Source organism: Furipterus horrens, unplaced genomic scaffold, assembly GCF_987537825.1.
Source record: "Furipterus horrens unplaced genomic scaffold, mFurHor1.1.pri manual_scaffold_10, whole genome shotgun sequence".
Lineage (NCBI taxonomy): Eukaryota > Metazoa > Chordata > Mammalia > Chiroptera > Furipteridae > Furipterus > Furipterus horrens.
In genome coordinates this window covers 83345400-83487937 of record NW_028327180.1, presented here as the reverse complement: position 1 = coordinate 83487937, position 142538 = coordinate 83345400, and the positions used below count along the sequence as shown (strand labels likewise).

The 142538-nt window shown below is 45.0% G+C and overlaps 5 protein-coding genes and 1 long non-coding RNA gene across 6 annotated transcripts; 4 read left to right on the top strand and 2 right to left on the bottom strand.

Moving 5' to 3' along the window:
* Positions 1-7995: 7995 nt before the first annotated feature.
* LOC150000885 (uncharacterized) lies at positions 7996-13635 on the top strand. The gene is made up of 3 exons (XR_016513741.1): positions 7996-8159; positions 11866-11987; positions 13465-13635. It is a non-coding gene; the product is annotated as an uncharacterized LOC150000885 (long non-coding RNA).
* A 9734-nt stretch (positions 13636-23369) lies between these two features.
* On the top strand, positions 23370-44063 carry SLC36A2 (solute carrier family 36 member 2). The gene is made up of 10 exons (XM_090289601.1): positions 23370-23533; positions 26361-26451; positions 26995-27083; positions 27623-27718; positions 31941-32025; positions 34969-35187; positions 36564-36662; positions 38532-38698; positions 40863-41032; positions 43653-44063. Exons 1-10 carry the CDS (start codon positions 23370-23372, stop codon positions 43922-43924), a joined length of 1452 nt encoding a protein of 483 aa, XP_090145727.1. The 3' UTR covers positions 43925-44063.
* A 5725-nt stretch (positions 44064-49788) lies between these two features.
* Positions 49789-71153, top strand: SLC36A3 (solute carrier family 36 member 3). Its single transcript, XM_090288443.1, has 10 exons — positions 49789-49916; positions 53281-53371; positions 56188-56276; positions 58950-59045; positions 62585-62669; positions 63590-63808; positions 64397-64495; positions 64902-65068; positions 67893-68062; positions 70799-71153. Exons 1-10 carry the CDS (start codon positions 49789-49791, stop codon positions 71086-71088), a joined length of 1434 nt encoding a protein of 477 aa, XP_090144569.1. The 3' UTR covers positions 71089-71153.
* Positions 71154-73862: 2709 nt separating this feature from the next.
* On the bottom strand, positions 73863-82181 carry GM2A (ganglioside GM2 activator). The gene is made up of 4 exons (XM_090288442.1): positions 81802-82181; positions 76528-76689; positions 74775-74957; positions 73863-74431 (listed from the first exon to the last, which is right to left on the bottom strand). The coding sequence occupies exons 1-4, from the start codon at positions 81889-81891 to the stop codon at positions 74264-74266; spliced, it is 603 nt and encodes a 200-aa protein (XP_090144568.1). The 5' UTR covers positions 81892-82181; the 3' UTR covers positions 73863-74263.
* Positions 82182-99394: 17213 nt separating this feature from the next.
* CCDC69 (coiled-coil domain containing 69) lies at positions 99395-127968 on the top strand. The gene is made up of 9 exons (XM_090288441.1): positions 99395-99581; positions 114953-115022; positions 117315-117418; positions 117934-118021; positions 123198-123271; positions 124335-124436; positions 124923-125042; positions 125937-126034; positions 126762-127968. The coding sequence occupies exons 1-9, from the start codon at positions 99534-99536 to the stop codon at positions 126937-126939; spliced, it is 882 nt and encodes a 293-aa protein (XP_090144567.1). The 5' UTR covers positions 99395-99533; the 3' UTR covers positions 126940-127968.
* A 1408-nt stretch (positions 127969-129376) lies between these two features.
* Positions 129377-139935, bottom strand: LOC150000880 (platelet-derived growth factor receptor-like protein). The gene is made up of 6 exons (XM_090288439.1): positions 139825-139935; positions 135879-136221; positions 134919-135070; positions 133186-133479; positions 132640-132779; positions 129377-129573 (listed from the first exon to the last, which is right to left on the bottom strand). The coding sequence occupies exons 1-6, from the start codon at positions 139880-139882 to the stop codon at positions 129388-129390; spliced, it is 1173 nt and encodes a 390-aa protein (XP_090144565.1). The 5' UTR covers positions 139883-139935; the 3' UTR covers positions 129377-129387.
* Positions 139936-142538: the final 2603 nt, after the last annotated feature.

The window sequence follows — 142538 nt, the reverse complement described above, 5'->3', positions numbered from 1 at the left end:
CACAAACAAACGAGCAAGATTGAAACAGAGGTATGTAAACAAGGAATAAACTAACAGTAACAAGGGGGGAGGGGGGAGGGAGAGAAGGGGGTTAAAAGGGGAAGGGTCTAGTCAAAGAACATGTATAAATGACCCACGGACATGGAAAACTGGGTGGGGACTGAATGTGGTAGAAGGGGCGTGCAGGGTGCAGGGAAGCAAGAGGGGGAAAAATGTTTGGACAGCTGTAATGAAAAACAAAAAAAATTTTTAGTGGGGGAAAAATGAAAATATGAAGAATAAAAATGCAAGTTCAGTGAATATTAGAAGGACAAGGATTTTCTTCACACTGTATATTTCTACTAACTCAGTCAGGAGCTTTCCCTCAAACCCCTCCAATTTCTGTATTTTCTTTCAAATATCAGGGGCTGACTGGGAAGTAAAAGCAATATTCAGGGCCCGCCTATTCTCAGGTGCCTCAGGATCAATGGGAGTATAAAGGGGTGATATGCCTCTTGAAGGTGCTCAAGAAAGGCAGCTGACAACTCATCAGGACCCTGGCTTACCTCAGTGACTTTTGAAAGATTGGTAGGCTTTCAGGCTGCTACACAAAGTGCACGAAGGAGAATCTGGCGGTACTGACCTAGGGCCTCCTTACCTTGGTCGCCGTTTGGATCCCAGGTCTGCCGGGCTAGAGGGAAGACGAGCTCTAGTCTCACTGAGTCTGCAGATGGTTGGCCATCCGGCCCGAGGACGAGCTTGCGTCCCTCTCCCCTCACCCTCTCTCTCTCTTCGGAAGTAAAGAGAGTCTACAACAACTGCTGGCAATCATCCCAGGTAGGCTGGTGGGTAAAGAAAACAGACTGTAAAAGAGAAAGGAGGCCAGTGGGGTTCTGGGAAAAGGAAGGATTCTGATTCTTCCAATTATATAAATATCTGGTGGAGAAAGGGATATATACCATGAAGGGGTGCCCAGTTTCCTTGGTGGGGGCCGAAGCCTCCCACAAGGGCAAGAGAGGCGCAGGCCCATCCCCTGAATCAGGAGGGGGATGGTAGTCCTGACCCAAGCGGGTATGGGGGGGCTGAAAGGCGGATCGTTGCCAGTCCCAGACAAATCTGGGGAGGTACGAGGATATGGTGGGGGTCTCACAGGAAGGGGACTTTTCTGTGAGTCCCGGAGAACCGGAGGGGGGCCCAAAGTGGGGCCATCCTTCGATTTGGAGGCCACTAAAACAGCAGCCCTCTTCTGACAGCTTTTTAACCTCTTAGGTTTGTCTTCTAAAATGTCAATCCAAACTTGAATGTATGAAATTGGGTCAGGATGCCCGGGCCTCCCGGCACAAACCCAGCAGACCCCGTAGGCCGTCCGAAGATCAAAAGACCCATCAGAGGGCCAAAAGACCCCTGGAAAGGTCGGCCATTCCAATTCACGAAAAGTCCGCAATTGTCCGGGGGTGACAGGCATCCCATAGAAGGAGGCCTATCTCTGGAAATCCTGGAAATTTTTAAGAGAACATTGAAGGGGCGAACATGACGAACACGACAATGACTGCCCCATGTCACTCAGGAAATGACGTATAACAAGACAGACACTAAACAAGACACAGAACCACAGAACACAAAACATATGGGCCGAACCCACCGTCGTGTAGTTCTCCCGAGCCCTGGAAGTAATGCTGCGTCCAGCCTTCCCGTGGGCTCCCTGGTGCACCTGCCCTGGGCCCATCCACATACACCTTTCCCTCCGTGTACATGGCCCTACCTGGGTCCTTACCGGTAAGAATCAAAATGGCTCTATGTAGTCCATCAGGATAGGGAGGGCACCCGCCCTCCAGTGTCCCACTCGGGTCTGAGGAACGTCTCTCAGAGATCTCCCCCTGAGAAGGGTCTGGCGGCGGGCCCGTCTCACGACCTGTGCCCAGCCAAGGCTGGGTATCTCGCTGGGGCCTCCAAATGTTGTGGAGCAAGTGCAAGAACCAAACGGTTGGAGACAACCAAATTAGCATTTAAAGAGCCTTTATTAGCTGGCCAGCGACTGCCCACCCGTCCACAAACCGAACTTAGGTGAACAGCCCCGACCTTAGGGATTGGGGAGTTTATAAAGCATTTCAGGTGCGTTCTTGTTCCTGCAGGTGCAGGAACTTGGACAGAAATACAGATTGTACAGACAAAAATTTTCCACTATTCCCCAGGTCATTGCTCAAAGGAATACCAGTTAGGTTAAGTTCCTTGTTCTGCATGGTTGAAGCATGCAACCATGGGGGTTCCTGAGTCCGGGACCCAAGTTCAGCTGATTACCCTGCTGGCTGGACATCTGAAAAATACCTTCTAACACATATTGGGTATTATGGAGTTTATATGTCATGAGAGTTTCAGTATAGCAAGACTTTCAATACTAACTCAGACTCATTTATTGTCAAAGACTCAAAATGCTCAGATTTATAGGTTTATGATGTCACACAGAATTGTGGTGTACTAAGCAATCCAAATAACACTAACGTAATGGAAGATGTTTGTAGAAGAAAGGAATGAATAAATCCAGAGAAGTAATAGAAAATGTCAGTGTGCCCTTATGGGTCGCGGGCCAAGCTCTTCTGAGTGCCTGAAGCTTCAAAGCTGTGCTGGGTTAAGGGCGCGGGAGGAGAGCGCCTCCAGCGGTGCAGCGTTCGCAGGGAACTGCAAAGCAGGCTCTGATGTCCCTGCCTCCTCGGTCTCTATTTCCTTTTATGACGGACTGCTCCAGTTTCTCCTGTGCTGCCCTCAAATGAATACATCCACTGAGGGGAAGGTGTAAGGCACCTGAGTTTGACAGGAAGGAAGCAGGTTCTCATGCCTTTGGAAATCAAAAGCAAAGAAAACATCTCTTATCGCACATTTCCTGGGCACGACGCGTGGAGGTCGTTTTATTGGTGACTTTCCCTGAAAGTAAAACTGAGGGGCATATAAACAGCACTTCAAAGAAGATCAGCTTAAGCTCAGGCTGCGAGGTCACATAGGACATGGTTTTCTGTGGCTAGCGGTCACTTAAACCACACACTCAGGAATGTGCTGCAAAGAATATTGTTACAGAAACAGGGGAGTCCAAAAACAAACCCCAGAGTTTGGGGCCAGGAGATAGGGAAAAGGAAGCAGGTTTCAGTATGCCCTTGCATGTCTGGAGCTAGTGGCTGGAAACATTGTTGCAAAGATCCGCTTTGCTTCCAAGGCTCAGGAAAATGGAAGGGATCTTGGACTGTGGGCTGGTACAGAAGGAGGCCACAGAGCCTAGGTACGTAAGGTTCTGTGAATGGTCAGAACTGCTGGCAACACCCACGGCGTGAGGGGACGCAGTCAGGAAGAGAGAAGCAGCTGTGGACATTTTTAGCTGGCTCTCTGGGGCTCGCTCTCTCTCGCTCCGGCTCTCTCTGTCCTGGCTCTCGTGGGCTCCCTCCATGTGGCTTGGAGGAGCAGGGGTCTCCAGACTGCTTTAAGAGGCTGGCTCTGGCTCTTGTGGGCTCCCCCCATGTGGCTTGGAGAAGGGGTCTCCAGGCTGCTTAAAGAAGAAGCTCTCGCCATGCGGTTTTGAGAAGGAGAGGAGATCCCTGCGGTTTACAGGAAGAAGGCAGTTTACAAGGAGGCTGAGAATCCAGGCGGTTGTGCATTGGGAGCTGGAGGGCACCACAGCACAGAAAGGACCTCCCCAATCAGAACTGAGTGATTGGCAGCTACTGGTAAAGCTGAACTGTGCCCAGGAAGTAGGGAAACGGTGTTTCTGACTTTCCTAAGACTGGCCAGGTCTGGGAGGGGGAGGCAGAACTATGTGTAAATAAACAATCCTTTTTCTTTTCACCAAACTCTGGTATTGAGAATTATAATTCTGGCGGCGGGCAATCGGGCCCCTAACTAAACAGCCCGTGGGTTCTGTTTCAATCGGAGCAGCCCAGGGGTTCTTTTACAATATTAGATGACATCATTCCAGGAGAAAAATAATTCCTTTTTTTTTTTTAACCAGGGTGAGCAGTCCTAGTGAGTTTGTAAATGGGAGGATCTTTCCCACCATCAAAATCGGGCCTGTGGGATGAATGAAGCAGAGAGAAGCAGAACAACGGGATTAGCTAAGGGCACTTCGCTGTTTTAGTTCTCCTCCTGAAATACAATGGCAAGCAGCAGAAGTGCACAACGGTGATTTCTGTTGGAATTCTGAGCCCTTCAGCAGAACGTCCTCTTTAGGCTGCATTCGTACAATAATGATAATACAGGTATCTGTCTTCCCTATTTTAGTGGGCTACTGTAAAGAGAAAACTAGAATATGCGTGCTAAAGCTCCCTACAATGACAAGATAATATCATATAATAATAATAACAATATTAAAATAACTATAGCAAACACATAGCACTTAGAACAGGCACTGTTCTAAGCATTTGCACTTATTATTTCACGTACTTCTTATACTCACCTGATGAGGTAGAATCTGTCATCTGATTTACACATGGGTAAACAGAGTCAAAGTAATTTTCTCAAGTCCAGCCGGTAAGAATTGGTGCTAGGATTTTAACACACATAGTTTAGCTACAGAAGTTTAATCGCTATGGTAAAAAAAAAAAAATAATAAACCTAACTAAAAAGGCATAGACTTTTAACAAAATGATAAAATAAGCATTTGAATCCTGGCTTTATGGCTGTGTGACTGCTCAGGCCTCTTAAGTAGTCAGAACGTCAATTTGCTCATCTTAAAACAGATGGATAATAATACCTGCTTTTAGATGTTTGGTGAGGACTAAACAAGGAAACGTGCCAAGTTCAGTGTTTAACCAGTAGGAGGTATGCAATGTGTTGCTGTTATTCGTTACTGGGGAAGCAGTGGTGTATTTGTCTGCTTGGGCTGCCGTAAAAGCATATCACAGACTGGGTGACTTAAACAACAGAAATTAATTTTCTCGCAGTTCTGGTGGCTCAAAATCTGAGGTCAAGGTGCCAGCAGGGTTGTTTTCTGATGAGACCTCTCCTGGCTGGTGGGCAGCTGCCTTCTGCCCGTGTCCTCACACTGGGAGAGAGGAGGAAGATCTCTGGTGTCTCTTTCCCTTCTTAGAAGTACACCAGTCCTGCTGGATTATAGCCCCATCCTTATGATCTCATTTAACCTTAACTCTCTCCTTAAATGTTCAGTCACCAAATACAGTCACAGTGGAGGTTAGGGCTTCAACACACGAATTTGGGAGACACAATTCAGTCCATAGGAAGTGGGTAACTAGGGAGAGAGACATAGAAGAGCAGAAGGGGAGCGTGGAGTACTTTGATATTTAAGGTAGATTTCTTAGGCATCAGCTCTGGAGGGAAAAGAAGTTGTCAGCTATGTGTAATAAATTAGTAGATATACAATATTTTTGGCACTGCATGTCATTTGCCTTCTAATGGTGCTATAGAAAACATCTCTATACTATTTTATCTTGTAGGTGAGCCTGAATTTAAATACTTTGGGAATATGCATGGTAATGAGGCTGTTGGACGGGAACTGCTCATTCTCCTGGCCCAGCACCTGTGCAACGAATACCAAAAAGGGAACGAGACAATAGTCAAGCTGATCCTTAACACTCGGATTCACATCATGCCTTCGCTGAACCCCAATGGCTTTGAGAAGGCAGAATCTCAGGCGAGTGCGCGCTGGCTCAGAGTGGGACATGCTTTCATTTAATATATTTGCGCATGGGCTTATCTACAAGTGGTGCGCTCACATAAGGCTTACAGACGGTGCAGCAGGGGAGTGTAAGACGTATGTCTTGCTGGTAAGAAAAATATTCGGAGGGTAAAGGCTGATGGGTGAGAGTTTCTTCAGCAAAGATTGCAAATGAGAACTATTGTTAACAAATCAGTATTTAATCAATATTTTTTGCATATTGTTAAATAAATCATATTTACTTATCCATGGTTGTGACTAGGTCAATATCCTAAAAATCTACAAATATGAAAAATATCTACTGCTCTGTATTGGAGAATAATGCAGTTGCTGAATCTCAGCGGTTTTTGACCTTTTTCATCTCATGGCGCACATGAACTAATTACTGAAATTCTGTTCTATTATTTTTTTGGCCGATCTGACAAAAAAAATGGGTATCATTTTGATTCATTCACACCAGCTGTCTATTGTGTTGGCTGTTGTCTGCCATTTTTTAAATTTGACGACCTAAGGGAAAGGAGGTCATTGCCTCTGACTAAATAGGTACTGCACGTTTTAAAACTTCTTGAGGCTCAGTTGAAAATTGCCGCATTATCTGAGTGAATTGATGTCATAGCGCCCTCTACTGAAACCAAGGAATAAAGTTTTTTTTTGGCCAGATCAATGGTTCACTGATGTTTAATCCTCGTCTAGGTATGATGAGAAAGTAGAAAAACAAAACAAAACAAAACGCCCCTCCTACCTCTAAAATAATATTAACTTAATACATTTTAACTGTAAGAGAAGCTGGAAATTAATGAAACTTTAAGAGAAGATATAGTATGTGTTCCCTTTTTGTTTGGACAGGGACATTACATTTGCTGTTTTCTACAGTTTCAAATAATTTTCTTATATATGAGAACATAATAAAATATATAGTTGCTATGTTTATATAAAGTTAAGAAGTCAATTGATACCTTAAAAATAATAGATCCAGTGAGCTGATAGTTTGACATTGTTAGAAACCGCAGACAGGCATTGATATATAATTTCTAAAGTTACAAGAGAAGAATTCTAGTACCATAGAGAATTAAATCATTTAATATTTTAAGGTGATATTCAGAACTGAAGACAGAATGGACAAAATATTATCATTGCTGTTTTCTATCTTGTATAATTTTATTTCTCACAGTCTAAGGTATCTGAGCTGATATGGAAATCATATAATAGATTTGATATAATTTAGTCGGCAGCCGTCCGTCTCGAGAGACGATGGTGTAGCTTCTTAAGAGTCTATCTGCACCGCCGAGAATGGCTGTGCAGTCCGACTCGGGAGTGACATGGTATCTGTCTCCTCCTGTGTTGAATCGACATCATGCGATGACGCTGAAGCTACAGAGCCTGGGCAGGGTAATATGGAGGGTCTGCTGTTGCCCATGCAGCAGCAGCAGACCCCCCCTCTCTTCGCAGCTGAAGGGTCCAAGGGAAAGACGGAGTCGATACAGCTTGGGTTCAGGTGCGCCGCAGGAGTTGCCGGTGTTGACTACAACGTCAAACCGCCTTAGGGACTCCGGCTCCGGATTTTCTGTCGGGGTTTACTCCCTTAGCCTTTCCCCTGAAGAGGTATGCCGCAAGGCAGCGGAGGTTTTTTGGAGTCAGAGTTTTCCTTCTCTAATTTAGTAGTAAAACAAAAACCTACATTATAGAATATAAATTAATATCTTAGAAATTCATTAAATTTTCACGTTATACTTAGTGCAATGAAGGGTTTAAAGTTGAACAGAAATTTCTCAACTTCCCAACTCTAGAACTTTTGTTCTAGAGCTTATATTCTTTTTTCATGAAGGCCATAGAACAAGAGTTCTAGAGTTCATGTTTTTTTCATGGAAACTGTAAGAGGGAAGTATATTGTTATTATATAAATAATTAATGTTAAACTCATTTTAAGCTTTTGACCTTATTTAGTAATTTATTCTTTTGTATATTTAAAAATAGATTGCTATGATTTACAGAGGCAATGAATATTTACTTAGACCTTAGTCTAGAGTGGCATGATTTGAAACACGTCATCTATTACCAGTTAATATATATGGACCTTTTTTGCAACTTGATGATAAATATCTTTTAAATGCTATTACTGTTAACTTTTAAAATATTATGTTTTGAGAATATTTTCAAAATAGCCATAACAATTATTTTAAACCTGATTCTTTCATGTTTATATCAGTAAAATAGTGAAAATGTCATTTAGGGATGATGTTGAAATAAATAACCAATCTTAATACATTAAAAAAAGTATTAATGGAGACCTTAAGTATGTAATAACAATAATAGTAAATAACTGATGATTTTTCTCTGATTTTTTTTTTTTTTTTTTTAGCCTGGTGATCTCAAGGACTGGTTTGTGGGTCAAAGCAATGCCCAGGGAATAGATCTGAACGGGAACTTTCTTGACCTGGATAGGATAGTTTATGTTAATGAGAAAGAAGGTGGTCCCAATAACCATCTGTGGAAAAATCTGAAGAAATTTGTGGATCAAAACACAAAGGTAGGGATCATGTATAGTTTCTTGGGTTCTGTCCTGTAGCCTAAAAAATTTGTTCTAATGTCTTCATCACAATGAAGGACTCAGCCCTGTATGGGAAGGTTAACTATGGCTGGGAAGGTCAAGGTTGGAAAGGCTGGAGCCTTGATGCTAGTTCTGCCCCTGGAATCTGGCAAGGTAGTTGGGGACAGGGATAGGAGAGTGGAACCCGGTCGTGGGTGTCTCAGAAAGTCACCATGGCCCTTTCAGAGGCACATATCAGAACATCTAATTAGCTCCTCCTACAGCATTTTGTATTATTGATCTTTCTTCTTTTCCAGAATTTTCTCCTCTCTTGCTTTGCACAACTCCACTGTGTCTTACCTCTTCTACTGCCTTTCACATCACTGTTTGGTTTCTTTCCCTCCCTCTTCCATCGCGGCTTAAGTGCTGGTTTTCAGGCTCCTATCTGCTACCCCTCCGTCTTTCCCTAGGTGTCCATCCTTCCCTGCACCTCCAGTGTCTCCCAGATCCATGTCTGTAATTGCAGCTCTCACATGGAGCCCTGGGTCTCTGTTTTACTTGCTATGGAGTCTTTTCATCTGGTGGCACCCAGAGCTTCAAGCTCGGCCTGACCCAAACCAAATATTTTCCCAAAGAAAACACTATTCTCTCACAGAACCATCATCCTCAAAGACTTTGATTTTTTTCATGGTTGTCAGCGTGAGATCTTAGTTTCCAGATCTCAGTGATTTCACGCCCCTGACACCTGTCCAGTCTTGCCTGCTCCGCAAACCCTCTCCATAGCTCTAGGGCAGGTCCCCGTCACCTGCCCTGACAAGTCCAGTGGCCCCTTATTCTTGTTTTGGGTTCAGCCTCTTTCAACTCCATTCAGGTTCCTTGATTTCTTCGAGAGTGATCGTCTTCACACACAGATTATCGCCCTATGGCTTACAAACCCTTGCCAGCTCCCCACTGCCCAGAAAGAAAGTAAAGACTCAATGAGGCAGAATAGGATGATGGTCTTGCACAGAGACTGCAGGAAGCCACCTTGGTTCAATACCCCATACTTCTGTGTGAGTTTCGGACAGTTATTTAAGCACTATGTGCTTCCACTCTTTCTCTGGAATATGGAGATGATAGTATCTACCCCACAGGGTGGTTATAAAGATTGAAGTATTATTACCGCTTTGGCATAATTTCTCAGTACTCTCTGTTACGTACCTCAGGCTTAGATGGACACTCTGACATCCACTAAACATCTGATGCTCCTACAAACCGAAGTGTTTGGACATTGTTTTCAGTTACTTGAAGGAAAGGGAGAGCCCATCATGGAGGAAAGAAGCAAAGAAGGGCTGTGGGCAGTTCTCAGTTTCCCTCCGATTACTCCAGGCAATTCTGCTGTAGCTTAGCAACTATTCTCAGTACCTTTCCTAAGTGATAACTCAGAAAGTACAATTTATCATCATTCCAGGGCTGTTCAAGTTTCCCTTGGCCTCTGGCAGCTGCTGACAGACCCACTTGTTAGTCATACACCCCGTATCCTTCAGTCCACCAACTCTCTAAGCACACAGTTCTCTAACAATTTTATGTCTCTGTGTGTGTTCCCGTTGTCTAGAATTCTCTTCTTCTCTTTCCGTGTCATGTCCTCTGTGAAGCCAGCCTCTGCTATTCCAGACAGAGCCATCCTTTCTGTTCTCTGTATATACATGCTTCCAGTATGGTGCTAATTGTCACATAGAGATTTATTATATAGGTTATGCTATAATTAATTATTTGTTTATAGAGCCATTTTCCCCTTCGATTCTAGATTTCAATCCCTTGATTGCAGGAATTAGAGTTCCTATTTGAGTCTGACACGTAGTAGGCTGAGGGCCTGTTGCGAATGTATGTGCTCCAGTCTGGCAAGCAAATCACATCAGAAAAATGTAGCCATTGAAAATCAACAGCCGGTGTTCCAGACAAGCATCCACTGTGTGGCTGTGATAGTGAGTAGAGGATCCAGGAAACGGGCAGTTCCAGACTGTTGGTCTAAAGTTCTTAAAACTCTCTTGCTTGTATGTAGGATTTATTCCAGAAACCTGGGCTGAGCTTACAAGTCAGGGTACTGGTCTGAGAAAAGGGCGGGGGGGTGCTGAGGATTCTGGCAGCACCTGTTAAGTGAGTGACCAACACACTCCTGCTTCTGAGTCACAGATGTACATATTTGCAGCAGTATACATATGAGTGTAAGAACTAACAATAGGCCAAACCTAATAGCGGTACATGATTGTGTATTCAGGATTGCATCTTTAAGTTTGTTTCAAAACACAGTTTCTATAGTGTTTTTTTATTACAAAATTAATATTTTATTACAAACAAAAAGCTAAAGCAAATATAAATAAGAAAAATAACCTATTAGCCTACAGTCTTAAATGACCGCCATTTACCTTTTGGTATGTGGCCTTCAAAATTATTTTTTATGTGTGTATCAACCTATAAATATATGAAAATATGCCAATAAAGCTTTTATTTTATTATTTTTAAATCAAAGAAGTTCTTGGGGATTTGAGAGTCTGCCTAGTTGCTGTTAAAACTCATCACATAAAAATATCAAGCTTTTGGCTCCAGATTAATTTTTTGCTATAAATCTCTTTCCTTTCTATTTTGTTTCCAAGATATGAAAGATTGTGACTCATTGAAAAGACAACATGAATTCTTAAAACTTTTGCCTTTGTTATAAAATTTAAGAGGATTATTTCAAAGTAAACTGATATTTTACAGTGAGCTCTGAAAGAGACCCAGTCTAATATATTTTTATAGGGACAGTGTTTAGAGTAATTGAAAGGAATTTAAAAAATAATGAGCAAAAATAGGGAATAAAATCTGTTATGTTTCTGGAATTGAACCACCATAGAAAAAAAGAACCCTGTTTGTGGTGTTAAAAAACAAAATTCAGCTGAGTAAATTTGAAGATGTAAGTGGCTCTATTATTAAGCAATTCGTGAATCAAGTCTAGCAAGTGGCAGGGTGCTGGGCGGGGCTGTACAAAATGGAAGGTTGGGGCAAGGATGGGGCTAGGGAGCTGTTAAGAAAAGAAAAGAAAGGATTCCTTTTAGATCAGGGCATCTTCTAGGGGAAAGCAAACAGCAAGGCTTTTTATCATGCAAACTGCCTCTTCTTTCTTTTTATGATGGAGATTACCTTACGGATGCTTGGCCAGAAAATTCCACACTGGTTGGTTGGTGAAAATTGTATTTCTGGGAGAGATTGACATAGCAATAGGTCAGGTATTAAGTCTAGGTTTGGTATCATGGACTTCAGCACAAGTGATGCCGTTTGGGGCCTGTGGTTTTCTGTTTAACAGGGTTCAACTATTTTCTTTTCTCTTTGTCTTATCCTTAGCTATTATTAACGCTGAAACATCAGATGGATAGATTCCAAAATTTGTAAGTGATATACATGCTTGTTTTCAAAGAGAAAATTAAAAAGCTGGCAGGTCACAAAAGTAGAACTTGTAAGGAAATTCAAACACTATTAAAATATTTTTTATTGTAAATCTGGGAAGCATTCTGGGGAATGCTGTTCATATAGGAATTTTTTTTTCTTTTTCTTTTTTTAAAGAAAACCACAACGTCATTGACCAGCTTATATATGTTTTTTTTTAAACCTTTCTTGTGTCTTTTCTGTCAAGTGATCTCTCCAATGATTACCCATTTATAATCCTTTTAATTGCTAATGTTTAATACAGCTTGCTCCTGAGACCAAGGCTGTCATTCACTGGATTATGGATATTCCTTTTGTGCTCTCTGCCACCCTCCATGGAGGAGACCTTGTGGCCAATTACCCATATGAGGAGACGCGGAGTGGTAGGTGTTCTTTCCCTTTCTCTAATTGGTTTAAAGTTTATAATGACTTTACAAGGCTTTGTACGATGACTTCTATGAATTTCCTAAGGAACTGATCATTATGTGATTTCGCCTGTAGAAATACATATGTTTAACAGGAACATCCCCTAACTATTTCACATGGCATTGGCCATATGTATTGGGCAGAAATGGACTGTAACTTTTTTAAAGGTTTTATGTTGGAGAGGGAAACGTAATCTTGACAGAATACGTGGACAAAAAGAAAGGGAGAAAACAGAAGTCGTGAACGCGGGTCACTCTTGCACACCGGTAACATGGGGGGATTATGGATGTTATATAGCCTCGTGTACAAGATGGCTTGAAGATGGAGGCTGCCTCTTGGTGTTAGGCTAGGGCCCGTGTGGAAGTCTGTGTGTGTCTTACTGAGCTTGCACACTTCTGCATTTGGGACCGTTTGTGGTGGTGTCAGAGAGGGAAAAGTGGTGCTTTGATTTTCTCTGACATGTTTTTGTGACGTTTCAGGCACAGCACGCCTTAGCCAGATAGATAATTTCAGCTTAATTTTTGTTGCTCCAGGAAATTTCCTGCTCTGGGTTGATTCTCAGGAGCCTTTGAAGAGTTAGCGCTTTGCGAACACAGGATAATAATTTTGGGTATTGGAAACTTTGAGTTTTGAAGCAAATCTTTGGTAAAATATTGTTAAAATTTAGAGATTTTTGTGTTATGTCAATTGCTAGGAAATGTAAAAGCCTGGCATATTTTATAATACCTGAATCAGAGTGTAGTGCCTTAAAAATACTATTTGTTTTCATAATACACATAGGAGATTTTTTAAAACTCTAAATTCAGGCACCAAAAAGTATGTGTGAGAGTGGTTTATAGTGACTATGAGGTTAGTACAAGTACTTTTTTAAAAAATTAAAAATTATTTTTTTAATTACAGTTGACATACAACATTATATTAGTTTCAGGTGTACAGCACAGTGATTAGATATTTATATAACTTAAAAAGTCATCACCCCATAGGTCTAGTACCCACCTGGCACCATACATAGTTATTACAATGTTGTTGATTATATTCCCCTTGCTGTACTTCACATCCTTGTGACTATTTTATAACTGCCAACTTTACAAGTACATGTTTTAGATTAAAAATGTCAACAATGGGAATCTCTACTGCCCTTGCCGGTCCAGTGTACTATAAGCGTATCACCTTTTCTTGTGAAGCTCTGAATTCATAAGTAGGATGTACATCCCATGAGGTTTTTACTTTATGGTATTAGCAGTGGAAGTTATATAACCTAAAAATTAAGTATAATTGCTGAGTATTTAAACCTTCATTTTCTTCTCCTAGTGGTGTAGCAAAAAAAAAAAAAAAAATACATCAGCAAGAGGTCAACACTGACTCACCCTTCAGAAAGCATGCCGTCTTCTTGGCTCATGTCCATTTCTTTAATCTTGTGCATTCATTTTCTAGGTAGTACCCATGAATACAGCTCCTGCCCAGATGATGCCATTTTCCCAAGCTTGGCCAGGCCATACTCCTCTTTTAACCCACCCATGTCAGATCCCAATCGGCAACCATGTCGCAAGAACAATGATGATAGCAGCTTTGTAGATGGGACAACCAATGGTGCTGCTTGGTACAGCGTTCTGGGTGGTGAGTTTCCATTTCACTCTTTGATTCTGTGATAGTGGCTTATTTATAATTACCATTGGGATTTAGAGAATCTTCCATCCTCCTTAATCACTAAAAATAGACTGAATCTATGGTTGATCCATTAACATTAGTTTTTTGCATGAATGATTGCTATGTATAGTTTTGTTTTTAAAGACAAGATACTAATTGAAGAGGTGTAGGAAATGAATTGAAGATGTCCATTGGGAAAATATACATTGAATATTAACTACCCTGCTTTTGAAATTCTGGCTTTAAGGAGTAAGGCAGCATCCTGATTATATGTTAGTCACGCTTTGACTATAGGTCAATGTATATTTTAGAGAGCAGGCTTTGACCTTTGCCATATGGTGGTCCACATACTTTTTTGTTCTATTTTAATGATGGGATAATGGAGACTATTTGATGTGGAATATTTAGTTTTATATTCACTGCTGTTGTGAGCACTGTTGGGTCAGGAAGCTCTTCACCTTTTATGGAGTCTGAAGAAGGAAAAGCCCACGTACAGCATCTTCTAGAAGATATCAATGCAGCTCTTGCAGCTCCCTTTGCGCCAACATGGACCTTGCAGAGATCCCATTTTTCTGGCTACTCAGACCAGTCAAAGTTGTGTGAAGGGTAAATAGTGAAATGCAAAGATATTGATATGTTTTCTTCCTCTTTGCCTAAGAACAATGTTCTACAGCCTACCAGTAGCAGTACTACCTGATTGTTGGATCTTGGTTTTTTTTAATATGCTTCTTTTGTTGAATTATGCCCTGAGAAAATGTCCTTCCTGATTTCTTTCTTTTAGATATATGTTTATCCTGTTGTAATTAATATTTGGCAGCAGGTCACATCAGATTTAGCACATTCCCCTCCACCCCCCTCGGCTTGGGAAATAATGTCTGTGTCAGATTTTAGGATTTAGAGTATGTCAGATCAAATGGGAAGTAATTTTATACTTCAGTTTTTATAAAAACTTCAGTAATTCCTTTGGAATTACCTTTTTTTTGGACAAATAGTGCATTGTCTACAGGATATCGAGTAATCTAGAGCAGTAAAATAATGATAATATTAATAATAAGAATTTTTATCACTCTCAATGGTTATGTCCCACAATAATCAAGTAGTCAAAGAAAGCTGTGACTTTCTTTAGCAATATAGTTAGTGAGTAAAATCAGTGTCTTAGGTCAGGTTTTCTAGAAGCAGAACCTGAGACAGGGATTTGGGTCCTCATAATTTGTTGAGGGACTGTGCTTTAGGCGAAACCCTATGTGGAAATAAGGGAAGCAGAGCCAGGGAGGAGGTAGAGCTGAGCAAGAATGTGGTCAAATGTCCAGTCTAACTTTGGCCTGAGCCATTGGGAAGAGAGCCTCAAGCATAAATTACAGGCAGGGTTGTCCTGCCTTGAGGTCAGGGGATCAGGCTTTGTTGGCTCCATATCAATTAGTCATTGATTGTGAGTTTTTTTTCCCCTTAATGTAGGCATTTATCATAGTAAACTTATTCCTTAGGACTGCTTTTGCTGCATCCCATAACCTTTGGCATGTTTGGCATGTTGTGTTTCTATTTTTGTTTGTTCAAGATACTAGGTTTCTCTTTTGATTTCCTCTTTGACCCATTGGTTGTTCAGGAGTATGATGTTTACTTTTCTACATATTTGTGAGTTTTCCAGTTTCCCTCCTGTCATGATTTCTATGACAGTTTCATACCATTGTGATTATAAAAGATATTTGCTATGTTTCCAATCTCCTTAAGTTTGCTAAGACTTGTTTTGTGTGACTTATCGTATATATGAATGTTCCACGTGTGTTTGAGACAGAAGATTTCTCACCATTAGCCATACTCAGTGCACCCAAAATATGACATGATGAACTTAAAAACAAAACAAAACAAAACTTTTTTTCCAAGTCTTTGAGGCCACATGGGCACACATTTAGAACTCTAGAGGCAAATTATTGCTAACATGAATCTGTTATTTTTTAAAAAGCCCTTCTGCAATGTAAATATAATTTTAAAGCAAAGAAAAGTATTCCTTTTTTTTCTCAAGTCACATCAAAATTAAGTTAAAAAAATAATCAATTCTGATTCTTTCTCAGCACCCACCCCTTTTCCAGGCGCTTCTCCTAGTTCCATATGAGCCTGGCACCTCTCTAGCTGATGCTCTGGCCATTGTTACCAGAGTGGGTATGTCTGTAGATGTTCTAGGTCCATGGGGGCCCTTTAAACAAATGCACTCTGCTGACAGACTGGCACTTTCTGCCTCTGCCCCAACCCCCACTGGTTTGCAAAGTTAGAAGTAATGAGGCTTTATTGTCCCCGGGAATGGAACTGTGAGCTGCGTGGTCTGGTCTGGTGCTGGGAGTGCTCCCCAGGTGTCCCTCTCAACTTTTTTAAATGTTTGACTGCGCTTTCTGCTGGCTTGCCCCTGCCACCGCTGCTGCCACCACCACACCGCGTCCTCTCTTCCCCGGCTCCACCCCTCCCACCTGTCTGGATGAGTATTTCTTCTTTATATCTTTGTTTGTTAGACTTCCATGCTGCTCAGTTTTCTGGAACTTCTGGTTGTCTCTGGTTTTGAGGTAGTTTTATTCCTTCTTAGTTGTGGAGGAAGATGCAGGGTGTCTATCTAGGCCTCCATCCTGGCCAGAATTCCCTATCATATTTTTAATGTGCAGCATTTCATAATAACATATTAAGATCCTGTGGTAACTGCTGTATGTTTTGCAAGGCAAACAGGTAAGAGCACAATAGTAAATACTTACTCTTTTTACTTACTAATACAGTGTCAGTATACTAGGAAGTACTGTTTTGTTCTTAATCTAGCAACCAGGACAGTAAATACTCACTTAATGTCCTCCATAGATTCTGTGACTTAAAGTGAAATGATGTATAACAAAACCAGTTTCACTGTAGGTTAATTAATCTAAACAAGAGTTAAGTTCCTGCAGCATCTCATCAATGTTAAAACAACGTTGAACCAAACGATGTTATTTGAAGACTTGCTGTACACAGTAAACAATTATTGAATTTCTATTAAAGCTTGAGGCTATGGACCAGAACAGGACCTTTACCAGAAAGTAACCATACTGTCTCCTTGATCTTGAACTTCCCAGCTTTCCCAGCTGTTAAATTCCTAATGTTATAAGCTACCCAGTCTGTGGGATGTTGTTATAGCATGCCAAATGAACTGAGACAAGTGGTGGGAATGTAAAATGGTACATCTGTGGAAAATAGTATGAAGGTTCCTCAAAAAATTAAAAATTACAAATAGAACTACCAGTGACCTACCACTTCTGCTCCTAAATATATATCCAAAAGACTGAAATCGGGATCTTAAAGAGATATCTGCACTCCCACGTATATTGCAGCTTTATTCACAATAGTCAAAATTGAGAAACAAGCCAAATGTCCATCAGCAGAAAAATGGATTAAGAAAATGTGATATGCACACAACACTGGAATCTTATTCAACCTTAAAAATGAAGGAAACCCTTTTATTTGTGATAACACGTTACTGGAAGACATTAGGCTAAGTGAAGTAAGTCACTCACAGAAGGACAAATGCTGCATGATTCCAACTTACATGAGCTATCTAATGTAAGTAGAGGTGGCCAGGGGATTGGAGGAGGCAGACGAAGGAAGTTGTGGCCAATGGGTATAAACTTATAGGTGAAAAAGTTCTAGACACCTGCCATAGAACCTAGTGCTATGGTTAATGATACGGTGTTGTGCACTTAACTCATTAAGAAGAATATAAACCTAGAAGTGGGCTGCTGGATCATAGGACAGCGCTATTCCTGGTCTTTGGAGGCGCCCCCACGCTGCTTTCCACAGTGGCGGTGCTAATTCACACTCCCACCAGCAGTGCACAGGGGCTCCTTTTCCTTCACAGCCTCGCCAGTGCTTGTCATCTCTCGTCGTTTTGAAAACAGCCGTGCTAACAGATGTGATGCACTATCTCATTATGGTCATTTTTTGTGTTCCCCAAAATAATGGGATATTTCATTTTAGTGGCAAACATTTTTAGCAACTTGGACAATGACTTTAATCATCATACTTACCGGATTTTTTAATCCTCTCTTTAAATTGGTATGGAACAGTACTGGACTCAAAGGTTCTTTGCTTAGCTTTCTTTATCATGAAAAAGAAAAAGAAAAAAGGCAGGTTAGATGAGGGTAACAAATGTAGGTATAGCACACAACCCTATAGTCCTGGGTGGGGGAGGCACCCAACCAGGAACCCCAGAGGGCCCCTCTGGTATTAGCAGAGTGTCTAATGGGGAGGGGGTGGTGACAGTGTCAGGTGGTGACTTAGATTGTTCACGTTTTAAAGCCTTCCGTAATCCTACTAACATTGCACTAGACTGACAATCAGTCTTTTCTCTTGGGGTGCCTGCAGCAACCAGGTCATGCCACATGCTAAGGGGTTTATCCTCCCCGCCCCTCCCCCCACCTTCACTATATTTATTTCTCCCATTTACTTCCTTCTATCCGAGTTCCAGTTCCTTCCCATGGCTTAGATATGCTCTTGTAATTTGTCTACATCTCCTACATCTGCAGTAGATTGCCTGACATCATAGATGTCCTGTCCCACCATGGGGCTTAGGGTGGAAATAGGCATCCCATACCATGTACTATGGGCTGTCTGCAACACCTGTTTTATTTCTGCCACAAATGTGGCCCAGTCAGGTCCCTAGAACACCAGGGCATAGATTGCTTGGTGCATACCCAGCCCCCTAAGAATTGGTTGTACATCCTCCATAGACTCCCTCGTCCCACATGCCCAGAAAGATCTCCCTTCTTTGGCCAAGCATCCCCACATGAAAGAATGATCCAGTCCATGAGAGGATGCATGCCATGAATTCCTCGGGCACCGTGCAGCTGCTGTTGGAGAGCAGGGTGTATAGTAATGCTACTCATGTTCTCTGAGTCCTGACTGGTTAGGGAAATAGCATCACCCTCTGTCTCCCATGGCCACATGAGCTAAGTGGGAATACTTTACCTAGCCTTTTGTCAAAACTTGGCCTCTCTGTCGATTAGTTCGCAGATGCGTATTCCCTCACCATTAGTCTCTTGCTCAGGAGGTCATCTTCCCTGGAGGCGATTGCTACTGCTGTGTTTTTTCTTTCCTCTGAATCAAAGGTCAGATGGTATGGGGTGTGTCGTCCATCTTACCATCTCTTGCTGCATTGTCTAATTTCTCACTGTCTTCACTTTCCTATTGTTCCCATTGCTTTGTATCCTAATCTGGCTGAGTCACCTATGCTCTGACCTTAGGTGATGGCAGCTTGCACCCTCCCAGCTAGGCCAAGTGACAAGCTTTCCAGTTTATTATCTTGTTCCCCAACTCTTATTAGCTAGTCCCAACTCTTATTAGCTAGCAAAGTTGTAGGCAGTCTTATATCTTTTCTTAGTTTTAATTCATCCTCCAATTTCCTAACCCCAGCTTCTGCCTTTTGCTGGGTGTCTGTGGCCAGACAAACCACCTATAAGACAGTCCAGCCCACAGACACAGCCGTGTGATTTCCTTCCTGCTGCAGTGTGCAGTGCATAATTCCTTAAACAAGTGCACGAGACCAGCCAGTGTTTTCAGGGTGTCCCCATACTCTGCCAGTGACCTACATGCCTCTAAACATGCAGGCCACTGCTCCCCACACAGAAGTGGATGGCCAGCTAAGGATTTCCTTGCTGATATCTCTTTCCCAAGACCCATTTCATAGATCTCCTGGCTGGCTCACCAGTTGTTACAACACACAAACACAGGGAAAGACCCCTAGACTGAAAATCCACCTTCCTAAGTGAAAGGCAGGAAAAAAAAAAACTGAAGAAAGAGCCTGGCCACTCCAATCTGGTAATTAGTAGTTTACTGAGGGAAACTTACAAATGAGGTGTGTCTTGAACAACTGCCAGACAAAACAGATCCCTGAACTGCTTAGCTGGTGACAGAGAATTTTACAGGGCAAGGAGGAGGGGATATCATGTTTATCAGTATGTGGCTACTACCAGGTATGGGAAATTGCTTTTCATGCTTGAACAGGTCAGGATAACCAGAATGTCTGCCACGTCCAGCCCATATCTGGAGGCAGAGGAGAAGTATCGTTTGTGTCAGAACACAAGGTGACTAAAATCAAAATAGTTCCCCAGGGAAGTCTATGGAAAACAGCCTCCCTTCAGGTCAGTGTCCAGCTCACAACGTCAGCCGACAGGCAAGTTGCGGAGCTGTGTCTCCTCTACACACATCTATAAAATGGGTGTGATAATAGTGTCTTGCTTATTGCAATATTGTGATTTATAACAAATATAATCTTCTGATCTATAGTCAGATATATTATTCATTACGCCCCAAGGCCCACTATAAGAAATAAATTATTTGGTCATTCAGATGACTAAAATATATGCCTCATATATATATTTGGTATTTTTCAACAATTCCTCATGCCCAACTTCCAAAACCCTTGTAATTTCCTAAGTGTTAAGAGTGTCTTTTGCTGTGTCGATAGGTGACTTTTGAGAAGCACATAAGGATGGGAGCTGGTTGTTGGTTGCCAGTGGAACCAACCATGTGACAAAGAGGGATGGAACTTTCATTCCCGTCCCTGGCCTCTAGGGAGGAGAGAGGGGCTGGAGGTCACATCAATCACTAGTGGCCTATGATTTAATAGATTGTGACTAATGAAGCCTCTGTGAAAACACAAGAGGACAAGATGTGGAGAGCTTCTGGGATGGTGAACACATGGAGATTCAAGGAGATATCTCGCCCTGTGCTTCTCCTTCATCCAACTGTTCCTGAGTTATATCTTTTTACAATGAACCAGTGATCTAGTAAGTAACAGGTTTCTCTGAGTTCTGTGAACTGTTTTAGCAAATTAATCAAACTCAAGGAGGGGGTTATATGAGCCTCTGATTTATAGCCAGTTGGTCAGAGGTACAGGTAACAACCTGGACTTGTGATTGGCTTTTTGAGTCAGAGGGTGTTGTTCTTCAATCTATAGCCAGTTGGTCAGAAGCACAAGTAAGAGTCTGGGCTTTTTTGTTGGTGGCTGAAGTGGGAGGGGAGGCCTTGTAAGACTGAATTCTTACCCTGCAGAATCTGATGCTATCTCTGAAATGCCGGAATGAGTCTAGAGCAAGGCACATCAAATAGACTCAATACATGAGAGTTATTGTTATCTAAACAGAGGGAAGTCATAGCAATAAGCCCCAAGCAATGAAGAGCTACCCAGGGGTACAAGAATGAGTGATGAATTCTCATTTTAGAGGCGGTTGTGTCGTTTCTGGAGTCTCCATCTTCCAGCCCAAAAAAGTACTTCTGTTCATTTCCACCAGATTACACAACCTCAGGCAAAGCATTTCCCAGCTCTCTGCCTTGATTCTCTAATCTATTAAAGAGGGGGCGATTCTTCCTACCACATAGAGCAGTGGAGCTCCAACTTTGGCCAGTATCAGAACCCCCTGGAGAACTTGGTAAAGATACAAAGGCTCAGATTCTCCCTCCTTCAGTGAGTCAGGGGTCTCTGTGCTCTGTCCCCCCACCCCAGTTGATTCTGATACACACCAACTTTCCAAATTGCCATAAAAGAATGGAAGAAATAAGGTCCTCTGTTTAAAGGATCATAAATAATAGTCATAATTACTTAAATCCCATCTGTTCCACCTTCTGTAAGTATGTCATGCGGGTAGGCTGTCCTCACAGAAATGTCATGTGCCTCAACCCCTGGGGGACAAAAAGCACCGTTCCTGGGTCCTTGGTCTTTCAGAAGTCCTCTAGGATCTAGTGCCCATTTCCCAAAGGGGAGAAGAGAACCAGTACCTTCCACAGGGCCGCGACCGCATGGTAGAGCCACAGTGGAACCCAGAGCTGCAGGTGCCTGGGCCAGTGTTTAGAAGGACTTATGTTGGAGGTCCCCATCCTGGAAGAACCCCTCGTGCCTGCTCACAGATGGTGCAGCGAGTTGGAGGTGTGCAGACCGTGCCCTGTACGTTTCTTTTTAGCTGCCACTGGAAAGGAACCCAGTCAATTTCTGATACACCAGCAGCCTCTTTCCCAAAGGTTTGAAGGTTAGCTTGGAGTTCTTCTCACAACCTGGAAAGGAAAGCAAGAACTAGCCTCATATATAAACATCTCAAGCTCCTTGACAATCTAATTGACTGCTCTTGTCACCTGAGCAGGAACAAGGTCTGTCGAAGGGATAAGCCCTGATCTTAGAATGGAATTATGGAATTTCGGGGCCGGGAATGAGCAAGCCACAGGATGCCGCCCACCACCCCACACACCAGGAATACTGCCATGTACTGGTGCCAGGCAAGTGAACAGAGGATGTTTCTCAAACCCCAGTGAGGGTTTCAGTGGATTCAGGGCAATAAACTTGAAGGGCGGCGCCAGGATTCCACAGCAGTGGTCAGGGCTGCGGGCTCCAGAGATAGAAAGGTCTGCCAAGGGAGTTTAGAGCCTGCCTAGGATTAGCTGTGACCTTGAACAAGCCATTCTTTGCCCCTCCGGGCCTCATTTTCCACATCTGTAAAAGCAAAGTTAACAATGCCGCCCAGAGAAGTAGCCAGGCTTTGTGGAGCCTGAAGCATATGCTCTTGGGAAGGGGGTTGGGGTAGTCGTAAGGGATGGAGAGGGCCTCTTTAAGGAAGAGAACACAAAATTACAAATTTGAAATTGCATACAAGACCTTGGAAAGGGTCCCATGTAAGGGAGGGGACCAGACACATCTGTCTCAGATGCCACCAGTTAGCTGTGCGATATTTAAGCAAAGCTCTTGGCGCATGAGCTGGTGGCACAGGGGGTGGTGTGGCTTGAGGAAAACGCTGTAATTTGGAGGGAGGAGCACTGTTGGCCTGTTCATCGGCCTGTTACTGAAGCGGAGATGATGACAGGGCGGAACACCCGAGAAACCCCCAGGGTCATCTTTACTGGCAGTGTCCTATGCAGAATGACAAGTGTCAACCTTAGGCAGATGACGCCGTCTCCTGGCCCAATGTCCTGCCCAGTGCAATTGGACTTGAGGGTTGAACACTCTCTGCTTCACAACATCCCCATTTTTCCAAGAGAATTTCCGCCACTCTCTCCCTGGAGCCTCACAAAAGCTAAGACACAGGTAGAGGTGAGTGATTGCTTCTTTTTTTTCCAATGATCCTCCAAGGAAGGAGAGCTCCCAGAAGGACACCTTCTAGCAGCCCTGTAGCCCGCCCACCCTGGGACGACTGTGGCGGTGGGGGCGGTGGGCATTTTCTTGGAATGCCAGAGACAGGGAACGGGTGAAAAAGCATGAGGATCTGGGCTCTGGTCCCTACTCTTTCACTGTCTAGGTGTGTGAAGTTAGGCCTGATTTCCTTATTATTTAACTTATTGGGTTAAATGAGAAAATGGAAGTAAAGCACTTAGAAGAGTTAATGTATCAATATTAGTTATTAAAATGATCAGTATCATAGTCACCATTGCTATTACTATTGCTAGGTGAGGGGTGGATATGAAGTCCCTTCTCAAATCCCTCCCCTCCTCTGCCTCCTCCCAATCAGCTCCTCTTCCACAGCGCCTTAGGCCAGGAGGAGCACCCTCTGGGGGAGGTGGGTGGGGCCTCACTCCATTTTGGCCAGAGCTTGCTAATAAGGGACAAGCCACTGAGTTGGGTTTTGCACCTGACTAGACCGCTTCCTGCTTGCCCCCTTCTAGCAGAGACCTCTTCATTACCCAGACGTCTCACTTGCTGAAGCGGTCATGCCTGGAAAAAAGAGTGCCAGGGGTCCCCAGGGAACTGATGAGCTCCAACTGGACCTCAGGTCACCTCTCCAAAGTGCCGAGAAGCTGCAGAACAAGGACTCCAGTTTCTTGGATGGAAGTGCTTCTGAGTTGCAGGTCTTGGAGAAGACCAAGGGTATAACGTGAGTGCTCTTTCCTGCCGCCCCCATGCCTGCCCTCCAGCCTGGAAGCCTGCATTGGCAAAAACCCTGGGACCAGGGCGGGTGAGTGGGTAAGGTGTCTGAGCCTCAATCCTCCGCCCAGATGGGAATACCAAGGTTGCAAAAGGAGCAGTCATAGGCTCAGTTGGGCTGAGAGCTTAAGGGAGTAGGAGTGGAGAGTGTCAGAAAACCCTTAAAAGATAGTGAACTAACCTCCAACATGTGCAGGTTGGGAAACTGAGGTCCAGTCATCCCAAACCATTCACTGGGGTCATCGGCAAAATGGGGGCTGGAATCCAGTGCTGGCCCTAAAGTCAGTTTTGCTCCTGGCCCATTTTGATAATGTTGGAGAGGGGGACAGAATCCCCAACTTCTCGGAGGAGAACACAAGACCAGCCTCCTTCCTGCAGTGACGCTGGCCTCTCCTTCACTTGAGAATTGCAGTGACAACATAAAAAGCACAGTGTGTGGAAGAGTCCAGTTTCTTCTGCCTCCCTGGGGTGCGTTTGGGGAGTGGGGGGCAGGGAGGAGAAGCTCACTCATGAGGCTTTCAAACCGTGACAAGGAGGGCTCTGCTGAGACGTTAGGCAGGGGAGCCCAGCTACAAGGCTCCATCCTACTCCCTTGGCCTCCAAACAGCGACTCTGGTCCACTTAGGAAAATTGCGTGGGGCGGCCGAGAGCTCCGCTGCTTTAAGAAGAACATTTTGGCACCACTGGTATAGGAGAAAGAACACCTGCATTCCAGTTGTGACCCTGCTCCCTCCCTTCTTTGAGCCTCAGTTTTCCCTGATGCAAAAACATAGATAAAACAGTGGCAGTGTGACTTTAAGGAGGCTGCCTTGGAAGTTAAATCTGAAGGGTTGGGGGCTAGGGGTTGCAAAAGGAGGGAGGAGTAACTATAAGGGGCAGGCAAAGCCCCTTTCCAGTGCTACCCTGCGGGGCAGTTTAGGAGGGGACCCAGTGACCTTCACATCTGTCTTAAAGAAAGGGTCTGTGGGTTCTGTTGTCCCACGGCCAGTTCTGAAGATTGCTAAGAATGCATGACAGCTGAGGGTGAGTGCTCTAGGCCTCTGGCTGAGAGGGAAGTAGTAAAACAGGTCTGGTAAGCATGGTACCTATGGGGTCAGCAGACTTGAGTCCCAGTTCCCACTTACCTGCTTACCAGCTGGAGCAAGTGACAGAACTCCTCTGGGCCTCTTCTCCTCTGTGAGATGACAATGTGCTCCTCCAGGGACGGCTGCACATGTAAATTGCCCATAAAGTCACCAAGTGCCGTGTTCCAGAAGTGTTAGCTCCTGTGAATTTGGATGCAAGTCCAAGGTCACCAAAGGAGTTAGGGCCAAACCCCAGGTTTTCTGCCTCCCAGCTCAGGGCTTTGCACAACTCACCACTCTGTGTTTCTAAGCCAACTGAGTGGCCCAGAGTTAAATTCTGATTTCTTAAGTCCTTTAGTTAGAAATTTCCAAACTGACCCACTGACTTTTTCTTAGTTGCAAAACAAGCACATCATTGGAGGGCCACCGTGCACTGTGCTCCGTCAGCAGTGTTAGCACCCACAGGGAGAGAGGCACGCAGTGACTCAGCCTCTTTCTCCCCCAACTGTTCTCTTTAACCCTTAACAAATTAATGGACAGATCCTGAGGAAGCTAGAGAAGTTAGGGTTTCACAAAGTGTGGGTGTTTGGAGCAGTTATTTCTAAATACCGTTCCTCCAAACATTTACAGAGATTCGGCAGTGTGGATACGTTGCCCAAGATGCCACGGCTAGTCAAGCCTTGGGTTTTAATCCCTGATCTGTCCTTGCTCAGAGACCAGGCTCCCTCCAGAATACTTCTGCTGCTCTTTATAAGAAGTCTCCTCTTCAGAAATCTCTCCTAGGGCGGTTCCAAGGTTTCTAAAGTTGGGGATGTAAATTCAATACTCACCTTGGTTTAACCTGTGCAGGTGCAGAGAGATATAAAATAGGTTGTTTTGTAATTCATCATCAGAGAGGGTACCTCCTTGGAATTTTATCTCTGGAGGTGTAGACCTTGTCCTCTGGTCAACCTTCACATCCGTCTTAGAGAAAGGGTCAGAGTGGTTTTGTGTGTGTTGGGGTGGGAGGAGTCCTGCCCACCCGCAGCTTGATGTCCTGGCCTGAGGGGTGGGGGTCATTCTGGAGCTCAGCCCCCAAATGACCCTGTCCTAATAGACTGCGTCTGGGGACCCAAGTCATCTGGCCTATTTATTCAGAAGCCACAATGATTTCTTTGCTGCCTGCCCTTTCCTCTCTTCTCTGCATTCAGTTCTGTCGGGCTGTTCACTTCCCACTGTCTGAGTCTCAGTTTCCTTAGTTATGAAATGGGGTGTCATTTTACTCGTCTGTCTGGGCCTGTTTCCAGGAAGCAGTCTAGTAGAAATGGGATGAAGAACAGGGACTCCGAAGCAGTCCTGAGTTCAAATCCTGGCACCCCAGTATATCTTTGGACAAGTCATTTAAAAAAACAGCTATCCTCACTTTCTTTATCTACTTCCTTGCCTTGACCAGAGGATTAAATGAGATAATACATGTAAAGAACTTAGCATAAAATCTGTTACGTGGTAAGTGTTACAATGGCATATATTGAGTCTCAGGTGCTAAAATCAGGACAGTTCTGGACAAACCCTGCAGGACACCCGGAGGTGGCAGGAAAGACGATGGGGACTGAGAGATGGCCAGGAACCCACCGATCCACATTAATTCTGGTGTTGGCAGGCTGGGAGGGAATGTCTGTTGGATCTCCTCACCTCTGCATACCCAGATCCTCATGTCCTTTTGCTCTCCTTTAGAGCATTCCAGGCCTTGATTCACCTGGTAAAAGGCAACATGGGCACAGGGATCTTGGGACTACCCCTGGCTGTGAAGAATGCAGGCCTCCTGGTAAGGAGGGCTACTGTGGGCGGGGCCAGTATGACTGCGTTGTGGCAGGGGGGCAGCGGAGAGGCTCTAAGGGCTTATAATGGTTTACAATGAGCAGTCTTTTTGGTCCAGACTTGGAGTCTAGACACCTAGTCTGGGCTTGAGTTCCAGCTCTGCCACAGACTTTGAGTGGCCTTTGCAAGTCATTTGTCCACTCTTTGGTCCTCAGTTTCCTCCCTTGTAGAATACAGGGGTTGGCTATGACTTTGCAATTGTGTTCTATAGAGCACTCCTTGGGGACGCCTCAGAGGCCACTTAAGGTCAGAATTCTGGGTCCCCCACTCCCACCACAACACCCCATTGTCATTGCTTTATGTACTTTTTTGGAGTACTACTTGAGATTGTATTTGGAAAGAATAGCTGTTGCTGCTTAAAAAAAGGGGGGGAGGCTTGCAAACCAGTTTGCTAGAAAGTTCTTTGTGTCCTGAATATCTGCACTACCCCACCGTGTTCACAGGTTCATCCTCTTCTCTCTCCCCCTCTTTTGGTGCTCCCTTTCTCCAGATAGGCCCGCTGAGTTTGCTGGCAATGGGCTTCATCGCCTGCCACTGTATGCACATCCTGGTCAGGTGTGCCCAGCACTTCTGCCACAGGTAAGGAAAGCAGAATCCTCCTGTCAAATCCCTTGGTACTTGGTTCTCACAGATATCCCAGAAACATCCTATGTATAACAAGAGTTGATTTCTTAATCTCCTCCAACAAGATCAAGAAAAAGAGAAAAACATTCGGGCAGGGACGTAAGGTGAGGCTCGGCCACACGACTCATTAGGTGCTCTCAGTCAGGCCCTTGGGCATAACTTCTTGGCTCATCTGTCAGTTGGGCATAAACAACCCATGCCTAACCCTGCCTCTGAGGATGGTCATGAGGATCTGGTGGGATCATGGATATGAAAACCACAGTGCCCGTGCAAAGTGGCTATTATATAGTAACTAACCCACCTGACAGGTAAGGAAAATAATCCACCAAGGACGTACCACCAGGTGTCAAAGTCTGAACTAGAACTTTGTTCACCGCCCCCGTGTTCTTTCCACTCCTGCTGGGTCCTGCCTTGCTGTGTGTCTCCTGACTTTTCAGTATATGATCTTAGGTTAAATTGCTCGTTAGTAACTGTGCGTGCACTTGCTCCTGCAGGCTTAACAAGCCCTTTATGGACTATGGGGATACAGTGATGCACGGAATGGAGGCCAGCCCGAGCGCCTGGCTCCGGAACCACGCCCACTGGGGAAGGTAACTGGTTCTTGCTTTGCCAGAAGTGGGATGAGATACAGGAGGAGGAAATGTGGCCATCAGGCATGCCTTCTTCTCTGGAAAGCTGGCTCATTTAGCGCAGAATGTTGGACTTTCCACATGGAAGGGGTATATTGGCAACCTTCCTGATCCAGCCCCTCCTTGTATACCTCCCAAACAGGGTGTTCATTTCTTTGTTTTGCAGCTTTAATATTATTCACTTTTTTATTAAACCACATTTATCCATCCCTGACTGCTGTGGCTCAGTGGATTGGGCATTGTCCTGCAAACCATAAGGACACCAGTTCGATTCCTGGTCAGGGCACATGCCTGGGTCACAGGCTGGGTCCCTGGTTAGCTGCGTACGAGGGGCAACCAATATTTCTCTTACACATCGATGTTTCTCTCCCTCTCTTTCTCCCCCTCTTCCCCTCTCTCTAAAAATAAATAAATAAAACATTTTAAAAAAATAATTTATCCAGCTGTTACTATGTACCAGGCCCTGGAAATACTGTGAGGATCAAGGCAAACAAGGCTTTGCCCTCCCAGAATGCATAGTCCAGTGGGAGAGACAGACAGTTTAGGACACAGTTACTTAGTCACCACTGGGATAAGTACAACAAAGGAAGGAAGTAGTTGCTACCTAGCAGGTAAGGAAATGTGTGTGGGCTTGGGTGGGCTTCCTAGGCTAGAACAGTGGACATGAGTTCTGAAGGAAGGAGTTTCTTAAGGGTGAGGAATGACCTATGGGAGAGGGGGCAGGAGCCTGGAGGGCTTTCCAGGGAGAAGGAAGAGCAAAGTTTGAAGTTCCTAAAGCAGAAAGGAGTACGTGGCAGTTTCAGGTATAGAAAGACCAGATAGCTTGATGTTAGAGAGTCAGGGAAATGAAGCTGAAGAGGGATCCCGGGACCAATCTAGCTGTATATTTTAAACCCTCTTAAAGGTTTTGTTCTTTTCTTAAAAACATCCAGGAAGCCATTGGTTTTAAGAAAGGAAAGTAATGAAAGGTTTTAATCAGGGAAGTAATCGTATTTGCATTGTTTAAAGATCTGCCTGACTTCTGTAAGGAAAATAGATGGCAAAGGAGCAAGAATAGATTAGTCTGATCCATGAGGATGCTATTGACAATGTCCAGGCAGCTGGCAGTGATGGCTGGGACCAAGTTGACGACAGTGGGGATAAAGAGAAGTGAATTTGGTGATGATTTGGGTCCTGGGGTTGCAGGAAAAGGAAAAAGCCAAGGTTGACTAAGATTTCTGATGACTTCTGTTTTAGACAAGTTGTGTGTGAGGTGGCTGGGAGATATGCAGGTGGCAGTATCAAGTGCGTCATTGTATGTAAAAGTCTGAATGTATCTTCATGTATGAGATACAGAAGTGAAGTCATCAGCCATGAAACCAGGGGGCAGAAGAGGTCTCAGGGAGTGAGTTTAGAGTGAGAAGGAAAGAGAGAGAAGGACTAATATATTAATGACCCTCTGGTGAGCTGAAGTCTTCCTCCAGCAGCATCCACCTTTTAGCTTTCAGGGATGACACAGAACAAGTCAACCCCCTCTGTCCTCAGGTACTCAGGACTAAATCTACTCTTTTGTGTTTGATTTCAGACCAGTCCCCACCCCATATGCCTCCTCTTTTCTGAGCACCATCTAGATTGTCAAAGTGTCTCTTGAATGGTGATACCCCGAACTGCAGTACCTGAGGTGTGCTCTGCCCATGTAAGGTAGCCTACAGAGCATCACGGGTCTGGCACCTCTCTTGGCCCAAAGCCCACTCACATACTGAATGAACAAATTCAGCCAATAAGCAGACTAGGAAGGCAATGGGACGAAAACCAGAATTTCCGCAGCTGTGTCACCCAAGAGGAGGTTTTTGCCTGTTGCAACCCCTCAGATCCTTCTACTCATTGTTGGGCATATAAAGTAGCTTTTTCTGCTCTCCTTTTGGAAACCTTGCTCCACTAATTATCTCCTATAACTTGAACTTGTTTTGAACTACAGGCTCTTCCTCTCAGCATTTAAATGTGTTCATGTATTTCCATCTTTAAAATAATAAAATAAATTAATAAAGCTTCCTGGACCTTACACCATTCTCTAGCCACCATCCTATCTCACACTCAACACCTGGTTATTCAGCAGATACCTGCTGAATATTGCCCTGGCTGGTTTAGCTCAGTGGATTGAGCGTCGGCCTGCGAGCTAAGTGTCGCTGGTTCGATCTTCCAGTCAGGGTACATCAGAGAAGGAAAACTCTGACTCCAAAAAACCTCCGCTGCCTTGCGGCATACCTCTTCAGGGGAAAGGCTAAGGGAGTAAACCCTGACAGAAAATCCGGAGCCGGAGTCCCTAAGGCGGTTTGACGTTGTAGTCAACACCGGCAACTCCTGCGGCGCACCTGAAGCCAAGCTGTATTGACTCCGTCTTTCCCTTGGACCCTTCAGCTGCGAAGAGAGGGGGGGTCTGCTGCATGGGCAACAGCAGACCCTCCATATCACCCTGCCCAGGCTCTGTAGCTTCAGCGTCATCGCAAGATGTCGATTCAACACGGGAGGAGACAGATACGATGTCACTCCCGAGTCGGACTGCACAGCCATTCTCGGCGGTGCAGATGGACTCTTAAGAAGCTACACCATCGTCTCTCGAGACGGACAGCTGCCGACGACGACCTGCTGAATATCTACAATGCGCCAGGCAGTGCTTCAGACAGTGGTTCTGAAATGACGAATAAAATGGGCATTATCAAGACTGGAGCTCACAATCTAGCTTCCAGAAAGGACAGCCCACCCTGTGACTTTACTTCTGAACATGCCATTCATACCTCTTTCATGGGTCACCTGGCTTTTCTGTCCTTATGCATCTACAGAATTTCTTTCCACTAAAGTCCTAAAAGACCTCATTGTTGCAGCTTCTTTGCCCTAGAGGACCTCTAAGCAGCATTGGGTCCAATTGACTATTCTTCAAACCTTCTCTTTTCTCTTGATGTCTGTTAAACTCCTTTTCCTCCTAGTTTCCTGCTCATCTCTCTGGTCTTTCCTTGGCATTTGTTGCAGGTTCTTTGTTTCTCTCCTTCCTTTAAATGTTGGTGATCTCTAGGGGTTGGGATGCTGCTTTCTCTTCTTCTCACTCTGCACATCCTTCATTGCTGATTTGCTTTCTCAAGGCTTTATCCCTTACTGACAAATCACCAGTTCCAGACCTTAATATGTAGTTTTTGCCTGAATGTCTCCTGCAGGAACCTCAGGCTCAACAATTCAGAAACTGAATGTGTAATTTCTTCCCTTTCCGCCGGAAACCTGTTCTTCCTTCTGAGCATCCCAGTTTGTTTTGTTGTCCAAGCTAAAACCCTGTCAATCACCTTAGATTATTCCCTTTCCCTTTCCCCCACTTATAGGTAGTCAACCGGGTTCTGTAAGCCCTAGCCTCCTAGTATCTCTTAAAAGGCTTTAATTCTCTCATCCTGGTGGTCACGGTCCTTGTGCAGGCTGCTGCCATCTTTCACCTCCATTATTGTAAGAATCTCCTAGTCAGTCTTTCCATCCTTAGTCTCGCATCCTCAGTGTCTTCCCCACATGGCAGCTGGAGAAAGCTGCCTGATCCCTCTGCTGAAATGCTCTTTCTTCACTTCTTTCTCTCCATTTCCCCCTCCTCTTTCTTCTTTTACCTCTCTCTTTCTCCCCATTCCCAAGAGCCTGTCATTCAGGTATTGGTTTTTCTCAGAAAGCTATCTGCTCTATAATTTGGGTAAAAATACCCTTTTTACCATGGCCTTTACTGCCATATCATTTTTGGTCCATCTTGCCCTCTAGTGTATAAACCACTAGAGGAAGGGACCATGAGTTATTTGTCTGTGTATTTTCAATGCCTATGTAGAAAAAAAATTTAATGTTAACAATAGCTAGTAAAAACATTGTGCCTACTGTCCTACATCAATTAGTTTCAGTAACAAGAAATGCATCAAAGCCAGGTTTGGGGAAAGGTTCCTGACCATGAAGAATTTTACCACTTGCTGAGCTGAGGATGTGAGGGTGGTTGAGAAACATATTTATAAAGAAACTATTGTTATCTCGCTTATTATTATTGGCCCATTGTTGATTGTGGTGGCATGACTGAGGGTGCTGGTACAGGGTCACCAACCTCTGGGGACAGAAGTGGAAATGACAAGCCAACCTTTTTATTTTTTTATAACAAGTGTTCTTTCTCTCTCTCTCTCTCTCTCCTCTCCTCTAGGCATATGGTGACCTTGTTCCTTATAGTCACCCAGATGGGCTTCTGCTGTGTGTACATTGTGTTTCTGGCCGATAATTTAAAACAGGTAGAGTCTTCTAGAGAAGGTGGGAGGAAAAGGACTTGGAAAAGGAGTGTCCTTTACTAGCTGTTCAACAAATGGCTTCTTCTTTTGGGGGTCCTGGTGTCTTCATCAATAAAAAGAAGAAAGTCAAACTAGATGCTATAAAAAAACACCCAGACTTTCCCCAGATCACTTATGTGCCGATTTCTGTAAGTGGTCACTTTTTCCACAATACGCTTTGCCCAGTGTCTTGGACTTGCCCTCAAGGTAGGTCTCTAAATTAGACTGGAAGGAATCTTGGATTTTGCAATCTTGCTTTGGAGCTTACTCATCCTAAACTCTTCTGAAACTGATATGGGTCTTTTGGGGTAATACCTAATCTTCTTGGGGCCATCTTTATCTACCTTTACTTGTTGCATCTTTATAGTTTTATAGTTGTTGTTCCCAGAAAGTTCTTTTAAACTAACCCAGAAGTTACCTTGTAGAAATTTGAACAAACTGATGTGAGAAATAACAGAAGCCATCCTTAATCAATCAATAAACTTAAAAAAGAAAACTATTCTTTGGGGGTCTTCTTCTGTTCATGATAATACCAGAAATTGAGAAGTGTAAAAAAATTAGAAAGCGGGAAGAACATAGTAAGCATTCAGAGTTAGTTTCTATTATGTATCAGGTACAGCGCTTATATGCTTTTCCCCATTTAATTCTCCCCATGACCTTATCAGAACAGGTACTGACAAGAAAATTGGTGCTATAAACTCTATAATGTATAAAAGGTCACGGAGTGACAGTTAAAAATGCAGGCCTTTTGATATCAGAGCTCAAGTTCTTTAACACTATGCTATATTGCTTCTCAAAACAAAGCAAAATTAGTCTTAATGCAACCACTCATGGTTAGTGTTTTAACATAGTATTAACTGGTTAGTTTTTAATGTAATTTTTAATAGTTTACTAACATTTTGTTACACAAATTGACCATGACTTAGCCTTCTGTTGTTGGATATTTTCTTTGTTTCCTTTTATTTTTCTACTATAATCTGTATAAGTCTTAGTACCCTCCTTTATTTCCTTAGTATATATTTCTTAAAGTAAAATTACTGGGGCAAAGAGCTGGATTGTTTTGAAAGCTTTTAAAACACGTTGCCAGACTGCTGCTTAGAAATCAATCTGGTATCAGCAGGACTTTATTTATCATCTGTCTCGAGACAAAGCAAGCCATTGTCTTCAGGAGTTTGCAGACTCAGTGGACTGTGTTCTAAAAGATATAAAAAGTTAAATATCAATATGATAATTTGGTGCCAAGTCAGGACACCATGAACGACACCCTGAGGTGCTTCATTGTAAATGAAGGGGTAGAAATCTGTGGGTGCAGGAAAGACCACTGGAGCAAGGAAAGGCTCTTTTGGGATGCGCACCTGAGCAGGGTGTGGAAGAGCAATGGTGGCGGCCATGGTGGGAGAAAGGAGGAGTGAGCACCTGGAGCAGGAATGAAGGGGACTTGCTCAGGAGAGATACAGTTGGTTGTAAAAGAGCCTTTAAGGTTGTATGGAGCCCATTTATATTTTCTACTGTAGTGGGGAATCAGAAAAAAAAAAAAACTTAATGATTTATTTAAGTGTTCATGATATGTTGTTAAATGAAAAGCACATTTCAAAATAAGAGTTCATGCTATGATTGTAGTCTTGTAAAATAAATGGGATTCATATCATACACATCATTGTGATGTTGTATAGAAAATGTATAGATGCATATATATTCCAAGGCATTACCATGGCTACCTGTGGGTACTGAGATGATCATCGCTTTCCATTTTCTTCTTGCCTAATTTAATTGTTCTGCAGTGAATTGTAATGCTTGTGCAATAAGATGTTGCAATTAAGTTACGCTGGTTCTAACTGAGGGTGGTACCATCCCTCCCCTACCCCTGACTTTGGCAGCGGGTGTTTAATATTTTGCATAGGATGGTGTTCCTTGTCTGTCTCAATGATGGGAGGATGCTAATAGATTTTATTGGGTGGGGTCCAGGGATGCTAAATCTCCTGCAGTGAATGGTCCGGTCCTCTCAAGAATGAGTTCTGTCACTCAAAATGCCAGTATGGGTTTATTTAAGACAGTTAAGTGACACAGTTTTGGGTTGTGTTTTTTTGTTTGTTTGTTTCTGTTTGTTTTAAGCAAAAGAAACAGATTCTGGAGAAATTAAGTAGAAAATGAGTTTAGTGGAAGAATATTAACTAACTTCCAAAATGACAGAGAAAAGCTAAAAGACTGGCTCTCAGAAAAGAACAGGAACCAGGGCAGTCAGGGAGATATGGATAGAACCGACAGTGTCCTCAGGGATCCCTTGTAAAAATTAAGTTATATCCTCCCTATTCTGTCCCTGTGTCGTTCTGCTAGTTGTTTAGATTCAGATTGCAGGAAGAGATTGTTAATGCCCTGGCTTGAGCTGAAGGCCAGTCCTTCAGTTCTGCCACATGATTGTGACCTCCAAGGTTGTATTTGGGTGAGAGAGAATTCACCAAAAATAAATCAAAACCAGGAGGAATAGATGTTGGGTTGTCAAAAGCCATCAAATAGCCACTCTGAATCCAGTTATTTATTTTTTATTAAAATCATTTGTGCTAGCCCTGGCCGGTGTGGCTCATTTGGTTAGGCATTGTTCTGCACACATAAAGGTCACCATTTGGAGTGTGTGCAAGAGGCAACCGATCAATGTTTCTCTCTCACATCAGCGTTTCTCTCCCTCTTTTTCTCCCTCCCTTCCCCTCTCTCTAGAATCAATAAAAGGAAAAAAAAAGTTTAAATAAAATTATTTGTGTTGCCTCTTTTGAGGAAGCATGGTACAGAAATTTACAAGAAGAAGTCCTAAATTCATCCCAGCCCTTTGGGAGGGAGTCTGATTGTGGGCCAGGCACACATGGCCGGAAGATTTACCGACTCTTCCACTTGCTTTTCCCACCCTTTCCTCAGGTGGTGGAAGCCATTAATGGCACCACCAACAACTGCCACGACAATGAGACGGTGATTCCAACACCCACCATGGACTCTCGACTCTACATGCTCTCTTTCCTGCCCATCCTGATGCTGCTGGTCCTCATTCGGAACCTCAGGGTCATGTCTGTCCTCTCCATGTTGGCCAACATCAGCATGCTGCTCAGCCTGATCATCATCACCCAGTACATTGCCCAGGTTAGTGCACACCTCACACCTGACTCCTGCAGGGGCAGAGCCTTTTATCAACAACAGACTGATACCTGGCGCCAGCACTGAGCCTAGGGAAGTGTTTACATCATTCTTCAGCCTCGTACCCATCTCATTGTGACCTTTCTTCCACAAAAATGTCTCTGAAATCTCATTCTTCTGGATATCTCCTCTTTCATGTTGTTTTTCCAATAATTGTTTTATGTCAAATTCTGGCTTTAAAAAAATGCTTTGCAAGGAAAACATCTTAATTGGTAAACTACAGATCATTCCTGTAATAGTTGGATGGCTGCAAAAGGCAGATAAGAAGCGGCATCTTCTTATCAAATTTCATCTGTATAGTCTTACATACTCTAGGCTACAACTCCAGGCACTCAAAATTACCTGCAGGGCACTCAGAAGAAAAAAATAAAGCCCTCACATTCTATCACAGTGATATAAGTAGTCTTAAAAGACCAAAAACCAATCTATCACAACATAAATTATGATGTCTTTGAAGTTGAGTTATGGATATTAATTTTCCCTCAATTTCCTACTTTTTTATCCTTTCCAATTTTTATTTTATATGATGGACAAGACTATACAGAAACTTACACCCCAGAAGCCCCTTGTCATATGTTACCTTTCAGATATTTTTCTCTTTCAGAAGTCACAAGGGAAAAAAAGTTATTGTCATGGAATTCAGTAATAATAACCAGTTGGTCAAATATTTTAGGATAACTATAGGTAAGTCTTATATTCCTAAGGCAATATTGATAAGTTCCACAAAATTAAATTTTATCATGAGGTAACTTTCCTGATTCATATTTGGACAACTCCAGAGGTTGCCCAATTAGGGGAATGGTTCTGTAATGATTTCACATTCTAGGCCACAGGGTACATAGCCTATTTATTTCGTACACTTTCTTTCTCTTCAATTTGTAGCTCATTGAAGAAGAAGAGGAGACTTTCATATTTAACTAATTCCTTTGGGCTTCCTGGAATATCACTGTAACTATAGTTAGTAATTTCCAACTCCCATAACCACTGGACATTCAAAGTGTTCTTGGGTACTGTAGGTTGGCACTAACCCATGGTACGCAAAATTTTCTTTTGTTGGATTCTGATAAACCAGACTCTCTCTGTGAGATACTGATTCATTAACACTTTGACAAAACCTTGATTTTTTTTATCCCCCTCTGGCTGTTTGTTCTGGAGCAGTGTTAAAATCAAATTGTTATTGCCTACTTCCTTTTGAAGTTTCTTAAGTTTCTTAACATTTAATAAAAATAATAATAATTCAGGTCTATTTTCAGAATACTCTGTTAAAGGAGCCCAAACAGGCTTTGAGGGTTAATGTCTTACCCCATTTCTCTTTTCTATAGGATATTCCAGACCCCAGCCAGTTGCCACTGATAACAAGTTGGAAGACCTACTCTCTCTTCTTTGGAACAGCTGTTTTTTCATTTGAAAGCATCGGCTTGGTAAAGTTTGAGTCAGGGTAAAATGTCCCTGGTGCTGTGGGTGGCCTTCTGAGCAGGCACTGGGAGCTCTGGGTTTCTGTGCACACGAAAAAAAGTAAACTCTGGCCTCACTAGGGTCAGCTGTCATCAGCAGGAGAAAAGTAGGTCACAGCAGAGAGACAGTCAGGAGACAGAGTTCTAATCCTGTCCCAGTACATCTATTAAACATTTATCTTCACATCAACATATGTTTCCTAATCTTTTAATATCAAGACAAAAGGAAGTATATAATTTAAATGACAGGATTTGATGGAACATAAAGCAGTTTTAAACTAGAAAGTACCGTATACTTACAATGGATTATTATATAGTCTCTATACAATAAGGAAGGATAGTGCTGTATATGTAATTTTTAAGTTTACTTTTAAATTTATATTTCATTTTTGGGGGGGGGGTACATTTCTGTGAGTTTTAAGAAATGCAGAATCATAGATGTACCACAATCAGGACATAGGACAATTCCCTCACCACAAAAACCCCCTCATGCTACCCACTTTGGAGTCAACTCCCCCCACCACCATTAACCTTGGCAACCACCTTCTGTTCATTGTCTCTAGTGTCTTATCTTTTCCAGAATACGCAGGGAGTCATACAGTATGTAACCTTTTGAGACAGGCTTCTTCCACTTCGCTGCATTTAAGATCTTCTGTGTTGTTGCGTCAGTAGCTCATTGCTTTCTATCTCTTGAGCATTCACTATAGAAGCAATGCTACAATTTGTTTATCACTTCACCTGCAGAAGGATATTAAGGTTGTTTCTAGGTTTTGACGATTATGAATAATGCTGCCATAAGCATTTGTGTACAGGCTTTTGTGTGAATGTAAGTTTTTATTTCTCTAGGAGTCAGTTTGCTAGGTCATAGAAAGAATACAACTGAGTCTTGCTTTGTAAGCCAATCCGACCATTCTTGTTTTTTAATTGATGTGGTTAGACTATTTCCAGTTCACGTAATCATTATGGTTAGTAGGTTTGTGTTTTGTTTTCTGTTTTACCCTTCTTCTTGCTTCTCCTCTGTTTTCCCTTTTCTGTCTTCTTTTGGATTACTTGAAAACTTCTTGGTATTCCACTTTAACTTGCCTATTCAATTTTTGACCAGTATATCTCTTTCTCTAATATTTACAATGGTTGCTCTGGGGATTCTAATATACACGTATAACTTTGCATAGTTTACTCAGCGTTAATATTTTATCATTTCCAGTAAACTATAAAAATCTTATAGTCATATAGGTTCCTTTGTTTCCTCCCTTTATGTTGTATTGCCCATATTTTTATATCTAAGTACATGAAAACACCATTAGACAATCATACGTATTCCTTATAACAAACTTACTACGAAAAAAAAGTCTATTATATCTACCCAGATAATTATGATTTCTGTTGCTCTTTGTTCTTGAATTCACAAGTTTTCCTCTTCTATCATTTTCCTTCAGCATGAAGAACTTTCATTAGCATTTCTTTTATTTTTAAAATTTTTTATTAAATTTATACCTTATATAAGTGGAATCATACAGTATCTGTCCTTTTGTGTTTGGCTCATTTTATTTAGTATGTTATGACATGTGTCAGAATTTTCTTCCTTTTTAGGGCTGAGTAATATTCCATTGTGTATATATACCACATTTTCTTTATCCATTCATCCATCAACAGACACTTGGGTTGCTTGCACCTTTGACTATTGTGAATCATGCTGCTGTGAACATGTGTGTTCAAATATCTGTTCAAGTGCCTGCTTCCAATTCTTTGGGGTATACATCTAGAAGTGGCATGCCTTTTTTTATATTCACATCCCTCTTTCTCCTCCCATCTTCTCGCACCATGATATTTCTATAGGTTCTGCCCCTGGAAAACAAGATGAAGGATACCCGCCATTTCCCAGCTATCCTGTCTTTGGGAATGTCCATCATCACTGCCCTGTACATTGTCATCAGTGTCCTGGGCTACCTGCAGTTTCAAAACGACATCAAGGCCAGCATAACCCTTAACCTGCCCAACTGCTGGTAACTTTATGGGCTCTCAGGTGGTGGTGACTCAGGGTCAGATGGGAACATTTAGGTCACTTCCTCCTCCCTTCCACAGACGGCAAACGGAGGTCTAGAGGGCCTCCCTAGGGAGAAACAGAGCTATTGCTGGAGCCCTGGGTTCTGGCTTCTCTCTTCAGGGAGCTCCTCCTTCAACCATAGCCTCTCATGTTGAGTGAGGCCTTGTTAGCTCAGTATGAAGGAAGACATGATTTAAGGAGAAAGGGAAGAAATGAGAGTCCTTGGTCACCTAAGGAGAGAAGGGAAGGGTCTGAGGAGGGCAAGAGGCAGAGAGAGGTGTCAGTGGGTGGCAACGCTTCCAATTATACTTGCAAGGGCTGTGTTACCAAGTCTTGCTTGCCACAGCCAATGGTGCATATCCCATGTCAGAGTAGCAAGGATGAAAAAGCAGTAAAACAAGAACCATTTTGGGAAGACCACTGCAAAAATGTTTTGTTCAAATGCAGCCAGTTCATGCAACAGATTTCAACAGGCCCATATTTAAATAGACACATGAACCCATATTGCATTGTGAGATTTTTTTCCTCCTACTGAGGCACACGATTAATTAAGTGATGCCTGCTTTTTCAAGGGTTACATGGAGATTTAATTTGCCTTAAATGGGGTGCCTTTCCCGAGTTGATAAATGTCATTCATCAAGCATTTGCTGCATGCCAATTATAGGCACATGCCAGTCTAGACACATGGAGGTATGAAGTGTGCTGATGTGAGTAGACTATGAACTTGAGCTTCACTACCTTCCCTGACTCATAATCCAGTGGGAATGTGGGAGGGACAGATAGTATATATAAACAATTATAACATAGAATAGAAACAGAAGCCCTCCAGAGGAACAAAGAGGACTTGGGGACTATATATTTTTTTTTTTTTTTATTTTACTTTAGAGAGAGGGGAATGGAGGAAGAAAGAGAGGGAAGGAAACATCAATGTGAGAGAGGAACATCAGCTGATTGCCTTCTGCCTTCTGCAACAGCCCCAATGGGGCAGAGCACAGAGCCTGCAACCCAGGCATGTGCCCTGACCAGGAATCAAACTGGCAACCTTTTGGTTTACAGAACAATGTCCAACCCACTGAGCCACAGTAGCAAGGGAAGTTCTTGGGGACCTTCAAGGAAAGAAACTACATTGGAACAGGACACAGAGAATGTTGTTGTCTAGCAAGACAACTCTGGCACTCTTGGGTCCAGGTCCCAGTTGCACTGCCTCCCAGTTTGAGGTCATGGATGATTTACTTAACTTCTCTGACCCTCGGTTTCCTCATCTATAAGGCAGAATTGTCATGAGGATTGAGTTGGGCATGTCTAAAAGGATCTGGCATGTAGTACTTGCTCAAACGATGGGAATTTCAAGAAATCCATGAGGTTTGGACAGATGGAAATAGAGTAAGTGGTATTCCAGGTATCAGGACTAGTGTGAGCAAAGAACACAGAAGTGTGGAAGTTAGCCTTTTAAGGAATGGCCTAAACACAGACTCAGACATACACATAAAATGCACAAGTTTATCAAACATGGGAGATGCATCTACCATATTAATGAATTAAAGAAAATATATCACATATACATAGGTCAAAAAATGCTTTGATAAAATTCAAAACACACACATAACACACACATACACACCTGCCGTCACACACTGTCTGCCTGTAGTTTAAGGCCTGCAAGTAACCCTGCCCTTCCTTTTACCATCCCCAACCCTCACACAACTGTTCTATTTGTAGACTGCCTCTTCCCCCAAGGATTTTGGATTCTGCAGTTCTGGCAACCTACTTAGAAGCATTTGTCATGGGCCAAGAGCTGTGGGGGGATCCAGAGACGTTTTAAGGACTGACAGAGGTCGCAGGGATCAGAGGCTTTTATACCCAGGTTTTTTTATCTTCACCACTTAAAACTTGTCTCTCCCTGAGCAAGGTATCCAGACTGAGCCCCTTTCCTAAAATCTAAAATTTAGCATCAAGTGACAGTGGTTTATGAGGTGTTATCTACCCCTATGCTTAACATGACCTTCTCAACTGTAAGGAAGCTGCAGCCAGAAGGATTGTCCTAAGGTGGGAGGTTAGTGCTCAAGGAGGCTGGGGGGTCAGGGGCCAGTGGCCAGAGAAAGCCTCGCTGTTTTGTCCTACAGGCTGTACCAGCTGGTCAAGCTCCTCTACATCACTGGCATCCTGTGCAGCTACGCCCTGCAGTTCTACGTCCCTGCAGAAATCATCATCCCCTCTGTCATCTCCCAGGTGTCCAAGCGCTGGGCACTGCCTCTGGACCTGTCCATCCGCTTCACCATGGTCTGCCTGACCTGTGAGTAGAAGGTGGAGAGAAATGTTGCTCTTTGTCGGAGCTACCAGAAATCAGCCAGATGATAAAGGAGAGTCGCACTGACCAGTGCTGACTGAGCACTAACGGTATTTCAGGAATTGGAAAAGGCTTTGCAAGTAGTAATTCATTTAATCTCAGGGACAACCTAATTCTTACATCTACCTAATTAGACAGATTTACTGCTGTACAGCCCAAGGAAGGGACGTAGCTTATCACACAACAATCACATCAGAACTGATATTTATTAAACACCTCCTGTGTGCTAGCCACTCTGCTAAGCTCCTTTTTAGTCCATATTTCATTGGCTTTTATTGAGTCCTGCAGGAACTCTTATGAGGTAGAACTTTGATAAACCCTACTTTATAAATGAGAACGCTAAAGCAGGGGATGATAAGTATTTTGTCAAGATGTGCCAGAGGTGGGATTTGAACCCAAGTCATCTAAGTCCGGAGCCAGCACCCTTCCCCTCCAGGACAGAGGTTGAAAATGACAGTCAGTGAGTCTCTTCTGGCAGCAGAGATGTGTTGTTTGACCCTCACAATGTATAAATGTACAAATCTGGGCTAACATTAAAAATGTGGGAGATCTCACGTACAAATCCAAATTTCTAATTTTGTGGGGGGTGTGGGGGATGATTTGGCAACTCTAGGGTCACATTCCCCATTGTCAGAAGTCAACCAGACTTGCTCCCCTGGATGGGCCCTGCTTACCTGTTGGCTTCAGGTGGCCCCGCTCACTCCCTCTCAGCCCTCCCCGTGCACCGGGCCCCAGGATCCCAGGTGCCTCATTTCTGCGAGTATCTTAGCAAGGACAAAGGAGATGACAGAGATTCCTGCATGGAGTGTGACAGGGCCAGCCGTCCCTCAGGCTCCTTTGAATTGTGATTCTAAGAACCTCTCTTGCTTCTTGCTGTGCTAGACCAGGCCATGTAATCCTCTGGACACGATTCTCTTGCTTCGAAGTGATCTGTTCCCAATTTACCCTCACGAGGCTAGGACACTACCATTCAGAACCTTAGAGACTCCAGACAGATAAAGGAATTTGTCCCAAATAGGAAGCTAAGGATTCCTGAAGCCTAAAACTAGGACTTCTGCATGCATTGGCCCAATCAGTACATTAGAGTAAATAACTTTTCTGAGTGCTTTACATCGATGAACTTGTTAAAACTCGAACATTGTTTGAAATATGATCCATAAGACCCGAAAGGAAAGCTATCACTTATCCCCACTGTGTAGATGAGGAAGCAAAATGAGAAAGGAGCAGGGACCTACCATAGCCACCCAAGAAGCAGCCAGCGTCCTGCCTTCCAGACCCGTTCTCAGAGTCACGTTAGCTCTATGAAGGCAGGCTTTTTTCCCATTGTTGTCCATTTCATACACTGATATATCCTAAATAGCTGGAATAGTTCCCAGCCGTGTTATTTAGTATAGCTGAATCATTGAATATGCAAGAATTCAAAACTGCACCTTCGTGGCTTAAAAATTATTTTAAGCTAAAAACATGTGCACAAACGGCAGCCACAGGGGTGGGGGAAAGAACCAATTTTATCTAAAGTTCCTTTGCTGAATGAAGCAGGCCGCTCCTGAAAAGCAGAGCCGCCATACATGCCCTCTCTGGAAGGTTTCCAGCCAGAAAGGAGACTAATCATCATTACACACTGAGTAACTCCTTAAAAGAAACTTTATTTGAAACTGTCGTCCCTTCCGTTTTTCTCACAAAGAAGCTCTGCCCTTTCCCTTTCACCTTATGAAATGGAATGGGGATATGGACTCCTACCTTTGGCTATTCCAGGAGCCAATTCTCCTGAAGGCTCCCTAGCCCTGAATAAACTTTGTCTTTTCTCCTGTTAAACTATCTATTGTCAGTTAAATTTTCAGGCCCCCATCGCGGGACCTAAGTGGGTGGTTTTTCCTCCCAACAATATGAATCTATATATTTGAAAAATGATTGGAAGGAGACACACCAAATTTTTAATGTGTACCCTCTAGTGTCCCTGGCTGGTTTGGCTCAGTGGATTGAGCGTCGGCCTGCGAGCTAAGTGTCGCTGGTTCGATCTTCCAGTCAGGGCACATCAGAGAAGGAAAACTCTGACTCCAAAAAACCTCCGCTGCCTTGCGGCATACCTCTTCAGGGGAAAGGCTAAGGGAGTAAACCCTGACAGAAAATCCGGAGCCGGAGTCCCTAAGGCGGTTTGACGTTGTAGTCAACACCGGCAACTCCTGCGGCGCACCTGAAGCCAAGCTGTATTGACTCCGTCTTTCCCTTGGACCCATCAGCTGCGAAGAGAGGGGAGGTCTGCTGCATGGGCAACAGCAGACCCTCCATATCACCCTGCCCAGGCTCTGTAGCTTCAGCTTCACTGGAGAGGACACTCCAGCGTCATCGCAAGATGTCGATTCAACACGGGAGGAGACAGATACCGTGTCACTCCCGAGTCGGACTGCACAACCATTCTCGGCGGTGCAGATAGACTCTCAAGAAGCTACACCATCGTCTCTCGAGACGGACGGCTGCCGACGACGACGACCCTCTAGTGAATGCAATTGGGGGTATCACGGGCTGAGGGTGGGATGACCTGTCTATCCTGTATCATCTCCCACAGGCATCTTGGCCATCCTCATCCCCCGCCTGGACCTGGTCCTCTCCCTGGTGGGCTCCGTGAGCAGCAGTGCCCTGGCGCTCATCATCCCGCCCCTCCTGGAGATCACCACCTACTACTCGGAGGGCATGAGCCCCCTCACCATCGCCAAGGATGCCCTGATCAGCATCCTGGGCTTCGTGGGCTTTGTGGTGGGGACCTACGAGGCCCTGGACGAGCTGACCCAGCTGGGACACCCTGTCACCTTTTCCAACTCTACCACTTTTATTCAGTGATAACGGCACAGCTTCTCGCTCACCGGTACCTGACTTTTAATTATATGGAACTCTTTTATATAAGCAAAGACTCACCAGCTACAAGGTCTAGATGGTAATTTTAAAAAATATTTTTTTTGTTTATTCCTTTTCTTTCCATCTCCAGCTGTCTGCTACGTTGAGAACTGTCCCATAGAAGGCTCTCAATTACATCCAACTCTTCGGCAATTCACATGGTAAATTTCACACCTTGAGTGGAGCTATGCAAGAAGCAGCCACCCGGGGGCACCCAAGTGGCAGCAACTGGCAGAAGGATGTGTGGCCTTCTAAGGCCGACCCTAATTAGATAGACAAAGGGTTCCAGCATAGTGTGCACAGTTCCGGCATCAAGATGGGTAGGGCCAAGAGGTCCATGGTGAGCTGCAACTCTCAGAGAAAAGCCATCATATTTGTCAAGGGCAATAAACTTTCTAAACCTCTGGGTAAAGTTTTGGCCCAGTTCAAAGATCCCCACAATAGATAGGAGCACAGAAGTAGATGTGCTAGTGGCAGGGGGTAAGAGGGTGAACAGTGACATTATTTGGCATTATTTTCCTCTTAAGTCTTTCAACATCTTGATTACCTACTGTGCGCTAAACATAGTTCAAGGCTCTTGTAGGAGATTTCAAAAATGGCCACAAATTCCTTTTGATAATGTGACTTTTCAGCTCTTCCCATCAAGAGGGGAAATCTACCCTTTGAATCTGGTCTTAGCCTTGGATGTGCTTTAGCCGATGAGACATTAGTAAATGTGATGCGAGCAGCAGTTTGATGATGGCTTGTGCATCAGGACTTTCATCTCTTGCTGTGCTGTGGAGCCAAGACCACTAGGTGAAGAACCCTGGGCCAGCCTACTGGAGGATGGGAGGCCAAGTGAAGCAGAAACCAATTATCCCAGTTGAGCCCCACCCCCCAAGTCTGCCAGTTGCCAACTTCTAGACACACGAGTGAAGCTGTTCTTAGACTACATCCAGCCCCCGTGAAGCTGACCCAGACCATAAGAATTGACCAGGTGATCCATAGAACTGTGAGAAATAATAAATGTTTGTGATTTTAAGCCATAAGGTGTGGGAGTTTTTATGCAGCAGAAGTTAATTAATACAGCACTCTAAAGGACATACACCAAGTGAAAAAGGAATCCCTGCCCTCAAGAAGCTGGTCCACTGTCCACTGGCAGAGAATGGCAGGTAAGCAACTAATCATACGTCCTTGTACAGGCAGGGGACAATGACTGCTCTGGAGTACTAACAATGACTTTCCACAGGTGGTGCCATTGAGAACTTGGGTCTCCCAGCATGGAATCTGGCCCTCCTTCTACTCAGTCCTGCTGCCTTGACATTCCAGTGCCCTCTCTCATGACCTTGGCTGTCAGCCAGAGGCCAGTCAACCTGAGATACCACTTCAACCTTCCTGGTGGTATTTGTTCCTTCCCCCTCCCCTAAAATTACTAAAGTTGGGACAATGCCCTTAAATAAGAGTAAATTGTATACTCAGATCTGTAGTCCCAGGGAAGAGAGATTCTCATCATATTCTCTGTGGTTTGGGGGAGTGACTCATGCTTCTTTCAGCCTTGGCTTCAAGAGGACATTTTAAAAAGGCCTTTTCTGCTTATTTTGAACCATGAACCTCCCTATGCAGTCTAGGGTAGATTGAGGGCATGGTGGAGCAGTATGAGTCTGCCCCAGATCCCAAATCCTGGACTGCTCCTTTTCTGTTACTTTCTACCTGCTGGATTTCCAGAGGGTACTTCCAGAGCACAAGCCCTGCTCAGGTAGGGGACAGACTGGCCAGCCACACCCAGATCCCATGGTCTGCAGAGCACCTGCCAGGAGATGGGACAGTCAGCCTGTGCAGTGGTCCACGCCCACCTGGCCAGATGGTGGCTTATCACTGCCACCCTGCACTTCTCTGTTTCATCGGTAGACCCAAAGGACGTCCACTGATTGGTCAGAGCCTTGGCAAAGCCATCTTCCAGTCTCTGAACTTGTCTCTCTCACCCTGCTCCACTATCATACCATTCATCTTTGCTAGGTTTAACATGGTCTTCTCTGTTATTAAAAAATGGTCACATTCATTCTTCAAGGACAAAACCCTACTGTGCAAAATCACCAGGTTAATGTTATTATTTAGACCAACTTGGATAAAGTAAAATCTTGGAAAGCAAAAATAAACTTAGCAATACTGATGTAACCAATAAAAGCAAGCTGGGGGGACTCATTAGTAATTGCTAACGACACTAAAGACTACCAACTGTTAGAACTATGTTTAAGTGTTGAGGATATTAACATTTTTACTTGTCTGGTGCTGGCTTTTACACACATACTTCCCACCCCCCTCTATTTAACTTAGTGATTCTTTAACTTTTGGAGCTTGCTGTTGAGTCAAGAATCATAGAAAATCCTTCCTTTGTTCATTGAACACTTACTGTTTTTCGTAGGATTATCTCATTGATTCCTTACATTTTTGTGAAGTATGTATTGTCATCATCCCCATTTTCAGACAAGGAAACAAGTTCAGAGATAGTAAGTAACATGCTGACCATCAAACATGTAATGAAAGATGGGTCCAGGACTCAAACATGTGTGCTCCTCGCTGCGTTGCAGAGCCCAAGAGAAACCTTTGAATGGTAGTGATCAAAGTGAAAAAAAATAGGAAAATTGTGTCCAATGGATAACACATGTGTAAACATTAGAAACCAAATAACCTCTCTTTATAAATAAGGGGTCAGCCGTAAAATGAAGGCGGTGGTCTGGAAACTGTGTGATGAATCAGGAGCAAAGCAGGATTTCCTTGCCACCTTACGATATTGCCTGATATTGTTTAAATTCTTCACAGACACAAACAGGAGCAAGTTTTCCCTGCTTTTTATACATAGGTGTCTAGATTCTGATACCCAAATCTAACAAAGCACACCCGAAAACCATAACCAAGTATAAAAATGCAAGGACCTTAAACAAAAATAATAGCAAATAAGATCTGGCAGCATATTAAGGCTTTTTTAAAAATCCTCATCTAAGGATATGTTCATTGATTTTAGAGAGAGAGAGAGGGAGAGAGAAACATTGACCAGTTGCCTTCCATACACACCCTAACTGGGGATCGAACCCACAACCTTTCAGTGTACAGGACGATGCTCCAAGCAACTGAGTCACCCAGCCAGGGCAATGGTGAATGTGTTACTACTACTGAACTGCACGCTTAAAAATGGCTAAGATGGTAAGTTTTAAGTTATGTGTATTTTATCACAATTTTTTATTGATTTCAGATACAGGGAAACACCAATTTGTTGACCCACTTTCTTATGCACTCATTAGTTGACTCTTGTATGTGCCCTGACTGGGGGTTGAAACCACAACCTTGGCATATTGAGATGATGCTCTAACCAACTGAGCTACCCGGCCAGGGCCCCACAATTTTTAGAAAGATGTATCACACATCAGGTTGGTGGTGGGACAAGTGCATGAATGAAGAACATCATAATGTTCACAGCTATTCTCTCTGGATGATGGTGTGATTGTTTTGCTTTGTTTTGAGATGAGCATAGCATTTATTATAATCTATCACTGTCTTATTGTTTCTTGTTTATTGTAATCTTCCTACTTCCTACTAAAGTGCAGACTCCTTGAAAGTGTTCATTGCTGAGTCTGCAGGGCCTGCCTAACACAGAGCAGGCATTCACTAGTAAGTATTAAAGCAATGAATAAATGCATTGGGGAGGGGAAATTATTTTCAACCTGAGAAGAAGCTTTGGGGCATTGGAGGAAGGGAAGATCTCACTTGATATTCAGAGGAAGGAAGAGGCTCATAGAGTTGATTTTGGAGCATTACTAGGGGTTGACATTGGGAGCACTTTGGTTCCCACCACCACCACCCCGCGCCCCGCTTGATCTCCATAAGTAACCCGTCCAGAGTATCCCATAGAAACCTACAGCCAAAGGACAGTGTGCCTGGGTTTGCTCTGCAAAGGCATCTTTGAGACTAGACTTTGTTCATGTCAGTCCCATCCTTCCTGTTACACCAAAAACAGTGGAGTCATCTTTGACCCCTCCCTTTCCTTTGCACCCCACACAAGTCCATCAGCATATCCTCTTGGCTTTAGCTTTACAGATATCCAGACTTCAGTCACTTCTCACCATCTCTTTAGCTACCACCCTGGTAAAAAAAAACAAAGGCATTCCAGTGGCCTACAAGTTCCTGCCCACCCCATTCCATCCATTTTCTGTTACTGCCACTTCCATTAACTGCATCTCTGGTGTGATCATGTCATTTATCCTTCAAGCAAGGATAGTTTTGATAGTGAAAAGAGGCAATGTTAATAATTACTAATCATTAATTGTGCCAGGGCAACAAGCACAAACCAGCACAGTCCTGGGAAAACCAGACATATGGTCCCTCTACTCATGTCCCCTGTCCTCTGCACACTGAGCCAGCCACATGGCCTTATCATTCCTGAAATACCCCAGGCACTCTCCTGCCTCAGGACCTTTGCACTTATTCCGCCCCCTGCTTTAAGTTTCTTACCCAAAACATACACAGGGCATAACCCTGGCTGGTTTGGCTCAGTGGATTGAGCGTCGGCCTGCGAGCTAAGTGTCACTGGTTCGATCTTCCAGTCAGGGCACATCAGAGAAGGAAAACTCTGACTCCAAAAAACCTCCGCTGCCTTGCGGCATACCTCTTCAGGGGAAAGGCTAAGGGAGTAAACCCCGACAGAAAATCCGGAGCCGGAGTCCCTAAGGCGGTTTGACGTTGTAGTCAACACCGGCAACTCCTGCGGCGCACCTGAAGCCAAGCTGTATTGACTCCGTCTTTCCCTTGGGCTCTTCAGCTGCAAAGAGAGGGGGGGTCTGCTGCATAGGCAACAGCAGACCCTCCATATCACCCTGCCCAGGCTCTGTAGCTTCAGCTTCACTGGAGAGGACACTCCAGCGTCATCGCAAGATGTCGATTCAACACGGGAGGAGACAGATACCGTGTCACTCCCGAGTCGGACTGCACAACCATTCTCGGCGGTGCAGATAGACTCTTAAGAAGCTACACCATCGTCTCTCGAGACGGACAGCTGCCGACGACACAGGGCATGCTCCCGGTATGGAGAACAGTGCCTAGTAGTATACAGGGGTGGGGAAAAGGAGGTTAATAATAACAATAAATACAATAATAAATAAATAATAATACAAGAATAACCTGTTTCACACACAAGTGTAAACCTACTTTTGCCTACCTCTGTATACTAGATGTTCAATACATATTTTTTGAATACATAATTTTTTAAAGTTTACTTGCGCTCCCTTTCAAATAGGTGGCAGTCTCCTCCTGTACAGAAATTCTGAGCACATGGCACTTGAACTGGGCATTAAAAGTCAAGCTTCACCCCCACCCCAGGAAGGTGGTAGCCTGCCTACCCTCTGTTGGGCCACACCTGCATCCTGGGATTCTGCAGCACCTTATTGGCTGGGCAGCCTCCATTGTGAGGTAGTTCTGGCTTCCTCCTTGCCAGAGATAGTGGAGCACTGAGCCTGGCCCCGCAGCCAGGCACCAGGACCTAAAGTCCAATGGTGGCTTCTTCCTCCCAGTCACACTGTTCACTTTGCCCTGTAGCTGAACTGGGAGGGGCTGAAAGTCCAGGCAAGTCTTGGCATGTGGCCAATCAAATGCAAGGGGCACTGAGGGTCACCCTGAGATGAGACACTCTTAAGTCCCCCAAAAGCCAGGTGAGGCATAGTCAACATCAGCTTCCCCTGCCACCAGCGCTGGTCTCTCTGGAGCAAAACCCATGGAAGACTGGTTCGAGGCTGTTATAGGTCTTAACCCTGAGCCACTGCCCCCTACCCATCATGTCGAAGATGCCATTGCTTGGAAGGGACAGCAGTGAGTCCAGCTCCCTGGAGGACCGGTCCAAGTCAGCCTCTGGGGGTAGCAGTAACACCAGTTCAGAGGATGTCCATCCTGCTGAGGAAGCCAATAGATTGTCGTAAGTGACTACCCTGCCCTTCCAGATCAGAGGTCAGGCGCTGTGGCCTTCATAGCTCTGGGCCATGTCTTCCTGCTTCTCCTCTTTACACACTTAGCCCCATTGAATGGGAGATGAAGGGATAAAAGATGGAACCTTCAGAATCTGAGAAGGTCGATCCGTGTGGCTCTGGGGGTTACACCTGTTACCCAGTTTTTGCAAAGAACCCAGAAAGAGTAACCAACCCCAGTGTGAGCTTCTTGACTCCAGGAACAGTTTTGTGTCTTAGGCTGCCTGCTCTTCCGGCCACAGTTTCAGGCTGCTTTCCTCTCCTACATCTGCTATTCTTCATTTCCTCTCTGTTTCCCTCTCCCGCCCTCCCTCCCACAGCAAACCCATCCAGGAAACAAAAGGTCACCTCCTGGCCCCATGTGCATACTTTTACTGCCATAGACTCAGAAAGATGCAACATTTTTTTAGGACTTTATTGCCAGCCAAACTATTACCTGGTAATCAGATCAGACAATAGCCATGGGCATAATGAGATTGTAAATGACAATACCCAGTGTTGATAAGGGTACCAAGAAATGCCTTGGTACCCTTCTGGGGAAAAAAAAATTGAATTGGTACCTGTGTAGATGGCAATGCTGTAATGTATTGCAAATCCTAATATATTTATATAAAAATACAAATACTTTTTGGCATATGCTTTCTTTGAAAATACACACACGCACACATGCACACACTTACACAAAACTGGCAACAGTGACTGCTTCTGGGAAGAGAATTTATTATTTTTTTTATTTTTTTGGGGGGGAGAGAATTTAAAGAGAAGAGATTTATATTCACTATATAAGGATTTTTGGTTCTTATTTTTGTCTTACCTTTTGAATTTCATACTGTGTTACTTAGGGTTTTTTAAGTATAATTAAATATAAATATATCCTTTGATCAAAATAATACCACTTTGAGGAATTTTTCCTGATGAGAAAACATAGGTATGCATGATGATTTTATTGAAGCACTGATTATGAAATTGACAATTCAGACACAATAATAGATCACTTAAATAAAGAATGGTACACACATACAGCAGAATACAATACAGCCATTACAAGTGATGAAAGAAATCTATGGTTGTAGAAGAATGTATGGAACATACAATTCATAAAGGAAATTAGTTTAGGATACAGGACAGTATTAAAATAATTCTCCTTGTGTAAAATTGTGTGTATTTAAAAGCAAACAGGGATGCCCAGAAGAATGTTAATCAAAATGTTACAGGTGATTATTCCCATCTGGTGAAATTTTGAATTTCCTTTTATAATAGCAGTATAGTATTTTTTTAAGAAAAAATATAAATATTAAATTATTTTTTAATTTCCCAGGAGTTCCTCACATGTGTTTTACTCTCTAAGGCCCTGATCTGTGAGGCTAAGTTCAATGGTTTGTCCAGAACCTCGCCTTGCCTGCCCCAAAATCTGACTCAGGTGGGACCACACGCTGCTGCAGGAAAGAAGTGAGGGAAGGAGGGAAGAGCACACGGAGAGGGGAGAAAGAGCATGTCTTTTAGAAAAATTACCATCAAAGAATTGAAGAAACATTTTTAAAAATTTTGCTTTGACATATTTTCCAATAATTCCAGTTATCAGGAAGTAAACATTCCCTCTTAGAAGTGAAGGGACAGTGGGCGCCCAGATGTTTAGGTGTATAGACTGAACTAACAGAGATGTGGGAAGTCACAGAAGTCCCAAGGGCCCACCCTGTTCTAAGGACCCAACCCTCTCCCAGGTGGGCATTGACACGTAAAAGCATGACACAGCCCTGACGCCCTTACGATGGGACAGAGACTGCCTCTGCAGGACTTGCTGTGTGAACTTGGTCAGTTTATCTCCACTCTCCTGGCTGCCTCCAGACAGTTCAAAGACAGCACAAAGGTTCCTTGAGGAGGAAGGGGCACCTCTATCCGCTTAAAGCAGCCCTTGCTTGCCTTTTGTCGATCAGCTCAGCTCTGCTTCCTCTTCCTCTTCAAAGAGGCCCTTTCTGACAGGTGAGCACCGGAAGGCCACACCGAAGGTGGTAGTAATGATGAAGATGGTGATCGTGATGATAGTGATGATGATGATGATGGTAATGATGGTGACAATGCCTCACCTCTGTGAAGCACTTCACCATTCTAAGATTCATCATTTCATGACTTCTTCTGATTCTTACCATGTCCCTGGGAGGGAGATAGGGCAAGAATTATTCTCTCTCTCTCTCTCTCTCTCTCTCAGCAGATGAAGAAACAGATGTCAGCAGTTAAGGGCCTTCCCAAAGTGCTGAACAAACACAATAGGTTAATGGCAGAGTTAGAACTCAGAACCCAGTGCTTCTTGCCTCTGGGTTCAGTGCTCTTGCACTCAGCTTTTCATTTCAGTTCCGTTTTTACTCTCTTCTTATCATCCGGTCCCCACCTTCCCTCTCCCCAGCGGACTGGAGCTGCCAGCACAGGTGAGAACATTTAGAGCCTTGGCACCGAGCACCCTGCCGGGCACCCAGTAAGCCTTCTGTGTGGACCATAGCAATGTTATTACACTTTATCCAATACCTTGCGTGAAATAAGTTCCCAATGAATATTGGGTGACTATGTAGATGAAGGAGCGAATGAGAACCAGTAAATACACCATGTGTGGTCGGAGATCATGTTTTTCTAGGGAGTAAATTAATCAATGATCTGGCACCAATAATGACTCTATAAATTGAGGAAATTATTAATTTTTTTCATTGTCTATCTAAATGCCACCTCTAGTAGGTCTCAATAAATATTATTTGAGCGAATAAATCCTGAAAGAACCATTGGATGAGTTAATGAATAAACTGGTACTAGGGAGTTATCCAAATGGTAACAATCACTAGCAACTTTTTCTTTAAAGCTAGTGCATGTTACCTGGCTGCTGTGGCTCAGTGGATTGAGTGTCGGCCTGAGAACCAACTGGTTCGATTGTCACTGGTTCGATTCCCAGTCAGGGCACATGACTAGGTTGCATGTCAGGTCCCCAGTTGGGGGCGCATGAAAGGCAACCACACAGTGATGTTTCTCTTCCTCTCTTTCTCCTTTCCCCTCTCTAAAAAACAAACAAACAAATAAATAAATAAAATTGTTAAAAAAAAAAAAAAAGCTAGCGCATGTTAAATATTTGTCGAGCTTTCTGAACTAGCACCAGCCCTGGTTCAGATGCTCCAGGGAAGATCCTGGCACCTGAGCTTTAAACCAGAGTCCACTTCATCAGGTTTTGTCGCTCTTCCCAACAGAAGGTGCTGGAGATGCAGGAAGGGGACTGAGCTTTGTGGGCCACCCTTCCCTTCCACTAACATGTCCTCGTCTCCTGCTCTCCCCACACAGGATGATGCAAACCTTGATCCATTTATGGAAATGCAACATTGGCACGGGGCTCCTGGGGCTTCCCCTGGCCATCAAAAATGCCGGCATATTGGTAAGAGGGATCTGGTATGAGAACTAGTTTTACCCCCTTGGGGGAGTGGGGTGGTGGGTCCCCATGGCCTTTGCACTGTTTATCAATGGACAATTTGGGGTTACCCTCTGTAATAGCAATTGTGTCTGCAGGCATCAATCCACAGGAACCAACCTAGAGCCAAGTGGAATGTGCCTGGAGGAGATAGGACATGCTTCTTCTCCCAGTTTTACTGAGATATAATTGACATGCAGCTCTATATAAGTTGAAAGTGTACCACACAATGACTTGACTTACAAATATTACAAAATGATTACCACAATGAGTTTAGCTAACATCCATCCTCATATAGTTACAAAATTTGTTTTTCCTTGAGATGAGAACTCTTAGGATCGATCCACTTTGCAACTTTCAAATATACCATACGGCGGTGTTAACTACTGTCGTCATGCTGTACATAACATTCCCAGTACCATTTTATCTCAGAGCCGGAAGTTTGCACCTTTGACCACCTTCATTCAATTCCCCCACCACCTCGCCATTATTCTTAAAGACCCACCATCCTCACAGACAGGTACGTAATCGACTTTGCCACATCCGCTCACGCCCCGCTCCCCAGTATTATATCCAGCCCGTTTCACTCATTTACATTAGCAGCCTGGTCCCTGCAGATGCTTGAATGCATGGCTTCTGCTTCAGCGCCTTTGATGGATGCTGAGAAAGTGGCTTGGAAGATGAGGCTGACATCTTCTCCAGGTCCCTACACTCCCTGCCACCTACTTCTGTCTCTTCTTATGCTGTTCCCTTCTCTCTCCTCTGTAAAACGTGACTATTTTCTATTTACATGAATGCCACATTCACCTTCTGTTTTTCCAGAACATATAGATATCTCACCTGTAATTATTACAGCACTTACAAAGATGAGACATGCTTATTTTTTTAATATTCCTAGCTTTCTTACTTATTTTCAAGCTCTGAGGGCAGGAACTCGGATTTATCTTAACACCTCCCCACGGTACCTACTGTAGACACTGGCACACAGGAAGTCCCAATTTATGTCTGTTGAATTGAGTTGGTGTCAAACAGATCATTTCCACTTGATGGAAGTGAATTTCCCCTTGTCTCCAGGTCTGGTAAATGGTCCCCATGGCTAAAGAAGGCATATTGAGACCCTGGCTCCTGTCATGACTTCCAATCTGTAGCAGGTCTCACCCAGAGATGGGGCTCTTCTCTTTGTAATTCTCAGGGTTCTAGAACTTCTGAAGAGTATTATTATTAGCACATGGCATTCAGCCACGCTATCTTGTGTGTGGTATTTGCTGCTTAAGGTAGTTCTTTGATCCTTGAATTTTTCCTTCCTAAGATTCATTGGATGACTTCTTTAACTTCCCTCTCCCACCAGAACCTCTGATCAGAATTCGTCTGAAAAATAATACTGAGCCCCCATTATGTGCATGCTGAGGCCCTGGGAATGTAGAAGTAGATAAGACCAAGACACTGCTATATGAGGCTACATTCTAGTGAAATCTAGTGATACTCTTGATCCCTCATTTGTTTCCTTATGATAGATAGTATTATCTCAGGTCATGTCTATAAAGGCATGAACATCCAGACAAAGGAGGTGAGAGAGTCCCTCTTTACTCTATGCCTATCCAATCACCTCTGGGAGATTATGATTAGTAATGAGTCCTGCTTTTTAATCTCTTCCCACATACAAAAACTGAAATCTACATGAGGGGAAGATATGTTCACTAGCTTGATTACAGTAATCACTTCACTATGTATATGTATATCAAATCATTATGTTGTATACCTTAAATATGAACAACTTTTATTAAAAGATAAAAGGGATAGTAACAAATTAGACACACTAAAGCACTGATTCTCAACTGAGGACAATTTTTCACCCCTGCCACACAGACATTGACAATATCTAGAGACATTCTTGGTTGTCACCACTTGTTGGGGGGGGGGGGGGCATGCCACTGATATCTGGTGAATACAGGCAAACAGATGCTGCTAAACATTCTAAAACACACAGGACAGTCCCCACAATGAAAAAAAAAATCACCTGACACAAAATGTCACTAGTGCCTCTGTTGACAACCTGGTTCTAGAGAAAAAAATCCTAAGTCTGGGAAGGTAGTGAGTGCTCTGTCACTGGGAGCAGCCCCTTTGTAGTGATGCTAAGATAGGCATTTAAACCAGAGTATCTGGAGGTGTAGCAGTGGAAAATTGTAACCCACCCCACCATTCTTTTGACATTATTTCTGTAAATGCTGACCCTGACTAATAAGTATTAATAGATTGTTGACGAACTAGTTCTTAAGAACTAGTTTCAAAAGATAGTCTCTGACCTTCAAGCATGCCAGCTGCAGGAGATTTGCTGACCTTCATCCATGGAGCCAGGATGACATGAAGCCAGGGTGACTGAACCAGGATGACGCACACGAGACCATCACTTGCCTTATTGGAATGGACTGTGCTGGTCTGCACAGAGAAAACTTTTCAACCCCCTCCCTTGATCACCTGGTTCTGCTCCCCTCTCCCTCCTTATGAAAACCTCTGCCTGCACTGAGATATGGGGATAGGCTTTGTGACCTGAGTCCCTCATCTTTCAGGTCGCCAGCATCTGAATAAACTGCTTTCCTTTACATTAGCACCTGCCTCTCAACTATTGGCTTCATAGCGGTGGGTAGCCAGACCTGTGTTTGGTTACAGAGGCACAAGGACATTCAGGCAGGGGCTCTCATCCCAGCACCCAGGCTGGGAGACAGCCGGGTGTGGGAGTGATCAGCTTGCGGCTAACCATCCCCCATCTCTCCTCTGCCCCCCAGGTTGGTCCTATCAGCCTGCTGGCCATCGGGGTCCTCACTGTGCACTGTATGGTCATCCTGTTGAACTGTGCGGATCACCTCAGTCAGAGGTGAGAATCCTGCTTCTCTTTCACCCCGGTCCCAGGCCCTCTCTGAGGGTGTGTTGAGTTTCCTTTGATGAATGACCCAGTTACCTGGCCATTTCTTCAAGCCACCACCCCTGCTGTTCTAGATTCTACAGAGGTGGTGATAAAGAAACCTCAGCTGGAAACTCCCAGGTTCTAGCCCAACTCTGCTGCTAACTAGCTGGGTGACATTGTCAAGTGCCTGCACCCCTGAAGCTAGAAAGATCAAATGGATAAAAGGTTCAGACATGCTCTATAAACCACCATGTACGTGCGAGATACTTAGAGAGGCCTTTCTTCCTCTTCATCTCCCCACCCCCAACCTCCCCACCCCCATTCCACACACTTTGTAAGGGTAACATGTTTCGTTCCAGGGAAACCTTTTGGGGAACAATTTAGTAAAAGTAAAAAACACTTAGCAATGAAATGACTAGTTCTCAGTGACTTCAGTCATTAATAGAGCATGCAACTGATACTCAGTGTTTGTGTTTTTGAAACTTCAATGCAAAGAAAAGACAAGTGTAGTGAAAACAAACGATACTGAGAGTCATATTTATATACTATCAATTCATGGGTCATTGGTAATTTCTTACAGCCTACCACCTGGTGGCTCTCTATCCAAAGCACTCAGCTGTTCCCAAGGCGTGTTAAGTCCAAACTGGTCATCGGAGATATGCAGAAAGGCTTCCAAAGCCAAGCTAGCGATAGTAAATGAAACTCCTCATAAAGCCAATTTCTCAAACCTGAACAGGTGTATCTGGAGAATGGATCAGCACCTAACCTGTGGAGCACTTTCAGCTCACAAAACACTGTATGAGCACTTGCTCATTCAGTAATTAAATGTAGTACACATGGCAAGAGCTTCGCAAGCCTTCTCTTATTCACTCCTTACAGTGCACTTTTATGGCACTATTATTATTCCAGTGTTACAGATGAGCAAACTGAAACTTAGATCTCAGTTAAATGCCATGCTCGGGGTCACAGAGCTAGGGAGTGGCAGAGCCCCTGTTTCAAGACCCCTCTGATTCCACTCGAACCATTTTCAACTCTTTTCTTCTCTCCCACCTGCTGGAACATTATATCACTGAGTAGGCTTCTAATATCTATGTCATTCACAATAGCCTTCTCCTGATTTTTTTGATGACTCCCCCCCTCCAATACAAAGGTTACAGACTAATAGCCTAAGAGCTGACTATGGACTTCAGATATGTTTTGGGGAACTTTCGCAGTTTTTGCTTTGTTTTGTTTTAGCCTATGTCTAAAAATATAGAAATTTCACATTAAAAGAAAAATTCATCTTCTTCTTGCCAGTTAGGCAATGTGGCCCCTCTGGAGCTTCATTCCTTTATCATTCAGCTGAAGCCGAGGCCCAGTCAACCCCTTTCAGAACAGGATGTGTACCAGAGGGTTGGCCACTGTCCCCACTGTTCTCCTTGTCCCACACCCAGCTCCTCTGACCACATTACTATGCCGGTCTGGTCCCCACAGCTTTTGAATTTGTAACCCTCAGACTAATATATTTGCCAGTCCTATGCAATGGGGCCTCCTTTATATGTGAGATGCCAAGCCTAGTGAGTAATAAAAATAGAAGGCTTTTGCCACCTTCCCAGCACATCTTCAAATCCACCTCTTCCTGTCGCCTCCCCCAAACCCAGACTGTGCCTTAGAAAAAAAAACTGAGGCTCAGAAATATAAAGAGACTTATGCACGGTCTCCCAGCTATCTCAGAGGACATGTTGGGATCCAAACCCTGGCTCTCTGACAAGTCTAGGGAGCTTTTCCTCTCCCAGCAATGAACACGTTAGGATCAGGCCCTCAGCAGCCTGCTGCTGCTCTCACTTACTTATAGACAGTTCCTCTGCAGGGCCCTCCCCACCCTGAGGAAGGGCCACCTAGGGAAGGGACAAGATGGGCTGGAACGTGGGTGTCACATCCCGCAGGGCTGCTGGGCAGGAGCCTGAGTATCACCTTTGTGTGGAATCTGGTCCGGGACAGGCCTCTCAAATGTCCCAACGTCCTCAGCTGTGGGAAGGAGGGAGCGTAAGCCTAGAAACCCAGACCCCGGCCTCCCTAGTTCCTCCGCCCCCTGGCCAGGGGTACACACCTCACACCTCTCACATCCCCTCTTTCCTGGTCTGCACACCTAAGCAATCCACAGCTCCTCTTTACTTTTTAATGTTTTTTCTATTTTTAAGTATATTTTATTGATTATGCTATCACAGTTGTCCCAATTTTTTTTTTTCCCTTTGCCTCCCTCTGCTAAGTATCCCCTTCCCTCCAGCAATCCTCCCCCTTAGTTCATGTCCATGGGTCATGCACATGTGTTCTTTGGCTTCTCCCTTTTCTTTACTATTCTTAACTTCCCCCTGTCTGTTCTGTTCCTACCAATTATGCTTCTTAATCCCTGCACCTTTTCCCCCATTCTCCTCCTGATAACCCTCCACCTAAATATTAGTGTTGAAAAAAACTACTATAAAAAAATAGAAAAGTATACTCCTCAAACTACACTGTTTTAAAATATTTCCGTAATATCATTGCTAGAAAATAGCCAGAATGCTCTGTGTTAACACACAAATATGTAATAACTACTCACTGTGGGAGTAGATAATACTTTCAACAAAAATATTCTAAGATGTCCATTTCTTGTCCTTTCTCTAGATTGCAAAAGACGTTTGTGAACTATGGAGAGGCCATGATGTACAGCCTCGAAACCTGCCCAAATGCCTGGCTGAGGACCCACTCAGTGTGGGGAAGGTAGTAGTCATAACAACAAGAGCTGCAGGAATAATTCTCACCTGCTCTTCTTTTATTTCTAGTCACACAGGTTCTAAATGAATGTGTTCTTATTGCAAACCATCAGTACAGATAGTATCTTCCGATAGTTCCATTCAAGAAGTAATCACTGCTGGCTAGTTAGTCAATGTGCTCCTCAACTTCTGCTTCTCTGCATGTATGTGGATATATGTGTGGGAATGGAAACAGACATTTTGTTTTGTATGTTCTTATATATTAATTAGGATATTTTTTGGCCATCTGACCTCTCATCTAACAGCACATTTCAAATTTCCTTCCACATTTGGGACACAGAAATCTCTCTCACTGCTTTTTAAGGCTCACCATGTTCCCCACATGGATGCACACCATACATTTATTTCGTCCTGTCCCTATTGGTGAACATCAATAGTAAAAAGTTTATGTTGCACAAAATGCTTTTCCATGTCTTTGCTCCTGTGACCTTCTCAACGACCTTGTGAGGTAGGCAGGGTAGGTTTTCATTGTCCTGGGGATCTGTGGGGACGGAGGCTCTCAAAGACAAAATAGCACGTCCAAGGGCATAGAGATAGTGGTGGAGCAAAGATTCAATCAAGAACCTAACATTTCAGCCTTCTCAGCAGAGTCCCTCAGGAGGTAGGGGGTCAGCAGTGTGGCTGCCAGAATCCCTGTGGCAGCTCTTGGGACTCTCAACAGGTCATTGATCTCCTGATTAGTGGTCACTCCGATAACAGACCGGTGGGATCTTGGGGCAGTAACAATCGGTGACTTGCAATTGCCCACCATTTCTCACCAAGGTTTATCAGGTTCTGAGAACACCTTGAGGAAAACTTCTGTGAGGAAAGGGTTCTTAGAGATCACCATATCCATTCCTATTCAAATGGAGAAAAAAAACGAAGCCCAGACAGGGCAATAAAGCTGCCCCAGGCTACCCAGGCACTGAGTGGCAGAACTAGAACCTCCATTTCTCTGGAGGTCCAGGAACTGAGAAAGAGTTGGGAAAATATTTAAACCAATGATTTGTGATTGTTAGTGCACCAAGGGAGCTTGATTAAGGACGTCCCATTTCCTTTAGGGAGCAATCAGCAATTGAATGTTCAAGCCATTAGGTGGGAGATCTTGGGAAACTTCATGAAGGAAGAACATACTGACACCCCCTTACCCCAGGTACTAATCTTAGCATCTCATGTTTACATACAGGACAGCCAGACATGAGGTATCTTATAATGGGGTACAGTAGGCTGTAAAGAGCACACCTCAGAAATAGCCTCACCAGGAAGGTAATGATAAACTGCAGTCTGATCAAGCTGCCTGAGCTTGTATCAGTTTACAGGAAACTCGGGGACAGAGAAACATGATAACTGACAGTATGAAGTTGTCAACTAAATCTACAGGACAAATACCACAAGACAAATTATCTGGTATCTTCAACAGTAACCGAAAAAATGAGGAGTTGCAAAGGGAAAAATAGAAAGCAGGGCGAGGGGAATACAGCCATTTAAAAAACTTAAGAGACTTAACAAAACACAATGTATAGATTTCAACTGTAAAATAGACGTTTTTGAGACAACTAGAGAAATATGAATATGAACTGAATAGTAAATAATATAAATGAATAAGTGTTAATTTTGTAAGGGTTGATAATAGCATGAGGATTATATTTTTTAAGTCCTCGTCCATTAGGGCTGCATACTGAATTGCTTACAGGTGAAGTGCCATGAGGTCTTTAGTTTGCTACAAATACTCCAACAAAATAAACGTGTGTGATGCAGGGGTGAAGGGGTAGGTGGAAGAGGATGGGAAAAACATTAATAATTGTGGAAGCTGGCATGGGCACATGAGGAGTCATTAAATCATTGTCATAGCTTTTGCAGATGTTTAAAAATCTGCCTAATAAAGAAAAAAAAGTCTGCATTTTGAAGTCTCACATGATACCATCCAGCTTCTGACTCAATAGGCTGATATGAGAGTCAGGAATCTGTTATTTGTTGCATAAACTTCCAATGATTTTGATGCAATTGATACTACAACCCAATTTTGAAAACCACTGATCTAAACACTAGAATCTAAATAGAGGTGCATATTCTGTTCCTGAAAAAATAGACAAATCCCCAATTTGGAGGCAGTTTAAAAATCCAAAAGAATACTGATTATGATGGATTATAATATATTAAATTCAAAAATAATGTGATGGAGTGTTTGAAATCTTGGTTCCCAGCAATGTTATCAGTTTGGCTAAAATTCTTATACAAATTCAAAAACAGTTAATGTGAGTCTACTGTGATACCAAAACAAAAAAGAGAAGGATAGAATATATCATTCTTAAATGCCAGCCAATAAACTTAGAAGAAGTGACAGAATTAGAAAACCACCACTTTGTAACCGCTGATGGAATAATTGATTCAAACAAGGGTCATTAATGAATGTTAATGAAGGGTAATGGTTTGAGGGGACTGGGCTACTCATGCCATCTCAAAGCTTTACCCCCCAGATTACAAGAAGGAAATGTGCATTTGCAATGGAGCGGTCTGGCCGTCACCGTCATCACAGTGGACACACAGGACATCATATGCCTCCCAATCTGATGGGGAAAAAAGTACAAAATATCACATGTGGTATGCTTGCCAAAGTGCTTATCTGGATCTAATCATGAGGAAGCGGTTATACAAGCACTGGGGGACATTCTGCACAACTGGCCAGGACTCCTCCCAGAAAAACAACGCCATGAAAAACCAAAACCAGAAAGGGCGGATTCAGGGCTGCTCCACGTGAGCAAAGACTGAGGAGATACAGCCTTAATGAAATATACGAACCTTGATTAGATCCTGAACCTAAAAAATGAAAATAAAAAGAGCTATAAAAGATATTTTTGGAGAGAATTGGGTTATTTAAAAACTATGTACTAGCCCTGGCTGATGTGGCTCAGTGGATTGAGTGTTGTCCTGTGAACCAAATGTCGCTGGTTCGATTCCCAGTCAGGGCACATGACTAGGCTGCATGTCAGGTCCCCAGTTGGAGGCGTGTGAGGGGCAACCACACAGTGATGTTTTTCTCCCTCTCTTTCTCCTTTCCTCTCTCCCTGAAAACAGATAAATAAAATAAAGTAACCTTGTTAAAAATAAATAAATTAAAAAAAAAAAAAGAAAAACTATGTACCATATGTTTGAGTATATTGAAGTTAATTTTTTGGAGGTCATAGTCTTAAGAGAGGTATTTAGAGTTGAAGTGTTATATCTAAAATTGACTTTCAAATGGTTCTGAAAGAGAACGTGCGTGCATGTATGCGTGCATGCGATGTAGTTAGGGCCAAAAGTTAACAACTGGTGTAGCTAGTTAAAGGATATATGGATGTTAATTATACTAGCCTTTCAACTTTTTCTCTGGACTTGAAAATTTTCAATTTATTCAAAAAATGGGTAAATATTTAAAATAATACAAGTAATTATGTCAAAAAATAAAAATGAATGCATTTAAAAAAAATAATTTTCCTCCCTCTGTCGGCCTCTTCTTTTCCTTCCCAGGTACACTGTCAGCTTCTTATTAATCATCACCCAACTGGGCATTTGCAGTGTTTATTTTATATTCATGGCAGGCAATTTACAACAGGTAAAGAGGCCTCTTCTGGGCAGAGTGGGAGAAAAGCACACCTCCTACTGCTAGGACTGCATTAGCAAAAGTATAGTGTGCAGATCATGGGAGGAGACAGCTTCATTTCAAACCCCTGATCAGGCTACTTTCAGTCCTAGAAATCACTTTTTAAAAAGATCATAGAGAAGCCAAAGCAACACCTGAGGAGTGTAACCAGGATGGAGAGACTTGTGATCCCATCCAGTCAGAAATACTGGAGACCTTTTCAGCACGAAAAGTGTTAGTAAGATTTACTTTAGGCGTCTCACGGTTGTCGTATAGAAGGTGACTAATTGAACAGAAGGTGAACGAGCTACAACCTTGCCCTCATTACATTCTTAAAAGGCTTCCAAATGAATCATAGCCTTCCCTCTCACCTTCACAGAGGAGAGGGAGCAAACCTGTGTTTGCGCTCTCGAACAACCAGAACTATGACAAGTAATGTAGGTGGAATATTCAACTAGATGGACTTTGCACAATATTCAATGCTCTCTACCTTTTAGGGCTGTCTAAAATACAAGAAAATATTTTTTGTGTAACCACCTCCTGTTGTTCTCTGGATGCATGAAAGAAAACCATTTAGTAGAAAAGAAGAGGTTGAGCTAGATGACAGAAGGACCCTTTGATCTTGAGGTTTTCTGATTCGAAGGGTTTCTGGTTGTCACAGTCATGGTTAAGGTAACCAGATTTGGTAAATGAAACTATATGACACTCAGTTAAACTGGAATTTCAGATAAGCGGCAAATATTTTTTGTTAAGTAGGAGTATGTCCTATGTAATATTTGGGACAGGTCATACCAAAATGTTCCCTGTTAATTATCTGTAATAGAAACTTAAGTGGGTATCCTGTGTTTAATCTGTCACCCTAACTGCACCCCCTTCTCTGTGCTCCGTGTCAGATAGTGGAAGAAGCCCACGTGACCTCCAACACCTGCCAACCCAGGAGGAGCCTGGTGCTAACCCCCATCCTGGATATCCGTGTCTACATGCTGGCCGTCCTGCCCTTCCTGGTCCTGTTGGTGTTTATCCGGAACCTCAAGGTGCTGTCCGCCTTCTCGACTCTGGCCAACATCACCACGCTGGGGAGCATGGCTCTGATCTTCGAGTATATCATGCAGGTCTGTGCCTGAAAACACCGAAGAACTGGGGCGGTGTCCAGGGTCCCTGAGACACCCGGGGGTGGGGGCATTAGCACATGGGCAGGTGAAGGTAAGGCAGGAGACCCCCTGCTCTGAGCAGCCCCTGCTGTGGTGATAGCTGGGAACACATTTTTACCACATGCTGTAAAAGCTAGTTGTCACCATCATCATCTTTATCACACTGGATAATAAAGAGTCATTTAACAAACAGTTACTGAATACTTTTTGTGACCCAGGCTTTGTGCAAAGGGCTGGGACTCAGTGGTGAGCTGGGATGATGAAAAAGTTTTGGACGTGGCCCGTGGCGTTGGTTGTACAATATGAATATACTTAATGCCACTGAACTGTACACTTAAAAGTGGCTCAAACTGTAAATTTTATACTATGTGTATTTTACCACAATAAGAATAAAGAGCTTTTCAAAAGATATGAAGGCTGACCGAGTCTAGACAGCTGATGGGTGATCCTAGCACTGTCTCTGTTGATGTCAGGCGTGGCCCAGCTTTCCACCAGGTGACGATTTTTGCACCGCGGCAAAGCTGTCGCCCTTCTTCTCCTTCCTTCTAGGAGATTCCAGATCCCAGCAACCTACCCTTGATGGCCAGCTGGGAGACCTTCCTGCTGTTCTTCGGTACAGCCATCTTCACATTTGAAGGCGTTGGTATGGTAAGATTGATGTGGGGCGTACATGAATGATCCCTAGTGCTCTCTAAGGAAGCCAGTCATTGTCTCAGGGGCAAATAATAGTATTTAGGATCAGTGCAGAATATGATCTTCTCTCGGAGGAAGGGAAAGTCAGGACCCATTCTCAGGGCGCCAACTGCCCCATGCCCTACACTAAGCTTTTAAGACTGAGTGAGGATTCACTCACTCAACAAACCAGATGGTGGGGGGACACTCCTGCTGCTAGAGAGCAAGGAGGGAAGTGAAAGGGGGTGTGGCCACGTGGAGAGGCCCCTTCATGACCCCGGGCCACCAGGAAAAGGATGTCTGTGCTTATGGGGAACCTGCCCCTTCACAAGGTGTCTCCTCCTTTTCAACCTCTTCTTTCACAACCTCCGTTCACGGCCAGGTTCTGCCTCTCAAAAACCAGATGAAGCATCCACAGCAGTTTTCTTTTGTCCTGTTCTTGGGGATGTCCCTTGTCATCATCCTCTTCATCTTCCTGGGGACACTCGGCTACATGAAGTTCGGGTCGAACACCCAGGCCAGCATCATTCTCAACTTGCCCAATTGCTGGTAAGCCCCTGCCACCCGGGGTGGGAGGGGAGGGTCATGGGCCCTGAGTCTTAGCAACAAAATGTGGCGTTCCCTTGGGTTATCATGAACAACAAATATGAACTGCTAATTTTTGCATTACAATAACAGGTACATTTAAAAATCCAGGCACTGTGCTTTATCTCATTTAATTCTCACCATGGCCCTATGAGTTAGCATTCTTATTATCAATTGCATTTAATAGTTGAGGAGGTTAATATTTGGAGAGGTAAGTAGCTCTCCCAGTTCATACTGGGAGAAGCTGAAACTTGAAACTGAGTCTGTCTGGCTCTACAGTTCACGGGCCCTAGAACAGGAATGAGCTGGAGTGTTTGGGGAACAGAAACAGCAACAACAAAAAGTATAACTCCAGACTAATAATCGAGGGTCCTGCAAGTAGACTGCTACTCGGGCCCCCACTTCCAGAAATGGACCCAGGCTGCTATGGCTATGGTCCCGCTGGAATTCAGTCTGGAGTTCTTACTTTCAATCATTCACTCATTTGTGCATTCATACACTCATTCATTCAACTAGGAAACATTTTGGGGGCTGACACATAGCATTTGTTGAGTGTTAGTTATTCTCATTATTCTGGGAGTACTGGGTACACAGTGACTAAGCAGTGAGTACAGCCATGTGCTTACAAGCACAAGTTCTAAAACTGAGTGATGGGATTTGCATCCTGGTTTTCATATGACCTTGGACAAGCTACCCAATCTTGCAGACCGCATTTCCATCCTCTGTAAATGAGGGTGATACTAATGCTGAACTGTATCGGTCAGGATACACTAAGTGATGCTCCAATAATAAACAACTTCAAAATTGCAATGGCTGAATATACACAAATGCTAAAACATATGCTCATGCTATGTGTCCATTATGGGATGGCTGCTCCGCCCCCACTCCAGGTCCTAGACTGATGGAACAGCCACTTCCTGAAATGTTACTGGTTGCCATGGCCCAGAGCACACGAACCACGCCCTCTACCACAAAGCTGCTAAAGCACACACCTCTTCTGCTAGCACTTCATCAAAGGACAGGGAGGTTTAATTCTACCATGTGCTTAGAGGAACTGGAAATATTTGCTGAACAGCCCAGATGACTTCCACGCTGTCTCAGGGAGTGATTGTGAAGGTTAGTTGGTTTAACATACATGAAGTGCTTAGGAAAATGGCACATGATAGACACTCATTGAAGGTTAGCTATTGTCTGAGTCATGTGTCCCCATAGCCTGGGTCTTTCAGGGTGAGTAGGATGATGGGGTAATCATTTCCCACAAAGGCTACATACAGCTGCAAAATGAGAAAAATAGCACCAGCCCCACCCCCTCACTGTGCTGTGGTAATGACTAGATAATAAACCATAGGATTTCCTTGAAATTGTGACTTATTTTACACAAGTCAGGTAGCATCCTAATAGGCTGCTCTTATTCTGGGCGATTCGTGCTGCCACTGGCTACCTACCTCAGACAGGGCACCTTCTTTCAGGGGGGCTCCACTGGGAAACACGGCATCGGGTCCCATGATGCCTCCACATCTGCTCGAAACTTGGCTGGTCATGAGATTCTCTAGAGCAGCCTTAAAGAAGGGCTAAACAAATATCCCTCCCTAATAAGAAAGAGACCAACAACCCAGAAAAAAAAAATGGCATTTTATATATTTGAAAAAATGGTATGTCTCCCCCACAGTAACAGAAATGCCAGTTTTTTTAAAACCCAATGGCAGAGAGTAGCCTCTGTCCATGCTGTTTTGGCATGGTTGTGGGGGATAAGCTCCCCAGCACGCTAGGACCATACATGGACACTGTGTCAACAGCTATGACAGTATTAAATAACATAGGCTTTTTCCCAGCATTTTTACTTTTGGGACTGTACACTCTATGTGCAGAGTGTATGTACAAGGATATTCTCAGCAGCATTGTTTACTGGCAAAAAAAAAAAGGAATAGTCTGAATATCTGTTAATTGGGGAATGCTTAAAAATCTATAGTATATCCATGCCAATTGGAATACCAAGCAGCTGTTAAATAGAAGAGCCAGATCTGTGTGTACTGATAAGGGACAATCTCCAAGAAATATTTAATGAACAAAAACAGAGCTCAATCGTGTGTAGAAGCTACCGTGTGTGTGTGTGTGTGTACCTACATTCTGTATTAGCTTGTATATCCATTGATTATTTCTGGAAGGGCTACAAGAAAACTATTATAGGAATTGCCTATGGAAAGAGGAACCAGAAACTAGCAATCAAGGATGGGACAGGGGTTTTTCAGTGTATGACTTTAGTGCTATAAATTTTATTTTATACAGATATACCTTTTTATTTTATTACTTTTTAATTTTCCCCAGAGGTTATGTTTATTGACCTTTTTTACAGAGAGAAAAAAAACATCAGTGTGAGAGAGAAACACTGATCGGTTGCTTTCCATATGCACCCCGACTAGGAATCAAACCCACAGCTTAGGTATCTGCTCTACTGGGAATTGAACCCACAACCATTTTGGTGTACGAAATGATGCTCCAACCAACTGAGCAACCCTGCCAGGGCTATTCAGATATAACTTTTTAAAAAGAACTAAAAGAAAAAAAGGCACAGATTTCTGAGCCACAGACCTGTTAAGTAAGAATCTCCAGGGATGTGCACTTTTAATAAGCTTCTCAGGTTGCCCTGATGGCAGTCCAGCTTGAGTCAATGGAAGTTAGCCAGTTCCGTAACTCAGTGTCAAGTACTAGCTTCTGAGCAGTGAGTGAGTCCTGCATGGCCCTGCCCAGGAGCCATGTCACGTTTCATATCCTATCTGTCTGTCTGCAGGCTATACCAGTCGGTCAAGTTAATATACTCTATTGGCATCTTCTTCACCTACGCCCTCCAGTTCCATGTCCCGGCTGAGATCATCATCCCTTTCGCCATCTCCCAGGTGTCAGAGAGCTGGGCACTGTTTGCAGACCTGTCCACCCGCACAGCCTTGGTCTGTCTGACCTGTGAGTAGGATAAAAGGGCACTCATTGCCCAAAACTGTGGCTGGGAGCCACTTTGGCATCTACCCCACTATCACTGGCTCTGCCATTTGCCTTCTTCACAAGCTTGTGCAAGATAGTTTACCTCTCTGAACCTCGACTTTCCACCTGAAAAACAGGCTTAACAGAACTGCCACAGAGTAAATATTACAGTAATCTCTAGTGCCTACATATAGAAGGTATACATTAGCTGGTTTATGGGAAGAAGTATCATTCATTCAATCACACTCCTATATGTCTCCTGTATGCCAGGCGTGGTAGTGATACTATCTAATATTCATGACAGCCTAGCAATGTAATATTACTGAGGAAACTGGCTCAATTTAAGTAACATGCTCAAATCATATAGCTGCCAAGTGACAGAGCTGGGATTTGAATGTAGGTTATATAGCACCAAAGTCTGTGCTTTCCATTGAGTTATATTCCTTCCTATCATAAATTAGGGTCAAGTTCCTACCATAAAGTTGTGTTTAACTGTAGGGAAAAACCCCAATGGGCTGGTTTGTTAAGGTCTTGGAGATCATTTGTCGGGGGGGTCACTCTTTTCTCTCCCTTCCACCCTCCCTCCCTTTCTTCCTTCCCTCATGCTTCCTTCCATTCACTTATTCATTCATTCATTCTACATTAGGTGCTATAGTGGATGTTTGGGGAACATCATGAACTGGGCTGGGGGGTTCGTTCTCAAAGCATGTCCAGAGAAAGAAGATCAGATAAGGCGCCTCATGAGGAATGAGGGAAAGAACTAGGGATGTTTTGCCTGGAGAAGCCAGGGCTTAGGCAACTTCTATATTTGTCCTCAACCACCTGAGGGATTATTGGGAAAGAGGGAGAGAGAGCAAATTGAGTCTTAAAGGTTCCACGAGTCCAAGTTTAAAGTTGAGAGAATCCAGTCTCAGTTCAGAGTCAGAAGAAACTGTAGCTCTTGTAGCAGCCCAGCAGAACATGCTATCAGATGTTCTACTTCCCATAACTGAAGTTCTAGAAGCAGAAACAGCATATCCGCTTGGTTTAAGGTGTTATAGAGTTCCAAGTCTGTACCAAGACATCAGAAACCTGTCAACATATTGTTTTGAGGTCCTTCCTAAGAAGAAGAGTATAAGTTGAAGAGAGAAACTGAGTAGTTCAGGCCACCTGGGATCAGGGAAGGCATTGCTAGAGACCGCTAACCTAGTAACATGTCCCGCTTCTGGTACATGCTGAGTGACCGCTTCCTTCTCCTCTATTCATCTTTCAACTTTGTTACCCTTTATTCATTCAACAATTATTTGCTGACCACCTATGCGCTTGACATTGTGCTAGGCACTGGGGACACAATAATCAATAATGAAGAAGACATGGCTCCTGACCCCCTGAGGCTTCTAGTTGAGTGGGAGACATGTGCAAGAAAATAACTACAGCACATAAAGATGTCCCATCTCATGGTTAAGATCATAAGAACAGGATACCCTAAGAACACGTAAAAAGGTCCTATGACTTAGCCTTGGTCAGGACAGGGAGTCCTCTCCAGTGGAGTGATATTTCAGTTCAGACCTAAAGGATAAGTAGGAGGTAGACAGTGGAGGGAAGAGTGTACCATGTATAGGGAGCAGGCTCTGCACAGATCTGAGGCAGGCATTCACATCTGGCCTCTTTGGAAAATTAAAAGCAGTGGGGGTGATAAACACGAGGCCAGAGGATTTGCAGGGCCCAAGGAGGTCAGGCCATGGAGAGCAATGGGTTGACATGACCAGATCTCACCCTTCTAGGGCACCCTTCCAATCTACCTTGATCTAGAGCTTCTGTGACCATGGTCACTGTGAACTCTCTTGGAGTAAAGACACTGATTTCTCTCTGTACCTCCTTAAGTAATTTATTAAACATCTGATGAAGGAATGCTGTGGATGGGGACCATCCCAGCAGAGGATTGATGGATTCTCAACATTGAGCGTCTGAGTCTCTCTCATTCTCTGAGCGGAAGTGTTGGAGCAATTTCATAAAGAGGTGACATTTTCTTCAAGATCCAGCAAACTAGTAATGGTACTTTCCAGAACAGATTTTCCCTAATTTGTTCATAATACGTAAATCATATGGCTGTATAAAGTGGAGTCACGTAAGTTGTATATTTATTCATTCAAAGGCAGAGATATGTTTAGAGAAGAGATGGGGAGTGAGCGGCCTAATGTTTTCTTCATGTTTTATGTCCTTCTTAATTATCCAGAGGTTATATTATGTAGAATAGTACAGATTCACCATAGATTCAGTGTCCAGGTAAGAGTCAAGCACTTGCTGAATACTTATAAATGGGAGGCAGCACAGGAGAGCGGAAAGGGCCTTAGGCTGAGGCCCATTTCAGTGGGTTCTCATCTCAGCTTTGTGTGACAGTGGGCACAGTCAGTTCCCTCTAGAGCTCTAGATTTCCTCATCTCTACAATGTGAAGGTTATAATAGACAGGTGGAGAAGGGGTCTTTCCAATATATATTATCTGTGAGAAGTCCAATAAAATAAAAGGGGAGTATCTATCTTGGTGGTTAAAACAGAGATGGGAGTCCAGAGTCACAGGGCCTGACCTGCTGCCCAAGTCTGCAATGGGGTCCTTCCCCACCTCTCCAGAATGGCTTACGAGGCATCTGTGGAATTATAAGACTCCAAAGAAGTGGTTTCTTTCTGAGCTCCTTTTTGCAGGAACACTCAGTGACTCTAGGTTGCCCCTCTCCCCACAGGTGTCTCAGCCATCCTCATCCCCCGCCTGGACCTGGTCCTCTCCCTGGTGGGCTCCGTGAGCAGCAGCGCCCTGGCGCTCATCATCCCGCCCCTCCTGGAGCTCATCACTTTCTACCATGAAAACATGAGCTATGTCACCATTGCAAAGGACATCATGATCAGCACCCTGGGCCTTTTGGGGTGCATGTTTGGAATATACCAAGCCCTCTATGAGCTGATCCGACCCACCAACCATTCCATAGCCAACTCCACAGACGTCTATGCACATCATTATCTATTTTTATTCTAATAGCGCTCCCTCCTCCCATCCCCAGTTTGACTTCCGTTGGGAATGTTATATACATTTATTAAACTCCAACATCTCTATATTAACGAGTGGTTTCTTTATCTTTCCAAGAGAAATGTAGATGCCTCAAGTCAGTACTGATACCGCTCAGGCTGTGCCCTTTTGGGGAGGCGGGTATTTTTGGAGGTCTTTTGTACCTCCAAACCAAAACCACATTCAACTGTTCATATTATCAGCCTCATTTAATGGGAAAAGGGATGCCATCTGCCTGTAATATCCCTGGAAACACAAACCAGGAGAAAGCAATTAATTGTTTTCTCTATCGAGCAGTAGCTGCCCTGAAAGCATCAGCTTTAGAAAAGTGTATGTTGGGGAAGAGGGTTTTCTATTTAGATATTCTTCTAAGTGGAAGAGTCACAGACAGAACCAAATAGAACTTAGCAGTAATTCTGTCCAACCATTGGCTCTGCCGCTTATTTCCCATGGGATTTTGGGCAGGTTACTCCCTCTCTGTGTCTCAGTTTTCCCAACTAGGAAATGAAAGACGGGACTAAATGGTTATGAAGGGCTTTTCCTGCTCTGACATTCTGAAGTGGGAAAAGAAGTTAATTATTCTTTAACCACATGTGTGAAAACTGGTTTTTCCATCAGCAAGTTACCCTGTTGCCCTGGAGATATGGGCATACTAGAAGTCACTTAAGGATAAAATCAAATCTCTTAGTCATCTTTCATCATTATGGTGACTTTCCTACCTAGAAGGATGTCATCTATCTATCTTAAAGTCCCTTAGAGCTGATTTAGGCTGGAAGAGCTGAGAAGTGTGTGGGGTAAGAAAGGATTTGTCATGTGCAAGACCTACTGACCTACTTTTTAAAATAACACTTAGTTGTAGGAAGGGTTTTGAAAAGTAATCTATACTCTGCAGTTGGGATTATACATCGTTATTTTTCTTAGACAGTTTTATAGTACATAAGTCTTAAAATGTATAGCCCTCTGACCCACTAATTTCACTTCTAAGAATTTATCCTAAGACTCTTTTGTGTTTGCAAAAATGTATGCAAAAAAAGTCTATGTTATTTATAATAGTAAAAAGTTGGGAACAGACAACATTAGGTTAAATTATGGCTCATCCAGAATAAAATGCTATGATGCCCCCAAACATTGCAAAAATGCATTTAAGGATATGCAAATATATTTATGGTTTATCAGTGGAAGAAAGTGGATTAAAAGCAATATGTGAACCAAAACTAGACAAAGACATCATAAGAAAATAAAGCCTTAGATCATCCTGAAATCCTGGAATGTAATCAATAAAAATATATATATACAGCCAATACAAAGGAGGAACTCTCAGCAAGTTAAAAAGATTTATAGTAATACATCATATAATGATGTTTCAGTCAATGATGGACTATATATACAAAAGTGGTCCCAGAAGTTATAATGGAGCTGTAATTCCTATTGCCTAAGTCATTATAGCCATTAAAATGTCCTAGCACAATGCATTACCATGAACACCTGAGTATTTTCACTGTACTTTTTCTATGTTTAGATACACAAATTGCCATTGTGTTATAATTGCCTGCAGTATTCAGCACAGTAAGATGCTATACAGGCTTGTAACTCAGGAGCAATAGGCTTACACCATATAGCCTAGCTGTACAGAAGGCTATACCATCCAGGGTTGTGTAAATATACTCTATGATGTTTGCACGATGATGAAAATTGCCTAATGACACAATTCCTCATATTAAGCAGCATATGACTATATTGCCATCCCAGGCTTGAAATGAGCCCAGAATTCAGGGCTGGTTCGTGGGTAAGTTGTCATGTAGAAAAGGACAGTGATCAAACCCAGGCACCTGACTTAGGTCCACCTCTCTTTACTGAATCCCTGTGCTCCAGAGCAGCTGCTGGTGGATCCAGCTCTCAGCATCTGCCACATCCACCCTGACAGCGCTCACAACTCTGAGAGCCTGCCTCTATCTCCCCTAGTACTGGAAGGGCCTACCCCTTGGGTCAGACACTATGGATCCGGCCCTAAGCGGGGAAAACTGGAGCTAGAGAAGTTGTCTCAAGACCAAAAGAACGAAGTATGCATGTTCTTGCAATAGAGGTTGCAAATTGGCCACCCTGAGCCAAATGTCCCCACTGAGAAGTCTATTTGGCCCCTGCACAGTGTTTTAAAAAATAATTGCTTGCCAATATTTAAACATTTTCATATAAAAGTCTGGATTTACAGGTTCTCTAAGGAAAAAAAATTAGGAATACTTGGCAAACTGGGCCTAAGATATTCTCATGTGCCACTAACTGGCTGTATCTAGATCTCAGAGGCCCCTATAAGCAATATTTGCCCTTTCCAACTCACCCCAGTCCCCATCATCCCTGATCATATCCCCAGCCTGAGACTGGGCATCAGCTGCCTCACACCAATGCATATGTGCTGTTATGAAAAGGAAAAAAGGAAGACCCGTGTGTTCCCTGTGGTCCTCGTCACTCATTTATGTCTCTTGCTTGGACCTGCAGGCCCCTGAGTTTGTAAACTACCTTAAATACACAGAGCATTCTTAAATCTCTCTCCCAAGGAAGCCCCCCACCCACCCCATGCTCTGCCTCTCCAGTATATTCTATGCCCCACTGTTAATCGGACAAATCTAGTAGTAAGACTATCTAAACTAATTCTAGATGTTCATGGGGGAAGAGATTGACATCTACTATTTCAGGCCCTTCATTGCATGAAGGGGTTTGAGTAAAACAAAAACTGTTAATACTCTCACTCTGCTTTTAAGTTAATGACAAAAAAAAAATTTAATGAGAAAATCATGAAGGTACTTCAGGAGAGCAAGACGGGGTCAATCTGAACGTGGGGGTCACAAAACATGTTTGTCCTACTCCTTGACTGTTCGGAAAATGAGTTAAGCTCTTAGACAGAAAGCCATAGCAGTGAGGAGGGAAATGGAGTGGCCAGCCTGGTAGATGCCCTGAGTTATCAAGAACCACCAAGCTCACCCTACCTTAGGTTAGGGCTGCTTGCCCACACCTAAAATGTAAGTGGCACAAAATTATTTTCAGTGAGTAGTAGCATCACCGTAGAAAGGGGCTGCAGGGGGGACGGAAAATCAGAATTTGGCCTTGACACCCACAAGACAGAGGAAGTGGGACACTTCCTCACAGCCCTTCATTCTGCTGTAGTTGGTGCCACTAGAGAAACATTGATCTTGAAACAGCCCAGACGTTTCTCGCCGCTGCTTAGGATGTTCTGGATGCGGTAGTTTCCGGTACTGAGTAAGCCAGGCAGGTCCAGGTGGGGTAGGGTGAAAACACTCTTGGGCAGTGAGTATTTGCCCTGTGGAAAAGCCAGTGGATCACAGGTCAGTGGGAGCCTACTGATGGGACTCCCTCCTAGCCATGAACTTATCCCTCCTCCCATTCTCCTAAGATCCACAGGAGATGAGAAGCTGCTATAGCACTGTAAAGCATGGAAGGTCACATTGAAGTTCAAATTTCCCATTCCATAGATGGACAAACTGAGGCTCTCAAAAGATAAGCAATTCAGGATACACCACACCAATTTACATCCATACACAGACACCCAGATCTGCAGGAGGAAAATGCAAGGATCCTTCTCTCTAAACCCCATGTCTTTACACCAGCCATGGAGATAATGCTCTCCCTTCCTGAGTACTTACTTCTTTGAAGGGACAGCGGCAGGGAAGCCCATAGGTATGCAAGGGCTCTGGGCAGGGCTCTCCAGGGGGAAGGAAAATGTCAAGTGTGTCACAGATGTCTTCATAGGTACAGCTACCGATTTGATCCACACATGGGACTTTGACCCAAAAGCCAGCCACTTCCTTCTGCACAGTTAATTCCACCTGGTGAAAAGAGTTTGAAAAAATGTCCATTCCAAGGCAAACATACTAGCTCCTCTCCCTCTTTAAAGGGTCATCATTTCATCTCAATCACACAGGTTTTAATTGGTAGAGATCTTAGAGATTTCCGATCCAGAAATGACAATATTGTGGCATGCGCTCCAATATTAATTACACTTTCCCGTGCCCATGACAGACCTAAATAATCAAATACAATTTTCCCCCCCTTCACAGAATCACAGCCTTAGAATTCTCCAAGGAGTCACCACCTGCTGGTTGAAGCTAACAGGAGATGAAATGCCTTTGTCATTATCTAACTGCTAATTGGCTAGCTGTGGCATTGCTTCCTAGACTTCCCCAAAGTGTAACTATAAAAGGCAAATAAACTGACGAAAGGAACTCTGACCTCGTTAGGGGTGACATACAAACCTGGAAAGGATTTTCACAAAATGCTCAATGTCAACAAATGTGTGGAAAAAGCCAAACCTGTCATCGCTGCTTAGAGGACAAATGGGTTCAAACACTCGGAGGCACTTTGGCAACACGTATCCAAAGAGGTTAAAAGTCTGTGTCCAGATGATCAGAAAAGTAGAAAAAGATGCTTTTCAAGAATAATTTCTGCAAAGGTGTTTATAATAGCCAAAAAACAAAACAAACAGAAGCACTGCTCTGGAAACAAACTAAATATCCAATACTAGATTTGTTAAGTAAATTATGACAGATCTACAACAATATTTCTGTCATTAAAAAGTGATTAGGTAGATCTATGCCAAATGCCGTAGAAAGAGGTATGGAACAGATAATAAGATGCAAAAAAAGGGGGGAGGTCAAGTTTAATAGCACACATCATATAATCCCACTAGTATAAATATATATTTACAAATGCAGAAAAAATTCTGGCAGGATATTTAAATAGCTCACATGAGGAGTTAGATTACAGGAGGATATTTACAAGGAGCACTGCTTATTTTCACAAATATCTATTAAAATTAACGTTATATGTGACTGTACAGGGGAATATTCCAAAATGTTAAAAATGCTTACCTCTAGGGTTAGGGTTAGGGTTAGGGTTAAAAAAAAAAAATGCTTACCTCTTATCACCAGGTAGTGAGATTTCAGGTGATTTCTTTTATTCCCCCCACCCCTCCCCATTGTGACCATTTGCATTTTCTAAAGTTGACTACATATCACTTGTTAATTGACCCGCCTGTTTTCTAATCAACAGCACCACCACTGAAACCAAAATGCCCAGCTGGAGCCGTCAAACACCAGTGAGCACTGGGCCGTCCTGTCCAAGAGGCTGGAGCTCTGCCTGCCAGGTGTGAGGAAATCAGTCACCCACGCGCTCTGCTGGAAGTTCCTGGGGCTGACAGCAGATTCCTTCCCATCTCAGACATCATGATGCTGGGATTCTAGGAACCTGAGTACAAGTCTACAAATCCATGCCTGCTTTGCTGCTCTGGGATACCAGGATGCTCAGTTCCCCAAGTATATGTCCCTCTGGGTCCTGATCAGCTGGCCCATGGCGCCTTCCCTCCATCTCCTGACTGATCCCACCCACCCCCAGGCTCACCTTCAAAGGAGAACTGAGCATGACGCTCGTCTGGGTCTCGGCACTGACAGTCACGTTCCCAGGATCCACAATGGGGCTGGGATCCACATTCAGGCTTTTGATCAGCACAGGGTCCTTCCCCTCATCACAGTTCTCCCAGGAAAAGTCACTGATCTGGTATGGCTAGAAACAATCATGGCAGCAAGAAAAGAAGAGAAAGGAAAAGCTGACCAAAGGAAATCTCACGGGTTAGATAGAATCAACAGAAATGACCTTGGATGAGATAGCTCCCCTCTCTGAGCTTCATCTGTAACTGAGCATTGGTAAACCTTGGATAACACGAGTCCTACCATTTCATAGGCAGGGCTGAAGTAAAAGACTCAAAAGATATAAACTCCTAAAAGTGTGCTAAACTATAAAGCACAGTGTACCAGACTTGAACTGGTTAATGTTAGAGGAGGAACTGGGACTCAGTGTTACAGATGCTCAAACACTCCAAACCGGAGACTAACCATATCTGCCTCTGGGAGGTACCTCCTCTGATCTCCCACCTCCCTGCTCCCCACTCCTCTCCAGCCAGTCTTGGGATCTCCTTAGAGGGAAGCTCCTGGAGGGTTTCCCTTTGCAGCCCTTGCCCAGGACCTTATTCCTGTTACACACCCCGTCCGGACCCCAATGCAGGCCTAGGGCCAATAGGAAACACAAAACACAGTAGGAAACATAACATCCAAAAGCTTACCCTCAAGGGTGTGCAATTAACCCAGAAATGGAATAGGACATGGGGCAAGATCCCCAGGGAGCCACTTGTTGATAAACAGTCTTCCTTGAATTAATGAAGGTCCCGAATCCCATCCCATTGCCCCTGCCCTGGTCCCCACCTGAGTCACCCTCCTCCCGTCTGCTGAGCCACTTCTCTTCTTCCTTTGTATCACCCAGAGGTCTCCTGATTCCACCATCTTGTCCAACTACACATGACCACTGACTCCCTGCTCCCACAGTACCCTTCTTGTCTATGATCTTTCAAACTTCCCACAAGCATGCACACTCTCTGCCCACCCTCTCCCCCCTTTCCCAGTCCCCTCTGAGAAACTTATAATACACCTACCTTGTACATCCCAACTCAGAAGGGAAACCTACCGGTCCCACACCCCCAAGCTGATCCCCATCATCAACACACCCATAGCCAACTGGGCCAAAGAGGGACACCTAACCCAATCTGGTTAGGTGACAGATTCTCTCTGCCTCAGATTTAGGAATTGAGATGGAGGCAGTCACTCAGAGGACTTTGGGCTTTGCATTGTTGTTGGGTCATAGCTTTGGGATGGGGCCAGAACTTGAGACCCATGGCCCACGGCTAAGACAAAGAGACAAGAACTAAGCATCTGTGGAAAAGAGAACAGATGGAGCCACCTACCCCACCCCCTCCCCTATCAAAATAGGCAGTGAAGGGCATGGCTCTGGAGTGAGATATGGTGTAAGTCAAGGCTTTAGTCAACAGACATGGGCTGAAATCATAGCCCAGCCACCATATCATGTGATCATATAAGCCAGTTTCCTCTTTGGGGCCCCAAATTCCACATCTTTTAGGTGGAGGCATTCATACTTTCTTCTCGGGGCTATTGCAAGGGTGACAGCATGTATGTAAAGCTCATAACACAATGTCATGCCCAAAGCATGAGCTGGCTCACTAAATGACAGCCATTAGCCATCCCAGCCTCCATTCCTTGCCTCTAGTTCCATGAGATTCCTTATATACCTGAAGTAAACTCACCTTTACTTGAACTTCTTGGAATGGGTTTCTGTAACTTGGAATGAAATACTGTGCCATGACTAAGAAAGGCAGGACAGGGTCCGATTCATCCCTGTATTCCTCATGGCCCCTTATATAGGGTAAGAGCCAATAAATGTATCCTTCAACATTCATTCCACAAATATGTGTGGAGTAATGATCACAGGCCATGAGCCAAGTGCTGTATTAACAGTGGTAAACAATTAGAGATGTCCTTACCCTGTCTTAAGAAGCTTAATCTAATGTACACATTACCCACTATGGCTTCAGATTGCATTAGGGAAACAAAAGTTAAGGCAGAAAGGAACAAAGGACTTACTTAAATATGATGATAAGGAAGAGATACTTAAACTGGAATCCTGCAGGGTGAGGGGTCAGCCATGTAAGTACGGAGAGAAAGAATGTCCAGGCAGAGGGCACATGTGCAAAGGCCCTGTGGTAGAAAGCAGCTTCACTGCTCCGGCACTACAAGAAAGCCAGTGGGCTATATGCAGTGGACAAGGGACCTAGATGAGGTCAAAGGGGCAGCAGGATCATTTCACGCAGGACCTCACAGGTTATAATCAGGAGGCTGAATTTTCTGTAAGTGCAATGGAACCCCATTGCAGGAGAGTGCAGTGCTCTGGTTAATGGTTGAGACCAGCTTGGAGAGGAAGAAGGTGGAAGAGGGCAGAACAGTTAGGAGACAACCGTCACCCGAAAGAGTGCCCGCAGTTAAGAGTCAGCCTGGAGGGTATATAGGAGGACTAGGCAGCCATTTAGGGGGGCTGCTTTTCACAGATTCTAAGGCAACATGATAGATATTGAGGACTGATCCCAGGCTGGGAAGTGTGCAGAATGCCCTGTTGGAGCTGAATAATCCCCTCCCCTCTCCTTCCCCCAGGCTCTTGGGGAGACAGAACAAGGTGGTTTCCAGACTCCTGAGTAGAGGCTTCTTTGGCAATGAATTCTGCAGCTGAGTTAGCCTCAGCCAGAAAAGGAGGTATAATGGATTAGTAATGTCCACCAAGGGCCAGGCCTGGCACCAGATATTTGCCATCCCAACATGTGGGACGAGGCAACATGAGGAAACAGAGCAGAGGGGAAAGACACAGCTCCGGAGGCAGAAATATGGTTACAAATCACAGACCTGGGTTTAAGTCAGACCCCAGCCTCTCTCACTAGCTGAGACCATGGCTAAGTGAATCCTCATCTATCAAATGGGCAAAACTGTATCTTCTCACAGGGTTACTGGCAGAGGGAGAAAATATAGGTCACAACTTTTCTAAACTGTCAAGCCCATGAAAACACTAGACTTAAGAAGTATCACAGACCAGAGGAGACTGGGGAGACATGAACAACAAATATAATGTGGTAAATGGATTGAATCCTGAAACACAAAGAGGCCATTTGTGGAAAAACTGGTAAAGTCTAAATAAAAAGTCTAGTGTTTCATTAGTGGTAATGTAGCAATGCTGGCGTCTCAGTTTTGACAAGTGCACCGTGGTAAATAAGATGTTAACATTAGGGGAAACTGAGTGAGGCGTATGTGGTAACTCTGTTCTATCTGTGCAAGTTCTCTGTAAATATAAAATTATCCCCCCCCAAAAAAAAAGTTTATTAGGAAAAAAAGCACATGGCTTAACACACAGCACACAGTATGTGCATAATAAATGACAGTCATTGTACAGTATCACAGCGTCTGTATTCCCAGCATGGGGCTAGGCGTGCTCCCTTATTATTTAGCACTTACCACAGCCCAGCACCCTGAGACTGGTTAATGCTGGAGGAGGGACTCGGTGTTCTGGATGCTCAGACACTCACAGCCTTCAGCTGGCCTGCGATGTCAGGGTCAGGGCTTTGAAACACATGAGCCCAGAGAAGTCCTGCATGATGGCAGATAAGAATCAAAGGGGCCACTTGCCTGTGTAATCTTGGGAGAGTACCCATTCCTTGTCTGTGGGCCTGCGTGTGGTGGGTGAACTCTATGATGTCTCAAGCCCTCTCCAAAACTGCCATTCTAAGAACTCTTTGGAGTGGTCTGGAATGGCATCCACAGCCAAAGCATATAGAATGGGGATATAGGGCAAGTTCGAGCCTTAGCCGAACTCCACCTCATAGCGGTCAGACCCGGAGCCAAGAGAAACATTCTCAACCTACACTCATGGACAAACTGTGAGGTCCCTGCAGCAGGATGAGGCTGAGTCTGGTGGCTTATATCACTTTTTTTCTTTTTCAATAATTTATTTATTTGTTTATTTATTTTTAGAGAGAGGGGAAAGGAGGAAGAGAGGGAGAGAAACATCACTGTGTGGTTGCCTCTCACTTGCACCCCCAACTGGGGACCTGATGTGCAACCTAGTCACGTGCCCTGACTGGGAATCGAACCAGCGACACTTGGTTCGCAGGTCGACGCTCAATCCACTGAGCCACAGCAGCCAGGCTACCACTTTAAGATTTTAGAGCATTGCTCTTCACTCACAACCCACAAGAAAGGCAGGATGACATCATGCCCATTTCACAGATGAAGAGATTATATAAGGCTCAAGAAGCCCCAAGGTTATACCCATGGATTAGAGACGGACATAGGACCAGAAGCCAAGCCTCCCAGCTCTCAGTCCTATCCTATCCCACTTTCCCCTACACCACACTGTTTCTTACTCTCAAATATTTCCAAGGTGTTTGGAAAGAGGGGATCTAGGCTGGGCCTCTCTCTTCAGCTGCTGCCAGAGATAGTGAGTGTCTTGCCTGCAGCTATGCATGGAAGAGGCAATGAAACTAGGCTTCTCTAGGTCTCAGAAAGACAGAGCTTCCCTTCCCCAACGGTCTGGAGCCTGGGGTGAGTAAGAAGCGGAAGAACAAGCTCGGAGGTCAGCCTCACCATGGCTCACAGCCAGAAGCAAGGCTGGATCTTTGTCACCAGAGGAGCAAGCCTGGACCTTCTGGCTTGGAGGGCCTCTCAAACCCACCCACCCATAAGGACAAGCCAAGTCACAGAGCAGTGCAGAGGAGAAGGGATGGGTGCCAGGCCTCTTCATGGGAGAAAGGTGGGCAGGTAAACAGGGCTGAGTCTCTGGGCCTGGGAGCAGCGCCTGTATATTCCAGGGCTGCAAAATTTCACTCAGACAGTTGGAAAGAGGGCAGGAGAGTGAGGTTAAACCTTCTGAAGAAGTCTGGAGCTGAGCAAGGTCTTATAGACCACCCTCGCTGTACAGGGAGGTGAAGGGATTCAGAACAGGCCTCCCCAAAATGTGCCGCTTTGGCAAGTTTCCTACATGCATGTGTATGTAATTAAATTTGATTATTTTTCTCTCGTTAATCTGTCTCCTGTCGTTTTATTAGACCAACAGACAAAACCTAGAAGGGCAGAGAAAAGCTTCTTATTCTCCCACACTGGGAAAAAAAACCCTTAGAGAGGCTCTGCTGCAGAGAAGGAATTCTAGAGACGGGAGTAGCTCCTGCCCATATCCCATCCCAATCCGCCGGCCAGGATAGTGGAAACAGCTTCCAAAGAGAGCCGCACTCACCTGTTTCGTTACGGCCTTTGCAAGGGCCTCAGGTCCAGCGAGAAGCAAGCCCAGGGCGATCAGGAGCGGAGCCCGCATCCCGGGCATCATTGCAAAAGGTGGGTCTGCGCGAAGACAACAAGGTCTGGGGCCGCGGCGACGCCTTTAAATGCCTGTCTCGTTGGTTATGCAAAGCTGTGCATCGTTACGCAAAGCTAAGCGCCGCCGCTTCCAAATTCGTTCCAGCCCGTTGGGATCTGGTGTTTGAAGGCCGTGAGTTGGAACAAATCCTTCCCTACTCCGCACCTCAGAGGTGCCTCCTTGAGCCCCTTTCGTCTGCGTGGGAGTCAAGCCCCCAAATTCCGAGGAGCGAAGGCGGAGCCAAAAAAAGGAAAAGGGCGGGGACAGGGCGGAGCTGAGAGCTGGAGAGGAAGGCCGGGAAGGAAGGACGGAACCTAAAGCGAGGATGGGCGGGGCCGAAGCGCGGGGTCGGGACGAGGGCCGGGGCGGAGCTGTCGTTTCCAAGCTCCCGCGGTGACTTGTCGGCGCTGGAAAATCGTTTCTTTTTCATTCATCAAACAAGATTTTGCTAAAGTACTAAATTTTGTAGTTGAGGTTTACTTTTTAAAGCAGCAATAGGGATATTAACTAGATTGTAAACCCCAGAAGGGAGGGGACCATGACTTTCAGTTACTGATGTGTACTCAGTGCCTGACACATAATAGACAATCTTTGTTGAGTAAATGGATTCATGAAACTTACCAAGTCATCTTCTTTAACATTTTTTTTGGAGTTAATTTTAGATTTACAGAAAAGTTGCTAGCTGTTTCTCCCATTGTTAACAATAAGATGAAGTCTTTTTATAAAACCTAAGAAACTGGTATTAGGACATTACTGTTAACAAAGCTTCAGACTTTACCTGATCTTTTAATATGCTTTTTAAATTGCACACCTTCCTCCCAATCTGATAAGTGCTTCCCTCTCTCATCTAGGGATAAAACCTCTCCATTATACACAAGGGCACTGTGAGGCCTCACAAAGAAAAGGACAGGCCTAAGTCACACAGCAGAAGTAAAACTAGAACTCACTTCCCCTGAGGCTGATCCCACAGTAGTATGAGAGATATCCGTGTGGCTGTGCTCCTTGGTGGATGTGGGGGTGGTGGGTGGGGGAACTGATTGCCAACACTGGTATCATTGGGGCCTCGTTGGGAAATAGGAAGGGGACTGGCTGCAAGGCTCCCTTCCAGCATCATGTCTTCTCCATCTTTGCACCTGCCAAAGCCCTTCCACCCCATTAAGCACTTGCTCCCGACTGCTAAATACTCCTCTCAGCACACGGCTTGTTCAGAGTGCTTACCCCAAGCCAGGCAGACCCAGGCTTGCATCCTGGGAGATCCTGGTCAGGGATTTTAACCTTTCTGGCCTCAGTTTCCTCTTTGCAAAACAAGGGTTAAAATAATTAATAATAATGATAATAATAATAAACTACCTTTCGGTAGTAAGCTGATCCCTCATTCAACAAATACTTATAGGTTCAACCATCAAACAAAATCAAGACTTTGTCCCCACCCCCTATATGGACTAGGGTCTATTCAAGAAGAGCAATCGGTGAGGTAAAGAAATAAACAAGATATAATTCAAGAGTAATAATACCAGACGACAAGAAATTAGGTGAAACTAATTCAAAGTGCAGTGGGTTACCTTCTTGAGTCTAAAAAGAACTCTCTGATGGGGCAGATTTTGACCATCCTTGGGAGAAATGAAAAACATTTGGGGTAAGAGCTAGTGTGAAATTTAAACACAGTCAAGCCCATCAGGCCTAGTTCCCAGCCAGGCCTGCACTCTGCAGTCCTCGGGGGTGCTTTTACCTGCTGCCCAGATCACCCTCCAGACCACTTACATCTAAATCTCTGGAGGTGGGACAAAAACATTAGTTTTGTTTTGTTTTGTTTTGTAATCCCAGGTGATTAAAGTGCACAGTCAAGGTTGACATCCACCTGGCATACATTAGGTGCACACATCCATGAAAATGACAGTTATTAAAACAAGGCCCTTGTCCTTGGAGAACCCACATTCTAGGAGTGATGGGTTGAAAATATGGAAATTGTTGTCACTCTAATGTTTATCATCACATGTTTCCTGGAGGATTAAACTGAGTCTGGGCTCTGAAATAACATGGTCCAGGATGATCTAGCATGCTTGTGTGTGGTGGGGGCAAATATTGTTGGGGACATGGAGTGTGTCTAAAGGCTGGTATGGTAGGTGCCCTGAATGTAATGAGGAGTGATTACCACCTCAAAGGCACAGGAAGCGGGCATGTGGGTCAGAAGTAGAGGTCACAGACAAGCAACAGTGGGGGAGGAAGAAACTTTCTCTGCTTTCTAAGTTCTTTTGGCTGATCTAATAATCAAATAGACATGAGACAGATCAACAAGAGAAAATAACCAGATTTAATTACATACCAATGGTTGGGACCCCAACATGCATGAGAGAGTCAGAGACCCTGTGTACATGAGAGGTTCAGAGACAGACAAGGAATATGAGGAAAATATGACATTCTGAGCTAAGGATAAGATTAGACACCTGGGTCTTCTGAAGGAAGAAAGGTCATTCACAGGATAAAAAGAGTAAATGGTCAGTAATTAGGTGTTTGCCCTGTCCTATAGATAGGTTATAAAAAGTTATTTCTGGTGATAACTCTTATTATGGATTAAAAAAAATAAAGCTGTGGTACATTCATACAATGAAATACTACTTAGCTATAAAAATAAAAAATAAAGGAAATCTTACCTTTTGTGATAGTATGGATAGAACTGGAGAGCATTATGCTAAGTGAGATAAGCCAGTGAGAGAAAGACAAGAACCATATGATTTCACTCATATGTGGAATCTCATGAATAAAACGAGCTAACAAGCAAAACGGAGACAGCTGTCAGGGGTGGGGCGATTTGGGGGCTGGATGGAGGGGTGGAGGGATTGAGCAAAAAAGAGAAAAACTCATGGACACAGACAATAGTGTGGTGATTGCTAAGGAGAGGAAGGGTGAGAGTAGTGGAGGAGGGTATAAGGGGGATAAATGGTGATGGAAGGAGACTTGACTTGAGGTGGTGAACAAACAATATAGTGCACAGATTATGTGTTGTTGAACTGTGCACCTGTATAATTTTGTTAATCATTGTCACCCCAATAAATTCAATACAAAGGGAAAAAATCTTTAAAAAAAAAAAAAGAAAGGAAGGAAGGAAGGAAGAAAAGAAAAACAGGGAGAAAACCCTTTCCAACAAACAAAAAAAAAATAGATAAATAAATAAATTCTTTAAGGGAGAGGTGTAAGTGTCTTCAGCTCAAAATAATGCACATGCCAAAGTAGCACATCTTGGGAGGACTGTTCTAAACCCCTTCAAAGCTGATGGTGTAGACATGAGGACACTTGGTTACTGATTGGTCTCTGGTTTCAACCCAATTATAGCCTGAACATCTGGTTTTAAATCTTGGCCTACCCAGCTAGCTCAATTCATAGAGCATAAAACTCCTAAATCTTAGCTATTCTTTTTATTGTAGAGTAATTTTCAAGAGGAACTGTTAAAAAATTCAATTGAGTAAATCTGAAGATCTAATGGCTTTATAAAGTAATTTATGAATTGGATAGTATCCCATCTAGCAACTAAAGCTCTCTGTGGTGTTGTACAAAATTGTAGGTCTTTATAGGAAAAAGGGTGGGGTAAGGGAGCCATTAACAAAAGCAAGGCTTAATTTTTATACCAAGACACCTTTTTTGGAGGGGGAGGGGATGGCCAGGGTTTTTATCAGGCAGATTGCCTCTTCTTTCTATGGGGAATAGAGAGGGTCCATGTGACAGATCGCTTTACTGGTTCCTGACCAGAAAGTTTCTGACTGGAATTTTAAGATTATATTTCTAGGAAAGGTTGAAACACCAATTAGGTCAGGTCCTAAATCTAGGTTTGGTATCATGGGCTTTAGCACAAGTGATGCCATTTTGGGTCTGTGGTTTTTCTCTTTAACAGAAGGTGAAATCATGACTTTCATTGATATAAAATGAGCATGCATTAGAGATTTAATTTAACTCCTTCAGTGAGGGAACCATGAGATGTTACAACCTGTGCAAAGAAGAGTCCAAAAAACAAATATATTTATAGATAACAAGTATTGAGGTAAATGTGCAAATGAAGGCAAATTGGCCTTTTCCATAATAGGGAAGAGAAGTCAATTTAACCTCCACAGCACAAAAATTTACATGTGTAAAGGCAAAGATTATTTTCCATTCTTATGAATTATCTGCAGCTTCCGGGGCAATGAATGGCACAGAGCCCATCATAAGATCATAACTAGATATGTGGAAAAGTATGCTTTAAAAAATAAATAGTTTTCCATTGAAGCTCTTACCAAAAAATAAATAAATAAATAAAAAATTTTAAATGGCCAAATGGTTTTTTGGTGATGCTAAGCCACATCACCAAATCAAACTTAATAACTAACCTGATTGCAGTTTCAGAGTCTCTCTCCAAACTGGAATTTTAATGATCTGAAATTTTATGATCTGGAATTTCTGGGTCAATACTAGTGAAGTACTCAGCCTGACAAGACACCCTGCCTTCTCCGAAGGAAACGTATTGTTGCCTGAAATAATCCACTCTTTTAACTCCCTACTCTCACTCCCTTTCTGCCTATAAAAACCTTCCATTTTGTACAACCCCTCAGAAGCACTCTTTTGGTTGTTAGATAGAATGCTGCCATATTCATGAATTGCTTAATAAGACCAATTAGATCGTCAAATTTACTCGGTTGAATTTTTGTTCTTTAACAAAACCCATATTTTTCTTTAAATAGTAATGATATTTCTGACTTTAGGCAATGCCTTTAATCTCACTGGGCCTCAGTTTTCCCATTTGTAGGAGGAGAATGTCAAACGAGATGATCTCCAAGGTCCCTTTCAACTTTGAGTGTGTGTATAAGTATAAACTGGAAGGAATGCTAGAAGTGATTTCAATCCTCTCTGATAAGCCCATTTTAGAAGGCAAGAAACTGAAGCCCAAGGCCACCCAGCAGAGGTAGGATGAGGACCCAGGTCTCTGGCCTCCCAGCTCAGGGCCACATCCCAGGGAAGATTGCAAAGCTAACAGGAGCACCACTCCCATTTCACTTTACTCATCTGAAACCTGAGAGCACCTAGAGGCCTGGAAATGCCATGGGGAACAGGGACTAGACTGGTCTGGCAAGACGAACAAGGCTGGGGAAGGTGACTCTAGAGCAGCCTTCGCCATCAGCCTCAGTCTGTGGGCACAAGGTGGGCCCTGTACAAGTTTGCATCACTTTGATTCCCCAAGATTTTCATCTCATTACAGCCTTTGCTTGGAGCTTAGATTCTCAATGCTAGCTACACTTTGGAATCACCTGGGCAGCTTTAAACAAATAACCCATGTATCCAAGCCCGGGCTGCACCTCTGGGTGGGAGAGAGCACCAGCATTTTAAAAAGTCCCCTGGGGGATTCCTAAGTGCAGTCAACATTGAGAACCACGGGTCTAAAGTAGCTTTTATCTAGTGGTAATATGCAAGCAAAACACCTTGGATCCCCTTTAAAGTGCAGACGGTGACTCAGCAGGCTGGGCTGGAGCTCAAGAATTTATATTTATAACAAGCTGCCCATGAGGCCAGTGCTGCAGGTCTGAGGACCACAGAGTGTCTGAACTAGAACCACTTCCTCCACCATTGAGTGGTTGGCATGGAATACATATGGAGTCACTATTTTCTCCCAAGGAAGGTGTCTGCTGAAACAGAGCAGGAAGGACAAAGCTTCAGTTGTTCCCGGGTTCTCATGTCTACACCCCATTGTCCTTGAAGGGTTTCAGAACAGGCCTACCCAAGATGTGCAACTTTGGCATGGGGATTATTTTGAGCTGAAAACAATGGAAACCCTGCAGCTCTCACAAAAGCCTTTTACCTCTCCTTTAAAGAATTTAAATTAGGGGCCTTGCGCATACTGAGAGTTATCACCAGAAATAACTTTTTATGACCTATCCATAGAGTAGGGCAAAAAACCTAATTACTGAACATCTGCTCTTCTTATCCTGTGAATGATTTTCCTTCCCTCAGAAGCCCCAGGTGCTTGACCTTATCCTTAGCTCAGGATGTCATATATTCCTTATTTTCCCTTCCTGTATCTGCACCTCTCTTCTGTGTGGTGTTCCTGTATGTACATATGTAATTAAATCTGGTTATTTTCTCTTGTTGATCTATTTATTAGACCAGCCAGAAGAACCTAGAAGGGGAGTAAAATTTCCTCCTCCCCTTCACCCTACTGTTGAGGTGGGATGGAATCCATGATGTCTGAGGACCAGCCCAAATGCAGCACTTCTGATTCTGTGGAGTGTCTGGTTCCAATGAGCTGCCCTAGAGGAGCTGGAAGAATCCAAGCCAGCTGGCCAGAATCCCATTCTTTGGACAGCTCTGCTCTCCCTTTCTTACCCCTCTGCCCTCCTGCTTCCTTTCCTGCCCCATGCCCGTCTGCTGGCCCCCAAAGTGGCTCTTAAGGATTATTTGAATTCAACAAACCCTGGCTATTTCTGCTAGTCTTTTTCCAACCAAGGACAATCCCACTGATTTCTCCAGAGGCCCAGGCAATGCCTAAGAGAGCCTTCTTGTCTGATAACTCCCAACAGGGTGGAGTTGAGAGTGAGGTTATGACGCTCTTGTCCCTTCTTGGGGCTTGGGATCTGGATTCCAGGACAGGGACTGACAATGCTTTGGCACCAGATTTCAGCTAGGCTGCGCCACCATCAAACCCTATTCACGGAGTTCTTTCCAGTCTCCAAAGCTTTCCATTAGCGGTCTCCTTTATTCTGCTCCCACACTATTGCCTGCAGGCCTGGGCTGAAACGGGAGCGAGAGTGTTGCCAGTCACCTGTAGTACACTCATCTTGCCGGCAGGGGGAGGCTGCTACCCAACCAGACGCAAGTTGCCCGGAAACACTGGCCCCATGTAGCCAGATCGGATTTTTTAAGAGAGATAGGAAATTAAGACTTTTATGTGAATTCTTTAAATCATTAAGGGTGGGCAGCTAACTCAGACCATTATAAAAGACTGAGTGAGCTAAAAATAAACCTTTAGGACAGATGTACCCTAAAGAATCCTAGTGGGCAAATTCTGAAGTTTGATCTCAGAGTGTGGGATTCTGACTTCATTCAAAAATGCCAAAGTTTTACATCATTATTCTAACGTCCGCATTTTATTAATACATGTAGGGAGAGTGAGATTTAGAGACAAGAGGGACTTTTTCAGGTCTGTTGGGGCAAATTAAGAGTAGGAACCAGGCCTCCTGACATCTGGTCCAGGTCTTCTTGCAGTAGGAAGCACTACCAGCAAGGCCCTGGGGTCCCCAGAGAGAGCTGATTCTGTCACTCCGAGGGCGTGTCCCGGAGAGCTGGTCCTGGCAAGGGGAGCTCCGACGGGGCTAGGGAGGTCGCCAGAGCCCAAGGGCAGGAGGGGGAGCCGGCGTTTATTTTTAGCTGCCTAGAATGTGCCTCTAAGCCTTATTTAGACATCAGGCGACAGGGTGAGCTGGAGGCAGCAGGGCGGGGGAGGAGATAGCCCCCTCCCCCTCCTGGGGCTTCTGTTTCAACTGTTCTTCCCTGCTCACCCCCTTATCATCCTTTCTAGGGGCTCTGAGGCGGCTCTAAATAGCAGCCCTTGTTGGCGTGGGTGCTGTCCTGCTCTGCTTTTCCACCTCCGCCCTTTTCTCCCCATTCCCCGCAGTCCCGCAAAGAAAGAAAACTTGGGGGCCATAGAATGTTTTTTGTTTACCTTCTAGGGTCTCAGATCTCTTGGGGAAGCTGTAGTAATTGATCTTGTACTCAGGCTGTGGAGTCTGATGGACCTGGGTTCAAATCCAGCATATGACCCTAAGCAGGTCCTTACACTCCCCAACCTGAGTTTCCACTTTAGTAGAGCAGAATTTGTAACCCATCCAATCTCCCTCACGGTTCCTGAAGATTAACCATGAAAAGATATGTGAAGACCCTAGTTTACCATAATAAATCCTCAATAAATGATGATGATGATTAAAGCTATAGACCCTCTACCCAGAAAATTTTTAATCATTTATATGTACACTATTGTGAATGTAATTTCAGGAGGGTTATGTAAACTCTGAACACCGATCCCAATCCAACTTTGGACCCAATCCAAGCCATTTATTCAGTCATTCATTCACTCTATAAATCGTTGCTAGATCTAACTCCATGCCAGACACTGGGTAAATGGTAAGGTGAGGGTGTGAGACCAGAGAAGTGAATGTATATGAATTATCCAGAGTCAAATGCAAATCAATAGCATGCCAAGAATCAGAATGAAAATCTCTTTTTACAAAAATAATGCTTACAATTCAATGAGTTTGAACATATGAATACACCCCAGAAATCATCACCAAAATCAAGTTAATAGACACACCCATGACTTCCAAAAATTTCCTCGCACCCCTCCCCCCTTTTCTTCAGTTGTTTGTTTTTTGTGGTAAGAACACTTAACCTGAGATGCCCCTTCTTAACAAATGTTTAAGTGGACAACAAAGTATTGTAAACTACAGGCACTATGTTGTACCACAGATCTCTAGAACCAACTTTCTATTCTCTGCTCCTATAAGCCTATTTTAGATACCGCCTGTAAGTGGAATCATGTAGTATGTGTTCTTCTGTGACTAGTTTATTTCATTTAACATAATGTCCTCCAGGTTCATCTGTGTTGTCACAAAAGGCAGAATTTCCATCTTTTGAAAAGCTGAATAATGTTCCTTTTGTTGTATATACATATACAAACGACCTTTACTTTATCCATTGATCTGTCAGTGGATGTGTGGGTTGTCTTCGCACCTTGGTTTCCGGGAATAGCCAAGAACAATGAACACAGGAGTGCAGATATCTTGTCTAGATCCTGATTTCAATTCTTTGGGATATATGGCTATCCAGAAGTGGGACTGCTGGGTCATGTTACCATATTTTAAATTCTTTGAGGAACCTCCTTACTGTTTTCCATAGCGTCTGCACCATTTTACATTCCCACCAACAGTGCCCCAGAATGAAAGTCTCTTGAATCCCAGTCTTGACTCCTTTGAGGAATGACTTTTGTCTCTGAAAAAGGAAAGAGATCCCTTGCAGTGGCAGTCAAATGGATGTGATCATTCATTCCCTTGGGACCCCTATGCCAGCAGACCTTCGCATGCCTTTTCCAACAGACACTACCAATGTTAGCCTCAGCTTGCATACCTCCCAAAATGGGGCACTCTCTCCCTGTCTGGCTGGACCCTTGAATCTTGGACCATTTGGGAGGACTTTCTGCTGAAGGACATAGACCACCCCATTCCTGAGGGCTTGTACCCACTGCTTCCAGTTTTCCAAGACAGCCTGGAAGACCAATCATCTTCTTAAGTGCTTCAGTACCAAAAGTGCCTTGAGGAGGAAGGGAGACAAAGAGAATTGGAGATTTGATCTCGTTCCAGCCTTGCCCAGTTTCCAAGCCCTGCCTGAACTCAGGGCCTCCCAGCAATCCAGGTTCTCAAAGCTCCCTCCCTCTGCAGCTGCTTCTTTAAGAAGAGTCACAGGGGCTGGTCCTGCTACTGTCCTTGGATCTTGTCCAGGGCCCTGATTTAAAAGGTATTGCAACGTTTTTTAAAAACAAACATGTGTTGTAACCCAAGGCCCCGGTAACCACAACACTGCCGGCTGCTAGCTGCCGCCTCCCAGGCTGAGAGGAGAGGAAACTGCTCTCCGCCTACCCAGGGCACCCCACACTCTGCCCTGCACGCACCGCCAGCCACCGTAGTTACTATATTATATCAGTCTGGGAGCTCAGTGAGGGTGGAGCCCGAGCTGGACCTGGGGGCTGCTGTCCTTCTGGACCAAAGTGCCTTTTGGACCGGCACCAGGTCCCTTGGGAACCATTCCAGTACATATTCGATGACTCTATGATGGCACTATCTGTCCACCTTCCACCTGAGCTCCAGTGTGACCACAGATAATACCAGTCGGTTTGTGCCAAACCATTGCCCATATGACAAAGTAAAAATGCCTTGGCCAGGCCTTCAAGGCCTCCCCCATCTATCTGTGTGTCCCTCACTCCCTGATTTCACCCAGCACTCCAGCCACACTAAGCCACTGAGCACCCCCTGGAAAGCCATAATGGCACTGGGCATGAGTATTCTTCCCTACTTAAAAAAAATTTTTATACATGTATATATTACAAAATGATCACTATAATAAGGTCATTAACACATCCATGAATCTCACATACTTACACTTCCCTACTTTCTTGACAAGAAGAACCCCTGTTTAATCTACACAGCCCAGCTCAAACATCACCTCCTCTGTGAAGCCTGCTCTTCCCTTTCCTCTCCCAGATCAAATTAGGTACCCTTTTTGCTTTCACGGTATTGTCCCATACCCCTTGTTACATTATTTGGCCACCTGGATCACAGGTGATCTAACCTCCAGCAAATATGAAATATTTGGTTTTGCTTACATGGCTCTGTGTGTGTGTGTGTGTGTGTGTGTGTGTGTGAGAGAGAGAGAGAGAGAGAGAGAGAGAGAGAGAGAGAGAGAGAGAGAAAGATTTTACATTAAAAAAAAAAACAACTAACTAACTTCTAGTTTCTCTTGAAAACCTGGAAGGTCAGGCCAGCCTGGGCCTTCATTTCCTTCTAACAACCTTTCGCTGCCACACACCTACCTGTGCTCCTTTTGAAGGGTATGTGGTTCCCAGGTTGCACCCCACCGCATCTCATGCTGGCCCTCTCCTCGTTTATGTACCTACCAGCCCTGAAGACATTTAGCCTTTAAGCCTTGGACCTCAATCATATTTCTCATATGTTCTAGGCCCCTGCCATTGACAAATATTTTACCTCCTTGTCCCCATAAACTCTTTTTTTTTATTTTTTTTATTTTATTTTTTAAGTATATTTTATTGATTATATTGTTACAATAGTTCCAATTTTTTCCCCTTTGCTCCCCTCCGCCCAGCACCCCCCTTCCCTGACAATCCCCTCCCCAAGTCCATGCCCATGGCTCACCCTTTCATATATTCTTCTTCTTTTTTTAAAAAATAATTAATTAATTAGTTAAATATTTTAACAATAAAAAAAACAATCCCTCCCTCTCAGACTTGAGACCCTTTACAATCTTATAAAGGACAATGGACGAAGGTCTCGAGCTCCTCTAACTGCTTCAAGCTGGACATGGTCGTCGTCCTACCTACCCTTGGGTCAAGAAATCCCTAATAAGAGTGGGGATGTGGAGGGGAGGGTGGCCTTCCCACAAGGGGAAGGATCGTGCAGACTCCAGGTTGGTTGGCTGTCTCTGGACAATGGCATGTTTGGTTTAACAGGCTGGCATCCTTGTTGTATTCTGGGGGCAACAGGGTTAAAGGACATCATTCAATCCGTAACCACTAGATGACAAAAGACAGGTATTAATTTTTCAATGTCCCACATTAGGGAAAAGAAGGGTTTCTTTGGAAGAAGGTATGCCAGGTACATCTCACCTGTCCAAAACCCTTTTGCCCATTATATTTAGTTTGGACTGAGGGAAATATTTTAGGTATCCCCCATAAACTCTTTAGATGCCCCAGAATTCCAATGACAGAAGTCATTCTTGGCAAAGAGTAAATGAATGAATAAAGTCAAGTCAATAATATGTGTGTGTGTGTGTCATAAACTCCTTTGCCAAATTATGTTTTCCAGTTTTTGTCTTGGAAAACACAGTCCCTCCCTCTACCATCCTCTCATTTTAGTTAGTTTCATGTGGGCAAGATGCTCCCCTTGGAGTGGAGCAAAGAAGGTGGTATCAGGGTTAGGAAACACTGGCTTTTTCCAAAGGGAGGGGTTGCCGCAGCTATCTGACGCAAAGAGGTTGCTCTAATTGTGATTAAACAGCAAGTGACACAGGCGGAAAACTATTTTTCAAATCAAAGAATGAGATGGGCTCTTGGAGACTGATTCCCCCTGAATGAGGATTCGCAGTAAATATGTTCGGACCTGAATGGCGTTGAGAATGTGATGTCGGGAGGGACGTGCCGAAGGTGCCAACACAGTCCTCTGATAAGGGACGTGAGCGGGGCGTGTAGGAGGGGACAAGTAGGTTTCTGACTTATGTGCAGCCAGACAAGTGAATACCCATCTGTGGTCTGGGCCTGCAAAGTCCCCAGCTGGTGTCGGAGACCTGCTCCTCGGCTGTAGTTCAGTCACCAAGCTGCTCTTCAGAGGACTCTATCCAGCGTGTCACTCTTAGTCTCTAGATGTGAGATGGCTCAGAGGCCACAGAACAGTGCCCTGCGTTTCATGTGGAGGGTGCAGGCAGGGGTGGCCCAGACACCAGTACTCAGCCCAGCCAAGGATGTCTCAAACATGGAAAATGGGGCTCACCTGTAGCCTCACTGAGCCCTGGACTCCACTTGATCCTTCACCTGCATCCGTTAAAAAAATGGCTGTCAGACAACAGGAGGATAGAAAGGTCAAAACATAAGCACATACAGGACTTACCTGGGGATTGGTAAAACACACTGATTCCAGGGCCCCACATCCAGCATTTTCTGATGCAGCGGGTCTGGGGTGGGGCCCGAGAATTTACATGTCTAACAATTTCCCAAAAGATGCTGATGCTGCTGATCCCTGGACCACATTTTGGGAACAACTACTGTGAAGAAATGTCCACGCCTGCTTGTTTCTAGTGGCACCCACTTAAAGAGAGGTTGTGCAGTTTTCTCTAGAGAAAACCCCTAGGTGAGGCTCTGTGGCCTCCTACTCTTCTGCCTTACCGTATAAGCTCCCGGAGGGCCTCTGTCTGAACTTCACTTAACAGAGGAAGCGCTAACCAGTGGTTATTGATAGGAATTGATGCTTGCCTGGTAAAGAAAGGTGGTAACGTGAATCTTGCCACTCCTCCCAAGGCATCCCCAAATCCCAAACCACAGGTCTCCTGGGAAAATAGGCAGAGATGGCTTCTTGCTAATTAGCATTACTCAGACTCCACTCTCCTTTCAAATGACTTGCCCATCAATTCAATCCAACACAGTTCAATATAATTAATGTAGCAATCTGATTCCCTGGTGAGATGACCCACCACAACCATTTGACCACCAAGGCTCAAATTTTAGTGTAAAAATTCCTCAGGTCCTGGTTCAATAGATGGAAAAGGAGGGAGAGCTCCAGGGAAATTGCATTTTAACCAATAATGCCCAGGTGATTCTGAAGCAAATGAGCCTGCCCACTCCTTCAGCAACACTCCAAGAGAAGCGTAAGGACTCGACAGTTTTGGGTTTCTTCTCATTTCATTCTCTTACATATATATTCCAAGAAGAAGCTGTCAAAAACAAGAGTCTGACAAATCCAAGGTACTTTTCTCAGCAGAACCTCATCTTCCACTTCCAGAACTGAAGCTTAGGGCTACACATAGTGTCTTTAAGAGAAAATTATTCTTATTCAATTCAGTAAACCAATTCTTAATTAGTTATTGTGAATTGGTTAGAAATTGCATTCTGCTGCTAGTGACAGAGTCTCAATGGAAGTGGCTCAGACAAATCTGTTTATTCTATTATGTGAAAAAGTTAGGACATAGTTGATCAAGGGTGGTAGAGGGGCTCCATAAATTCATCAGAGATCAAGGTACCTCCCATCCTTTTGATCAGAGTAACAAAATGGCTGCTGGAATCCAGCCATCAAGTCTGTATTCCAGGCAGGAAAAGGGGGTGTGGTGCAAGGAAAGGGGGATCCCTGCTCCAATCTGAGTCATTGCCCTATTAAAAGATTTCCTGGAAGCGCCAACCATAATTTCCCCTTACATATCACTAGCCACCCCCAGATGCAAGGGCAGCTGGGTAAGGAGCCTGTTAGTCCAGCACATTGCTGTCTCAGAGAATATCAGGATTCTGTAACTAAGGAAGAGGGAAGAATGAAAGTTGAATAAGGTGACTGGAAATCTCTGCCACAATCTCCTAAGTACTGGGTGGGGTGAGGAGGGAGGAGACAGAGCTGTGTAACCTTTAGTCCATTAGGGAGGATATACAGAGCACACAAACAAGTGTAATTCAGTGGAAAACTGCCAAGTGTGCTATGAGAACCATAGAACAGGTGCTACAAGGCTTTTGGAAGGGGGACATTTGTGCTGCTGTTTGATATGCAGGTAAAATCATAATCCATAGAGATGGATGGTGAAGAAAGTCACTCTGGGCAGACGACATATATTTGGGGATCAGCTGGGTTCAATCAGAAGGAAATGAACAAAAAACACTTTTGGGGCTAGGAAGATGTTTAGCAACCACTAAGTTCAGAGGTTCTTAACCTAGGATCCATATAGAGCCCCCATTGCATGGGCTGCAAGGGACCCTGAACTGCCTGAAATTCTATGCAAAACTTTTTATGTATGAGTACATTGTGGTTTTCTAATGGAAGAGGCTCTGGCTAATCCCTGTATCCTGTATTGTTCTTTCCAATCTTTCCCAAGAGAGCCCACCCCACCCTCAACTTTTATCCCTTTACACACAACCTAGTTACAAACGCTAATTTTTCATTCCCCAGCTCCCCAGCCTCCACACTCTACCCTGATTTGACTCACACGCTTCCTCCTTCTTGAAATTACTTCTTCCTGTTTCTCCTCTTCTCCCTGATATGGCAAGATGCATAGCGTCTTCCCCATCACTGGAAGGATTTGAACACAGGCTCCACAAATACCTAGAAGGGAAATTATTAAAGGGATTTGAGTTGCAAGCAACAGAAGAGATGCAGCAGATCCCACCCCATCCTGAGATTCTAGGATTCCCTTTGGCATAAATGTCCTTTGGTTTTAATATTCCTCCAGGAAATTCTCCTTCCCCATCTCCAGCCACCATGGTCTCTTTATCTCTTTTTAACGCTAATAGTTTCCACATGAAGTATACAACTTGACATAAGCTTTATAACCTGTTTTTTTCTCATCTTTTCCTATATATAGTTCTAATGTCAAAAAAAAAACAAAAAAAAAAAACAGATCGTAACTAATTCAACAACAAGAACTTAGTCTTCTTCTCTTATACCTTCCCTATACCTTGCCCCTAGGATGACCAACCAATCCAGTGTGCCTAGGATTTAGGATTTTCCTGGGACATAGGATTTTCAGTGCTAAAAGTGGAGAAATCCTCAGCGAATCAGGATGAGCCATTCATCCAACTTGCCCAAGAAATTGGCACATCAAAGTATCTGCTTGTGGATATCTAACTTGGTAGGCTCTACTGCTGTTCACCACTATTTTGGGTTCTCCTCTCCTTCTGGGAACACATTGGAATTTCCCATCACCTTCAAGTTGGGCATGACTGTGTGACTTGCTTTGGCCAATCAAATGTGAATGGATTTAATGGGTGTCACTTCTAAGTGGAGCATTTAAGACTCTGTGCACCATTCTCTGTACTCTCTCTTCTCTTGCCCTGGCCAACCCTGGAGCCATGGTGTTGAGATGGCTGCATCATAGGATGGTGTAGAATGTCACTGTGAAGCAGAGCCTGCTGCCTCCCATGCTGGACATGTAGCATGAACAAAAGCCTAGCTTCACTTGTGTTAAGTCACTGAGATTTCTATGTTTTTCATTACTGCAGCACCTGACTGGTACATCAACCACTGAAAATCTCAAATCTCATTAGCAACATATTCAGACTTAAATTATTAAAGCAAACAAACAAAACAAAACAAAAACCTCCATTGAGTTTTTTCTCAGTCAGGAACTTTGAAGCACATAATCAAAAAGACAAGTTGTGTGAAAGTGGGAAACTTGAGCCTGGCCTCCCACGAAGCTCAAGAAAGCTGGAGGCAAGACCGCTTGAGAAAAAGGCCCCAGGCATAGAATTTGCCTTCCTAGTCCCCACCCACCAGCCCAGGTTATTGTTCTCAATTGTTAACATTACAATTTGAGAACAATTTAGAAAATTCAACTCTTCAACTTTCAGATGAGAAACTCTTCAAAAGGGGGGATAACTGGTTCAGGATGATCTCTGCACACATTTTGCCATTTTTGTAGCTTTCCTACCTAGCTAATTCACAGTCATTATTTATTTCTTTGGCATTTCACATACTTGCCCATGACTTGATGGTGAAAACCTAGTCTTAGTCTCATGCATGGGTTTAAAATCACATTAAAAAAAAAATACCTTTTTCTTATTACAATACTAATTTTCTTTACAATAGTAATAAATGTATACTCATTTTTTAATATAAGAAAATAAAGAATAATTTCGAAAATCCCAAACTTAACAATCCAGAAGTAGTTACTAAAATATTTTTAAATAAGAATGAATTTGTTACATTTATAACATTCATTCTGGTTTTGGGCTTGTTAGTTAGTTTTGGTTTTGATTAAATCTTGAGCACTGTTTCAATAAACATTGTTAATTTAAGTAGACACTCTTTCCTCATCACCTGTTTAGCCCGTCCCACAAGTGGTTCTCAAAGTTTAGCCTGGGCCAGAATCACTGGGAGGCTTGTGAAGCTACAGATCCCTGAGACCCAGCCCCGGAGTTTAGGATCTGTAAGTCTGGGTGGGGCCTGAGAGTTTGTATTTCTAACAAAGTTCGCTGGTAGTGCTGATGCTGCTGATTTGGGACCTTATTTTGTGAACCACCATCCTAATATTATTCTTCCTTCCAAGAACCTAATATCATCCATGTACTTAGTTTTATTTGTTAGAACCTGTTGCAATTGGTCTTATCCTCTGTGGAGGGGGAAGTTCTTTTGTGGTCTCATATTCTTTCCCCATTCATGACTGTAAGTCCCTTTCATCAACACACCTTTCCAAGTGCCTCTGGGCCTTGTGTAATTTCCTTGTATAGACACAGACATGCCTGCACACTGATTTTCAAAGTTAGGTGTCTTTTTCCTGCATTGCCACTCCTAGAAATCTCAGTTGGTAACAAAGTGAGGGTAGATAAAAAGGTTTTTTTCTTCCCCTGTCCCTGGCATTTTACATTCCTTATTCCCTCTGCATATGCCTGTCTGCCTCATGGAGTTGTTTTGATGGACAACATGTATCCAAAATGGATAGAGTTGAATATCACAGATGCTTGTGAGCTGGAAAGAGCTCTCCATGCAGAACTGAGGAGGCATTGCGACTAAACTTAATATTATTATGTATTTGTAAGGAAGTGGTTCAAAGCTTAGGTTCTGGGGTTAAAACTGGGTTATACCTGGGCTTCGGTACTTACTAGCTATGTGAGCTTAGGCAAATCACTTCACATCTTTGAGCCTCAACTATAAAATTAAGGCAATAACACCTCTGTTGCAAGGAGATGGCAAGAAATAGAAATAATATGTACAAAGAAGCCAGGCCAGAAACAGCCCTTGATAAATGGCAGCTGTTATGTTTAATTTTTTTTAATTGTTTTCATTTTTTTCCTGGCTTCTCCTCTACTGAGGGCCCAGAAAAGCATCCATTGCTCGTAGGGATCTTTTCCGCCCTGGCCAGAGGTTCTTATCATTTACAAGGATTCTAGTCACCTGCCTCGAGCAGTGGAGCCGCGAATCCCGCGGGCTTCGCTGGGGCCCCGCTCTTCGGGTATTTACGGCGCGCAGCCGCGCCGCTAGGGCTCAAGTCTGCGCTTTCAGGTTCAGTTTCAGGGTCTCGCCGGCAGCCCTGGCCGGCAAGCACGGACCCAGCGGCGGGGCCCGGACGGCTGGGTCCTCTGGGGGCCCCGGAGTTGGGAGGCGGCGTCCGGGAGCCCCCGGAGGAGGATGGGCTGCAGACACAGCAGGCTGAGCTGCTGCAAAGCCCCCCAAAAGGTAAAGGGCGCCGGCCGAGAAGTTTGCCTTCGGAAGGGAAGGGAGTGTGGAGCGGCTCCGCCGCAGGGGACCCTTGGCGCCGCGGGCTCCCTCCGATCGGCCCAGGGTGCCGGGCGGAGAACTGCGAGAGGCCGGCACGGAGGGAGGCGGGGAAGGCTCGGCCGGGCGGCGCTCTTTCTCCCGGCCCCGGGCTGAGCCACGCGGGGCAGCGGAGTTTACAAACACAGCCCCTGGGCCCAGAAAGAGCAGATAATTCCCAATGCCAGAATGAGGAAATCTCTAGTGCCCGTGGCAGATGCCCTTTTCCTTCTGTCTGGGGCTGCTGGCTGTGTGGCTACGGACAAGTGACTTGACCTCTCCGGCCCTTCGGCTTTCCCACGGCTCAGAAGCCGATCATCTCTAGGGCTGCTGCTCGCAGAGTGGTCCACGGATTCGCAGCATCCACATCACGTGGGGCCTGTTAGAAATGCAGAATCTCAGGCTCTGCCCCAGACGTCTTAAACAGAACCTGTCGTTTAACAAGATATTCATGTGTGATTGATTACAGTAAGCTTTAAAGTTTGAGAATCCTTGGTCTACAGCCTCTTCAGGCCCTAGTGGGTGCTTGTGGACTGTCCTGGGGTTTGGGGGGGGGGGCTGGAAGGGGCCAAATATGGGGGAGATCTACCACCTACTACCCTTCCCTCCCTTCCGGTCCCCCAAGGGGCCTCAGAGCTGGGTTAGGGCCCAGGAGACACTACTCAGGTTTCTTGCAGTGGGACCAGCTGCCCCTTGGGGTCTGACAAGCCCGGAAGGTTCAGAGCCTAGATCCTGAAGGACAATCACCTTAGAGGACATCCTGAGGCACGGAGGGAAAGGGCAGGACCCCTCAAGTCCTGGCCCTTTTTCCTACTGTTGCCTGCCCTTCTGCCAGGTGGGAATAAGAGGTCCCATAAACTTGATGATCAGTCCCCTGGGGACCTTTGGAAGGACCCACACTGTGAGAATATTTGGTCATTTTTTTTATTGAATTTGAGTTTCTCTCTGTCTCTCTCTGCACCTGTTTTGCTGTGTCCAAGCACAAGCTTTTTTGCCTACTGGGTATTCAATACTGTCCCCAACCTGCTGTGTGACCATGCCCTATGCCTAGTCCAGAAAGATAAGCTTTGGTCCCCCTTTCCTGGCTCCTCCTTTATTCTCTGTTCAAAAAACAGCCTCACCAAGCTCTGACCCAGAAACCCTCATGTCTTCCCTGGCTCCAGCAGGGAAACTGAGGCTTGGCTCCATGGGTGGAAGCACAGGACTAGCTGACAGGGGTGATGGGCAAATAGACCCAAGCCTGACCTGAGATTTGTAATCGAGCTGGTGATAGGTGGACCTTGGGTTTAGGTCCTGGCTCTGCCACAAACATGATGTGTGACCCCAAGAAAACCCTTGCCATCCTTACCATTCTCTGGACCTCAGTTTCCACATCAGTAAGGACAGGGAGGGGAATGTGAGAATGGTTTCTAACAGTCTGAGAGTCTGCGTTCTGTGTACCTGTGTCAACCACTCAGTCTGCAAAGTGGGCCGACAGTGAACCCCATCCACACAGTGGTGGCAGGAGACTGGAGGAGCCCTGTGCCCGCCTGGCCTTCCATAGGCTGGAAGAGGAAACCATGGTGAGCATGGTTCCCGTGCCTCCTGGCCCTCCTGAGAGCCTTACAGCTGTCCCTGTCTGTCCTTGGCACGGTGTGGACTGGACCCCCACCCCAAACTGTGAAGGGCAAGTGAAGTCAGCACAGACTATCCAACTGAGCAAGAGTCTTGGAGACCACCTGGGCTGAAGCACCCCATGTACAGATGGAGGTTGAGGTCTGGAGAAGGGAAGGGTCTTGACTGATGTTACACAGAGTAACTTAGAGCAGAACCCTGGTATCTAGTCCCTGGTATCTTAATAATTCCAAAGCCCTTTGGCATAAAAGCCTTTACTCTGTTGCCCCAGAGAAGCCTGGTATGTCTTCCTTGCCCCAGCAATGCCAGGGCCCTGCCACTGTATGACAGGACTTGTAAGTCAATTTCATTTAAAGTTCATGCTTGTTTCATGTTCACACCCAGTATCTCATCCAGGCATCAACCCCTGAGCTCCCAAGCCCATTCCCAACAAGCTACCAGTTCCCAGGGTGGGGGGTGGGGCGAAAAGCTCTAAGGATGAGATATACAAGAATGAGCTCAGATGGGGTCAGGTCACCACAACAATGACTCAACCTGAGTGGCAGTTTACAAAGTACTTTCACATCCTGCTGTGCTCACAAAAGCCCCAGAAGTGAGGCTGAGCTGCAGCATCTTCCCCACTTTACAGATGAGGAAACTGAGGTTCAGGAAGGAGCGATGTGTCCAAAGTCATAAAGCCAGTTGGTGGCAAAGCTGTGCAACTGAGCCCAGTTTTCTGCATGCCCTGTCCAGTGCTCATCGCATGCTACAGAGCAGGTGCTCTGTAAATATTTGACTGAGTGGATGTGGGGCAAATAAGAGCCAGGCTAGGATTTAGCCCAGGGTACAAAAGGAGTAGCTCATCCAGCCTTGGGCGATACAGGAAGGCTTTCTGAACTGGGTGGGGGGATGCCTTCACTGTATGTTGAAGGTTTGGTAGTAGTTACCCAGTCAATGCAGAGAGAACAGTCTGAGCAAAGGCTGAACCAGAAGCAGCTCAGTATGATGGGGCTCGTTGTGGAGAGTGGAGGTGGCAGGTAGCAAGGAATGAGGCCAGAGCTTTCAGTGGGGCCTGCCCTGGCTAGGGACAGGGGTTTGACCACTAAGACTTCTCAAAGCCCCTCCAGGTTCAAGGATCTGAGGGTTTGCTGAGTTTTGTTACAGTGCCTGGTAGTCTCAGCTAACCAGCTATTCTAGACTCCATTGAGAGGCTAAGTCACTGCCTTATTAGGACAAGTTGAAATCCTGGTGAATGAATGCGTGGGGAACCCTAGCAAACTGAGGGTGCATACTGAGGAACCATCTGTGTTGTGTGGTCCTTCCTACACCTGTCTTGGCAGAGACCATGGCCGATATGGCCATGTACCCTGGGAGGACTTGGGAGAAGGCTGGACAGACAGAGGAGGAGCCAAGGAAAGAAGTGTTCCATAGACTGGCCTGAAGGACAGACATGGGAGTGTGCAGAGTCTTTCATTCCCCAACAGGTTACCAGCCCCCTCATGGGCAGGAACACCTAGTACCTCATGGTCAACCCTCTGTGCAGGTGTCTGGTATGATGTCTGAATCCCCCAGTCCCCAGGGCTTCTTCTCTGGCCACAGCCCCGCAGCCCTGAGCAGGGTGACAGAGAACCTGGCTCAGCACTGCTCCCAAAGCTGGGCCTCAGGCAGCAGGTTCTCAATGGGTCAGTCTTTCAGTGTCTCTTTGTGATCACATCCATATGGCAGGCCAGGTGACACAGAGGGCCAGATGCAGAAGTGAGTGACATGGAAGAGCCAGCATGGGCATAAGTAACAATGAAACTCACCCGGAGACACTGAGGGCAGGGGTTTTAGAACTGGATTCATGTCTCCATTTATTTTTTTTAAGATTTTATTTATTTATTTATTTATTTTAGAGAGAGAGGGAGAGAGGGAGAGAAACATCAATCTGTGGTTGCCTCATGCACAGCCCCAATGGGGCCCTGGCCTGCCACAGAGACATGTGCCCTGACTGGGAATCAAACCAGCAACCCTTTGGTTCGCAGGCTGGTGCTCAGTCCACTGAGCCACACCAGCCAGGGCACATCTCCATTTATTAACTTGCCACGTGAGGCTCAGGGCTCGGTGCTGCTTTAGTCCTAGCTCCATCACAGATCCATTAAGTGACCATGGAAGGAACTTGGCTTCTCTATGCCTCATCTGTAAGATAGGTGTGATATTAGCTCCAGGGTCAAGGGTTGTTCTAAAGATTAAATGAAAGAACGTATATAATAGCATCCCTGATACACCGACTGGCAAGTGGCACGCCCTTGATAAGAGGGAAACATGGGCAATGGCATAAGAGAAACATAGTTATACTTTAAGGACAACCCTGCTCAGATTGTGCCCAAGGAAAGCAAGCAGAGATGTGGAGCCAGTGGGATGTTGGTGTCCTTGAAAGGCTGTTGGGGTTTGGAGCACTGCCTGGAGGCTGGCCACTGCCTTTGAACTTCTGAAGTATTGCCAAGGGGCATGAGGAGCAGCCTTGTTCTCTTTTGTTTCAGAAGGTAGAATTGTGGCCAATGAGGGGAAGCTTAAGGAAGCCCAATTCTACTTCTCATAAGGAAGAAGGGTAGTGAGTTCCCCATCTCTGGAGGAGATCAAGCAGAGGTCAGATGATATTTTGGCAAGGATAGGAGAGGGGATACATGCCTGGGACTAGCAAATATTTAGGATTCCACCTGAGAAATCTGATTATTACAGTATTTGAGGCAGAATTATCAAAATTTGGAAAAGTATGAAGGAACTTAGAAATCACTTTTAATTCCATCATTAAGAGATAGTCTCTGTGTACATTTCCAGTGTCATTCTTTCTTTTTCTGCTATATAATATACATGAGTGTGACTGTTTTAAGTGACCATTTTAGTTAACTCAGCATTTTGATGGGGCATTTTCCCATGTTAAATAGTTCATGAAGACATGATATTTAATGGCCACCTAATGTTCTGTGGCTGTCCTGTGACTTATTTAACTAATCGGGCATGTGGGTGTTTACGTTACTCATGAGCATTCTTGTGTTTCATCCCAACTCTATGCTAGTGTGGCTTTGTGTTCAGAAGGGAGAGGAGGGGACCAGGGAAAGCATCCCAAGGGAGATGGCATCTTGGCTGGGTTTTGAGGTGGATGAACTTGGCCATGTGCTAGGGTGAGTGGGGAACAGGAGAGGCCAGACTGCTAACACCTGCTTAGCGGGAGCAGGGCATATCTGACTTTTTCACTCAGTGTCCCAAGGGTGGGATAGTGACGGGCCGTGAAAGGAAGCTGCCTTTCCTAGGCACTGAGCTCTCTGCCCCAGTCATCACATGTATGTGGTATATGTGGCTTCTGAGTGGTTTTTGCCCAACCTGGAAAATAATCCCCCCAAATCATCCCAGCTAAACCCAATACAGGCTTCCCTACATAGGCACTCTGAAACCTTGTGGGGTTGAACCAGATTTCTGTGTTATAAAGGAACACCTGTTTATTCTGTGACCCAAAACCCATTAGAAAAAATTCTAGTCATCCTTGCCTTGGAGACCCAAACTTTGGTAACACCTTTTCTGCAAGTGTACATTTTTAATTCTGTTCTTCTCCTTTGTAGTTGAATCCCCAGGTGGCTGGTGTAGGCACCCTGACCACTTGACATGCCCCAGTCACCCAAAGACTTCATCTTTGCCTCAAATGGGTGTTGAGTTTGGGCCCATGCTTCACATCAGCACTTGTGGTGGTGGTGGTTGTGAAAAGGGCAGAAACAATAACGCTTCAAATTAGTTGCTGAGAAGCAGACAAGTCAAAATAGTGACCCTGGTAGGAGGGGCTGCCCCTGATATCTGTGTTCCTAGGTCAGCAGGTGAACAAAAGTCTGGATTCTGCCTGGGAAAGAGCCCTAAGGGGTGTCAGTATAATATTCATGAATGGTCATTGTTCAAAAAGTCACCTCGGAGCCCTGGCTGGTGTGGCTCAGTAGGTTGGAGCATCAGTAACCAAAGGGTTGCAGGTTCAATTCCTGATTAGGGCACACACCTAGGTTGCTGATCGATCCCTGGTCTGGGTGCCACTGTGGGCACATGCAACCCCCTGGTCCAGACATGTATGATCATCAGCCCTGGCGCCGGTCCCTAGACCATGCGCATATAGGAGGCTTCTCTCACGCATTGAAGTTTCTTTCCCCTTCTTCTCTCTCTTCCTCTCTCTCTAAAAAAAGCAATGAAAAAAAATGTCCTCAGGTGAGGATAAAATAAATCAGCTTGGAAAAAGTAAGGGACCCCTCCCCATAAAAGCAAGAGTCCTTGCTGACATCTTGGGGTGCACTTGGAGTTTCCAGCCCCTGCACTTTGTCCTCTCAGTGCTCTCCACCCTCAGGGCACTGTGAGCCTCCCTGGGTAACCTGTGGGGAGAGGGCTGGACAGGGAGTAGCACTGACAGGTGAGCGAGGGGAGCTCCTCTGAGCCCACGTGGAGGAGAGAGGAAGAGAAGGAGCAGAGAAAATCCATCCATCTTTACCATAGATGGACCTAAATCTGTCCGTTACCTGAAGACCAGCCATCCTACCTCCCTTGACAAGTGAATTTTTATCCCTAAAAATCATTTATCTTGTGTCACTTTGTTGTCAAACCCGAATCTTCCAAAACATCTAGGCCAAACGCCATACAATACACAAAGCATCCATCCCCGTTCGTGCTTCCCCCTCCCCAGATAAGTGATGTACAGACTGACCTACTTTCAGCATTTCTTCCCCCAGAGGTGGAGTCCTTTTTCTCTGCATGTCTGTGAACCTTGTAGCCCTCCCGAAGGTCTACCCACTGCCCATGCAGCCCAACCCCCTGCCCCCTCCTTAAGGAAACAGCCTGACATCAGACAAGTTATCTGTGCTGGGTTGCACAATGTCCCTCCAAAACTCATGTACACCCAGAACCTATAAATATGACCTTATTCAGAATAGGGTTTTTGTGGATATAATCTAGGTAAGATGAGATCATACTGGATTACAGTGGGCCCAGCTGCAGCATCTGCAGAAAAAAGAGCCCTGGAATGTGAGTCAAGAGTGGGTCTGACTTCTGCCTCTTTCACAAACTTGCTGTGTGATATCAAATAGCTGTTGTGCTGTCTCTGGGCCTTGCTTTCCCGTCTGTCAAATGATTGCCTTGTCTGCTTTCAGTTCCAAGAGAGGTATTTTTTTTTCTTGTTAATTTCTTTGTGCAAATAAAACTTGAATACACTATTGTTTAAAACTTTTTAAGGATTTAAGTAAAACCAAAATTGACCACAATTTTAATTCTTGCTCCAGAAATGATGACTGCCATCCATTTGTGTTTTTCTAGGTATGTTTTCCTATGCATTTAGATACCAATGGAAATAATTTATTTTGCATATTGATATTCTACAAAATACCTTACTATTTTCTCTCTTTTTTAAAAAATCCTCACCTGAGTGTATGCTTATTGATTTTAGAGAGAGGGGACGATAGGGAGAGAAACATCGATGTAAGAGAGAAACTCTGATCAGTTGCCTCTCAAACATGCCATGACCAGGGACCAAACCCACAACCTAGGTAGGTGCCCTGACTGGGGATTGAACTCACAGCCTTTCAGGTTATGGGACGATGCTCCAACCAATAGAGCCCCACTGGCCAGAGCAACCTTTCCATCTTTGTATGTAAAGACCGACTTCATATTTTTTAAACATATGAATAACATTGCATAGTATTATACATCTGAGTGTATGGAGACAATTATGGACATGAGGCTAGTGTCCAGGGTTCCCTATGACAAGAGACCCTGCCCTGCGCATCTTGTGGGTGCCATCATCCTCACTATTAAGTGCCTCTCTGCTGGCAGTACCATTGCAGGGTGCTGAGCACACTCACAGACCTCGGAAGGTAGCCAATGAGCTATCTGTCATCCTTTTCTCCAGGCCCTCCCTTTTACTGCCTCCCCTTGGGGTTACTCCAGGACAGAGGAAGGGCTCAGGACCCCCCACCCAGGCCCTCCTGAGCAAAGGCCCTCCATCTCTGTCCTCTGGAGGAGCCTTCTTCATGCAAGGCCTGCCAGCCGAGGGCATCAAACTGCCAGCCCTCCCTGCCCAGAGCAAATGACCGTGACAGGATTGATTGATAGCCCCTTCTTCCACATCCACAGCATGTCGAGACCAGGAGGGCTCTGACCTACCCATTGCCCAACTCCCTGCCACAAAAAGGAGGAAACAGAAGCCCAGAGAGGGGAAGGTGCTCCCCCAAGGCCACACAGGAAGTAAGTGGCAAGCCAGGGCTTCAACTCTGGACTCCCACTGGGGAGTTTGCTATTGGGTTGGGGAGACAGGTAGATATTTGGTAGTGTGTCTGTGACCTCCTCCACTCTGTCCACTGACCCCATTTTCTGTTCTGCTCCCTCAGAGTCCTGCCTGCTAGGCTGACCCAAGAGCCAGAAATGGTGCCGAGTCTTTTGCCAGCTCCTGGCCCTCTAAGGCGATCAGAACTGGCAGACACTCTGGGTAGCTGATAGGGGACAGGAAAAGGTGGACTCCAGAGAGGAAGCAAAAGAATATGGTCTACTGGAAAGCCTTTTACTAGGCCTCAGCCTCTCCATCTGTGAACTTGGGGTGGGAACCTGCATGCAAGGCCCTCACGACTGTGCCCGAGTCTGGCTCAGCAGGTGCTTCAGAGGGAAGTGGTTCCGTCCCCTCCTGACCTCTCCTTCTTCAGTCAGTCACACAGGAACAGTGGAGACCACATCCGCCCCCCCATTCAGGGTGCTCTGGGGGTACTACAGGTGTTCCAACAGCAGGCAGTAGCCCCAGCACAGCTGAGTGGTGCCGGCTGGCACGCCTTCCTTATACATGAGTAGTACAGTCATGTTGGTCTGTCCCCTTAGATAGGCAGTGAGTGGTGCTGATCCAACACTGTGTATCAGAATGAGGTGAACTAAATCTTAAGCACCCCTGGCAACATGAAAATGAAATCAAATCCAGGCATTACTTGGGCAAAATTCTTCTGCCCATCTTAGAGATGGGGAAACTGAGGCCTGTGTTTATGGTGTTCTATCTGAGCCTCTGTCATTTGGGTGTGAATGCTAACATTTCTCAACAGCCCTGAACTTTTAGGCCCTGCCTATCCTCCGCCCCGTTCGGGCCCTGGAGGGGGCCCTTGGGGCTTCCGCCCCCACCTCCTTCCTGCTTCCACCCTCAGCCAATGGGCCTTGACCGTGGTTGTTCAGATCTGAATGGGGCCAGGGCCCCACCCACGCAGAGTCCAGACACCGGAAGGCAGCCCTGATATGCAGAGGGGTGTGACCTGAGTCCCTTGAGGCTCAAAATTACCAGTCCCCTGAACATTGAGCTACTTGGATCAGTCTGGTATATGCACTAAGGAAACGGAAGGGACTCCAGGCTCCACCTTGAATCTGGATTCTCATTAAAGATCTGTTCCCTGGGCCCCCCTTTTTCTATCTGGAAATAGGAGATGGGGATTGGAATAAATTTTCTCCAGGGGTCCTTTCAACCCTGTCTTCTGGGTCAAGATGGGTGTGATGGAACTATGTGGCCAAGGGAAGCCAGGGCTGTGGTTTATGGGGACAGGGAAGGAGCTAGATGAATTCTTAACGTGCCTTTGATTACTAAATTCTGTAAGCTAAGCCGGAATAGTGAGGACACAGATCAAATCTCTCAATCAGAAATATACAAAGCCTTGGAGTTCTGTAAAAGGGGTGGAGTTATGGTCCTTGAAGCAAGGTTAGAACAATCAATGTCTTCAGGGGAGGCCAAGCCAACCTTAGGGCTACTCTTGGCCTCTGTCCTGGTAGGATTCCCAAGGTTAGGGAGAGCTGGGCAGCTTCTATCCCAGGCTTCTGCCTTACACATTCTTGCCTGGTGAGGCCCAGTATTTGAGGGAAGTTGAGGAGTGTACCCCAGAAGCTTTAGTATGGAACTATAGAAATTTGCCCAAAGTAGTGCAACCTGAGTAATAGTCATCAGAGCCCTCTGAGGCTCTGTTAATGCAGGTGGCTTTTATGTACCATCTGCACTAGCTAAATGCTTCATGCTTACCAGGGATCTTCCCATGCTGAACGTAGGGGATGCCTTATAGAATTATAGACTGTAGGAGCTGAGGGTTCTCTGAGTTCACTTGGTCCAACCTGCAAAATGAAGTTTGCCTCTCCTTTTATGCTACCAGTGATGGAGAGAGCTCACTACCGCCACCATACGTCACCCTCCAATAAGGCAGCCTACCTCTGCTAGGGGTAGTTCTGAAATCCTTCTTGTTGAAGTGAAACTTCTTAAAACTTCTAGTCCTTGGCCACAACCCTGCCCTCCAAGGCTGTGGACCACAGACTAGCAATTTCTGCAGTTCTGCAGAGATTTGAAGAGAGTGGCCAGGTTTTCTTGACTGTTCTTGAGACTGACCAACGGTCCCTCCTATCATTTGGTTCGGAGTCTCCTTCCTCATCCTGTCAGTTCCTTTTGGACACATTCCAGTTTGTCAGTTGAGCGTCCCAAGTGCAATCATATTCTACAGGATCTCACACCAGGCCCAATCTGAACTTGTCTAGCTTCTTCACAGCTCAGGACACTGTCCTCCTACTGTACCCTGACTCTGTGTGTGCTTTGGGTAGCCCTGTCCTACTCAGACCAGGTTGGCTTTAGGCTGAACCCAGAGCAGGGCTCTGGTCTGATTGATGACAAGGACCTGGGCCCCAGGACTGTGCGTGTTACCAAGACATAGGTGTCCTGTTTCCAGTCTTCTTGGTTGAAAGGCTGCCCTGGAGTTCAGAAGGACAGAGGAAGACATCTGTTCCAACCCTGACCCATCACAGATAGTGAAACAGGTCCAGAGAGGGAAAGGGACTTCCCTAAAGTCACAGAGCAAAGCTGGAACCGAGGTTCCAGCTGCCATCCCTCTTCCAGAGCTCAATCTAGATGTCCCACCCCTGTCCTAGGCCTCCCCTGGTTCTGCTTTTGGGCGGGAAATTGTTGTCTCCCTCCCAGGTCCTCTCCTCTCCCAGTGCAGGGTGAACTCTGCTCCATGACCTCTGTGGAGGAAGCGGCCAGGGCCCAACCTGGGGATTTTCCATGTAGTGGTTGCTTATCAATTCCTACTCAGTTCTGGGCGCTGTTTCCAACGGTTATAGCATCAAAATCATTGAGAGATTGCAGATTGCAGCCTCCCAGCACACACACACCACCCTCAGACTCTGTGGGTCTAAAACTGGGCCTGGGGAGTCGCGTTAAACCATCACTCCATGTGGTTCTAATACAGCAGGCCTGTGGGCCACATTTCTGTAAATACTGCTCTGGGCAACCTAATGGGGCAAATCCACAGTGGATTTCACAAATGGTCTAGCAGGACTAGCAGGAGAAACACTGGTAACCAAGAAGGTCCTCATATGGGTATCTGAATAAGCAGGTCCTGAAGATTAGAGCTGACAGGAACTCGCTCCATCCTGGGGGGAGATGGAGGAGAAATGACGTATGAGCTGGGCCCGGAGGCCTGAGGAATTGTTGATGGTACAGGCAGACCTCATTTTATTGTACTGTGCTACATTACACTTCATGGATGTGGCATTTTTTACAAATTGAAGGCAAGACCCTCCGCTAGGAAAAAGATTCTGACTCCCTTGACTTCAGTGGTCTGGAACCAAACCCTCAACATCTCCAAGGGAAACCTGTATGTCATCTGGGGTCATCTTAAGCAGCATGGGATGGTCTTGAACTTGTGGATGCATATGCTAGGGTACAGTAGGTTGTTTTGGTTTGGTTTTGGCCTAGCAAATTTGCCAACATTTTAAAGAAACTAATACTATTCCATGTTGACAAGGTCGCAGCAAAACTGGCCTTGTGTGGTATGAGTGCATAAGTTAATTGGTAGAACCTTTCTGGAAAGTAGAGCGAGTACTTTTTAGATGTGTAAAAAAATCTGATATGTCAGTGTGTTAACTCAAATATAATTTGGTAACTGAAGAATCAAAATAATCTAAATACTCAACAGTAGATTATTGATTAAATTCATCCATAAGGATGTAATGCTGGAGTCATTAAAATTAATGTTTTTAATGAATATTATGAGCATGTAGTAAGTGCTCATAATATATTTAAAAAATTAAGATATAAGGAAATAATACAATATTTCAAAACTGAATAAATATATATATTGCTACTGCTACAATTCGAAAAAGATGCTTCCAAATACTTAAATATTAAGAAAATGGGCTCCAAAATATATAAAGGACTCATATTACTGTACAATAAAAATAAATAACCCTAACCCTGGCTGCTGTGGCTCAGTGGATTGAACATCGGCCTGCGAACCAAGTGTCGCTGGTTCAATTCCCAGTCAGGGCACATGACTAGGTTGCACGTCAGGTCCCCAATTGGGGGTGCGTGAGAGGCAACCACACAGTGATGTTTCTCTCCCTCTCTTTCTCCTTTCCCCTCTCTCTAAAAATAAATAAATAAATAAACAAACAAATAAATAAATATATTATTTTTAAAAACATAAACAAATAACCCAATTAAAAAATGAGCAGAGGATTTGAATAAACATGTTCCCAAAGGTGGCGTACAGATGGCCAACAAGCACATGAAAGATGTTTAGTGTCACTAATTATCAGGGGATGCAAATCAAAACCACAGTGAGGTATCACCTCACACCTGTTAGAATGGCTATTACCAGAAAGAGAAGAAATGATAAGTGTTGGGAAGGACGTGGAGAAAAGAAAACCCTTGTACACTGTTGTGGGATTGTAAACTGGTGCAGTCACTATGGAAAACAGTATGGAGATTCCTCAAAAATATTAAAGAAGTATGAAATGATCCAGCTATTCCACTTCTGGGTATTTATCAAAGAATACAAAAACTCTAACTCAGAAAGGTACCTGCACCCTTATGTTCATTGCAGCATTATTAACAGTTGCCAAGATATGGAAACAACCAGAGTTTCCATTGATAGATGAATAAAGAAGTCAGGGCACATATATAGAATGAAGTACTCCATGGGCATTAAAAAAAAAAAGAGGAAATCTTGCTATTTGTAACAACATGGATGGACCTTGAGGGTATTATGCTAAGTGAAGTAAGTCAGACAGGGAAAGGTAAATACCGTATGGTTTTACTTACAAGTGGAACCTATAAAACAAAGCAAATGAATAGACAAAGCAAAACAAAAAGCTCCTAGATAAAGAAAACAGGTTGGTGGTTGCCAGAGGTGAAAGGGGTGGGGGAAGGGGGTCAGCTGCATGGCCACCGGCAGAAACTAGATTCATGGCAGTGACAACTTTGTAGTGTATACAAATATCCAATTTTAATGTGTACTCCTGAAACATAGAATGTTATACACCGATTTTACCGCAATTCAAAAAAATAAAATGGGGAGGAGGAGGAAGAGGATGATAGACTGAGAGGACAGACTGTGACAAGCCTTGAGTGTCATTCTGAAGGCATGATCCTGGGGGCGGTTTTGTCAGAATCTGGGGACTCGGGTGCAGGATTCTGACTTTGGTCTGAAAGCTGTTAGTGAAGGAGAGTTTTCCCCTTTCTATGGTGGTTCTTGGGAAGAAGACAATTTTTCATGAGCTTTATGATCTTATTTCAGGGAGCCTGTAGACCTACCAAAGCTCTGTGGAGTCTTTGTTCTTGCCATCTTTGTCAAACTAAAGTAACAAACTTAAGCAATGTTTGAGCTCTTAGAATATGCCAGGTATTATAGGTATATTATCTCATCTAATCCTTAAACCAGCCTCAGGGGGAAACCAAGGTTTGGGGGCACCATACAGCTACTCAGTATTGGGTTTAGGATTTGAATCCCATCTGGGCGACTCAGAATTCTTGATCAGGCCACTCCAGTCTCTAATGTTCTGAGGGCCATGGGTTCAGTTGGACCTCCGCACACCGCCACTTCACAAAGAGGGAAAGGGATTTGTCCAAATTCATGGGAGAGCTGTGACTGGAATTCAAGAATTCTCACTCCCGTGAAAACGTTGCTCAGATTAGCGTGACCAGCAGTGGCAACAGGGATGAGAGAACCGTGTGTGTTTATCTCCCTCCTTCCTCCAGCTCAGGGTGGAGAGGCTGGCTCCTGTCACTTCCCCAGATTCCTGTGTTGACAGCTTTCCCGGCTTGTGCCTGGGCCAGGCGTCTCCCTCTCCCCTGGGAGGGGAGGGCTCAGTCTTCACAGGGTGGATGGAGGACTCAGTTGTCAGGAATGCCCAGCCCCTAAGCAGATTTGGGGCACCAGGGCCTGGGGAGGAGGCACCATGTCTCCCGCAGTTTGCTAGGGGCTCATACTGGGCCAGGAGCAGAATGTTCTAGAAGCCTTCCTTTCATTTATCTTCCCTCCCCAACCAGAAATATGCTTTCTAGCAGCATTTCAGTGGTTCATGAGTTCATGAAATTGTTAATAATTCTTATTCTAATAATTACTTTTAAAAATCTGTTAACATTTTTCTTTTACAGTAATAACTCACAATTGAACATCTTCATAGCCTTTCTATGGGCTGACTTATTTTTTATAGTTTCTCTAAGTGGAGTCTAGATTATCTTTTTTAAAATTATTTTTTAAAGAATATCTTGAAAAGTATACAAAACTGCTTATATTTTTTCCACCCCAAATTCTGGTCCAGTGGTCAGTGCCAGATCTTGACCAAATTTTTCCCATCTGGGATGAAATGAGAAACTAAAAGGCGTGAGTGTGTGTATAACATTCAGTAAGGATGTCATCCCATTTTCCTGGAAGAAGTGGTCTTGAGCTTGCCTAACTCTATTTTGGAAGGTTAAAATGTCCTCTATTTTATGAAATGAGAATGATAGTCTACAAATATGTTTTTCAGCATCCTTGCTTGTCAATCCATATCAACTCTCCTATTAAAATATTACTCACTTGTGAAAGCTGAAAATCTGGGAGGCACAGAATTGTGGTCTAGAAAGCCCTTTGCATCCATAAGCTTTCTCTGATCCGATCCAACTGTCACTGACCAAGGCTGGCAAAGGACCCACTAGGTGTGGCTCCTTGATCTGCCTTGATGGGACCCTAACCTGCCTTCTCATCTTTGAACTGGGGATATTCCCATTTCCCAGGGTTGCTTTAAAGATTAGCTGAATAGTGTAGATATAACAGCAGAATGCCCAGAACATCCCAATTACAGAGTCTCACTCCATGGGGCAAGGTAAGTACTTCTGCCTCCTTATGGTTGAGGAAGCAGCCCCTTCTAACAGATTATAAGCAAGTGAAATCATGGCCTTGACTTCTGATGCTCTGCTCCCAACACCACACAACTTTAAGGAAAACTTGACTGGAAGCTGGGATAGCCGCAGGCCTGGAGAAGAAAGGGAATTGTCTCTGAAGTGAAGGTTGGGAAGTTTTAGGGCGCCTCAAGGTCATAACTAGGGTGAAGGTAAGAGCCGAAGGTCTGGCCAAGTCCTGGCAGAAGGTAAAAGAGGGTAAGGAGGGCTCTGTGGTTTGTGGCGGGAGCCAAACCACAAGAATCTAAGGAGCCCTCAGCCAGCACAGAGGTTTCCCTGGCCATGATGGAAAGTCCTGCCCTGGGAACCTCTTCCACGCACAGGGATGCTGCCTTGGGGTGGGGAGGGAGGGAGCCTAAGGGTCTGGTACCACCAAAAGTCCTGTCTTACCTTTGGAAGAGACCTGCTGCAGCATCCATTCTCACATTGATTCCCACCCTCTACCTCCACCTCATTGCTGTGCCATTTCTTCTAGAGACGCCAGGAACCAGAGCAGCTGCCCAGACCCGAGCCCCAGGAACTGGGTCCCCCAAATGGGGACACAGGTGAGTAACCTGCTCCATAAATTCCTTTCATGATGGTTCCCTACTTTATAATTAACAAAAGTCATATAGCTACTTAATTATCTCATGAGGTTTTAGACAGGTTACATTAATAGGAGTATTGTGTCTACAGTCAGGGAGGTGATCGTCCTGACCAGTGCTTTCCTGTTCTGGGCTGTTGATACCATACCTGGAATGCTGAGTTGATTTCTGTAAAGTACATTTTCAGAGGAATCCAGAAAAATTGGAAGGTGTACAGTGAAGGAAAAACAGGCTTATGAGGGACCTAAAAACCAGGTCCTTTCAGGAGCAATTATAGAAAAAGAGGTTTTACCTGGAAAGAAGATGTTGCAATAAAACAGCGGTTCTTTCCAAGTGCCTGAAGTGCCCTCAATGGAAAAGCAAAGCCTTGTCAAGTATGACCCCAAGGTCAGAACAAGAGCCTCAAGGTAGCAGGAACAGGCAGGCAGAATTCAGTTCAACCTCAAAGGGTTTTTTTGTGTGGTGGTTGGCTTAAAACCATCAAAACTGCCCAGTAACAGAATAAGTTCTGCACCTCTGAAAGTGTTTAATTACAGCCTGAAGGCTGTCAGGGATATTGTAGATGAAGTTCAAGTACCAGATAAGCAATTGGACCAGAAATCAGAGTTCCTCTAGCCTGGGTGTACAGAAGAATTACCTGGGCAAACTTCAAAGACACAGCTCCTGGGGCCCCACTACAGAGCAGTGAAATCAGAATCTCTGAAAGTGGGTCTAGAGAACCTGAATCGTTAATGATGACAGTTTTTTGAATAAGCCTCTCCCCAGCTGGGGCCAGTCTACTATCAGTCTGGTTGACTAACATTTGGGGCCCTGAGCCCAATGACCTGTGAGGATGTGGGGCTCTCTGATCTTAACCGCTGCCGTTCGCCAGGACCCAGGGCACTGACTCATCCTTCCGCTATCCTGATGGACTGACCGCAGCATTGGCTTCTCACCTAGCAGTCCCTATTCGCACATTTCTCATTGTCCCCTTTGCCAGGCCCTGCCTAGGGAGGTCCGTAATCATAACACTATCATGAATAATACTGCTAACAGCACTAGGCAAATGCTTGTCAGGAGCCCTGATGAGCGTTTAGAGGCCCTGTAGTAAACAATAGAGAGCACTGGGCATTTCCAAGTGCCTGGCACCACTCTTACTGCTTTTCACGCACCACCGGGCAGATAAGGTGGCAGTTAGCAGAGTTCGCCGTGGCATCAGATTGTGTAGCTTCATAGCCCTCCTCCCCAACTGTGACCTGGGAGATCTGGGGCAAATGGCCTAACTTCCCTGTCCCTCAGTTTCCTCCCCTGTGAAATGGGAACAATCATGGTATCCACCCCATTGGGTGGTTGTGAGAATTAAGTGAGTAATACCCATGAGGCACTTGGAGCAGAGCTGGGCATGAGCCTGGGCGTGCTAAGCTCTCAGCATTCCTTACCTGCTGTTGTTATTTTTCTATTGCCATTGTTTCTGATTTAATCACCTCAATAACCCCACCAGGAATGTGTTATTATTGTCCTGATTTCACATATTGAGTCACTGAGGCACTGAGGGTCACTGCCTCAGGTCATACCCGGAGCCTGTCAGACTTCGAGTGGCATCCGCAGGGCCTGTTTGGGATTTTCCCTAAGCAAGGGCTGGGCTTCCTGTTTGCGTCTCCTTCCTGCTCACGCAACTCCTCAACCTCCAGTTGGGGAGACGCTCAAGGCGGGAGTCGGACCCTCACAGGCCCCAGCAGGTAAAGCCCACAACAGAGTGGCCCCTCATCCACACCTCGGCAGGGAGCGGCGGGGACTGTGGCAAAGGGAGAGCCACATCCTGGACAAGGAGGGAGGCGGTGCCCCTCGCCCCCAGCTCCTGGTTGACACAGAGGCATGTGCTGCCAGTTCTTGGGCTTCTTCTCAAAAGCTGAAAATCTGTATTAAGTAAAAGCTGCACAGTCATTAAGTACCAGCAACTAATTTTGCAGCGGGGAGTGGGTATTGGGTAGTGCAAATGGGCTGAACCTGTCCTGTCAGTTACCAGCCCTGCTGTAGATCCAGGGGAGGCAACACGAGACCACTGGCTCTTGCACTGAAGGTCTGCAAAGCCAGAGATTTGGGGGCTGCCCGCGGAGGTTGAGCCCCAGATGAAACCATTCCTGAAGGGGAGATTAGGGTGCTCACGCCTCAGCCCCAGCCTCCCACACTCTCTCTGCCAGTGTGATTTTCCCACTTCTGCTCAGTGTGATTTCATTTTCTTATTTATTTACTTTTTTGCTTTCTCGCCTGTAGCCACAACCATCCAGCTCTGTGCGTCTGAGGCAGAGCAGCACCAGAAGGATATAACCAGGATCCTCCGGGAGCACGAAGAGGACAAGAAGAAATGGGCACAACAGGTAAATCCCAGCCACTCTTTTCCTGCTCAGCTCACCTTGCAAAATCCAAGAAACCGGACCAACTTTTGATTTTATTGTTGTGGTATCTCTTACTCTTCTTTTCCAGGAAGGGAGTTCTTTATCTGTTGGACAAATATTTGTAACTGCTTGCATATCATTCATTATATCTATTATATGCAAAGAAAGCTGGTGGAACGCTCACACAGTGGAAGGGCTACCCACCTTAAGTGGGCTTCAGAATTAGAAGACTGCTAAATCCCTTTCCACCCAGATAATTCTCTGAGATGCCCCTCTAAACCCTAAAGAAGGTGGTCAGCCATGCCTGCTGTGTCCAGGAGGGCTCGTGCCCGCTCTGAGCACAGGTTTCCATCAGTCTGATGGTGGGGGGGGGCGGGGGGGCAGGGAACTCTGATCACGTAGCTCCACGCAGCTTCAGGGGTCAATGAATGGGTAAGTGAAACTCTGCTGAACCCAAACCTACTCAGTCTCATCCTGCTGTGCACCCCCACGCCCAGGTGGAGAAGGAGAGGGAGCTAGAGCTTCAAGAGAAACTGGAGGAGCAGCGAAGGGTCCTGGAGGCAGAGCATGAGGCAGCCCTGCAAGGTAAGGAGGGAGATGGTGCTGTAGGGAGGGTGTGGGAGGGCCCTCCTTCTGACCTCATCTGCCAAGTTCACCGTGGGGAGTGGGGAGCAGGGCTCCCACAGGCCCTGCCCTCCTACCTCTGGTTCACAAGCACTTGGCTTCTTCAGGCTGGAATCCTCTGGGGCATCGCTTTAAAAGTCTGACAGCATGCCTTGTTTTAAGTTAGCTGGGACGTTTTTTTCTTTTCCTTTGTAAAAGCAATTCCTGTTCCTCAAAGAAAATTTGAAAAACCTAAACATGTAGCAGAGTTTTTAAATATTCATATTTCTTCCTTACAATAATGACAGTGCATACAGTTTTTGGTTAGGTTGAACTTTTTTTTCATATAGCTTTCTTTCCTCTTGTATCACCAAATGTAGTCCTCATAGAAAATTTAGAGTCTATAGATTAAACAAAAAGATTTTATAACATAGTGGTTAAGATCTCAGACTTTTCAGCCATAGGCCCTGGATTTGAATCCCATCTCTACCACGTATAAGCTGTGTAACCTTGAAGAAATTAGTTAGCTTTGTTCATAGGGTTTTTTTTTTTTGTTTAAGATAATGATGCCTTTAAAAAAAAGATTTTATTAACTTTTAGAGAGAGGGAAGGAGAGAAAGAGAGGGAGGGAAACATCAATGTATGGTTGCTTCTTGCACACCCCCAACTGGGGACCTGGCCTGCAACCCAGGCACGTGCCCTGACTGGGAACCGAACCGGCTACCCTTTGGTTTCCAGGCCAGCGCTCAATCCCCTGAGCCACACTAGTCAGGGCAGGGCATTTAATTTAATTTAATTTTCACATTGAGAGATAGAATTTAGAACCGTGCCTGATATTTGGCAAGAGATTTAGCTAATAATTATTAGCATTATTTTATTATCGAGAAAATTAAAATTGTGTGCAATTTCACTCAGAACTTGTCAGCTATCCCTTAGACACAGGTCCATTTCATTTTTTTGTATATACCTAGAATATACATCTATACACACAACATACTTTGGGTGCAGGATATAAATTGTTATTGTTTTTACTTTGAATTGTGTTAACAACTTGTCATTAAACTTCCGTGACATAAGTTTTAATAACAACATAACACTCCAATGTATACCCTTGTTCCTTTAACTGGGCCCTTTAGTTAGGCATTTAGGTAATTTCTAACTTTTGTCACTTCCTACAATAGTAATGATCCTTACTCATGTGTGAACTCCATTTTGTAAAATCTTGGCCGCATTCGTCACCACTATCCGTTCATCACCATCACCACCATCCAGTTCCAGGACACTTTCATCACCCAGAAGTAAACCCCTGCTCACACTCACTGCACATACCCCCCATCCCTGACCACCAGCCTCAGGCAACCACCAATTCACTTTTTGTCTCATGGCTTTGTCTTTTCTGGACACTCATATAAATGTAAGCATACAACCTGTGGCCTCCACGACCGGCCTCCCTTACCCAACGTGGTATTTCCAAGGCCCATCCAGACTGCAGCATGCATCTGCACTCCATTCCTGGTGGTGGTGGTTTTGCCCATTATACGAATTACTCCACTCCTTTTTATGGCTGAATAATATTTCATTATTATTGGCTTGGACACGCCAAACTTTGTTTCCATGTGTGACGGACACATGAGCTATCTCCACCCTTTGGCCACTGGCTACTATGAATAGTGCCACTAGTACGAGCACCTGCTTGAACATCTGCTTTCACTTCCCCTGAGTGTATACCCAGAAGTAGAATTGCTGGGTCATACGGTAATTTTATGCTAACCTTTTTAAGAAACCACCAGCTGTTTTCCACAATGGCTGCACCACTTTACATCCCCCCCTAAAATGCACAAGGGTTCCAATTGCGCAACATCCTTGCCAATGCGTGTTATTTTCCATTGTTGTTGATACTGTTATTATTATTACCATTCTATTGGGTGCAAAGTGGTTTCTCACTGTGGTTTTGATTTGCATTTCCCTAATGAAAAATTTTGCTTAGCATCAGTTCATGTGTTTTTTGACCATTTGTATATCTTCTTTGGAAAAATTTGCATATTTTTTGATGCTATTGAAATTGAACTAGAAAATGTTGTGCCAGTTTCCCCTTTATCAGTATTCACATGACGTTTCCCCATAATTATTTATCTTTTAAAAAGATGATTACTTGTAGGTAAAATGTTGTACCCTGTTCTTTTCATTTAACATTGTAGCAAACATGTTTCCATGTAATTATGCAGCTACCAAAATGTTTATAAAGGCAAGACCATTGTGTGCATGGTTTTCCTTAATTTCTCATGAGTCTAGACATCTACATTTTAACTACTACAAATAACACTGCACTGAACGTCTTTTGTATAAAGAGGTGCTCACATTTCACATAATATCTTGAGATAAATGGAATAACTAGAACAGAGGTTTGAACAATTTTAAGAATCTTGAAACATATTGCAACATTAGCACAAAATGTTTTGTAATGGAATCAAAATGTTTTGAAATGGAATTGAGGCCCTTGCCCTGGGAATTTGAGTGTTTTAATACTAATGCACCCCATGAAACTGGGTCTGTCACTTGACCTCAGTTCAGTTTGTGTCTCTGAAGTCTATCTTGAATCTCAGTTCACTTTCCATATATCAAAAATCTACCTTCCCCACCGCACGAGGCTATTATGGGAAAACAGCTCTGTTCTTCGAGCAGTGCTTTGATATTATTTTTAGCATTATAAATATATTGATCACTTGTTAAGGTTTGTTTTATGACCTAGGATGGTCTATCTTGTGACTGTTTCATGTACACATGAAAAGAATGCATATTTTGCTATTGTTAGATTGAACATTCTCTAAGTGGATCAATTAAATCAGGTTGGTTCATGGGCTTCTTCAATTTTTTGATAATCATACTGATTTTCTGCTTTTCTACTAAACATGGAGGAGTATAATTATACTATACTATAATTGTAATATACAGTTGTATCAACTATTGTGTATTTGTCTCTTTCTCCTTTCAGTCTGTCAGTTTTTGCTTCGTGTATTTTGAAGAGCCATTGTTAGGCATATAAACATTTAGGGTTATTATGTCTTCTTGGAAAATTGACCCCTTTATCATTGTGCACTTTATCCTGATAATTGTCCTTATTCTCACATGTACTTCATCTGAAATTTATATAGGCACTACAGCTTGCTTTTGATTAATTTTGCTTTTCCACCCTTTTAATTTTAACCTACTGTTATGTATATTTAAAGTTTCTTATAACTGTTGTTTTCTCTAAGTCATACACTATTTTCCTCTGGTTTCATTCCAGATTTTTTTCTTTGTCATTACTTCTCAAAAATGATGTGTCTGAGTGTGGATTCCTTTGGGTTTACTTTGGGGTTCAGTGAGCATCTTTAATCTGTAGGGAGGGGTTTTGCCAAATTTGGGAAGCATTCGACTGTTCTTTTTGCAAATAGTTTTTCTGCACTACGCTCTTCTCTTCCTGAGATTCTGATGACACAAATGTCAGACATTTGGGGGTATCTTAAAGGTCCCAGGGGCTCTATTTATTTTTTCCAATATTTTCTCCCTTGTTCAAATTGGATCATTTCTATTGATCTATCTTCAACTTCATTAGCTCTTTTCTATGCCATCTCTATTCTCCTATTGAGGCCACTCAGTGAGTTTTTATTACATTTATTGCGTTTTTTAGTTCTGAAATTTCGTTTTGGTTCTTCTTAATATCTTCTATTTGCTAAGACTGTCTATTTTCCCATTCTTTTTAAGAGTGTTCACCCTTACTTCACAGAGCGTTTTTATAATGACTGCCTCAGAGTCTCTGTTAATGATTCTGCAGCATCTCAGTGCTGGCATCTGTTGGATTTCTCTTCTCGGGCAAGTTGAGATTTCCCCACTACTTTGTATGCTAAGTACTTGGTGTTGTGTGCTCAGCAATCTTGGATTTGTATGCTGAGCCCTTTTGGATTCATATGCTGACAAATTTTTTATTGTATCCTGGACATTTTGAATATTTGAGCACATGAGATTCTGGGTCTTGTTTAAATCTCCTGGTTCAGTGGTACTTCAAATTCTTGTCTTTTTGCCCAGTCTGCCTGCCATCACTTACTTTTCAGAGTCTGGAAATAGCTGCTTTGTTTATTCTGTCCAGGCTTTATAGCTTCATTCAGGGATGGAGGGTGCTTCCTCCATCTTACCTGGAATCAGAACCTGTCTTGATGGGCAAATTAATTAAGCAAATGAGGCCCATAACCAAAAAAAAAAAAAAAAAAATTAAGCCTGTAATTTTAATATAGATAACACTCCATCACACTTATATTACTGAACATTCCTTTCTCTGTGTCACTGCTCACCATGACACACACAGACCCCTTGTGTCTGGGCCTTTGACTGTATTAAACTTTCTTGTACTCTCTGTCCTATTTCCCATCCCACCATTGATGGGTCATTTCCATGTTGGAATTTTCCAGAATGTACTGTGTAGAGGAAGTGGGATGAAAAATATAAGTGGATTGATTTGGGAAACGCTAAATCCAGCTCTGCACAGCACTGCCCAGCCTGGAAAGCCTTTATGTGTCCTCTTCTCACCCCTGAGGGACAAGTAGGCCAGGTTTGTTGACCCATTTCATGGTCAAGGTAAAAGGACTTCTAGATATTTTAGGTGATCTCCTCAAAGCTTCTGAGTTTTGAAGAAGGAGAATTAGGACCAGGTTGACTTCCTGACCCTGAATCAAATGTACTTACCACAGTTTTGTGCCCTGGTTTGACAGCCAAGGACTTGATGATGTCACCACTGGCTAACCCAGCTTACAGGACATTGGTCCGATGCACTTTCCATGGCATGTGGTGCTCTGAGATGAGCAAGCCTGCCGCAAGACCTTTGGATCTTAGCCTCAGCAAGGTGTGTGTGACACTCACCATCTCGCAGGGTCTGTGGTTCCTCCCAGGAGATAGTTTGTTTCCATTTCCATGAGCTTCTATTCAGTATCTACTATACTTCTGACATAGCCCCAAGCCCATGCGATAGAAGGGTGGATACGAGCATTCCCACACTCCTGGCCTCTCTGGGCCTCAGGTAGTCCCCAGGGCTCTCTGATCCTCATAGGACCGGCCAGAAGGCTTTAGTGTGAAGTATCTGGTTGTCGGATCTCACAGAGGTCTTTTCTGTCTCCTTTCCCTACAGTCCTCCGGGCTTCATATGAGCAAGAGAAAGAAGCCCTTACCCAGTCCTTCCAGGAGGCCAAGGTGGCCCTACAGGTAAGAGGGGCTGGGGCACATCAGTCTCTGGGAGAGTAGGGGAGGACCTGCAGGAAAGCAGCCAAAGCTGATGGCCTCAGCCCAGGTGTCAGGGACAGAGTTGTCTTCCATGCCTATAAGCCTATTGATGTGGCAGCCAGACTTGAGATTAGGGTTGGCCTATTTTTCCAAGGATTGTTGGGAAGACCTTGAAAGCTTCAAGGTGCAACCGTGTGGTTAGACTGGTGGGTAGACACACAGGGACGTGTGGAGTTCTGAAAGAAGGCTTCTGACCCTACCAGACTGGTCAGGGATTTCCTAAAAGGGAGTGAGATCTAAGCTGGAACCTGGAGGATAGGTTGGAATCGTTAAGATAAAGAACAGTAGGAAGGGTGCCTTACACAGAAAAATACCCAGACTGTGGACCTGAAAAAAGTCCAAGATGCCTGGGGTATGGAATAGAATGGGAGAGAGGACTGAGGCTAGAGAGGTGGGCAAGGGCCAAATGAGGGGAGCCTGTGAGTCATATTAAAGGGTTGCATTCTCTCCTAAAAGTAGTGGGCAAGGTTTTGGTAGAGGAAATTCTTGGCAGGGGAAAACTATGGACAAGAATGTGCCTCGATTGGGCGTGGAGGAGGGTGTAGGGGGTATAAGTGGTAATGGCTGGAGACTTGACTACCAATGAACTTGAAAAAAAATAAAAAGGATACGCCTTGCGGTTGGAGGAGTGATGTGATATTTGGCTGCAGGAGATGGTATGTAGCGGGGAGCAGTGAGAGATAAGGCTGGGAGAGTGGATTGAGCCCAATTTGGGTAAGCTTTGAATGCCAAGCTAACACCAGCTTTGAATACCAGGACATTGTGCCCAAGACTATGTATAGAGAGTCATTAAAAGCTTTAGAACAAGAAGTGGAGCTGGTATGTTTCAAGCAGGGGTTGAAGTGGTTTAAGCCTACATTGTTGGGCACGGTAGAGCAAAGACAGACCGAAGAACCCAAGACTGATAACTCTGGGGTGTGGAGAGGTCCACCTTCTGCCTTTGTGAACCAGGTTTTGATAACCTCTGTCCTGCTCCCTTCCCCAGGAGACCATAGATGCACTGACCTCACAGCTAGAGGCCTTCCAGGCCAAGATGAAGAGAGTAGAGGAGTCCATTCTGAGCAGAGACTATAAGAAGCACATCCAGGTAGGTGGCAGTAGACCTGGAGGCCTTTCCTTTTGGAATCTTCAGGGAGGTCAGGGTCTGGGCAACAGGAAAGGCCAGTTCATCTTCAAGGACAGGGCTTGGACTTAACATTCTTATCTTCATGAGTGTCTGGAAGAAACAAGGTCCCTATGCCACTGGGGGGGGGGGGGGCGTGGATAAAGCTCAGAGAGAGGATTATGGGATAGTAAAGTGTTCAGGCTGTGGATTCAGAGAGGACTAGGTGCAAACAGCAAACCTTAGCACGAGCAACTTACCCTATCTGAGCCACGGTTTCCCCATCCATGATGCCTCAGTGGGTGTTACTGGGACAGAATGAGATAAGACATATTAAGCACTTACCATGGGCCAACAGGAAGGTGACTTCTGAAAGTCAAATAGGGAGTTTGAGGCCGAACTGGGAGGAGGAAGATAGCCCTGGCCCTTCTGCCTGCTGGTCTGATGAAGTCACTCCATTTCCCTGTCTAGGATTACGGGAGCCCCAGTCAATTCTGGGAGCAGGAGCTGGAGAGCTTGCACTTTGTCATCGAGATGAAGAATGAGCGTATTCATGAGCTAGACAAGCGGCTGATCCTCATGGAAACAGTGGTATGTGGGAGGAAGCAGTTGTGGGGAGGCAGTGTCAGGCCTCGGCTTTCTGAGTATTCCCTCTGAAGACTGCAGAGTGCAGGTACTTTGATGAGGCTCCCACCCACTTGGACCTGCCACCTGTGCTGGCCCTTGAGCCAGCTGAGGCTGGTCTGTGGCCAGTCTGGGTCAAGCAGTGGCTCCTTGTCATCTGGGTCCTGCCTGCACTTTTCTTGCTACTCATGCCGCTGTAATGTGGCTGACACCATGGCAGGTAGCCTGACTAATCAGGAGGGGTTGGCAGATGTCACATGTCAGGCAGGGGCTGTGGAAGGCTGAAAAGTCAGACAGATATGGGAGACCAGAGCCAACAAGCACAGGCCTGGAAGCAGTGAGCATTAAGGCAAAGGTGGCTTTGTCTCCAGGAGGGGGGCGGGGGGGCTGGATACCTGCGTTGAATCTGAATAGAGATTACGTTGATCTGGAAGATGTGTCCCTGGTCCTGGATGTGCCATACAACATATATTTTAATCAGACCATCTCAGATGTTCCGTATGAATTTTATCCAACCATTCTGCTGGCATAGCACTTCATTTCCCCTATATATATAATATTCCCTGACTTTTGGAGAACCAGGAATATTCTTTTTCTTCTGAAATGATGGAGGTTCTGGAGGGTGGTGGCTGTGTTCTTTTTTTAATGTTCTCATGCGACAAAAATAAAAGTGGGCAGCCCTCTATTCACTCTTTAGTTGTATTTATTTATTTATTTCAGTCATCTTTTTGCTCTGTGAAATGTAAGACTTGGTCTAGAATGAAGCAGTGTTTTCAGCGACCACGGATAAGAGGGAGGTGACGGCACACGTTGTATCAGGTGAGTTGGGTGGCTTTCTGAGCTCACTCTGGTTTGTTACAGAAAGAAAAAAACCTGATGCTAGAGGAGAAGATCACCACCCTCCAACAGGAGAACGAGGACCTCCTCGTCCGAGTTCGCAACCAGACAGTTGTGTCAAGGTAGCTGCTGCCCTGCCTCCTTTCCTCCTGTCCCCACCCTTTTTGCCAAAATCTCCAGTTGAGAGTCTCAGGGAAGTAGGGGATGGATTGACAGGCACGGGCCTTCCCAGGGAATGTGGATCCTCTTTCTGGAAGAGTCGGATATCCCTAGGGACCAGCTCTGCCTAGAAACCTAAATCAAAGGCCCTGATTAGTATCTATTTGTCGCCATCCTGGCTGAGTAGGCTTCATGGGAAAGACCGATCTGAGAAGAGGGACTGAGAAACTTATGTCTCAAGAGGCCAAACGAATGAATGAATGTACGCGAATGAATCAGTTCTAAGGGTTTAGTAAATGGGAGCGAATAGCGTGAGTCAGACGTAACTTGCCGAGTAGTTTACATATTCTCTAATCCTCCTTATTACTGTAAGAGCTGGGTCCCTTTCTTCTCCTTTCCATTTTAAAAATGAGGAAACTGAAATTTGACAAGAGTGAATAAAAAACTTGTTCAAGGATACACAGCTAAGTGATGGGGCAGATTTGAACCCAGAGCTGTCTGCCTGTGAGGAGTGCTCTCCTCAGTCAACAGATTAAGCCACCTCTGGTGTTCAAGGGGGCAAGATGAGGCAGCGGGGACCCTGGAGCAGGCTGGTGGCCCATCAGAGGAAGGCACGCTAGGGGAGTGGGTTGGTCTCTGCCGTCACTGGCGACCCTGAGAGGCAAACCTGGCCTCTGTTTGCACCCACAGGCAGCTCTCGGAGGACCTGCTGCTCGCCCACGAGGCCCTGGAGAAGGAGTCGCAGTTAAGGCGACAACTCCAGCAGGAGAAGGAGGAGCTGCTGTACCGGGTCCTTGGGGCTGATGCCTCCCCCGCCTTCCCCCTGGCCTCCGTCACCCCAACGGAGGTCTCCTTCCTGGCCACATAGGCTCCAGGCCTGGGCAACCATGACACCTGTGGTCACAGCTCCCTGTCCAGGACTTTCCAGAGAAGATAGCAGGAGCCTCTCATTCTGTTCGCAGGAGGGGATGAGGGCAGGGGTGAGATGGGAGGCAAGGGTGTGTGCCCAGTGAGCCCCAGGGGCTTGGGCCACATAGAGTCACCCATGGGGCGTGAGAGGCCCCAGGAAGCCTTCTCTTGAGTTGGCCCAGGGAATGAGCAAGAGGCGTCCTTTCCTCCCTCCCCTCTCTGTTCAAGTCAGGGAGTTCTGAGGCTTTGTCCAGGGGGAGCCTGTGCCACTTTGACCATGAGACAAAGAGGACATAGTGTCCTGGTCCTAACTTGTCAGCCTGGCTGCCAGCTCATCAGCTCACCCCTAGACGTCCCCACATGTGCCCTGGCCTTCTCTCAGCCTCAGTTTACTGCCCCTCTCAAATGCTTGGGGAAACTGAACAAATGACTTTTATGCCACTACAGTGTCCCATTCTAGGTTCAGACTAGAAACTGCGGGGCAGGGGAGGAAGTGGGCCAAACCCTAAGAATCAGCTGGGGGAAGTGAGTGGCTGGGAGGGAGTCACTGGAGGTGCTTTGGTCTGGCAGTGCCGGGGGCCAGCCCAGCCAAGGCAAGGGCCAGGCAGGGCATCGGGCTGGCCACCACTCCTAGTCCCAGGGTCCGGTCGACCCAGGGGTGATGGCCAGAGCTCCTCCTCCTTGACCAGGCAAAGGTCACTCCTCAGCCCTCCAGGCCCCTCAATCTCAGCGGCATGTGGGCACAGCGGCCACCTGGTGGGTCTGAGTACACTCCACAGCCAAAGCTGGAACCTCATCTCTGTACAGATGAGGAAAACTAGGTAGGGATTGGGACCGACAAGTCCGGGACTGGGACCTCCTCTGTCATCCATGTCTTATCTTGTGCTTTTTCTTTCTCCCCAGTTCTAGGAAGATCAGATCTGTGACAGTCTTTCTCCTTCCTCTCTATCTGGCAGCCCCCCACTTCCAGTGTCCCTTTTACTCCTCCTCACACCTTAACTCCTTCTCCCACCTTAACTCCTTCTCCCACCCCTGATCCAAGGCCCCTGGAACCTGGCTCTCCACTTCCCCACCAATGCAAAGGGGTGGCTGGAGTAAGTCACCTCATCAGGCCCGTCTGGCCGTGACATCTGTGGATTTACGATTCTTCTCAGGAAGCTTTGGGTCAGCTGGAAGCCATAACAATAACCTTCCCCTGCACAGGGAATGCAGATACACCACCCTCCTGTGATCTGCATAACAGTGTGGAAGTAGTTTCTTACCCCCTCTTCAGCATCAAAGCAGACTGAGAGCATGGGAGCCAAAGGGCCTTTCCTGAGGCCCCCCTGCCAGCTCCAGCCCCCACCCTAGGCCAGCACCTGGGAAAAGTTAGTCCACTAGAACTAAGGGTTTCCCCAGTGCCCCAGACTGCCTTCTTCATGCATTTCTAGTTCTGGGAGTTCAGCCGGGCCAGGAAAGCACAGGGCTGCTTCTCCAGCAATGGATGTACAGGTCCGCCAGGAGACTTGGGGCAGCTCTGGGGTAAATTACACATGTATTTCTTCACCTTACTTTTTCCAAAGCCTGTCTGGGATACACTAGTTCATTGAACATTAATAGGAAAAACTAAGAAAAGAATTGGTGGCCAAGTAATTTGAGAAACTCCAGGTTCAATCAGATTAAACCGATCTGCAAACTGCAGGACTTCTCAGAACCTTTAATAGCTGACGTCCATTGCAAATTCCCAAGAAAGAAGCAAAGTATTCTGCATTTCTTGAACTCCTTCGACTGAGTTTCAGAGCACTTGAGGCTGCAGGATGCCCTTTAAAAAGCATTGTCTTAATGGGAGGGCTGCACTGACCAAGGAGCCACTTGTGGGGGCTGGGTATCCCTCATATGGCCTGTGGTGCTTGCAAGGGGAGAACTGTCTGTGGTCAGAGCCTCCCCCTGCAGCAGACAAGCTGTGGAAACCAAACAGAGCTCCCAGTGGTATTCACATGGCCTCTGTGTTTTCCTGGGAGAGGGAGAAGGCAGGTCCTCATGACATCCTCTGCTAAGGGCAGGCATCTTTGAGGACTAAGTCCTGGGGCCTGGGTGACTTGTCAGGTTCTGAGATCCCTCCTTGGGTACCGGTGCCCCAAGGGCCCAGCTTTGCCCAGCCGGGACCTGGCATTTGCACAGAGGCTGGCTCTCAGTCTAGGTTGGGGCTTGGAGTAAGGCAGTGAGGTTGAAGTGAGGGGTAAAAGTAGAGGCAGGAGAGTGTCAGGGGTGAGGGCTGAGGTTCTTTCTGTCCTCTGGGGGTGCCTCCTTGGCATAAAAAACACCAAAGTTCACACAGTGACCTACTCCTGCTTCTGCGCATTGCTCCATACCCAGATGCCTGCGGCCAGGGAGGGAGCTAGGAAAGGGCAGGGGAGACACGAGGCCTTCAGATCACGTGGACGTGGGTGGTGGCCGTCCCAGTGCCCTGAAGGTTGGTAGCCCGGCAGGTGTAGATGCCAGCATCCCCAGCCCGGGCCTCTTCCACATACAGGGTGCTCCCTGCCTCCTGCTGTACCTGGCCCTCCCGACGTATCATGTTGGCCTGCTCGCTGACATAGGGGGGTCGGCCCAGCTGTAGGAGACAAAGATAGCTGTTAGCTTGCTCTCTCTGCCCCAGGCACCAGCACACAGGTAAGAGGCACCAGGGAAAGGGGAAGTGACTTGCCCAAGACCACACCTCAGTGTCAGAGCACCTGAAAGGCCGGGTTCTTTGTGGAAAGTGTGAAGCTTCTCCAGCCCCTGCAGAGCAGCTGGGGCCTCCTCCCTGCTCACAGAGATGCAGCAGGCATCTCAGCCCAGAGCAGGGTGGGTGTTGTGGCACTCTGGTTCTGGGGGGATGTTAATGGGTACCCCCTCCCCAAAGTGGGAGGAGTCAGGGAACCATTATCAAAATTGCTGGGGAAACACTGAGTCAAGCAAAATTAAATTGGGGAGACTCAGACCCCTGAGTCTTGTCACATGTGCAGGTAGGTTTTGAATCTCCAATGTGGGTGATGGCTTTAAGTGGCAGTTTTTCCTAAGAACACATTTGGGGGGAGTTATTCTACCATTCCAAGGAACATGTTTGGGGGATGCTGGCAGAGCAAAACTATAGTCTCCCAACCATCTGCATGGTCTTTTCCCCTTGTTGGGTCTCAGCTTCCACTTTTGACAAGTGGGAAAATGACCCCCACTATTTCTACATCCGAAAGCCTCTGGGGGAGGGCTCACCTAAATCACATTTTTTCTGGTCCAGCCCTCCCTCCAAGGCTCATGTCAAATTCCAGCTCTTCCAGAAACCCCTTCTAAGAATTCCTAAAGCGACATCTCCATCATGGTAGAATGACAAGACTTCTTTGTTTCTCTCCTTAAATTTACAACAACTCAAAGGGCCCCTAGCTCGACACACAGACACTCCTGAAAGATCCACATGTTGGGACATCTGAAGGTGGTGCATTGGAACGAGTAGGGTTAGGGGACTGTGGCAACAGATGCAGCTTGGTGCGCACGGCACCTCCAGCAGGCAAGGCAGTGGTGGGAAAGCCAAGCTGCAGCCCTCATGCTAGGGCCTGGGGTATAAGAGGGGCAGAAGCAGTTTCCCTCTGGGGAAAAAAAAGGCATCTTGCTTCTCTTTTCCCCATTGTGGCAGAGCTGGGTAGAGGTGACTGAGAAGCCTTAAACAACACAGCAGTGCCAGCAGCCATTGCTGGCAGTCGGGGCAGAGATTGGAGATCATGAACTTGCCTCCCCTGCCCTACCAATTCCAGCAGAGCCAGTAGAGGCAGTGAGAAGCCTCCAAATACACAGCAGGGTACTGGCCATTCGTAAAAGGGAGGTAGCTCTGGGAGCTCACCAAAGCCATTCTCTACCACCCATCACAATGGTCGTGCCCTGTAACCAAGTAGAGCTGGTCACAGAGGGGATACCCACCAGCCCAGTGGGTTTACAGCACTTTCCTCAGTCTAAATGATGCTTCTCCACCATTAGCCCAGATATGCAAATGATGCAGATAAGGAACACAAAAACTTGTGCTATAATACCTCTACTGGACGACAAAAGAAAGCACCCTACCTATAAACATGCTGAGCTGATGAGAGCCAAACAGAGCCTAAACAACAAAAAGAGTTCACTATCTCAAATGCGCAAGCAGAGAAACAATCCATTAATAACCATGACCAACCAAGGTAACCTGGGCTCACAGAAAGAAAACGAAAGGTCTCCAGAAACCAAAGTCAAAGTCACCATGAAGAAACTCAATGATACACAAGAAAACTCAGAAAGGCAGCTCAATGAGATCAGGGATAAAATTAATGAACAAAGGGAGGACTTTACTAAAGAGATTGAAACTGCAAAAAAGAACCAAACAAATTCTGGGGATGAAGAACTCAATAAATGGGATGAGGAATGTATTAGAAAGCATTGGAAATGGAGTAGATCAGATGGAAGAAAGAATTAGTGAACTTGAAGGTAGAAATCGAGGAGTAAACCAGGAGGAAGAGAGAGAACTAAGAGTTTTTAAAAATGAAAGCACGCTACAAGAACTATCTGACTACATTAGAAAGGGCACCCAAGGATAATAAATATACCAGAAGGAGGAGAGAGGGAGAGGGAAAAGAAAGCCTATTAAACAAAATAATTGATGAGAACTTCCCAAGTCTATGGAAAGAACTGGAGTTTAGAACTGAAGGAGCTAATAGAACACATAATTATACCAACACAAAAAAACGTGCCCAAGACATATTTTATTCAAACTGTCAAAAATCAATGACAAAGAATTCTCAAGGCAGTCAGGGGAAAAAAGAGTGTAACGTACAAAGGAAACCTTAGATTATCATCAGATTTCTCAGTACAAACATTACAAGACAGGAGAGAGTGGAAAGAAATATTTAAAATATTGAAAGAGTGAAATCAGCCAAGGATTTTATCCAACAAAGTTATCCCTTAGGCATGAAGGAGAAATGAAGGCTTTCCTGGGCAAACAAAAGCTAAGCAAATTTGCTACCACAAGCTCTACATTATAAGAAACGCTGAAAGGAGCTCTTCTACCAGAAACAAACAAAAATGAAAGTATATAAAACTTTGAGTAAGACTAGCAAGCCCCATTTTTGTGTGATTTGGGCCAGTTTGGTCTCAGCTTGAATGTCACCTTAGAGAAGATGTCTTGACCATTCTGTCTTAAGTACAGCTGATCACATACCTTGATGTAGCTCATAGTATTCTCCAAATGATCATGTTTGTTCATTTCCCCCTCCCTGGTTAGACTGTAAGCTTGCAGATAGCAGTTTATTGACAAAATCATTGTAGCCTCAGCACCTAATACAGTGTCTGGCATGTGATGGGTGCTCAGTAATTATTGTTGGCTAAATTAACAAATGAACACATTATACATTTTTATACAACAACCTGAGAAATAGCTCTATTTGACAAATGAGGAAACTGAGGCCCAGAAAAGGGAATTGACTTGCCCAAGGTCACTCAGAGAAGCAGTGTCAGAGTCAGGACTAGAATCACCATTCATCAGATGCCCGGTCAAGCAGTGGTTCCACTCTGCTGTGATTGCTCCTGGCCCTCATCCTAATCTTTCACTCCCACACCCCTGTCCCAACACACTGCCACCACATACACACATACTCACAGTCTCCTCTCACCTCCTGCTTACCTTCTGCCCTGGATACTCCCAAATGAAGTCCACAGCAATCTCTGGCTCACTCAGAACCGTGCAGGTCACACTGAAGTTCTCTCCCAGTAGGACTGATGTTGCCGAACCTTGGATGGTGGGTTTGGGGGGTGAAGATGGATCTGCCATGGAGAACATGGGGCAGAAATGGCGACAAGCACATCAAGTTGATTGTTATAATGATTCAATGAGATGGGTGAAATGGTTAAATTGATAGAGGGTGGGTAGATGATGGAACAGTTGATTGATGGAGGATGGCTAAATGAAATGGTTGATTTAAGGGAGGATGGATGAATGGAATAATGTGACTTGATTAAGAATAAGTGGATGAACAGGGAGGCTGAACTGATGGCTGGCTATTTCTGGACAAGATGGTTGAATACATGGAGTGTTGTTGAAAGGTAGTTGGTGGCTTAGAGCTCCATAAGCCACAGATCCCAAATCTGAGGCTCCCAAAGGAGGCATCCCTCCCCATATCCTCCCCTGCCCTGCCCTGTCCTGCCAACCCAGAGCCCTAGGTTCACGCACAGTTGATGTAGATCAGCATGTACTTGGTAGAGATTTGTCTCATGCCTCCTAGGCTGGCCAAGCAGAAGAGGGAGCCAGCCAAGGAAGCTCTGGGCTGGTGGATGGTGAAGCCCTTCTTCACATCAAAGGAGATATCTGTCCCATCCACTGGGATCTCCTCTGGAGGGAACTCTCGATGCAGCGTCACCTGGGCCAGGGGGTTGGTCACCTGGCAGGGAAGCAGGGCTGCTTGGTGGCTGCGTAACTGTACCACCTCATAATAATTCTCTGTGGGGACAAAGAGCTCTTCTGGGTCTGGGAAGGAAGGAAGGAGAGAGAAGAATGAGTCTGGTGCAGATTTATGGTCTGATGCTCTGTCACCACTCATGAGCATGGAATCCCACTTTCCCTGCCCATCTTCAATCTGCATGTTCTTTCCCCTCTGGTAAGGGGCTCTCTGGACTTGGGGCTGAAGACCAGCCTGCTAGTTTCAGCTTTTGTCATTAGCTTGCTGTGCATCTTAAATCTCTTTCCCTCTCTGGTCTTTAGTGTCTTCATTAGTACATCGAGAGGGCTCAGATGGCTTGGTCTCCAAGGGCCCCTCTATGTGAAAAGTATTACAAGGAGTACTGCACTTGAAGCTGAGGTTTGTGGTTTGATTTCCAATCCTGCCACCCACTAGCTGTGGAATCTTAAGCAAATCACTTTCTTCCTCTGAGCCTTGGTTCTTCTATGTCAAGTAGGAGTGATAATTCCATTTTGACCTACTTTGCAGAGCTAATGAGAAGCAAAAGGGATACTGGATATGAGACATCAGGCCTGTGGGAGGCACACATTTATCAAACTCTTTCAAAGTGCTTTTAGCAACATAGTCTGAGGTCAGATTCATGGGTGCCCAATGATGCAGTGAGTAGAAATTATCTGGGGACCAGCTCTCTAGAGCAGTGCTACCCAATAAAACTTTCTGTCGTGATGGTATATGTTCTGTACCTCGGCTGTCCACGTGTGGCTATTGGACATTTCAAATTGTAGCTCGTGCAACTGAGGAACTCAATTTTAAACTTTATTTCACTTTAATTAATTCAGATTTAAGTAGCCACATTGGTTTAGTAGCTTCTGTATTGAATGAAGTGGCTCTAGGGTTAGACAAGTACAATGGTTAACTTTGGCTGAACATTAGGATCACTTGAGGTGCTTTTAAAATAACCAGTGCCTGGGCACCACCCCCAGAGCAAGGAAATCAGAACCTTACTGGAGGGGGTGTGTAATCAGCAGTTTTAAAGTTCTTCAATGACACTAATGGGCAACCAGAGTTAGAAAGCACTGACTACTGGTTCCCAAACCTTCCCCCAAACGGGACTTCCCTATAGGACTTGTCGTCATCCCCGGGTTGCCCCGGGTTGCCCCGGGTTGCAGGCTTAATGGGCACGAAGCCTAGGAATCTGTGTGACACCAGGTTTCCAGGTGACACTGAGTCAAGGTCAAGAACCTCTAGATTGGGTAACCATTACTGTTATGATTGGAGACCCAGTTGATTCTAGAGGAGTCATCTATTTCCTTGTGGAACAAGGTTGGACTGCTCAGCTCTCCATGGAATTAGCCATAGAATCCCAGAATGCCATAAGAAGGATCTTGGAGAACCACTCACACAATTCCTACATTTTCCAGGTGGGACTAAGGGGAACGACTTAAGCCAGTTAAGTTTGGAGAACTTTCCTGGACCAAGGTTCTGGGAGACCCTGACTCCAGGTCACCTGTGAAGAAAATAAAGGTCTTTCCCTGGCGGTCCTCGTCTTCTAGGCAGGCGGCATCCTGGCAGGCTCGGGCCCAGCAGCTGTATTCCCCTGTGTCCGCGCCCGTGGAGTTCACCAGCTGTAACCGACTGTGCTGGCTGAAGTGCCTGATTCTGAAAGCAGGTCGGTGGGGGCAGGAGATGGGCACGGCTTGAGACCTCTAGTGGCAGCATTTGTTTGGTTGACAGTCCTCCTCCCCAACTTTCATAACCCCACCCACCAAGCTCCCCTTCCCCAATGGAGATGTCAGGCTTTGTATCAGCTCCACCCGCAGTTTCGATTGGCTCGCCTATCCCACACACAACTTCTAATTGGTCCATCTACTCCCCATTGACTGCCCATACTTTGCAAATGGGATCCCCCAAATTCCTTTGTGCTTCTTGGCTCCTTCCTTGTGTCTCTTTATTCAGGTCAGCAAATGCCCTATAAGCACCGCTACACTTGCCAAAGGAAGCAGAGTCCCCGGAATTCTTATTTAAGAGACTAAATTGATAGAAAGGAAACAAATTTTTTGAACCCAGTTAAATCCCAGCCTTGCCTGATTTTGTTCTGGACTTTGACGGGCAATGCTGGTGGGGCCAACTTTGCCTCTCTGGCTTCCCTAGGATGGTGCCTGACAGAAGGTGGCCTCCAGCTGGAGGGTCAGCCTCTTTTGTCTTACCGTTGGCACCTTTCCCCCTATAGGATTGACTTCCTGGGATTGTGGGAAGCCTTGTCTCCCATCCTGTAAAACCACTATGCACCTGATGGGTCTTGTGAGCCCGTTTGACTGTTTCAATTAAATGTCTGTAGTTGTACGTAGTGGGGTGCTCAGTGTGGGTCCTGGGCTATTTGATTCCGTGTAAAAACTCGTTAAGTGCTAATAAACTGACCCACCCCTGGACCCATCCAGGCTGTCACAGGAGTTCCTCCAGCCCATACCTGAGGCGTCCCTCACCCTCCTCTTCTAGGTACACAGGTACCTTCCAGTGGACCACCTTTCCCCGGCAGCGCAGCTCCAGGGACTCTCCAGCCCTCAGGCTCAGAGAGTCCCCCACCTTCTGGAAGCGACCCCTCCCTAACACCTGGGTCAGGATGGAGGGGGCCAGTGGGCTGGGAGCTGCAGCTTCCACAGGAGTCTTCATCTGCAGGAACTTCTGCTTCCGGTCTGATTTGGGTTTTCTCCCTCCTGGCACTCCTGAGGGCTTTCCTGCACCAGGGCTGGCTGCCTTGACGTCCTTCTTTTTCTGAGCCTTTGGAGGTCTGCCACGGTCCTGGATTTCAGCTGCAGGGAAGACAGGACGGGACTGGGGTCACCTTGGAGGGAAAGGGCATTTCAATTATTTTAGGAAGTTTTGGAAGTTTCAGGGAGGTTTATTCTGAGTTCTTTACATGGGAAGAGCACTTAACCATTCACAGAGAATTCTGCCCCCACCCCATTCTGGTTTAATCTTTGCCATAGCCCCCAGAGACCACCCAGTGAGCATTTATTACCCCCTTTTACAGGCTGAGAAACTAAGCCTCGGATAGAACAGCTGGGCTCAGCATATTAATGAGGTGACCTAGAACACTGAAGTTGGGCACCTAAAAACAAAGATTCTCTGAGGCAGTATCTAGGCCACTCCAGAGAAGCGATGGTGAACCTGGACGAGCTGATGGAATAGGTACTTCAGAGCCAGTGGTGCTGGGTTTTCACCTCTGCTCTGCTTCAGACTAGCTGTGTGACCTTGGCCAAGTCACTTGATTTTCCTGAGCCACATCTTCTTCATTTATTGTAGAAAATGAGAACAAGTATACCTGCCTTACATGACTATAGGTATACTCGTTTTATGGTGCTTCACTTCATGGTGCTTCACAGACCCTCCATCAGCAAAAAAGATTACAACTCACTTTATTGTGATATTCACTTTATTACAATAGTCTGGAACCGAATGAGCAATAGCTCCCAGGTCTGCCTATGTTGCATATATCAAATGAGAATATACTTGAAGCACTTAGCACAATAGCTCAATAAATAGTCATCGTGAATAGTATATTCATTTCTGCTGTTGCTATAACAACTTGCCACAAACTAAGTGGCTGAAAACAACACGGATTTATTATCTTACAATTCTGGTGGTCAGAAGTCTGACGAGGGTCTCACTGGGCTAAAATCAAGGTGTCAGCAGGAAAACCTGTTTCCTTATCTTTTCCAGCTTCTGGAGGCTGCCCATATTTCTTGGCTATGGCCCCACTTCTCCATCTCCAAAGCCAGCAATGTTGGATGAAGTCTTCCTCATGCGGCTGTCTCTCTCTCTCTGGTTCTCTTGCGTAACTCCCTCTTTCACTATTAAGGATGCTCATGATTACACTGGTGAATAATTCAGAAAACTCTCCCTAGTTTAAGGCCAGTTGATTAGCAACTTTAATTCTACCTGAAGCCTTAACTCCTCTCTGCCATGTGAGGTTCCAGGGATTAGGATGTGTATACCTTTGGAAGCACATTATTCTGTCTGCCACAAATGGTGTACTTCTTAAAAATCCAAATATAAAGCTAATGCTTTAATAGCCAAACATCCATAGATGGAGGCCTTCCATGAAGCAAGCCAATCAGAGAGCAGGATAAGAGAAGGGCAGGAGTACCTCCTGGTTCTCTAATTGCCCTAATTGAGAGGCTGCTGCCAGAGCAGGCGGGCAGGAGGAAGTCCCTGGATTCTGGGTCTGGAATCCTATTTGATCTGGAGTGGAAGTCAGACCAAGGGCTGCGTTAGAGTGGCTCCCAGGCATGGGGCTGTGCTGGCCAGATCTGAGGGGCCCACCACAAGCCCTGATTACAGGGCGGCTGCAAACACATCTTCATGAGCAGAGGCTCCACTTCCCAGGACTGTGGGCTGTGGGACCTCATGGGAAGGGGCTCCCTGGGAGCCATCACAAGGTGTCGACAGTTTTGGAGCTTCTGGGCTTGCCAAGCCAACGGGTCATTTAGGCAAACTTAAGGAAGATGTCAAGTTTCATTTCAGGACTTGATGATGATAATGATCATAACTACAGATGATTGAGCCCCTAGGCACTGTGCAGAGTGCTATCCACGAGTTATCTTCCCTAACACTCACAGAGCCCCACCAGAAAGCTTTCAGGGACATCCTCATTTTGTAGATGAGCAAACTGCCTGTCATGCAGTTTGCCCAGGGGATCCTGTCTGATGCTACCAAGTTGTATTACTCTTCCTGCTGTGTCTAGGTCCCAGTTTTTGCATCTATAAAATGAAGAGATTAGACTAAACCAGCTTTTCAAGTTTAAAAGCAAACCGATCAATAGATCAAGTCTAGATAACAGAACTCTCTCTGGAAATATTGAAAGGTCAATGATAAAAGATAATAACAGAGTTGTTCTGGGTAAAGGGTTAGGGGCTGGAAACTCACTCATCCAGCTTTTCAATCAGTATTGCCTCTCTCTCTCCCACCCCAAGGCAGGCAATAGGACAATAGAATTACTCCCTTAGAGCATAGTTTATTCATTTCGAAAATTCATTTTCTTTCATTGATTCCAGGAGAGGGGAAGGGGGGGAGAAAGAGAGGGAAGGAAACATCAACCCGTTGTCTCTTGCACACACCCTGACTGGGGACCAAACCCGCAACCCAGGCATGTGGCCTGACCAGAAATTGAACCTGTGACCTTTCGGTTTGCTGGACAACGCACCAACCAACACCAGCCGGCATAGTTTTTAAATGCCCGGGCTAGATGACTCTCAAGGATCCCTCTCAGTGACCATGTTCTAAATGTCTGAGATCACATCACCTCCAGTATCCCCCACCCCTCAACCCCTTCTCCTTCAAGTAACTCTGCAATTTCAACTGTCAACCCTTTGCTACGCTGCTACTTTCTTACCAGGAAGATTCCTGCCCCTTCCCTTCCATTTGAAGCTCCCTGTATAACATCCGATAGCACCACATGGGAATATTGCCAATGGCCAGACAGCATCTGGAAGTGGAAGTCTGGGATGACACCATCTCTCCAAATCCTGTTCCAAGCCCAGCTATTCTCTTGCAGAGATTATTCCAGTCCCAACATCTTCTAGGGATGGCTGGAAGTGGAGAGATGGAGGAAAGTCTCCCTGGGGCCTCCTCCTCCCCTAAGGATCTGTCTTCTATTAGGGTCTTGGCTAGAAATTGTTCAGACTGTGCTCCTGAGGGAGACCTCAAACTGTTTCTCTTTGTGAGCAAAATGATAGACTCTTAGAGTCAAAGAACCTAAAAATAAACGCTCAGACTTTTAGAATTATATAATCTTGGTTTGACCAGGTATAATCAGGGTCTTGACAATTAAAATAATATTGCTACCCTTTATTGAGTATTTACATGCCAGGCTCCAGACCAAAGGTGTATGTACATTACATCACTTAATCCTCAGAACCACTCTATAATTTTAAGATTACTGTTATCCCCACTTTACTCCCAAACAGACTGAGTCTCAAAGGCTGTTGGATTAAATCTTGCCAGTGAGCAGAGGAGCCAGGATTTGTTCCGTCGAATTTCTGAGTTCTGATGCTTGACCCACCCATGAATGTGAGTCATTACCAGACTTAGACTGATAGCATCTGACCTCAGATCCAAGAAGCCTGTTGGCTCTGGAAAGGGCTTGGAAGATCACACAGCCCATCCTTGTTATCGCACCAATGAAGAAGCTGAACTCACAGAAGTGACAGGACCTGATCACAGTCACGGGAGCAGGCAGTGAGTGGGGGAGCTGCGCTCAGAACTCAGCTTCCTCACTCAGGGTTTCAGCGCTCCCTCCCCTTCCCCATGCTGCCAACAGGCACTCCTGGGAAGGGGGGAGTGGGCAGGGGCATCTCAGGACATCCCAGGGGAGTAAAAACGATTGTTGCTGACATGGAAGGAGAGTTCCATACCTGAAATGACACAGATGAGCAGGCAACAGGACAGGAAGCAGAGGGTTCTGGGGTCCATGGTGAGCGACCTGGAGCTGCAATGCTAATGTGGCCGTAGGAGCTGTGGGGGACAGACGGCTGGGGCTGGCAGGGTGTGAGCAGGGAAAGGAGTAGCACGGGACCCTGGGAATGGGAGGGGATGGGACCTGATTTCAAAGGCAAATCAAAGCCCTGAGTCCTGGCTCCTCCAGGACTCCAAACAAAATTCTTTTCTCTTGGTTCCCTCTTGCCAAGGTGAATGGAGCTATTCAGAGCTCTACTCAGGAAAAAACAGTCCTGCCGCCAGGAGGTGAGGGTCCTCAAGGCCAGGCAGGCAGAGCTGGGAGGCAGCTGGAGGGGCCATTAAAGGCCACAGGAGGGTCGTGGAGAAAGAGCACAGGAATATTTGAGGACAAAATATTATAGGTGAGTGTGGCTTGGAGAGGGGTGGGGCTTGAACTGGACTTTAAGCAGGGTTTGGTGATTGCCCCTGGACCGTATCTTCCAGCCACTGGCTTTTGCATAGCCTGTGAGCTAAAAATAGTTTTAACATTTTTAAGTGATTAAAAAAAAAATTGGTGACACATGAAAACTATATGAAATTCAAATCTCAGTGTCCATAAATAAAGTTGTATTGGAAAATGGCCACACTCACTTTCGTGCTTACTGTTTGGGCTGCTTTGCACGATGACAGTGACATGTGGCCCACAGAGCCTAAAATATTTACAGTCTGGGACTTTACAGAAAAAGCTTATTAACCCTTGCTCTAAAGGAGGGTATTTCTTTTAAAAAAATTTTTTTTACTTAAGTAAATAATAGGTAAATAAAGTTCATTCTCAAAAATATTACAGATGAAGCTTAAAATGGTTTGACACTGTACATATTTTTCTTAAATTTGCTTTTCTCTTTTCCTTTAATCTCAGCAATGTGCCTGATCCCTTATGTAAACCTACCTTTATACTTTTTAAAGTACTACATTCTATGGCTCAGCTCCACCACAGCCTATCCATTCTCTTACCAAAGGACTTTTAGGTTGTTTCAATTCAGGTTGTTTACAGTTTTCTGCAACTGGAAACAAAGCTGCAGTGAGCAAGAGCTAGCATTTCCTGGCTCAAATAGTTACATTTCCTTGAAGATGTTTGTTAAGTGTAAGTATGGTAGTCAATACAGACATGACACCGGATGACCTAAGGAAACACCATAGTGTAAATCTTTCCAAATGTGGCCAGAAATCTCTTCCTGTCCTGCAGAGCTTTGTCTACATTCTAACTATTGCAGGTAGCAGGTGGAACCCTTCCTGGCTTCAAGTTGAAATGGGATTTCTTCTGTGTACATACACTCAGCGGCCATTGTTGGCAGGAGGGAGGTGGTGTGTGGAAGGGTGGGAAGAGAGAATGGGGAGCTTGGGGTTCTGTTCTCACTTTGCCACTTAACTGTGTGACCTTAGCAGCTTTGTCTCTTTGGGCCTCAGTTTCCCCATCTATTCAAGGAGGATGTTGAACTTCTAGAGCTCCCTTTTCAGTGACCAAGTCCTGTAAGAAAGAAGGGAAAAGATTCTGAGAGGCAATGGTTTAGCTTCCAGCCTGATGGGTGCAGTACTCTCAGGGCGAGCCTGGCGTGTCACCACTTTGAACCCAAGTTCTTGCTGATTGTTCTTCAGGGAGAGGTTTCACAAGGAGAGTATCCAGGTGTCCCAGAGAATGGACACAAGAGACCAGTTCAAGGCCCCAGAGAACGGCTCGTGGTGGCCTCAAGCCCAAGGTCATGGGTCTAGCTCGCGTGCTGTTGTATGCTCTCAGAGCACCCTGCTCTTCTCCATTCCATGGCACTTCCATGGTGTATGTTTGTGGTTAGTCATCAATGCCCATATCCAACCCTTTAGGTTGTGAGGTCTGTGAAAGCTGGGACCAGGTCCGCTTTGCTCACCCTTTGTCTCAGTCCCTTAGCCCAGTGCCTGGCACTTTGTGGGCCCTAGGCAAGCATTTTCTGAATGAATGAATGAATGAATGAATGAACGAACTCGTCTAGGCTGGTTTCAACAGCAGAGACACAGTCCAGCCTTCTCTCTAATCCAAGGGTTCCCAAAGAGGCAGATGTTGGAGGAGTGGGGAGCAGAAGGAGCAGGGCACAAATGGGCCAGGCAATATCATGGAATTGGAAAGATCATTCCCTCCTGGTCTCAGATCCTCAGGGGGTAAGGGGTGGTGAGTGTCTGGAATGGTAGACTTTGTGAATAAACACTCATGGAATCTTTGACTTGCAGAATTCATTCACTCATTTATTAATCATTCATCAAATATTTATTGAGAGTCTATTTTACCAAGCAATAGAGACACGAAGACAGGAATTAACCAAATCATACAAATATCTGATTACCAATTAGGATTGTTAAGATGGGGAAGAGCAGGATTCCGGCAGAGACATGGGAAGGGTGGATAGAATGCACTTGAGGAAGAATTAGGACGAAATTTCTGAAGAAATGCTATTTCAGGAGAAACCCATGAGAACAGTAAGAGCTAGTCAGGCAAGCTTCTTGCCAGGCTTAGAAGAAGTTTCCTTTCATGCAAATGGAATCTTTCAACAGAATTTTGAGTGAGTCATGGGATTTTGGAATCCCAGAAAAAGAATCTCAGAATTATAGAATCTTAATCTCATAGAATCATAAAACAAGCACTTCAACAGCAAATGGACTCCTA

Excerpts from the sequence above, each read along its gene's own strand:
- SLC36A2 (XM_090289601.1), top strand. The coding sequence starts at position 23,370 with ATGCCTGGAAAAAAGAGTGCCAGGGGTCCCCAGGGAACTGATGAGCTC. Across the intron at positions 27,719-31,940 it reads AACCACGCCCACTGGGGAAG|GCATATGGTGACCTTGTTCC; the intron begins GTAACTGGTTCT and ends CCTCTCCTCTAG. Across the intron at positions 32,026-34,968 it reads TGGCCGATAATTTAAAACAG|GTGGTGGAAGCCATTAATGG; the intron begins GTAGAGTCTTCT and ends CCCTTTCCTCAG.
- SLC36A3 (XM_090288443.1), top strand. The coding sequence starts at position 49,789 with ATGCCATTGCTTGGAAGGGACAGCAGTGAGTCCAGCTCCCTGGAGGAC. Across the intron at positions 56,277-58,949 it reads GCGGATCACCTCAGTCAGAG|ATTGCAAAAGACGTTTGTGA; the intron begins GTGAGAATCCTG and ends TCCTTTCTCTAG. Across the intron at positions 68,063-70,798 it reads AGCCTTGGTCTGTCTGACCT|GTGTCTCAGCCATCCTCATC; the intron begins GTGAGTAGGATA and ends CTCTCCCCACAG.
- GM2A (XM_090288442.1), bottom strand. The coding sequence starts at position 81,891 with ATGATGCCCGGGATGCGGGCTCCGCTCCTGATCGCCCTGGGCTTGCTT. Across the intron at positions 74,958-76,527 it reads TGCTCAGTTCTCCTTTGAAG|GTGGAATTAACTGTGCAGAA; the intron begins GTGAGCCTGGGG and ends TCTTTTCACCAG. Across the intron at positions 74,432-74,774 it reads GCCGCTGTCCCTTCAAAGAA|GGCAAATACTCACTGCCCAA; the intron begins GTAAGTACTCAG and ends GCTTTTCCACAG.
- CCDC69 (XM_090288441.1), top strand. The coding sequence starts at position 99,534 with ATGGGCTGCAGACACAGCAGGCTGAGCTGCTGCAAAGCCCCCCAAAAG. Across the intron at positions 99,582-114,952 it reads GCTGCAAAGCCCCCCAAAAG|AGACGCCAGGAACCAGAGCA; the intron begins GTAAAGGGCGCC and ends CATTTCTTCTAG. Across the intron at positions 124,437-124,922 it reads ACTATAAGAAGCACATCCAG|GATTACGGGAGCCCCAGTCA; the intron begins GTAGGTGGCAGT and ends TTCCCTGTCTAG.
- LOC150000880 (XM_090288439.1), bottom strand. The coding sequence starts at position 139,882 with ATGGACCCCAGAACCCTCTGCTTCCTGTCCTGTTGCCTGCTCATCTGT. Across the intron at positions 136,222-139,824 it reads GCTCATCTGTGTCATTTCAG|CTGAAATCCAGGACCGTGGC; the intron begins GTATGGAACTCT and ends TCTTCCCTGCAG. Across the intron at positions 135,071-135,878 it reads GAGGGTGAGGGACGCCTCAG|AATCAGGCACTTCAGCCAGC; the intron begins GTATGGGCTGGA and ends ACCTGCTTTCAG.